The following is a 121896-nucleotide window of genomic DNA, read 5'->3' on the forward strand; positions in this document are numbered from 1 at the left end:
TATTTCGATGAGACACTCTTACGCCCTTTACCTGTTAACGCGTAACAAAACGTTTTGCGCTCGCTAAAATTTCGCACGCGAGACAATAAAAAGACAGGGAAAAAAGGAAAAGTAGTTAGAAACGCAAAAAGCTGAGCAAAAAGAAAAAGCAGAAAAAGGCAACAACATCCGTTGAAACGCACATCCAGAGTAACAAGAATCGCTAAAAGTGCCGCACCACCTCGCAGCAACCCCTTCCTGCCCCCCCTCCCAAAGCAGAGCAAAAAGAAGGCGAGAAGAAAGAAAAACACGTGAGACCATATATTATTTTCTCGCGGCGTATTCAATCTGCAAAAAGCCTCTCTCCACCGAGCTGGCTTATTGTTCGTAAGTCGCGTGCACTCAGGGCGGAGCTTGGAACGATGCGAAAAGGGTTGAGCAACGGAGGAATTAAGGGTGACACGCACGACAGATGCTCGGCGAATTCCGTCGCGAGAAGACGCGGCGAGAAATCGGTGAAAAACGTGGCGACATGGCCACCCTAAAAACCGGAGCTCGTATCGATCTTCAACGACCTTGAAAATAAGCGACGACACACTGACCCATTTTTCCGTGTTTTGTCACACCCATGGACTCTCGTTAATTTGGGAATCGCGGAAGAGTAACGCGCCGGAAGTGAATTCCGGCTGCCAACTTAAACAGCGAACCAGAAACAAACGCAACGGCTTCCACAAATCGTTAGTTCTTGTATTTCGTGTACGTGTAGATACGTTTGTGTAGGAATGGGTTAGGGGGAAGAGGGTACGTAGGAGAATTTATCGCTTGGCTCGTTACCTAGTCCATGTGCGGAAAATAGGAGAGTCGCAAGCAGTTCGATCGAAACGCGGAGAATATCTACGGTACTTGGGAACGCGATGAAGCGAACTCCTCTTTGCTATCAATTAGATGATTTGATGGTCGAGGAGGGAGCTAGCGATGAAAAATTTGTGTCATGAGTGAGTTTGAGTTAACGATGGTTTTGAAGTAGATTGGCTTGATTTAGAGATGGAATTCGAACTTAACCGTACGAATAAAATATCGAGTCGGAGATGCGGATGAAGCGAAGGCATTACAAAGGTAACTCGTTGAAAGTTTTAATGTTCCAACTAAATCTAAAACCATTGTGAAAGTTTTACGATGTTTTATTAATATGAATTCATATCGACTTAGATTCGGTGTAACTCCCCTTACTGATTTCGTTATGGGCTGTAATGGAAAGCTGAAAGAAAGTACATTATTGTTTAACGATCTCGAAGTCGATCCGTGAAACGTATCTATCGCGTATGCTTTTGAAATTCTCTAATTACGCAAACCTTTGACACGATCCTAACTAAAAGAAGAGATAAAGCAAATACAGAGACTAGCGGAAAGGCACCGTTAATTAGATTGCGGAACGCGATACCGCTCGACGCGTTCTCGAAAATATTATCCACGAGATCGTAGTTCTTCGTCTTAATAAATAGTACGTCAGTTACAAAGGAAGCAAAAAGCGTGGCTGTTCGCGGTAAACTCTTTCGCCATTCTTCTCGCGCGTCAGCCGCTGCTAAATACACTCTTGGCGAGCACTTAGAGGCAGCCATCCTCTCGGTAATCCGCAGATCCCAATAGTTAAAAACAGTTTCGCCTGTAACTCCGTGGACGGCAACGCGACAGTTTCTCGCGGTCTTTTCCTCTACAGCGGATAGAGCCCTGCGAGGCAGACTCGTCCCGCTCGGTAGCGCACACAGGAGGACATGGATTTTGGATTCGCCAGCAGGTGGAGCACCGAAGCCCGCAGCAATCGTACCGCGGAATTATTTAGAACAGTGGATACTAGCCACGTTGTAGTTAGGTGGGCTGCGGTGTCCAGGACTACCACCCCATATCCACCCTACCTTTGCCACCCCACACCACCGGCTGAGGCCGGTGTTCAACCACCCTCTCCCCTCGTAGCCGCCCTTCTGCCCCCATGCCAGCCAACCATCCAACCTCCTCTGTCCCCTTTTGCCCTTCGCCAACCACTGAGCGTACTCCACCTCTAGCCCGGCTTAGTTCAAAGCAGCCCACCACCCTGCTACTCTTCCCGCAGCCCCTCGACACCCCCAGCCTCTCTCTAACCACCCATCTACCAACCACCCCCTCGCAGTAGCTCGACGTACCCTTGCGTGCCTGCCTGCCTGGCTGCCTGGCTGCCTGCCTGCCTGCCTGCCTGCCTGCCAGCCAGCCATCCACCTAACCTAACCACCCATCCTACCCACCTACAACCCCAACTACGCTACCAACCACCTACACTCTGCTCCCTTTACGCCCCATCCCATGGCACACAGGCTTGCCCGCTACGCCGCAACCACCCCCGAACAGAAAACACAGCTGAGCCAACGTGCTCTCCGGCTGAAATGCCTTCCACCTTTCAGAGGGAAGAGTGTCTTGCTTCAGCCCTCTGCGCGCACCACCGCACCACCGCCACTGCCACCGCCGCCTCGTCCTCGTCCTCATCCTCTTTTCCTTGCCGTTTCTCTCGCAACTCTGCTCGCTCTCGCCCCCTCCAACACCCTTCTGTTCTTCCTTCTACCACTGACGTTGCCATTCCCTCCCAGCGGAACATAGTAAAACGCATAACTGATTAAATAATCGAAGGCATCTAACTTTCGACTTTGTATGCCCTTGATATCCGAGTCTCGTCTCGATTCGTTCGTTCTATCGGTCAATCGAATCGAAGTTTAGTCGCAGATCGAATATTTTATCGATCGACTTGCGTTTGGTCTTGATTTCTCCATGATCTACTTTAAGGAAGGGATCGCGGAGGATGGTTGCGGCCGATCAGAAGTTCGTCGAGTGTCATCGAGTGGTCGTTGATAACTGGCCGTCAGAAGAATGTTTATTCGATTATCGAGGCGATCGGTTTCTTAATTAGTCGAAAGGTTTGCTCGCCTACCCCGAGCGAAAGCGTTTGTCGTTAGCTGCAGTGGAAAATCCAGAGGACACTTGCATCTAGACGGTGGCCCGTATTTCTTTGTCGGCCGCGCATTTATCATTCAATGAATAATTCTCGGATTTCCCGACGAAACCGGTGCCCGCTACGACGAACAGGTATGCGGGAAACTCTAAACTTATCCACGCGGTCGATTATACTTGGTGTCCGCTTTTCCGCTAGACCGGACCTTTAAAATATAGAATATATTCCAGAAATTCTACCGCTCGAATAAAAGCAAAATACTTGGTAAAATAACTGGCAGTAAAATACTCGTTTCTTTTCTTCGAAACATCGATATATTAATATAGGTCTTTATCGTGAACGATACACAACGAAATAAACATCTTCGTAATAGGCTATAAATTAAATATTCTTTGTTTTATTTCACATTCGAACGATCAACCAGATATAGAGTCGAAACGTAGATCGAACGATACGAAACTCCACCACACTCGCCTCTATGAAAAACGAAATCGCTTACTCTCCACGATTTACCAGTTGTTCTTCGCAAAGGCATTTTTAGCAGAACATTTGTTCATTAACGTTCGTACTTTCTGTACGTTGCTCGACGCACGTTTACCTAGTTATAGTATTATTACCTACTCTTTTGAGCGCGAGCAGTGTCCGTGGCCGTAAAAGGGTAAAAGGGGTATTTCGCGGGTCGTCTCCGCAGACGGTGATTACATTCGCATTTTTTCCCACCGTGCTCTTAGCACTAGGCCGCGCATTGCGTGTCCCCCACCGACGAAGTTGCCGTGTTATCTTTATCATTACCGGCGGCGCTAGTTTCTATTTAGTGCTGTGCGGCGGCGGCGTCAGTCGTTTCACCCTATATTCCTTATTATTTTATGCAAACAAATTTTTTGCCTGTGTCTCTGTTTCACGTCGGTAGCGAACAAACAACACGTGAAGCCCTCGGGTTCCACGGCGATCTAGCCGTTGCGGTGCGGCGCGTTAATAATCGCTCATTTGCGTAATTAAGTAAAGAGCGAGCCGAGCGCGAGCTGGCGCAGCCCCCGGTGAATTCAGCATTTCCGCGTGGCACGGCGTGGCGACGCGATTCTTGCGTAATAATTTCGCAAGCTCGTTCGGCACTCGCACTACGAAGTGTCAAGCGGGGACACGCGATCGTGCAAATACGTATAGGATAGGACGACGATTCGATCGGTATCGATCAAAGCCAACCGACGACTTACGTACGCTACACGTCCTCCTGTCTATCCTTCTGTAAACCAATACACACATGGAAACCTACGTATATGTGCGTTTAGCGGTATCGTTCAAGCGCGTAGTGCAGCCCTCTCTGAGCACCCCTTCCGGTTCACCGTACTTACGCAACCGGTACCCGTTACCCGCTACCGTGTGCATGTCGCGGAGAATACCTGTCTCCGTAAACTGTATTCCCTGTGTGTACGTCGTAACCCCTAAGCCCCACCTTGCGTCGAGCCACCCCCGTGAGGGCGGCCAGAATAGGAGACGGAGCGACAACGACGGAATAGTCAGGCTACAAGGCCGAACGGGAGGGTGGGATGTGACAGTGTGTCGGAGAGATGGAGGGCGTTCTGTTCGTTCTCCGTCGCTCCGTCTTCGTCTGTTACTCGACGCAGCGTAGATTTGCAGATAGCCGAGTAATTTAGTAGTGGAAAGGGATTGCAGATAAATATCGTTAAAAAGCTGAGAAACCGCGAAGGATTTAATAAATTCGAAAGTTTTCGATGGTTATCGCGCGACCGATGGAATTTTAGATCGCTGAAATACACGATGGTTTTGGATTTAGATAATCGGATGATTAAACGTAATTGAAAATATTTAGCGACTCGCGGAGTAACCGTGGTGGTAGTTGTCGAAGTTTTTCAAAGTCTTGGAAGAATCGAGACAATGGAGTTTGTTCGAGAACTTTAACGTAGCGGAAATATGCGATAGTTCAGCGACAGCCGTTCCGTTCTACCGTCTTGAAAATTTCTCAGCAACTCGATTACTTTACGTATTATTGTAAATTAGGAGCCCTTGAAAATCTTCGGAAACTGAAGCCCCGCCTTAATAAACATAAGCACCTTGAAAACGACGAATGTTTTACGAGATGCCGATCTCGCATATCTTCGTTTATTAATCTCACCTCAAACTAAAACGAGATTACTCGAATTAATAAAACAAATTTACCACCGATTCCGTGTAGGTATCCGAGTTTCTGTTTTTTAAGGAGGTCGCTGCTCGTTAAGTAAATTTCATATAAAAGTAGCTTAAATCTTTAACGCAGGATTTTAAAGGGACGCGATCCAGCTTATTATTCAACCCAAAACATACCTGCATACATAACGTAACTTCCGTACGCATGCATGATAACAGCTTCGTTACATTTATTACTTGTTTACACGTTACGTCACATACTCGCGAGGCTCGCAAGCCAGTCTAGCGGCGATCCAATATCTTGCGCAATTTAAAAATCCTCGAGCCCTCTGCCATGCTAACGATCCCCAAGATTCTGAAGACTTCAAAGTATTTCGAATTCCGATAACACCTAATAAAAACCATTTCAGGCATCCATACTCGTGGAAGAAAAAAGCGAGAAACAAAAGACGGAGAAAATCCATGCGCGCACGAGCTCACGTACACGCACGCATACGAAATCGCGCGCCAACTCTCGCAATGCGTGCTACGAGAAGGCCGAAGACAAGGGTGAGAAAGGGCTACAATATTCTCTATGTATTAACCACGTATCCGGCACATAGCCTAGCACAGTACATGGAAGGAATGTTTGTAAGGTGTAATACATAGGCTACGACGTACATACGGTCGCACACGCTTACCTTGGCGCATATACACGCGCGCATCGATACTACACCCACGGAATACTAGCGTACAGGGGTAGTTGGGTGGGAAACGGGGCTGCGAGGGGTCGAAGCGAGGATGGGCAGAGGGTCCCAACGCGGCTGACACACAAACAACGGAACCACCTCCACCTCCTGCGATCCTCTCCACCCTTCGTCCACACTGTCCAACCACCCTCCTTCGACTCTGCCCAGCCAGGCCACCCCGTGAAACCCACCCGTCCTAGCCCGCCACCCCTAACCAGCGATAGGTACAGCTGAATTACACATCGCGAGCGAGACAGAGAATCGAGTGTAGAAAATTATGAAGAAAGCCACCGAAGCTTTCCCAGTGGTTGGTACCGGTGTTCGAGAAACGCGCGGTGGTGCTAGTTGTTTCGAAGTTGCGACTGTACATGGTGTAATCGCGAGCACGGGTCGCTGGATCTCGCGGACAACAGATGGAGAGCGAAAGTTCGCAGAGTTCGATCGGCCGCCGATCGATCTCGCGGTCGAGCAAAGGCGAGCAAACTCCCACGGAGGACGTCGTCGCGTCGAGTTTCGAGAGTCGAAGTTCGTATTTTTACAAAGAAACTCGCAAGAGGGTGAAGCAAATAGGGTTGTAAGGTAGTAAACGTATAATTTTACGGATAACAAATTTTGAATCGTTTTCAAATCGCCTAACGGTGGTACTTATGTTTGAAAAAAAAAAACGCACGTCGGTGCATCTCGGTTTTTAGCGAATATTTCGCAACGCGTTTCATCAAACGACCTATCAGCAGCCATCGTGAATTTATCCATGCGAGGCTGTCTCGAATCAACTATTAGATTCAACCTGCGGCTGAATCACACGCACTTTGAAGTGATCGCGAAACCGAGTAAATTCGGAAAACGGAAAATTATGAAGATGAAACTGCACGATTCACGGTGCTTTTTTCAAACTTCTCTATAACGAGGCAAATGCCGCATTGAAATTCATGCGACCTTTTGATGCATCAACTTCATCTCTTTTTTTTTTCCCCCCCCGTTTTTTCTACATTTCGCGAATCGGAAACGAGCGAGTCGGTGGAAAGCGAGTAATTCGTGCCGGGACGCTTAAACGAAATAAAATACAATGCACGTCAATTGGAAAAAGCACTTTGCACTTATCTCGATATCTTTGCTCGTCAATTCACCCCACATCGCTCTTCAACCCTATACACACATCCATGCAGAGGCCAACCCTTGCCAGCGGTAGGTACAGTTGAATTACGCACCCCAATGCCGGTGTGGAATTAGGGTGGCATGTGAAACGCTTGGAAAATTATAAGGAAACAGGTGAACATTTTCTCTCTGGCCTATGTAAAAAAGGAGCTTTTACCCGTGATAAGCGAAGTTAATCGATTCCCGTGAAATATTCATAAATAAAATTAAATGGTTGATTATGTGGTAAAAATATAATTGGTGTATCGTGCAAATGTATTAACGTTGATGTATTAAATCACGAGTTAAATGATAATTATGAACCGTGTGTTTTAGGCATATGTAGACAGAAAATCGATATTTCTGAAATATTGCCTGCTATACGGTTAATAGCATGCTATACGGCGAATGAAGAAAAAATTCGCAAATACATCGTACAGGAAAAGTTTATTTCTGCTATATTGGCAATAGGATTCTCTAAGATTTTTTAACATACGAAGAAGCACGTAGAGATTTTTTAGGGAAGCATAATGATAAAGAATAAATGGATTATTAAACGTGTATGTGAAAAAAATTTTTCGAAACGCGAATCTGACCGAAGTAAAATATTGAAAAAATTTCATTCGACTAGCTTAAATCACCCGACATAAAAGTCAGCATTAAAACGAGTACCAACAAATGCAAAATTATATATCATCTAAAACAAAAATCCAACTTCCATTACGTTAATACTAATATACATGCATTTAATCCTCGAGATGAACGGAGACTTCGAATCGAATAATATCAATAATAAAAGGCGGAGGTAATTCGAATATCTCGGTAACACGGATAAATCGTCGAATCATCGTGGAAACTGTAGACCGGGGTATAAATAACATATTCAGCAGAGGTATAAAAAGACCGACGACACCTGGGTACGGAAACGAGTGTGAACGACGGAAAAGCCAGTAATACCATAGCCGCTGCACGCTATACGTCATTCCGTAAAGGTCAGTCGGCGTTTCCTCGCGTAGAAATTCAGCGGCGTATCGTTCGTTTCACGTTTAGCGGACGAGAGCCGGCTTTTCCATCAAGATCAAGCTTTTCTTTTTCCTGGTAGACCTTTCCGTGGAAGCGATACGCATCGTTACTCTTCTTGTCAGCTGGCAGAGCGGAGCCACGCCGAGGCAAACCTCTTCTCTTCTCTTCTCTTCTCTTCTCTTCTCTTCTCTTCTCTTCTCTTCTCTTCTCTTCTCTTCTCCCTCTTCTCTTCTCTTCTCTTCTCTTCTCTTCTCTTCTCTTCACTACTCTTCACTACTCTACTCTACTCTACTCTACTCTACTCTACTCTTCTCTACTCTTCTCTTCTCCTCTCTTCTATTCTGTTTTCTTCTTTTCTCTTCTCTTCTCTTCTCTTCTCTTCTGTTCGTGGTTGACGAAGGGAACAGGAAGGGAAAGCAGGAACGCAGGGGGTGAATTTCGCATGGATTTCGCACGTTTCAATGGAACAAGGCACGCTGATGTCAACCTACCTGCGTTGGTTGGGTTCAACGCACCTCTAAAGCAACCACACCTCTACCCACCCTCGTGGAACGTTCACCACCTTCCCCTCTATTTCACCCTCGTCGACCGACCTCGCCACCTACCTACACCGCCTACCCTACCTACACCACCCTCGAGCGACCTCCATCCCTCTGAACCCTCTAACCACTCTACAGCCGACCCTATCTACCGACGTACCCGCGCACGGTTCTACATACGTGCATGTAGTCCCATGTACCTCGGTTACATACGCGTCTGGTATATAGGCGAGTATGGTATCAAAATGGACGCGCGGAGCTACAGTGGTAGATATAGTGGTAGATACAGCGGTAGATATAGATACGCGTACGCGGCGACGGAATACACCCACACGCTCGACCTCGTGTCCAGCCGAGGTAGAATGGCCGTGTGTGCGTGATAGCACGCCTCCCCGGTATCTGTTATAACGCGTGGACGCATATGTGCGGCGCGCGGCACTCGGCGTCGGTGAATGCACACGCGGCTCACCTACGTAGAACACGTAACGCCGTGGTGTGTGCGCGGCCACAGATACCGAGCAAGGGAGAGGCCGGCTGGTATCGTCGACTGGGCTGATTGTAAACGCAGAATTGGGCTCCGGTCTACAACCACGGGGGAACACGGGTACGCGCTGATAATCATAGGTAGCGATGCATCGCCATGAAATTGGGCCCCTGTCCAGGACTCTGGCAACCCTAAAGGGACTTTGAAATATGGTCACGGTTCGCCGGACACACGACACAGCTTCACCGAGTTCTCCTGATGTTGCTTCGCCGCGTCGCACTACGCCGCTCTATTCCGCGCCGCGTCGACCCGTGTACGCGCCAACCTCTACTCCACGTCGTTCTCGATAATCCACCGCCTACGAATATAGGTCGAAACCGTAAGCGCGGGATCGCAGGCGCGCGTGCTCGCGCCGACCCTCTATTCTCTGCTGCTTGTGTGTGTGTGTGTGTGTGTGTGTCACGCGTGTGTCGTTGGAATTTTAATGGGCCGTGAGGCGAGCTTAGGGCGGGTCGCGGTCGTGACGAGACGCTCGTGGCAACGGTTGCTCGCCAGGATGAGAGCTGCCCGTTTTTGTCGCTCTCTGCCCTCTCGCTGATTGACGTCCACGTGATTGGCGGATCGTGAAAATGTCGCAACTACTCGTTCTTATTAGCACCGACGAAGGATACAGGTGGAAGAAATGTGGACGCTGTTGCTCGTCGACCGGTGTCTACTTGCTCGCGCGTTTACTATTTAGGAATCGAACTGGATGCTTTGCGTTTCAAAGCGGAATAACAAGCGGTTATTTGCGAATAAACCGTAGGGTTTGTCGCCCTTGAAAAAGGTACACGCTTCTCGGTATCTCTTTGTTAAGGACTGAATGATGTTCGTATTTTGTATCGATAAAGTCTGATGAAGTGCGATCAAGTGCGATGGAATTCGAATCTTCGAGTGGACGTAACTGACTTTCTACGAACTCCGTGATCGTCTGTCGAACGTGATAAACGTTAATCGGTACTTTGATACATTGGCTCGAAGATAATTTTCAATCTGTATGAAATATTACTTTAATTCTTCTGAAAATCGACTCGCGCGCTGTGCTCCGTAATGGCTTTCGTAAAAAATATTTCCATCGTATTTCTATATTTCATCAAAAAGATATTAAAGGTTCTTAAGAGTACATAACAAGCGCTTCTGGGAATTTCAAGAATTTGATATCGTCTTCCTCGACCCGATGACTATAATCAGCCCTTAGGGGTGCAATTTCCAGCGTGTTAATCGAGCCAGGTGTAATTTAAGGCTTGGTTTTTGTCGGTTTCGCGAATAAAACACCCTAGGTTGCCGCGTGGTCAGTTGAGCAAATTTATTTCCGAGTATCTGTTAAACCAGGCTGAGCCTCTTTTTGCGCGCGTTACGCGCGCATAACTGCACGCGTGCTTGCAAACACCGTGCGACGATATTTAAAATTTCACTATTCGTATTTTAAGTATACAGCCGAGCGGGAACAGATCGCGCAAACATTGGTGATCATTGGTGGTACTGGCCGAGCAGAGAGCCGGATACTTTCGTAAATATTTGAAGACTCGCTGAAATTAATTACCCCTCGAATGCCACGTTAAAACAATCCCTCCAAACCTATGCTACGGAATGAACCTGAGATCAAATAACGATAATGATGTTCACAGGGTGTCGAAAACTAGGTCGTAGACTTTGCGAGTTTATAGCATTCGCCGATAGGATACGATATGATATACAAATACCTAACATATGTTTCGTGCTACAACGAATTAACCGCTGCTTCGATAGAAATACATAGAAATACTATTTCGTGATTCAGCAATCTCAAACCAAGACGCTAGACAAAACAGTTTAACTACTCTGATATCAAAAAATTGCATCAAACGGTAAGGCAACTCCACCGAATGCGTTCTTCCCTCGTTGAACAAAGTCGAACGAACGAAACTCGATCATTTGTCGTGCACGCAATACTTTTTCTCGTTGCGTATCGTAACTCGGCTGACTAAAAAAGACATCGGCGAGCAATGAGAAACCACCAGCATTACAATAAGACGGCTGGAGGATCGGATAACAGAGACGGGAAGAGATTCGCGAACGCTTTTAACGCCATTTACAGGCAAAAGTGCAACGACGTGCCGACACATTTTCGGAAGGGTCGTTTCAATCAGAAACCTAATATTCTTTTCCAATTTCGAGGCAATCGATCCGGCGGTCTGGTTGAAATTCCCTTTGCACTCGCTGCCGATCTGGCGCACACACGGGTGTATCATGCGCACGATAAACCGATACCACCCCCGCATACGTGCGGTCGCGCGCATTCCACGTGAAACGTAACTAATTACCGATGCCGTTATTGTAAAAGTAACCGTTCGTTACTATGCGAGCGGGTGCTCTTTTAAATTCCAGATAAATGTACGAAACATCGGCTGAATGCAGCAGCGCGCATGGATCTGCGAGCTTCCGGGATTCATGAGCCCGGATATCTGTGTTTCGTTCCTTCCGTTAAATCGTTGTTATTCACTTCGGTTATCGATTACGTTCGCTGTCCTGTATTTTTATGACATCTTGGAATATTGCCTCTTGCAAATATATTTCCCTTTTGCTTTCGTTTTACGCGGATAACGAATAACACTTGCTAATGAGTCGATGAATCGATCCTCGTAAAGGAATTTGTTTAACAGACAACGTTATACTCGGTGTTAACGTTACTCCTTCAGCAAATTTCAACTCACCATAAGTGGATAAGTCCGTTCGTTCGGTGAAACTGAAGCAGGAGCAGTACCGAGCAAAGGACAGAAAGAAAAAAGAAAGATAGGGGAGGACGTACTATTTCTAACATCGTACCGGATGTACGGTGGAGAACCAGGCCGGGGCGCGCCTCGAACTTTACCAACTTCGTTAGCCGAGATTACACCGACGACGCTCGTCCCCTAAAGGGGATTAAAAAATTAACAGGTGTACGCGATGTATCTATATTCAGCTGTTCCTCTACCTTGTACTTTATCTTGCCATCCGTGTGACGACACCTTCGTGCTAGGTGTGTCGAGGTAACTCCCTTTTCCCGGTAGAGCAAGGGTTCCGTTAATCTAGGGTCCGTGGGATGGAACACGGCAGAGGGGTTTGATGGAGAAGCAAAAGCGAGCACGATGCGAGTTGAAACGGCGAGTCGAGCGGAGAAAGATATATATATAGAGAGAGAGAAAGAGTAAGAGAGAGAGAGAGAGAGAGAGAGAGAAGGCGCAAAGCGGAGGATCTGACAGCGAAAGAGGAACCAAGGGAAACGGGAAGTTGTCAGAGAGAGAAAGAGTGCGGGTAAAGGGCCGTGAGAGCGACAAAGACGACGGAAAGTGATAGTAGGGAGAAGCAGTGGGTGTTGGGAGGGAGGGAAGGAGGGGAGAACGAAAAGGGTTCTAGAACTGGGGGTTCTTGATAAAGGTGGGGTCGGTAGATCCGTTGATGAAGGTTCAGGCCAGAGGGTTGCTCCGCTCTTCTACTCTGATGGCTCGAGGGGGTGGTGGGTGAGAAGAGGGCGGCAAAGTCGGTGGCAGGGTCGAGCATAGAGGTGGAAGAAGACCGAGGGTGGGTCCAGTGCGGTCCAAGAAGCACTGATTCATCCTGGAGTTATGCCCCTGACGGTCAAGGAAGATATACAACGACGATGTATTTTCGCCGAGAGACTCTTTCTCTCTTTCGCTCCACGGCTTTGCATCGGGTCGTCGCGATCTTCTTTGCTGTCCGACCGCTCAAAGGTACCGGGGATGAAGAAGAAAAAGGAACAGGGTCGATGCAGCAGCCACTGTCGATAACAAGGACGACTGTGGTTTGTACGCGAACGTGCACAGGGGGAAGAGATCGAAAGTGTCAAAATTAATAAGGACCGTGCGTTGCCCCATTAGCGGTCACAATGCGGTGTTCTTCTTCGATTGCTTACTTATCCGCGCAATCCGACCAAGCAATTGGAGGGAACTTTTTTTTACGGCAGTTCCCGTTCTAGTCAATCGATCTCTGGATCGATTGCAGGAAATTTTACGTAACTAAAAATTTCCGCGTAAAATATTTAAACGATTCGCCGTATGCATCACCGTTAAAGACCCAACGTTCTTGGCGCTTTGAAGTAATTTCACCAATTTTATGTTTATAAAGAAAATTGAATCTGAATAAAATACGCGATAATAGATTGAATTGTACAGAACGAATCTCAAAGGAAACGATCTACGATAAAGAGATTGCAAATCAATTTTCGATCAGCCTATGTTTTCGACTGTCTTACTTAGGTGATGACAATATGGATAAATGATACAGACTGTACAAGGATTGTCAGGTAAACTTCCCCCGGGGATTTTTTAATCTTCTTAGTTTCTTACTTCGGCTCTTCAGGTAATTAGCGTCAGAGTGAAACTTTAAAGAATGATTAGGCACACCAAGGCACCATTGGGGATTTCAACGAAGCGAAGGGTTGAAGTGGTAAGAGAGGACTTTAGTTGCCGCGAAAACTTCGTCGCTACTCTGCTTAATTTAAGGGACATTAAGTTCATGGCAAATAAACGCGTGCTTTCTTTCAAATGAAAAGTGCAACACAATGTGACGCACAATGGTACAATAATTACTTTGATACCCATAGGAATTCTCGATAATCGTAAAAAAAATTCCCGAAATAAAATTCAACGTGCAATTAACACTGAAATTATAGCCTTGAAAGTACAAAGAAACAGCACAAAATATATCGTTCGATAAGCGGAGAATAAGATTAGGTCAAAGCAATAACTCGAATAATATGGAAATAAAATACCTCTAAATTAGAAATATCATTAAACGCTACGAAATTTATGTTATATAATAGTATATTATATACAACTCTCCGTGTATGTACATTCCCCTTAGTAGTCAAATAATTTATAGAAAAATTTCACTTTCTGATAGTGTAAACTTTATTTAAAACTTCCAGTGTATTTCGTCCTCTGACTTTTTATTAACACAAAAAATATATTACATACTCGGTTTTACCGTACTTTCTCCTATTTTAATTGCGCAAATTGTATTTCTATCTTCGATCAGCTAAGTTATCGAAATAATCCATTTTTAATTTTCCTTGCTAGGAAATGCACATAATTCATAAGACTCTATTTCACGGAATTTTCGAAACATTCTAACTGCATTGTAGTAACCGACCAGGTACTATACATACGAAGGATCACGTCGAAGGTATCATTTACCAATGAAGGAAAAAAATCCATATTTGTACAATGACGAAGACATCACTCGACCAGAAGGAAGGACAGAAAACATTTTCACCCTCCCTGAGTGTGCTCACGGAGAAATGGTACGAGCATTCCATCTTGAGCTAAAACCGAGCTGCACGTCAGAGCGATGCGCGTTTGTGTGCGTTCGTGTGGATGCGAACTATAGGGTGGCAGGGTGTTTGGAAGACGAAGAGGACCACGGAATTTCGGAACACCGCATCACTCTACTCTGTTGCCAACCCAGGAAAGGGTATGAACCTGCGATTCTGCTGCAAAGTCTCCCTATACCTCCGAACGTTAGTTAAAAATAATTTAGAAACCACGTAAAATATAACTAAAATATCAAATTCATACTATATACTTGATAGAGACATTTGTCGATTTCTAACAAACCTTTTAACTAGGAGTTAACCAAAATTTTACTAGCAGAAGTCATATTCTATTTGTGAGTTTCATCGATCCGACGATACTAATTAGGACTTTCTCGTCTAATAAATGATCGTAAAAAAATTGCAAATTGTAGGTTACAAAATTCGGCTAGCCAAATAATTTTGTCAATCTTCGTATTTTATATGAAATAAGACAATCGGCGGACTTGTTATTCGTACATGTAGACCTTCGCTTATTTTTTTTCGCCACAGTTGTTACAATCATAGAACGAAATTACGTTTGATTCCGATAACGTAGAACTCGTGACTCGAAAAATTCTACTAGTAATATTAATTCAATTACACGAGAGGCCCGAGAAAACATGTTTCGTTAGCACGTGCACTAGTGGTTTCGTACGGTGAACGAAACGCGATCAGAAACAGGCCATCGCGCTGTGTTACTCAAAGGGCCACGGGGGGTGGTAATAAGGGCAACCCACCCTCGTTCCATTACACTCGTTATCAAGGCTCGCGTGAACCGTTTATTAATAACGAGAAGGAAAGCTAATACCCTTCCATGAAGCCCCACCCTCTGCACTCGGCGCCGTACAACTCGGAATTCGAGCCGCAACTTCGTTTCTTGAACACGTGTGTGCGTCACGGTTATATCTGTCGCTACCCTCAGCCGTCTCTCGGGCGCCTTTCCACCCCCGAACACTCGCCCCTCGAGAAGGTCGGACGAGGGGGTGGATATCTCGGCGTCCTGTCCGTAATATCCCTAGCCCTCCTGCTTCCAACTCGCTCTCTCTCTCTCCCTTTCTCTCTCTCCCCACCTCACCTCCCCTTCTTCATCCAGCCGTCCTAGAGCCATGAGCCAGCCCACGTTCACCCCCGAGGCCAGAGAGTTAGGAGGGTTGCCTGGCGCCCTTCTACCGCCCCTCCGCCAACCCCTCGCCCACTTCTCACCCCCTTGACGGCACATAAAGTGCGGACTGTTAGGGGCTGATGGTTTCAGGGGGTGGTTGGGTTAGAATGGAAACGGACCACAAGTGTACGAATATCTACACGCGTAGGTACGTTAAGGAAACGCGGGGCCATGGTCTGATTTCGCTAAGTATTTATTTATTGGGAACGCACGTTACTTTCTCGAAACGTTCTTACCGCAGAATGATCGATGCTTTTTTTTTTTAACTATGTACTCTGTAACTAGAATGTTACTAGCTTATGGAAGAAAAGAATCGTAATAGATCGTCGTTTGATTTAACCTACGGTCGATGCAGTAATAGTAACATCGCATTTAGCGTAAATAATTTTTGCTAAATTTAATTTACGTTTTAGCGATATTTACTGCGATATACCTTATGTTTATGTTTCAACGGTATCTTATATAATCAAATGCAGAATTATTGATTATCTTAATTATTACCCGAAATCACAGATGCCCATGTTACCTGGAAATTTGACATAATTACGTTCGAGCTATCTCGGTCGTCCTACGGTCCACCAAGAGAGCCACAGATGACACACTAACGCCCGTATGTGTGAATTCGCTCGTGTCGAGTAATGATACATATACAGGTCTAAACTAGTTAACCGCATTAACAGACACGGATTTCGGTATGGAAATACCTATTTTAAGAAGCTATGCACGATCAAAACGGGATCTGACACAGCATCAAGCAAAGTAACATTTTAATGCAAATCAATAACGAGCTGCAAATCGATTTTCTCATATGGATTCTATAAATAAGAATTGTCCGCACGAAGTGGACCATCGGTCTGCTCTTGCCGAGTGTTGAAAACTTCGTTAAATATTTTTAAAATACGAACACGCGTTTTCGCGATTACACGTTTCTATTAATATTTCATTATTTACGTTTCGTTGTTTAATAAAATTAAAAAAAGAGACATTAATATTTCATATCGATGTTTCATAATTTAGGACACTATCGATATCGATACGATACCGTTATCGATGACACCGTGAATATCGTCGATTGAAAAATATTTTATTATATTAACCTCTAGCTGCTTGTATATCATATGACGACACTGTGTGAGTAATTACGATCCTGCGTTGACAATAAATCGCGTAATACGTGCTATGATCATAACCATGAATGATATTCCTATTTAAATATCAAATGATATATGCTACAAAAGCAGTCGAATAACGGAATACGCAATTTGAATACTCCGTTGTATAACGCAAGATACTAATAAAAGATCATCACGAAATTATATAAATTACAAGACTCAATACCTAAATATGTTCTACGTATTTCTAGGCATGTTCATCTGGTTTCTTCAGTCACGCCTCTTCCTTCATAAAGTGCAGATAGTTAGAGGCCGATGGTTTCAAGGTTCAGTTAGGTCAAAATGAAACCGGACCGCAAGTGTACAGATCTGTACGCTTGTATCCATGCCTGTGTCTCGTGTCTGGCAAATGATTTCGTAGTCGTCGCCGTAAACGTAACCAGGAATGCGTCCTGAGGCGGCTGCGAGTGCCCTTTGTCACCGAGTAAACGATTAAATTGCACGTCCAGCGGGAACTGCTGATGTACAATATCACTGATGTCCGGTCCAGGTTGCGGCCTTCGTCTGGATAATGGGAAAAGGATTTGGGATCCCCCTTTCTTCTTTATTTCCAAGGATCACGTGACGTATTCATTGCGTCTGCCACATAGTTTTTATGCTTTATGACGCCGTATTGTCCCGTGAAATTTCATCCTTTGGGATTTGAATTTTTATTTAAAATTCAATTAGTAATTTTCAGTAGAAATTCGAGCCAAAAATGTGCTAATTCCCTACATGTTATCCATGGTAATTCGCTACAGGTAATTTTCAATAGAGGAAGGCAATAAAAAGGAAATAATAATCGCAGCAAAATTTGATTTGGCTGCATAACTGGCGTGTCCATCCGCAAATATCCAATACCAGTAATTACTGAGATATGTTTATCGTCCAGCAGGAAGGGAAAATCTAATCGCTCGCGCTGACTCCCTTTCATTTTCCATCTTCGTAGTTGGGTTTGCGTGTAAGGGGATTATGAGTACAAGTCGAAAAGGGGCTTCTGGATAATGTATTGTCCCCGCTGTGCATGTCGGCTGGAAAGAACGATTGAGGCCCATTGCACGTACTGCCGCCTTAGAGAGCAACTAGTCATTCGAAGGAAGTATCGAATCATTATACGTTTGAACCGTGAGTGCAACCCTTTGAGAAAGAAACTACACTGTTGTAAAATAATTGGCGACCGACGCGATCCCATTTTCCCGTAGTAAATTTCCTGAAATCTTTGCAGTTCACGCACGAAATGTCGATTATCTCTCTCTTTTTCTCGCCAACCGCGAAATATTCCCGAAAATAGAGTTCAGAGTCATAAACATCCGAATATAGATCCGAATCTTTCACGGAAACGGATTTCCTAGATACTTTAACAGTTGGCCAGAACGATATTTGAGAATTATTAACGCGATTAAATTCGTATTCTGTGAAAAAGATTTCGCTCGTAGAGAAAAGGTTCATAGAATTTATCTAAAAAAATAAATTGCGAAATGATCTCGAAACTTGATTCAATTACGCGAAGTGTCCTTTAGCTTCGTTAAAAGAACGTACAAATGGAGTAGAAAGCAAGAAAGACGGGCAAGTTTTATTAAAAAAAAATAGAGGACACACAGACGGCGATGACAAAAAGTGAAGTCTTTTTTTGTTTCCTACACTAGGTTCTGTTTCTCTCAAAAACAAGTTAAATGGAAAGAAGGGGATCGTTGTCTTGAAGGGATTAAAGTTCTCCTTAACGAGCCTTCTTGCTAGCAAAAATTTTCGAAGTAATGGTACAGTATCTTGCTAATCCTTTGAGGAAGATTCTATCATCTCCAAGTTTTATTTTTATAAAAAAGAACACGTAAATTACAAAAATTATGGCTACAATTCTACTACGCGTAAAATCCAAACACGTACACGTATATTCGATATCTCAAATAAAAATGTCTAGATTATCGTACTGCTTCGCCGTTATTAATACTTCGTGTACCAAAAATATTTTTACATTCGATCAACGATTCTACTTCCGAAACGAATTCATCGGTCCCATGGATCGGAAAACGAACGCTTCATCGATGCAAGTGTCTTTTAATCATCCCCGAAACCAGGTGATCTCAGTGACTCGGAGCGAGGTAAGATCCGGAGGAGCAAGATATCCGTGGCGATACGCTGTTGCCCAATATCAGTAATTTCTCCGTGGCAGTTTCACGAAGTTTCTCGGGTCACCCTCGTCCATAAAGCGTTTCTCTCGTCTCCATCGTGCGGAAGGAACGAGCGGACCGAATAGTACACGGGGAGAGAGGACGCGAGAACGGTATGGGGCCAGTAGAAAGGTTCAACTAGGAGGAGGACAGAAGCATAGACGCACCGGATGTGGCTGTGTGGGAGAGACAGAGAGAGAGAGAGCGAGAGCGAGAGAGAGAAAGGGAGGAAGGGAGAGAGAAAGAGAGAGTGAGAGAGAGAGAGAGAGAGAGAGTGACGGCGAGAGCGGGTGGTGGATAGCAAGAGCGCACAGGCGACTGAATTGCGAGAGAGGGAGACGCAGGGTGAACAGGCGCATCCCCTTGTGCCGATCCATACGCACCCCAATATCGCCCCCGGGCCGTGCAATCACGGCATACAGAGAATGGGATGAGATCGAGCCGTAGAGAGGAGGAACAGGGGTGGTCGAACGGTGACGGTACAGGGGAACGGAGGCCAGAGGCGGGGGCAGAGGATGACGAGGCTCACCCGACCACCACCAACCACGGTGCCGCCAATTGTGCGTCGTTGACAGGCCTGCATCGGGGGAAAACTTATTGTTGCGCGCGGAAAACCAAAGAGAACGCTTTCCCCGAGGGAACACCGAGCGCCAAAGTTACGGATTAAATGCTTCGTGATAGGGGTTGAAAACGACTCCCTGACTTCCTTCCTCGTTCCTTTGGAATCGCGTGATTCTTTGCCCGCTACTTGACGCGCTATTTATGTTCGAATTATCCGAACGAAATCAGCGCTCGTGTTTAACGGAACGCGATAGATCGGGGATCGAGATCGAACAAGTGCTGGGATGAACGATGGAGACGGCGAAGATTCGTATATTTTCCCAACCGATGGTATCTGGCGTATCGAGAGTCTGTATTTAACGCGTTAACCACCGGCTTGACATATCGATGTTCCTCGATCGAAAACGGGTCTTGAATGAACGTTATTAATTCTTTCGGCCGTGGATCACTCTTTTACGCCACGCATCGACATTAATCAAGCGTTTAAAATTCCTTCGATTTTTACGCGATCTTGCTCATCGTAAATTTTCCATCTCCCAGTGGATGAACGAGTCCGGTAGGCGAAATCAAGAATGGTTCTTGCCGGTTCAATCGCACTGCTGGCTAGATACCGTTATTAAAATCCAGAAAGGCCAGTGAGCGAAACTGGAAACCAAACCATGTACTCGCTCAAATTGCCTCGAAATATAAGTGCAATAATCTTCCCTTTGCCTTGTCCTGGCGGATCAAAGGACCGGATTGTATGAAACATTATTGAACGTCAAATTTCAGCATTGAAATTATTCAAATATACGAAAGTCGAAATATCAGAGACCGACTGGACGTATCGTAGATTATCGCTCGGATTATCATTGTAAAATTAAATTCTCCGTCTGACGAAAAATTTGTCGTTGTGCGTTCACAAAGCATAGCGTTCTCTGTCTGATTTTCTCCCTCTCTCTCTCTCTCTCTCTCTCTCTCTTTTTCTGTCCCGCTCTCGTCTCTGCTTCACGCTTCCGTTTCTGCGCGGCGCATCGGCACAAAAGCAGATGTCAAACTTGGTAAATTGAATGAAACTCTCGCGGAGCGACGTTAGGAGGCGGTGTTTCAAGGAAATTTAGTACTTATCTTTTACACGAGCCGTACGCCCTTCGCCAAACGTATCTGCCGCGGACGGTGAACGGCGCGGGCGGAATGAAATTGAGTACGCCGACATCGGTGCTGGAAGCTCCTTCTTGCGGATTTATAGCGGATGATCCCGTCGAGTTTTACGAGAACACCGAACAAGAACAGGTGTACGCGAATGGCGCGATGCATTTTTGAGCATTTCATTTATCTCTTGCTGCTTCCCAGTTTGACCTGGTTCGAGTTGCGTTTGAGGTTAAGTTCGGTCGCCTCGTTCCCGCTGATCTTTCCCCATCAAAACTACATTTTCATCGATTCCTTTCGAAAGCAATTTGTACCCTCCTCTTTTTCTCGTTAAGAACAATTAATCCTTCGTTTTATGAAATCGAATTACGCTCGGTAGATCGTACTTCTACGAAAATTCAGTCTCGACTCTAACTTCGGCTTCGATTTTTTCAACCACGAATACATAATTACGTTCTGGTATTTTATATTTGACACGTATTTGACAAGGTATTATAGCAATGAATGGCTAACGCTAGCTTCGATATTAAGGCGAGGAGGTTAAAATAAAAAGAACGGGGAAGGAAGGCGCGCGCGGCCGCGTGTTGTTTCGCAAAGAATGGTTCGAGTTTCATTCTTGGAAAGAGGAAGAAAGGTAAAAAGGAAGGAGAATAATAAGGATTTAGGTCTTTAAGATGTACCATTGTAGACGTCATATATTGTGGAAATATTATGTGGAGAATATTGTTACAGAACAGCGCGATAAAAGATATTAACCAGGGAAAATCAATACGGGTATGGGCGCGGACAAAGGGGGAATTCAAATTGAAACTATAAATTAAAAACAAAACTTCCAATCGCCTAAAAATGGCCGTTCGTGATAGAAGCATTTCCAAGCTTGTATTTGGGCGTGTTAAATTTATTTATAATTCACTCGCGAAGCAACGAAATCGTTGAAAATGCGGTTCGAAAAGTAGGTAGGCACTTGGTAACTACAGTACAATCAGGGAACAAAAAAGCGAGGGGAGAGGAAGCACAACAATCCAAAATAAAACCATCCGCAAAGATCAAAAGAAATATCGAGAGTATAAAATATCAGCACGACGCAAGAAAATTATCAACGATAATTCTATTTTCTTTCGGTATTTTCGCATACGGAATATTTATATCGCAAATGAAATATTTAGTTTATCCAACAAAAACGTACGTTTCGTTTTCAACGTAAAATTTTGCCTCAGCTAGCAGCGCTGCACCTCCGCGTGCACGTACCGCATATCGACCTGCTCGAGCCAAGGGGTTTGTCATTGCGGAGGGTGCATTCGACCCCCGGCTGTTCCTTCGGGGGGTTGCAATGACCAGGGACGATCCTAGAAGCTGCATACCGTCCAACTGTAGCCGTGTTAGCGATAACGGCAGTTGCGAGCCAGCTTAACGTCGGAAGACGGTCAGAGAAGCGTCGCCCGGCTTTGAAATTAGAAAATTCACCGATTTGTACTCTGACTGCGGAATTCGTCGCCATTACCTTCTTGCGTAACAATTTACTAACTAATGGAATGAATACATTGACAACTTACAGGTTACACACGTCTGTTGCGCGGACAGTTTTCGTAAAGTTTCAGGTTACGGTTAGAAATCCATAGAAAACTGCTTCTTGCGATTTTATTCCACCGTTATGTGAGTTAAATATTTGGAATCCATGTATTTATTAAAGAGTAGCAGTTCAATTAAGAAATTTATCAACTTCCGCTATCGTTAAAGTCAAATACATTTTCGATGTAACAGGAAAACCACGCTTTGCTGCAGTTTGTCTACGAAAAACGCGAACGCGACTACAAACAGTAATTGCTTAACATACGCCGTACAGGAGCAGAAGTCGCTTAAATGAATCGTAAAGCTGTTGCAATTATTTCCATCGCGGAGAACGCTGGCCCGACAGGAAATCGAAGAAAAAGGAGAAGCGCAGCCGTTCAACCCTTGCACGTAATGCCACGCAACTGTTTTTTCATGAACGAAACCCCTCGTCGTATCGTGCGGGAATGAGGGCGGAGGCGTGGGCGAGGGCCCGGACCTCCCCTTAATTAAAATTAAAAGACGGCAAACGTCGGATTCACCGCGTCATTTTCATCCCCTGCCGCGCCACCCTGGGCCTCACAGTTTCCATCCACGCCCTTCGTCCTGCCCGCCAACCCTCGTCACCAACCTCGCTAGCCCCTCTCGCTGTTACCAGCGTTGCCCGCCGATTTATATTCATAATTACAGCGCCCTCACACCAGCTGGTTTCACCTGGCTTCGCAGGGGTGGATCTCTGAAGAGATTATTAGCTGACGATGGAATCAAAATGGTAGGGAAACTTCAGCAATGTATTGCGTCCATCGTTAGGGGTACTTTTAACCCTAACTAGATTTTTCCATTTGGCATTGTTCAAAGCCGGTATAGAAAATACTGTTCTCTAGTCCTTTTCCAGGTACAGATCTGTCTACGAGGCGACAGATGTTGGATTATGCCACGGGACACAATGCCGTCGTAAACGGTACGGGACTGTTATTTTTCAATAGAAAAGTAGACGATCCCATGACTATGATGTCGGAAAATTTGATCCCTGCGTTAAATGTTTAAATTTGACAATTTTCGAACTATATTTTATAGCGTCTGTTGTACAAGTTATTAGAAGTTTTGCACAGGGAACTGAAATTCTTTCACTTCCAGAAGAATGAAAGAAACACAGCAATGAAGTTTATATCGGTGAAAATTAATTAACAACGGTAAATTATGACGACATGCTGGTAAAGAAAGAATTCTATCAAAGAACGCACCGTACAACTTATGAAAAATTATTTGATGAAGGAAACGAAAGCAAAAGAACAATTCGAAATAAGAAGCCAGCGAGCAAAGATTGATTTGTACAATTTACTGATATTGATTTGATGAAGACGACACACAAAAGCCGCAAGAACGGATGGCTTGTTCGTACATCGCAGTTGCAATATTGCTGAAAAATTGAATCAATTTAAATACGAATACACGCTAGAGTGGACGCTGTATCTACGAGTGTGTAACAAAGTTCGACTGGTTATTTTATTAATTTTCACTCAACGTTTAACATTGGAATCATTCTGATCCTGTCACGTTTGGCTCAATCAATCTGTCGAGATTTTCCGTCCACTTCGAGCTTTAACACTTCGGTATCGTTATTAAGTATCTTCATGCAATTATTTCGAAACACGGTGAGTCGACACGTCGCCGCTTTAAATTCGAATAAAATACATCGAAATCTGATTTTGAGCAAGTCTCTGTATAAGAGAATCAATATTTCATATTACAGATGCTCAATGCCGCGCTGAAATTTGTGAAATCTTTAATTTCACTTGCCGAAATCTTGAATCATTTAAAAAAATACAGCTTTTCCTAGTTGTATAAACCTGAAAGTAGTATAAGCTAGTAATTCATGGAATAATCGCTAACGCAATTTTCTAAAAAAATACTATGTATAAATTCTTTCTCGTACAAGCGTGTCCTAATTTCTAACTTATTTGGCGCATTGGATCTATTATCCTCAACGTTAGAATTCGGATTACTATCGTATAACTAGGTTACGTCAATTATCCCCTTTAATCAGAAAAATCTCATATTCTTCCAAACTTCGCGCTCTAACGATTTCTGTTTTAAACGTTTCATTAAAAATTCAGCAACTTGGCGCGACTCATTGACCTGAATAAATAACTAACAAACCAAGGAAAAATATTCAATTCGAGAAAATTCACTCGTCGCACGAAAGTACAATCGCGTTACCATGTACGCAATGTAAGGTAACAGAATATAGCAGTTGACCGAATAAATTACAGAAATGGGCTAAAAGTAGAAAAATCTTCGAATAATGATATCGGATGACTATTCGCGCGCGAATAGGAATGCCACCGATGATTATCGATAAATTATCGATAACTCATCGTTGCCTACGTATCGACATACTTATTGACATTAATACGTTAACGATGTTATCGATACATTGAACGATCAATAATATTGTGGTATTATCGGTATTTACCGGTAACGTTATTAACTTAGCGGAACCTTTACACTGGAGAAACACTGGCTCGACATCTTCAAGAACCGCGGCCACTTTATCCGATCCCGTCGTATTTCAAGTTCAATATTACACACCAACAAAACGGTGTAAAGTACAGAAATAACAGCTTCCGGAAAACGCGAGGGGATATTTACCTGACGTATGATACCGCGGCGGGCGTAACATTTGCCCAATAAAGCTATTGACGCGACAAACAAATCTTCAGCGAACGGACAGAGGGAAGCTAGGCAACATTTTACAGTTGCCCTTATGGCAACAGACAGGCGATTCCAAAGCGCCACGTTACGGCTATTAGATTATTATAACGGCGTATATGAGAGGCAAATACGGGCACGCAACACTTTCCGGGTTACAATTTCCTTTAATTATTAAAGGCCCGTAAATCTCATCCTCGACGGTTTCGTTCTCGCGACTACGACTCAAAGTCGAGATCTGTGCCAAACATAAAGTATCACTTACCGAACCTGCCGCACGATCGGGACGCCCAACGTCGTGGAATAATTATTCCAACCATCCCTCTCTTGGGGAGCGTCGATTGTAGCCGTTATTTTGGATTGATTCGTAGACGGATGGATGTATCCGATTTGGTCCTAAAGGGATAAATTGTCTGATAAAATGTTAAACGAATTTGAAAAGAAGTGTAGTTAGTGTCTTAATACAGGCGAATGTGTGTATTTCGATATATGTAAATACAGATACTGCAAGTACAAATATTTACACGCGATTTTCCCTCGGAACATTAAACGATATATTCTACGCATCCGGTGTATTACTATACGCAATGTATAACTAATCACTTGCAAAATTTGGACTAGATCAGTATCGAACATCACATATTCCCCAATGAGGCCGTCACATGATATTGGATAATACATTTTCCTATAAAAGTGCCAATAGCCGTAGCAAATTCCACGTACGAAAATTCAAATATCAATTACATTTAACTTTAAATAACGATTTATCTTCCTATCTCCGCTGTCTTAAACGTCGAAACCAAATTGTACATTCTTACGGAACTAAGCATCCAGGCCACGAACATCGAAGCGAACAAAGAACCTCGGAACGCCACTGTCACCGACAAGAATCACAGTCGTGTACTTACCATGCGTAGACAGATTTCTCACACTTGACTGAAGAACGTAATCGTAACTACCTCTTTAATGGAATCAAATCGGCCAGAATCGAATTCCTTACGATCATCCAGCAGAAAAGGATTGAGAACCCCTTTAGACAGTAGAGCCATCCCTATCCTCCCGTTCCAGTCGACGTCCATCCGTTCACGCAGTGGCAAACACACCCACGCACGTATACACGTCGACGGACGAACACGCACACGTGTGCCACAAGCCCACAAAAGATGATCTGAATTACGCCCGACCGCTGACTGCCGCACGTGTGAATTCACCTATGTGCGTCACGCATGTACCGGGTGGGCCAGGCACACCAACGGATCGGAAGGGCGAATAACGTTCGTTGCAAAAAGCCTGGCGAACATTTTGCGTTGTTTGACGTCATTCGTGCCGGCGGGATCGATATCGTCCTGTCAAGTGACGTTTTCGAAACGATCAACAAATTTTTCGACAGCTGAAACTCGAATTCGCCACTCGGTTCCTGTGACGCGGAACCTCGCAATTCGGCAGCTCTGAACTTTGCAATTTGAATTCGGTACAACGAGCAAAAGAGGATAAATGCGGAGGATTATAAAGTACATTTCTGGATATTGATTTTCAGGACTTAAATTCAAACGAAATAGATATGTGCGATACATAGGGTGATTCGTAACTGCGGATAGAACGAATAGAAGAAAATCGGATCGAGCGAAAGAAGTGTTTCGTATCCGACAAGTAGCATTCTATTTTAATAACGAAAATTCCTTAAAAATGCAGCTTTTTGGCGCCTGTGAACGAGCACCAGCCGTATTACGGCCGTTCCCTGGTGGTTTCAGTACAGTTTTGAATAATAAATTGCACAGTACGCAGATTACACTACTTCGCTTTAACATTTAAATTTTACCAGTACTTAATAATATAATTACTACACTCTTGCAGATACGATACCAAATACGGAACGAAACTAACTCAAAACAGTTTGAAAATAATTAATCGAAAGAAAGCATTTTCATTTTGTGGCAAAGCGTTAATTGTTAAACTCTATTACAATCGCACACTGTGATGCGCTTTAATTTGTGTCTTTTAATAAAAACGTCCTTTTATCTTACGCTAGAAAATTACTAAAAACGTGTTAGATAGTCTACTGCTCTCTGTTAGATCGACCTGCACTTGTGAAAATGTTTGACACTATACTTGAGGAAGAGTTGTGTTGGATTTCCTACGATTGATTAGAAGCAACAAGTTTTTAATGCGCGAGTATTGTCTGGCATTCTGCGAAGCTAAAAATCGTAACGAACGATCAATATTAATTATAAATAATTACGATATTAAAAATAACAACAAGCTTTCTAACCATTCGTTATAATAGAAAGAACATTAGCTTGCAATGGGGAAAGTTCGAAGCTCGAGAGTTTCACCTTTAATTTTCCCAGACTTGAGTGCTTATGGCTGATCGATTTTTGTATTCCCAGTTACCTATTTTATCTTACAGCAACAACGTGAAATGCAGTGGTACTGCATCAGCTATAGAATTATGAATTCCATTCGTTGCATAGCTCTTGGACGTTCAAAGCCGCGTTAATAGCTGTATTCGATGAATAAGAAGTACGCTGAATATTTAGTGATTACGGAGTAGAAAAAAGAAAAGCATTTTTTTCTTTTTTCTTTTTTTTTTTTTTTGAACGATGTTTTTTCATAAATCTCCTATACCTTCCAAGTGGATTTCATATTTAACAAGTACTTTGATATTAATTAAAGATAATACAACTTTTAACCACGTGTATTTTTGTTCCTTTTAAAGAACAAAATTATAACCGATCGTAGAGAAGCCAACACATTGTCGTTGAATCGTAATTTTGTTGCGACTCTTGGAAATAATTTTTAGAAATTTCTACGCTTTTGAAAAGCCTCACGAACGGGACGTATCTAAAAAATTCCTAAAATTATCCGAAACCTGTTTGAACACCGCACCGATCAGCGAACATACAAGTCGAGAAACAGAGAGCCTCGGAAAACAAAGTTTCTGAAGTTCACCTAAATCCCAAGGCGACCAAAAAATAAGCGTTTACCCTCGTCGAAATAAGCACGTGCGCCAACTGCTGTGTTTTCGTGGCGCTTGCGAGAAACTGGGTCAAAAAGTGTGTTTATTTATTCAAAGTATGCGACATGGAGTGTGCGAAACATTCGAAGGGAAACGTTCCGTGCACGTGCACGTAATGGGACAGCTCGCAATCAAGATTCATAATCGGCACATGTATCGTTGCGCAGTTTCGATCGGTCATCAGTCAGGCTGACAGTCAACGAGAGGTCGATGCGGTTCTCCGCGTAATAAAACACACGAGATTCCCGTGCATTTCGCAGTTTAGTCGCTGTAACGTTTTTCAGGTTGATTTTCTGCGTGGCCCCGGCTCTCGAGCGTGCGTGTACAGGTGGCCGCGCGAGCACTTGATAACACATTGCAGGCCGAGGTATTACAAATAATAACGATCCGCACGCGGACGCGCATACAGTGTGTACGCGAACCCACAGCGAAATAATAAATCTGAAACGTCAAACGGCCGCTATCGTCGCCATTATAAATATTTGTCTCTGGCACGCGATTATTTACGACGGTAATAATAGTCCGATGTTCGTTCGAAGATTCGAAAAAGTTTCGTTCAACTTCTTCAAGTGCTTCTGCGTGTTATTCGAGTAGGGTGAGGAATTGTATAAGAATTTTATAGAAATCCTTTTTCCTTTAATCGTCTCGTCCCCTGCAAATGCCTGTTCATAGCATAAGACGCGTGATAATGGAAAGGACATTCGTACGCCTGGCATCGATCTCTTCGATCGCGGTGTTTGGACAGTGACATCTTCCAGACTGGTCGTTGGAAGAGCCGCGAAATACCGAACGATCAGAGGTCGAGGAACGATCGAAAGCTATCGCGGGTAATTTCAGCGAGGAGTTCGTCGAGAAGGTATATAATCTTGGGGCGTGTTCTCGCGTGCATGGAGAAAAAAAGAGGAAAGATAGAGGGGGGAGGGAGAGGAGGCAACAGGGGTGGCGCGCTTTTTCTCGACCAGTCCCGGCGTTGACCGCAATCAACGGTTCTCGCGGCGAAGTAGGATGCGTGCACGCACGTATGCACGGCCGTGGGGGGCCGGGTTCGGTCAAGTGTGACGACGACGCAGGCCGCCGCACTCACGGTGCTTCTGACCGCAGCCCCAGCAGCTCGGCTGTGCCCACCTAGACACGTGTGTCGACGCGCACGCACACGCACAGGTGCGTGGACAGTCCTCATTATAGAGCGGCCCCGGCCGCAAACACGAGCACGTCGGTGTCCGCACACACGTAAAGCATGCGGCAATATCTGTGCTCCGGCTCTGGTACAGGCCGGTATTCATGAACACTACTACACATCTACGCTATAAATACTTATAATCGAGCACGCACACAGCACGGCGTGCACGGTGACACACTCAGGGGCCCTCCAGCAGCGCCGGTTTCCCCATTATCCACTCGCCCACTCGCCCGCCAACAGGCAGAATACTCGCATGATGACTATTCAGGGAAACTAGCAGGGGAGTGGGGCGTACAGGCATGGGTACATCGGAGTGAGAGAAAGGTGGGAGACGAGGGGGTTGATGGTGGCAGCAGAGGCAGCGGCGGCGGCGGCGGCGGCGGCAGCAGGGGTGTATATGCCAGCGTAGGTGGGCAACCGAGGGGTGAGATGAGTAGGGGGTGGTATAAATTATACCGTTCAATCGATTTGCTGTCAGAAGACCCTCCACTGGCAGCGAGGAAGCTCATGCTGCTGTTGCTGTTACCGCTACCGCGTTGCGCTGCTACTGTCGCTGTTGCTATCACCGACAGCGTCGCTGATGTTGCTGCGAGGGTGCGTTTAAGCGAACATATAGACACGAAGGGGCGCACGTGCGTGCACCAAGGGAGATGATGTGCATCGACGGTTGCAGGGGCACCGCGAGAAAGGGGTTGCTACGGAGTACGGATATGGAGCTGATTCCGAAGGGTTAAGGCTCTCGTGAAAGGGTTCATCTCTTGCTAGGTGGATAGGGTTGATGGGCAAAAGAGAGAGAAACAGAGAGGGATAACGAGAGAGAATGGGAGGGAGTCTAGCGGCGATGTCGATGCGATGCGTTGATGCTCGAGGAGTCGCCAGTTTGCTTTAGGGCCACAATTAACCTTTCGATGCATCCGTATCCCGTTGACCGATATATCGCTGCCTGTTGGCGCGTTTATTTACGCGACACGGAAACCCCGATGAAGAAATAGCGGATTCTCTAACCATCCGTATATATGTCCTTCACGCTCCGGTTTGAAAGAATTTTTAGATCAGAAATCGTAGAATTCCGCGTTTCCATCTTATCAGTCTGTTCGGCGAAAATTTATAAACAAAGTATCGATTGAATTACCTTAAATGTATCGTTCTATCCTTCTAAATTGTCCGATTAAACTACGAAAATGTTCCTCCATGCACCTCCAACTAAGATATTAATTCTTGTCTACAAGATCAATGATCAGAGCCAGCTGCGGAATTCCAATACCCAGAGTGCAGTCTCAAACAACTACATTCGAAACTGCTAAGCGGTCGAAAAAGAAACGAATAACTTCGGAGAACTTGTACGATAACCCGTTGATCGACGTTCCCGGTATTAACTGGGTCAACGTGACGCGATCATTCGACGTACCTGGCAAGCGCCGAAATAACAGTCAAAAAAGAATACGTAACGTCGAAAATAAACTTGACTTGGTCGGAAATTCGCCAGCGGAATGAACAACGAGCAACTAACTTCGCGAAACCTCATATTCGTAGCGGCGAAAGTGGCGCCAAACGGATTCAAATCAAAACGCAAACAGGCAATACAAGGACGAGCGGCGGAAGGGAAGCGGCGCAGGAGTGAAAAACAATTTCAATGAATCGCGGGAAGCGCGGGAGAGTTAATCGAACGGTCTCGACCGTTCGCGTACGGGGTGAAGGGGTGGAGTTTGGAGGAGGAAGAGCTAGAGGATCGTAAAGGGGAGGGGGTGGCATTGCAGGCTAGCGCGAAGGGAAGGAAAAGTTTCGCGGCAACTTTCGTAATGCACGCCGGATAGTTATACAAAATTGAACGTCGGGGTGCCTCGGAAGGCAACAACGCAACACTCCGGGCAATGTGCCGTGTCTGGCGTTCGGGGTGGAAAGGGGTTGAAGTGGCAGCAGAGGCAGGAAAGGCAGTAGTAGGTAGAACGCGGTGGAGCGAGGAGATGTTGCAGGTGGTTGGGGCAGAGAGTCGAGATGCGGGAGTGTGAGTCCAGAAAAGAGGGTTAGGTCCCCGAGTCCTCGGTAACTCACCCTCCACCGCCGTAGAGCATCGCCAGAACTCCAGTTGTCTCCCTCTGTCTCGTTTCCTCTCACGTACCTCTTGCCATCTGCCTGTACGACTCTCTATCTCCGTCTTCCTCTCTCTTCCTTGCTCTCTCCCCCAATCCACACCCTTACGAGCATCACCCCCTACTCCGTCCACCACCCTCGTCCAACACCGTACGTTCCTATGCCTTCTCCTTGCTTCAGGGACGCACGATGTGGTTGTAAAATTCCAAAATCCAGAGAAGCTCGCCTAGTTGCTCTTCTTTCCGCGCGTTTCTTCATCCGTTTCCCCGGTATACTTCTCCGTCTCCTCTCTGTTAGCTCCGTCTCCGTCCATCCTGCCTGTTCCACTTCTCTTTCCCCTTCTTTCCGCGAAACCGAGGAAAGGACCGAAGCGGAACTTTTGCACTGAACTTCCTAGGGTTAAGCGTCCCCTCTTGGAAATTCCGGGCATTTTTTAGAGTCTCGAGTAACGATGGCAGCGACGACAAAGTAGTACAGTCACGTCGATGAAAGTACCGACGTAATTACGCGGAAGATTAATAATTTCAATAGAGCAGCGAACTCGTCGAGCGGAACGCTCGAAGAAAAGAATTTCTTGTGTCTTCATTCCATCTTTTACTCTATTAATCTAACAAGTTTCGACAATCGATTAGCGAATGGAATTAGTCATTCGATATGGGGACTCTTTTCAGCGCCGATCGCAAAATAGTTCTAGCAATAAGTACGCGAACAGGTAGAGAAGAAAGGGGGATGGTTGCGTGGAAAGAGGAGAAAGAAAGACAGGATAAGGTGTTCGTTCTATATGAATTTCAATGGGACGATGGACCTAACGCAATCAACAACACCGAACCAAACATCCCTTTGCATTCATTTTTGACGTTTCGCTTATCCGTATAATTGGCGTCCATTACGAAACGAAATAACGGTTGATAAACATCGTGATAACATCCGTTACGATCATAAAGAATATCTTACTGATAATTATACTCTAAAAATTATACTAAATCGTAGCAAAATGCGCTGGTATAGCGAGGGGAAAAACTCAAACGTTGCTCGTGCAAAAATAACGGGTTCCAAGAGGTCGTACGGCATACGATCAGAAGAAGAACGACGAAATAAAGTGGAAGCTTTCACGAAACGCGACGATAATTAAGGCGGCCCTGCCGACCTCGAAAGTACTTCTCGGCCCCTGGCTACTACGCCATACAGGCGAGTCTGTTATTCTCTTTCTCCCTCGTTCTCTTCGTTACCCTCCTCCACCCCTGTGGACTGAAACTCTCCTGCTTGCCGCCTTTCCTCCTTCCACGTCGTGTACCATCGTTTCTCCTCGCCTTCACCACCTCCCACATTCACCCACCCCAGCGCTACGCCCGACCTAAGGGTTGAAACCACCCTCCATTTCCAGTGGCAGCCAAGGCAGAGGCAAGCAGACTCTGCCTGGCAGACTGGCAGGCTGGCAGGGGATGTGCACGTCACCGTCTTACACTATCGTCCCGAACAAACACCACGTTTCCAACCCCGCGCCTGCCAACCACCCTCCTGGCTCAACTCCGTACCGTCATCTCCAACCTCCTTTCCGCCAACCCCATCCCTCGTCCTCCATCTGCGCTCCACGGTGGCCCAACCTTCGAGCATCCTTGCAAGCTCGAGGTTCTACGTACGCGTCACGGGACGCGTAGGTCGTCTCTGGGACGATCTACCGACTCTTCCGGGGTGGGCGGACCGGGAAGAGAAAATAAGGAAGAAGAGGAAGAAGCACCGACACCGACAACGCCACCGGCGGCCGAAAGAAAAGAGGAGGAGGTCGAGAGAGAGGAGAACGGTACGCGCCAGTGGTAGGAGGTACGTTTCACGTGGCAGAGTTCAAACGCGAAGAAGAATCTCGAGGTACCTCGAGGATAAGGGATGTTTCCGGCGCTCGAGTAAGATCGCTAAGGGAACTCTGAAACGGTGCTACTTCCCGCCCTCTCTCTTTCCTTTTCCCTTTCCATTCCTCCTTCTCTCTTTCTCTCTGTCTTTCACCCTCGCCATCTCTGCAGCCACCTCGTTTGCCCTCTGCACATCCTCCTCTCCTACGCGTATCGATTCTTACATAAGGGATGTTTTCTCGGAGGTGGATCGTCGTTCCGCGTAGGATCGGAGGGACAGGATCCCTGAGACGAGGGCAGAGGGAAAGAGAGAAGATCCGGCTGACCTAGGCAGAATGTGATTCGGGAAAAAACCGGTGCCTTGTTCCACCTTGAAGAAATGTCCGCTGAATGGCCACAGAAGAGAGAATCGCTGTTTTTCGGCGAGCTCGACGAACCTGGCGATTTCCGGGGATTTAAGGAGATCGAACGTACCCGTAGAAAAGACTCGTTTATAAAAGAAATGGAAATGTCAGCTGATAGGACATGGCATTCAATTGGTCTTCTAAGCAACGTCCGATTCCTTTCGAAATAAAAGTACTGATATGCTTTTTAACTTTTCTACGCGTTATCTGGATCGGATAACACGGATCTTGACATTATAGTACAACATTTACTAATAACTTGTTTACTCGCTTGTTCCTGTAAAACGGTTCTTTTTAGAAAGAAGTAAAAATTTAACGAAAAGATAAGATAGCAAGCTACAAACACGGAGCTATCGATTGAAAGTATTTACGATCGGAACCTACGGTATAACCCATTACCTAAATCGTTCTATCGGTAGTTACTGGAAATTATTACGATTCATTAAGTGAAACAAGAAATAATTAAGCTTAAGATACCAGGAAACTCAAACGTAACGTAAAATTCGATTTCACACCCGATAAGTGTAGTACCGCATTAGCAGTATATAACGAATTTAAAACGAGAGATCATCGCGATTCCCGTTATTCCCTGTACGGAATATTTTCTGTAGGAATGTGGCAAACACAAGACCAACGGTATTCGTGCGGTATAATTAAATTAACCAGCGATCGGTCGACGCCCCACTAAAATCCAAGTCAAACGGGTTCACCTAATTTGCGTCACCCATCGCGGCGTACCGACCCTCTCAGAAATATTAGGTCCACGTATGACAAAGCACGACCCCTCATGTACGATCAAATCAGTTGATCTTCCAGCAACGTGCGTCACCGAATGGTCGAAAAGCCGCATGCCGACAATAAGTAGGGTGATTTTAATTCCCTTCCATCAGCCATCCCGTCCCAAGTTCATGAATACGCTTAACGATGTACGGGGTGAGCCTCCTAACGTTCTCGGTCTAAAATGTTTCTCCTCGTCATAACGATAAAATGAAGTTATTCCAAGGAATATAGTATGATTCTCGGACAGTTAAGTAAAATGAGTATGGCTTCAAACTGTAGATAGACATTTTTCCCGCTTTGAAATATTCTTAAATCATGTATTTTCGAGATTTTCGAAATTCTAGTATGATTTATAGCGCTAAAGGAAATCTTATTGCGAAAATGTTGAAATGCGGTACGCAAAAGTTGTTAAACTCCTAACGTTAATATTAAACCCAAAACACATTGCTTCGTCTAATAATTATTAACCTATTAACAAGATACCAAGAAGGTTTGCCGGTTTAATTAAATGCCCCATCAACACATTCACGCTCGAAATTTCCAACAAAACAACGGCCAGAATAAACCTCTCGACATTTACTTTTCCGAACAGACTAAAGTTGTCCGCGCCTCGTACACGGAAACAAGAGAAGATCCGGGGGTTGGTATGGGACACGGGAGAAAGGAACGAGCTACCCTCGTGCCATTTGCCACCTTGTTCCTCGTATTTATGCTAGCACAGAGATCCGGCGTGTTTGCACGAGCTTTAAATCCTCTCTCACCCCCGTGTATCCGCATCCTCGCGGAACACTTACACCTTCGACCTACGGCTTTTCACCTACGGAGCCACGGGGATAACGCATACACGCACTGCATGATCGCTGTGATTTACCGACGAGAAGTTCACGCGTAGAGACTCGCTCCAGGCATTGGAAGTTAATTGCGTGGAAATTAATTGAGATCGTCGCGGAAACCGCTAGTCACTAAATTTTGTAGGAGCACGTACTTGCGAGCGATCGAGCCGTGTGATCGGAGCATATGCAGCTACGTCGATAGCAATTACGAGGACATTCGCTTCTTTCTTTTTATCCTTCTTACAGGCTTGTAAACTAGCCGTAATTTACGTAGCGGTACGTGTCTTACAAGACGGGAAGAATTATGACTTTGAACGATCCGTTTCTGATTTCTACGTAGTACCAGGCAACATAAATTGGTAAGTCAACTGACATTATGAAATATGTAATAAGAACATAAAATTGATTTAATAAGGACAAAATATTTTGTAGTTTAACATGAAAAGGAAGTTATTTGAAGTATCGAAAGACGTCACTAGGTAATTAATTGGATGATTTATCGTTTAACCTTTTATAAAATTAAAATACGTAGATGCAACTTATTTTTATATTACGTTCTAATTTTAACATTATAATAACGTAGGAAACTTTTTGGTTAGGTTTACCCAACCAAAAGAAAAATGTTATATGATACTTGTTAATAAGCATTGTATCATTGCTATATACACATATAAAATTATCAGGTATAAAAGTTATTGTGTATGTGTGTAAAATTAATACGAAGATATATTCCAATCATTTTCTCCCTTACCTTTTTACACGTTGAATTTTTCCCAAAAATCCATAAAAGAGGGTTATCAGGCGTCGGATATAAATGGTGGTTATAGATTTTGAAGTGTCAGTTTTACATTGTACACCACACACTGCTACTACACTACTGCGATAAATTTATGAAATCCGTTATAAAATTCCAACTAATCAAAAATTAATTTATACACAAATAATGAGAGTACTATCTCCAAAAACTCGTGAACGTACGGATTCAAATATCGATTCTCTGCGCGATGTATCACTCATCGATACGATCACAGCGCCACAAGTGTCAAAATGCAGTATCGTCTTTTATTCTGCGACAGGTGCATCGTGTATGTGATTAGTCGTTATATTTTTTGTGAAACAATTAATAGTATAAGAGTAAAATTGGAGAATTCAATAACGTAATAATGCAGTGCGTAAGTGTAAATAGTGCAGAGCAATTAACAATGAAATTATGGGACGGGATCTTAAATATAACAAATTTTTTCAAAAAACTCAACGACGAGACTATTGCATTGTTCTTTGTAGTGATGCAATCATATTAAATAATGCTATACTAACGTACATTTGAGTGGCTGCATCTGTTAATTCAAATATTTAAAGCCACTTCATTAAGAAAACCATATACATTATTCTGTACTTATTAGTGTTAAAGTAACTGAGATGTTTGCACAAAATTATTCTATTAGTGACATAAATTACGAAATCGTGTGACAAGAAAAGGAATTACATGTCACAGCTACCCTTCGTTTCATGTGTTCTACAATACGTACATATATTCATCTATTATACATATACCTATATGTTTAATTCGTGCGTTTTGACATTTATGGTATAATTATTATTTTCTCTAGAACATTCTTTACGTTATTCAATATTTTTGTTGGTTGAAATTATTAAAAGCAGTATGAATAATAAATTAATACACCATAGGTCAAGTAAAATATATATCAAAAATATACCTTCATTTCATTCTCTATATTCCTCGTTGAATTTTATTTGGCCAATTTCTCTTCTAATATGCCTCTTAATTTCGAACTCACTCATTTATTTTTATCTTTCGTACTGTTCACTGTTTGAAAACATTTCTCTTAAAGCGTTTTAAAGAATTTACCGATTCGTATTCGGATACGCTTGACTTAACGCCGAGCAAAACATTCCCACCACTGTTTCGCATGACGAAACGTAATATGTAGAACTATTCAGTTGTCGAAAGTCGTAGCGGTGAGATGTATCAATTCGCGTCGCGAAACCTATTAACTGCGTAATAATTTGTTCCATCACTAGTTTGCTGCCTTTATACACTACTATTAGGTTTGTTTAATTATCACACATTCACTTACTCGTTTATTAAACACTATTATAATAAAATTAAATAACTTTTTCCATTTTTGTTTGTTCTTTCTTTTTTGGCGTATATTTGACTGTTAATCTCACCGATAGCTTGTATTATTTGCTTTTGAAATAGGTTTTGAGTTTGTTTATCGTTTTGTTTTAATTCATAAATGATTAAGAATGTTTCATTTATTATAACGAAAGTACTCTTATATATATATATATATGATTCTACTACCTTTTCTTAGACTATTTGTTGCAATTAAAAAAGATTTTAATATATTAACTTTAATAAATTAGAATATATCGAATTACTTTTTTATCCCAAATAAACTAAACGAATTATTTTATTGTTTCAATTCATTATTCTGAAATAGATCTCTGAATAGTCATAGTAGGTTATGAATAATATCTTGCTGTACTTCCCGCGCGAATTCTCTATAGTAGCGTCATCTCCTGACTTTTTTCAATAACTTTTATTATTTCTATAATGCGACGCCATTACAAACATGTTTAACTTTTGACGCGTTATATTATCGTGCTCTTCAAGTAAGTTTAACCGAGCAACTTTTATTTGTTACAAAAATTTTGTTAAAAAATTAGTTACATCGTATTTACAGTATTTTGAAATATTTGAGATATTTTCTAATATTCATATCTATCTTAAGGACATATCCCATTTGTCCCAGACGTATTCCATTTTCGTAATATTGGTTATGATACTTTGAAATAATATATGTAAATAACAATCATTTCTCTTTACAAAAGCTAATATGAATACAGTAAAATATGAAAATAAAATATAGTATTCTTTTTTCTACTAATACAGCTTTTTTTTAGTAAATGTTTGTGATCGTGACCGCGCGCAATGCGGTCTGTATAATCTAATTATAATAATCATACGCGAAATTAGAGTCAGTGTTTGTTCGCCGATTATTACATAAACGAGCATGTAGTCTTTTATTTTTCGTTTTTTGTATATACATTTTTTAAATTCACATTTTCGGCATTAGAGTCAGTGCTCAACAGGATACAGCCTCTCCACAACCTTAACAATGTAAGTACTTTTTATATTGTAGCCCAATTTACTTTATTATTATTATTAAAGTTTCTATTGAACTAAAATCTCAAAGATTAATATTAAATTATGAGACGAATGCAAACGTGTTCCATGGAATCATTAGTTCCATTTTTCATTGTCTTAAACTTTTCAAATAAACAACACTGTATGTTTTTGAGAATAAATTGTAATATTTTATAATTTGTTAAAGGTTTTCCACCACCTCGGCTCCTCGCTGTTCTCTGAATCTGATGGTGCTTTAAAAACAAATAATGTAAGTATCTTTGCATATTGTATTTCAATTAATTCTATTCCTTGTATTTCTTTTTATTTCAAGTAACTAACTTAAAGTCTCAATATTGGATTATGAAACGAAGATACATAACTATGCTTCAGAAGTTATTAGTTTTAACTGTTAGATTTCAAACTATTATATTAGAGATTATTATTGGAATTTCAATCCTTATTTTCATTATCAAAGTTTTATGTTTAATAAAGATCATTCTTTCAGTTTTTTTTAATTTCTAAATGCTAAACTCTATCTTTATGAACAAATTATAATATCATACGTTCTGTTAAAGGTTTTTTACGGTCTTCATTTCCACCATGAAGTCCGATAATTCTTCCTCGATGACCTCTGTTACGACCGCTTCTGGGCTATTGCAGCATCGATGACGATGACGAATTTCTCCGCATTGTGAGTCGCATATTTTTTTATCCCTTCATTCACTCAATCATGTCATAGGACGAAAGGTCCGAATCAACATGGATAACTGATTGTGTTACGTAGAACTTTCTGCAAGCATAATGATCTTTTATATCTATGAATAGTAATATTTCCTTACTCTGTGTTTTATTTATTAGCTCAAGTAGGTTTTTTGCGCAACGGGTTTTTTTTTTATATTCGTAACACAACATTGATAATTAACATTTTATATCGGTAATGTTAATGCAATGTTGAATTAGCGTGAATGATATACGCATCAAAATACAATGCTGCTAAAGTTCATGCTGCTACCAATTCTTTTTGTACAAGAGATATTAAAGTTTGGATAATATTAAGTTTTATATGCAAGAAGAAATTTCGCGACAGATATCAACAAATTTTGAACACTGCTTTCATATTTTCGAAAATTTGCTTTGATAACACATTCAGCTGAGATAATTTGCGGTACACACATTTCATGTATACCGCGTCTGTAATATAAATATAACTAAAGCATGGTTAAAAACAATCGATCGTACAGTTATGTAAATGTCAATAGAAAAATTTATCGATATCTGCAAATAGTATTTTAACAGTGATCAATGGCAGCTTTCGAGCTAACACTTAACATAGATTGATAGGTCTGAAAAGCAGCAAAACATCTAATAGTGTGTACATATGAAAATAAAAACGCACGAAATTTCGGTAAATAAAAAATATATTCGTTGTTTTTAGGAATAGTTACAAATTAAAATCTATTAAAATCTTAGCCCCTATCGCAGGAACGAAGTAAAAACTACAAAGATATAAGATTATGCATTCGATCGAATTTTATCTTCGTTTCAGGTAAAACATGCCTAAGACATTCTAAAAGCTTTTATTTTTATTTTAATTATCTAATTTATTGGAAACAGCGCTAATCTTCCACTACTGATACATTTATCGAATTACTTCTACTAAATTAGTACTAATAATATAACTAATATAATAATAATAAATAATACTAAACATACAGACAAAATATTAATCGCCGAAATGATAGTACGTAGTCTTTTATCGCATCAAGGGTAGGAAAGATAATTCGAATCCTCTCTCTGATTGTAGCACTCGTTGAAACGAATTGCGACTACCACCCCCTTCACTTGCAACCACTTTAAACCTCGTTCTGCGATCGCTTGTTCTATGGAAAAGGGAAAGAAATTTCTTTCACGAAACTCTCGTTAGTTCGTGACAAGCACCGAGTAGGCGATGCGATATACTCTTAGTATTTGACTCAGCTTTTCCCTATATCCAAGTCATCCTACATATTCGGCTTTTCCACGAAATATCGAGACACGATCGCTGTCACATACAGAAATACCCTCTTCTGGATATTTCCTTGATAAAGTTGACAAATTTACGATTTTTCTTTCATTCCGAAAAAAATAGCAGCTCTACTTCTACTTCTGTAGAGCACAAAATTCTAGTTGGGTTCGTGTATTACGAATAGATCAAAAAGTATGGCATGAGACTAATCTTATTCGTATCGAAAGCTCATGCTTTCGTCGACATTTTTTATTTTAGTTTAGTTAGTTTAGACAAGTTTTTATTTTAGGGAACATTGATGGTATTTTTCTGCCGTTAAATTTTAAAATAACCAAAGTTTTTGCATCGACACTAATAATAATAGAAACGGACGCGATAATAGTAATAGTAGTAGCAATAGGACTCGACACGTTTTCGATCGTAAGAAACGACCGAAACTAGGATCGGAAGGCAACCGAGAAACAGGTAGACAAACAAAGAGGTCGTTTGCTTGAAACTGGACAAAAGTTGGCGCGGCACCTGTAAAAGCGCACACTGGGGACAGTCAGTAAAAAGGAGATCGAAGTTCTTCTTCAACGAACCGCCATCTTTAATAATTTCACACTTGAGAAAAATGAACAGTCTATTCATAATCCTTTCCCTTGACGGGGTTCCGTCCTCCCACCGAAAACCCGCCAAAAGCGATCTACAGATCTCCCACCCTCTCTGGATTCTCTCTTTCTGCGTCTCTCTCCGTCGGCCTCGTTTCTTCGTACACCCGTGAAACGCTGCCGGGTGCTCATTCATTTAATTTCAGTCATTGCTGGCAGTCGCACCCCTGTCGTGCGACCGACAAAAAATAATTAGTGAAGCCTTACACCCCTCTGCCAGCCACCCTGACGGCCTCCTCTAGTTCCCACCTCCGTCGCACTCCCCTTGCCGACTATATTCTCCCTCCTACGGTTACGACGACTACGACGTCGACTACGACGACGACGGCGACGACGACGACGGCGACTCGACGCCCCCTTTCAACCCCACGGGTACGTACCTTGCGCTCGAATTCTCTCTCTCTTCGCTCGTTCCCTTTCCCCCCGTTTCCCTGCCAACCCAACCAACCAACGAATCACCCTCCTCACCCCCCACGGACTCTAACTCCGCTACCCTCCTTTCCTACTTCCTCCTGTACCACCCCCGGCCTCCATCTACTCCTCCACACCGCCTCCTCTCTTGAGCCACCCTCCTGAGCAGCAGCAGCAGCCGCCACCACCACCGTTCTACCGCCAAAACCCTAGCTCAGTCAGCCACCCCCCGGTACACTCTATCTCTGTCTCTCTCTCTCTTTCTCCTTTACGTTCCCTTCCCCCGTCCTCCGCAGTCCGCTCACCCTGGTCGTGGCCTCGGGCGGGATGATTCAGGCGCCAGTAGGGCGCACCCACCTTCAGCAGGGGGTGTGTTGGGGTGAGTTGGAACGACGGATGAAGGCAGAGGTGAGGAGGGTGGGTGGATGTGGGTAGAGAGAGAGTGCAAGGCGAAGAGGAGGAGGAGAGGAAGGAAAACGGGTGGATGGTAGTGGGTGTTGGTGGGTGGAATCGGGGGAGAACAGAGGAGAACATAGAGTGTGTCGGGGACTAGGAGGGTGGATAGCTGACGGGGGCGAGGGGACGTGCAGCTCAGAGGGAGAACGGGCTGCCAGAAGGTGGATGGAGAGAGAGTGTGGCAGAGAGAAGGTGGAATGGGGTGGGAAGGCAGGGGAGAGAGATACGCGCACGGAGGGTGGTTTTCCTCGGCTGAGATATAGGCACCACCGACGCCGCGGTGGGTTATATCCTGGGCTAAGTAATACAAGGAAAAGTGCTACGTGAAGCCTTCCTATCCTCTCTACCCTTCGCACGTCCTCTTTCACTCCATTTCTCTCTCTTTCTCTCTCTCTCTTTCTCTTTCTCCTTCTCTTTCTCTCTCACCTTCTCTATTTTTCCCTTTTCCCGTGCTACTCCGCATGGGATCGTCCGTTCTCTTCCTCTTTTTCCTCCTCCTCCACCGGTACTACCGCTGCTCCGGCTCCTCCGCCTCTTTCTCTCCCCCATTCGTTTGCCCACCGTCTTTTCTCTCTCGTTCTCTGTTTCCACGCTTTACGGTGCCGCAGTCTCAGCAGTAGTAGTAGCAGCAGCAGCAGCAGCAGCAGCAGCACAGGTGCACGACGCGATGCATTCTCGAGGGGAATGCATTGCGTGGATAGGGGGCCAGCTTTGTTGCTCTGACGAACAAGGCTGCCAGCCATCGCGAGAATAACTATGTAATGAATTACCGTTGGATGCTCATTAACGGATACTTTGGCGAATTATGTTGCGCACGGATGGCATGTGCTCGGAGAAAGATACCTTCCTGCACCCCCTGCCCCTCCGCCTCATCCACCGTCTCGCGCCACGCAAAAACTGTCGGAGATAATTGTTTCGATCCTTTCGTGTCTCCGCGCGTTGTTCTTGCATTTCCGCCCAGTTTTCTCCTCTTCAATGCTTGCAAATTGAATCGCGAGGTGCCTCAAAATTACTAATAGAGCAAAACTTTGCTTGGGCATCAACGAGGATGAACTCGCGTGGCAAACAGCACTCGTAAGGAGAAATGAAAACGTCTAACGAGTGACAGTCTTTTTCTTTTCCTTTTCTCGTGCAAAGGCGAAGCGAGTAAAAGGCAAAGGCTGCATATACGAGGCGTATTTCAGAAATAAACGCCCGAGAGTTAGTTATAGTCGATAGAACTTATGAAAAGATTTTAATAAGGCTACGTAGATACGCGGTCTAGTCAAGGTTAGTATGTAAACGGTTCTCTTCGTTTTTTAAGGGAGCTTTTGGTAATGAGACGCAGATATTTTTAACTCCTTACTGGTATCGTTCAGTTCTAGTGGGATTAGTATGAATTATAAATGAGTTCGACTATTCAGCATTGGAGTAATATTAATTTAACGTTATATTAATTTGTACCCTGTACTTTACACGATAGGTGAAACAGAAAGAACAGGTGAAACGAGATACTCTAAAATTAAATAACATTTTTTGTGTTTCTTGCAATGCATAACTCTATTAATGAATTAAATTTGTAATTCTGGAACATTACGCATATATGGAGTGTATTACGTTAAATTCATTCATTAAACGCAAGTAGAATGCGACACGGAAGTTGAACACATACGTACAATAATAAATGTAATCTTATGGTTGTTATAATTTATGCGGGTATACTATCTGACGGACAAATGAGATTCGTTCTGATTTACCTATATGACTTATAGATTTATGAAACTGGAGATCTCACTAATTGACGATGCTATCTTTTAATTAAGAACGAGTATAGATAGGAAAAAATATGAAGTTGATCAGAAAATTTAGAAACTTTTAAACAGCTGATAAGATTCTTATTTCGTATCACTTTTATCAGAGTATGTACTTTAATCCGCAGTGCGTAATGTATATTACAAAATTGTTAAGCATAATAACATAAGTCCGCTTCGTCACATTAAATACAAAATCATAACAAGCACCACTAACCCACGCTTTTTCGAAAAGTTGAGGATAAAAGAGGAAAAAAAGTAATAAGTTAAAAAATATTACTAAACCCCTGTGCAGTGGTGTAGTTTGCACGTCAGCTCGAATCCCCATACGCATTATCACCGAAGACGGGGTTATTCCATGGCAAGCAAAATCCAGGGGAAAAATGCGAAGGAACCAGCTGAGGTAGTGGAAAGTCGAGATGGTAACTTGAGAGTGGATGACGCATAGATATAGGTTTCCCTGCCCGCGGCGAGAAAAATGTGAGTAAGAGAGGTTTGCGTAGTGGAGCCGCGTTCTTACGCGAACCTACCACCACGATAAACCGTATGAACGTAATGTTAAGTTGGCACCGAGCTCTTTGATAACTTCTAAATGATGCGAGGATGTCACCGTGGCCTCGTGTGTACACGTAACGCGTGTAAAAACGAAGTTTCCGTCGCCATTCCAAAGGCCCTACGAATGCTACAAGGAAAAAGAAAAGCAAGAGACGATAGAAAAAACCTTGCACGATGATATTTTATTTTAAATTTTTGGCTTACGATCTTGTCAAGTAGAATCTCCTGCTACTCGGTTAGCACTTTCGGGTACAGTCTGTATAACGATAGAAGCTTGAAAACCGTAACCCATTTCTTCGGTCAGGGATCCTACTTTATAGTAAACATTGCCTTCTTTGTTATGATAAGAAAAGAAATTTAATATTACCTTTTGTTATCGGCATGCAATCTTTAAAATATTGGGTTTCCCTGGTTGTACTTCTCTTTCTCATACCAAGTACTCGCGAACCGTTCCGTTGTTACAACGAAAGGTGTAACGAATATTTTTTAGGACACCGTGCAGCTGGAAGTCTATTAAATATTAATAACAGCGTTGCACGCTAGCGTTCTCTTGGCTGTTAGGGCAAACAAGAAAATTGAAGTAGAATTTTGAATCTCAAGATACTTACGTGACGAGGAACCGGTAATTATAGTACCTACAAAAGCTTGCCTTATGCTTGTTAAACAATTCAACAGCGGGAAATTTTAATTATCGTGATATAATGGAATATAGGTTTTATTATTATTTTGGGCTAGGAAAAAAGCCACTATCTTTTTTACTATTTTTCGTGTCTTGTATATATTTCTGTCGTATTTTGTACAAAGCTGAACTTAATTCCGTTTTTAAAAACGGATGTAAAAAGATCTTATAAAGACGAAACAGTATAGCTTCGTCTCTTAAATAAGTATGACTTCCTCCGGAGAACCATACTAGAAATTGACAACTATATATGTATGCACACTGTACACGTACTTTAAAAGCTTCAATGTACATAAGACAAAAATAACAATAGCTTGAGGTATAATAGGTTCGCGTAATAGGTCGAACAACTTTCTTGTAAAGATATGACATTCAAAACGTGACGAACACATTTGGATCTTCGAATTGCGACATCGCCTAACATCTTCCATGGTTTAGAATAAATCGTCACGTTTGGCAAGATGTATAACGATATAGGCCGCCCCTTCTCCCCCAGCGCCGATGACTAAAGTGAAATTAGCAAAAGTGAAAAGTAAAGACACCCTTTGGTGTCGCTAATGCCGCGGTCCAAGGGTGAGCATTCCTTCGCACAAGGGGTAGTCAAGATAAATTACATAACAATATAAGTAGGCGTCGAGAGTATGAGCCTGGAGGGGCGAAAACCCCTGGAGGAAGAAGAATAAAGAGCCATGCAAACAGTCCTCACGGAATTCACTCACCCCGACGAAAGTTGCTTCGAAAAAAGGTCGCGTTTGTTTAAAACGTATTTTAGCCCTTACCGCTTGAAAAAACCTCTCGCTATTTCCCCATCGATATTTTCAATGATATATATACATATGTATAACCATATTATAGTATAATTTTTCTATTTTTAATTTGATAATAATAATATTAGAATATTAGAAATTTGAAGATGATTTCTCCCGACAAATATTTCTTTTCTTGTGGGTAATCAGACCCTCGAAGATATCAACTAAATTTAATTTTTATTCCGCGAATATCGTATTTTGTATATTTCAACGTATGCAAATCGACGCGAATTCGTTACTTGCTTATTCGTTCTTTCGTTATTCAGTCAATATAACTCAAGTAAGCTTATGCATTCTTGTTATGCATCGAGAATAAAAGGGAATGCATTCAAGAAATTTAAATGTGCATCTAAAAATGTAGCTATTCAATTGTTTCGAAGAATTCGTCTGATTATCTAAACTAACGAATCGTTTAGCACAAAACATTGCCTGTTTCTAAGGAAAGTAATCGAAAACGTCCGTTTACGAGATAATCGTTCCTTTTGTCGGAATACCAAGAATTGAAATATCATTGGCTATTTAATATTACTGTTTAACTCTAACTATTTAAACAGAATAAATTACGTACTTCCATGTGCAAATATAATTTACTCTGGCGATTCCATCATCGACAGTTCTTCTTAATTTAGAAAAACAGAGGTGGGAGGGAGAAGAAGAGAAAAAATCACGACGCGCGCGATGCAAATAGGGGCTTAGTTACCCGGCGCCGGAAAAACTGAAAATCTCGTCGCAAATTTTCATCCGCGGCTGCATCAAGAATTCCCTGCCTCGCGAACACGTGAATTTAAAGTGGCGAGCAATGGCAGGGGTGGCGAGCAGTAAGAAAAGCAAGGATCCTTGGGAAATAAATGCGTGACAAATACCAGGGACGTTTTAACAACGAGAACGTGGCCGTGGGAGCAAAGGACCATTCATTTAAGCCACATTGTTTCGGTTAATGCGTGACATGTGGTTGAAAAAACACGGTAAAACTCCAACAATGCACCAAGTGCCGACCCCTTTATCGTCCGGAGAGGGGTTAGCGATTCATCCCTTCATTATTCGGGAATTAGTAACCCCATTTCGTTTCCCCTCTCCGTTTCCTCGTCCACCCTCTTCGTCTTCGCTGCTCCCTGACCCTGTTATCTCGCTGGTCGCGTCTGCCTTTTCTATCGTTGCATCACACCAACTAACGCCAGACGAACTTTAAGTCGACTTTTAAACCCGATGAAATTTACTTCGAGCCGGAAATCATTTATAATTGAAACGTACCGCTGCTTCCTATTTTCCAAGGATATCGCGTGTAAAAAGGAAAACGTATTTCCGCAATCCGCCGTTTTACGTCCGAAATTTGAACTGTGAAATTCAATTTCAAAAATTTCATGAATTTACAAAGAAGAATTATTCGAAACTGTTTTCTTAAATTGACCCTCTTGTAAATTATCTTCCGGTTTCTCAGCCCTTTCTCTCTGAATATTCATACGATTAAACACCCACGTCTTGTCATTTCATATAGATCACGCGTTTTAACCGATAACACGACCAAGCCGGCGGTTCTCACGATGCAAAAGTCAAATAAAGCGATCGACGTGGAGCGTTCGATCGGCGGAGAAATCACGCGTGATTAAAATTTCACGAGTTGCACGAGCTGTCCTCCGAGCGAAAACGCGTCGATCCGGTCGTTGGCGTACGGGAGGCTGGTGTCGAAGACGCGCATTACCTAAACCATGAAACATCACACCGATCGGCGAGATCAACGTCACGCCGTGGCACCGGCGAAATTATTTATTTAGATTTAAACAAGCCAGCCACGGAGCTAGGCGCACATAGCGTACATACGTAGCGTACATACAGGCAGAGAGAAAGGCCGACACCTCGGCGCCGAACTCACCCTCCTGAGACTCTGCAGACTCACCTCCATCCCCCTTCCATACACCCTTTCAACCACCCCGCGGGCGAAGCATCCCAATGGCAGCCCCCGTTTCGCAAACCTACACCACCCTCCTCCACATCCTCCAACCTCCTTTCTGTATTCTCTCTCTCTCTCTCACCTACCGGCTCTACCATTCATCCTCTCGCTCGTGCTGCCTCTCTGATCTAGCTCCACTCTCTGCGTCTCTCTTTCCGTTCCTCGCGTTCTATCTCTCTCCTTCTCTCACCCTCTCTCGTTCACCCTCGCAGCCGTACTCTCTCGCTACGCTACTCGTCTCGACCCGACCATCCGCCCCCGTCCAACCACCCACCCACCAACCTACAACTCCTACGTACCGAGCGACCCTCGAGCTATCTCCAAAATCATCCCTTACATTCTAGAGCTCGGCGCGCTATCCTCCATAGAGGATAGAAGCGAGCGGAGTCGGACGTCGTCGACGAGGCTGAAAGGGGAACGAGGGACCGACGGTAAAAGGAGGGATAGGAAGGTTGAAACGAGGGTAGACACTAGCCGGGATATAGGTAGGTATACTGGATACTACGGGAAAATAAGAGATCTTCCCGCACGACTCGCGATACGAATTACAATGGCCGGCGGGGATGGCGGCGACCTACGTTCACCCTCGTCCCCCCTGCCCTCTGCTTCTCTGTGCGACCTGCTCTTCGCCACCAGTTCTCTTGGTTTCTTACACAATTTGAGCCGTGTCGCGGTAGTCGGAATTTTAAAACGACCAGCCGTTGCTTGATCGTGATCAGCCTGGTGCTCGCTACGATCACTGGTAATGGAGTTGCGCGATATGCAGCCCGGTCTGGGTATTTGTTAATAACTAGGTTTGCACCCGGCGAGAGTGCGTCGGCTTTGAGCTGTCCAAGTTTGCGCACGGGAACTTGGGTCGGATTCTCCGTTGTGAATCTACAGGGTGTACGAATATTTTACTGCTTGACATAGAAAAAAAGAAAAATGCTTTTCACCATGAAACTTTATCTCGATGTTATTTTTATGATTTTAGAAAAAAAAGAAACGAAGCATTCGCGAAAGAATTCTCGGCAATTTGATTTTTAGAGCCGCTCGAAATCGCTGATTGAGAGGTCGCGCTCCCGAAAATTGTATCTTCGTAAAGAGCTATTTATCCTTTTTCAACCTCAAACAACTGCCAACCTTTAATATCGGTTACAATTGTTTCTTACCTCTGCTTATCGTAAATTTTTGTAAATTTGTTGTATATCGATCAATCACGCGATATGTAGATTAATTCCTACAAGCACTGTTAGCAGCAACGAAACTTTTAACAATTTATTTTCATCTGTCGCACTACATGCTACTCGCAGATGACACTTGCACACGCGAAACGAAGAAAAACTCCGATGAAATTTATTCGAGATAATATCACACGGCGCTGATCAAACCTCGTCACAGGTAAACCTAAAAAGAAATGGGCAGAACTGTCCCGTTACACCCGCAATACCGTGGGTGAAGAATAGCTTCAAACCCTACGATTTGTCATGGGTCGATCGTCGGTGGCGCCGACTCGATATCGATATTTAATACCCCCGAAGCCTAATGGACATCCGCGGTGACGAACGAATCGAAGCAGGCATTGTCGAGCGATGGCGCAATTTACATTTTTCCCCCGCCGGAGGAAGCCCGTGACACGAGGAGATCACGAGGAGCTCGACGAAGAACAATGGACGTCACGCACGAGTCGTGGCATGCTCGTGAGAGAGAGAGAGAGAGAGAGAGAGAGAGAAAGAGAGTGAGAGAGGGTGGAGAGGAGAATGTTAAATCACTGGCCGATCGAGTTACGCCACTTAAGCTCCGATAATATAGTCACCGTGTTAGGGACGCCTTAATCGGTCTACCGAACCATTGAAAACGAAAGTCGGGTACTGCGGGTGAACGTATAGAAACGTGTAGAACGGGTGGGAGGCGAGCTGATAGGCTTCGATCACGAGTTCGCAACGGATTCCGCGCAATGCCGCGGGAAAACGTACGACGACCGCGTACTACCCGCGGGGAAAGTGTAACCGTTCGTTGAAATCTCCGGCGGAGTTTCGGCGCTTCTTAAATTTCTGCCGCAGAATACGACGCTCGTCGAGCTTATTGCGCCAAGCAAAGATCGCGGAAGTTGTTCGCGATAACGAATATTTTGAAAAGGGTCGTAGAGATGGTGAATAAAACAGTCTGAAAGATTTGCGATAGGAATCTTTTTCTACCAAAGATTATATTTTAAGTGGAAATGCTTAGAGAAAAGACGCGATAAATCAGATCTAATTTGATATCTTAAGAAGATTCCTTCTTTATATTTGTTGAAAGATTTTTATTCGTTAATCCGAGATTATTTGACACGTTCATACAGTTAAGGTCGATGTTAGTACTGAACATTCGATTTTAATCGATTATCTCGTTAATGCAGAAAGTTGCTGTTGCTTTTAGCTCAGCGCATCCGTCTGTCATTTCTTAACGCTTCAGTTCTATATTCTTAAAGGATCGTTCAATGAAAAAGTCAAATTCCTACCTGCAACGTAAAAGTAGTAATAATAGTTGTTGATTTAATAGCGTTAGATGGCGAATGGAGAGACGTCCGTTCGTTGAAATCACCTTCAATTTCGATACTTATCCTCTATCGATCGCTTTGCCAGCGGCGAACGAAGTTGCACCCGCAAACTTGCCGCGTTTCATAATGACTTTTACGGTATATGGTTGAAGACAAATCAGTAGGGATCTCGTTCGAACAAGCAGCGCAATGGCTTGAATCTACTTTTGAAGAAACTCCTCTCGTAATCGTCGAATATAATGGCGACTTCTCACTCACGCAACCGTGCAAAATTAGTCAGATTATAGAGCTTCGTCAGCCGTTTACCGAAAATCATCGAATAAGACGATCGTATTTTATGATAACGCGTGAATGGAAATCGCGTGGAAGGAGGGCAATAAACCGAATAGAAAATTTTGTATTTTCGTGAAGGACAACCGTGAATATTAGCTCCTTGATTGGTCATCAAGAATTTGTGATAGATTTTTCATGAAAGCGTTTATGGTTTGACAGAAACACATAAGTATTATCAACGCGTTGTCATAAATGAAAAATATTTTTCCAGCGACGTAGAAAATGAAAAGTGCAAACGAGAAATTAATTTCTAAAACTAATCTCAAATTTTGTCGAATGTATATTTTCGGATCGCATTCTATCCGCCCTAACGAACTCTTATAGGATCGAGTTTCGTACGAACGAAACTATACGGAAAAAGGAAAAGAAATTGAAATAAGAAAGACTCGTTGCTTGAACCGGAGTTTACCTTCCTCGGCAATCGAGCAGGCGTCAACATTCGGAAGGAAGGATCGCGACAAACGGGATCGCCGTTGCCCTCGGGCAGCGGATAAGACCTCGCGGGATGATAAGAGAAAGAAAGAAAGTAACATGGAAGAAGACGAATCGGGAAAAGGAGGGACAGTCGGGTTTCTTAGAATTCTCGTTATTCCAGACGAGCAGAGCCGACCGTGGCCGGGGAAAGCCACGAAATATCCGAAGAAAAACACGTTTCCAGAGCCGAATCGATAGCAACAATGCTGTGGCAAAAGCACGAGGCCTCGGCTCGCGTGAGGACGAAGGGGCACCGAGGAAAGGGGAACTCTCTCTCTCTCTGAGCCGTGCGCTAGAGGGTAGGTAGAGGGAGCCAACGAACGAGGGTGAGACAACGAGCGGAATACGGCAGAGAGACAGAGAGAGTTAGGAGAGGACAGAAAGGGGAAGAGAAAGAGGGAACCAGAAGAGCAGTAACAGGCAGAAAGAGAGAGGGTGGAAAGCGTGGTGCGAGGCAGCCTTATTGGAATCGTGGAGAGGGAGGTGAGTTTTCCTAAGGGCAGAGGGATAGGAACGGAAGAGACAGGTGGCGAGGAGCGAAGAAGGAGGGGTAGAGAGAAAAGGGGGACTTAGAGAGAGAGACAGGACCGGTTGATGGAACGAGGCCGCTACAACGTTGGCAACAGCCAGATGGGAAAAGGCTGCATTACCTGTGGTGCCTCGAAGAAACGATCCTTACCTAGAGCGATAGAGGAAGAAAAGGAGAGAGAGCAAGTAACTTGCCCCTCTGCCCTTTCCTTCTTTGTTAAAGGGGACTCTCGATCATTCTATCCTCTTTGTTCGTGATATTAAAGTACGTCAAGGCGCCGTCGATTCGACTGTACTCGGTTCCACAGCCAGAAGTGTCAATTGCGTTCATTGTTCGTTCGTAGAGCGTAAGATCGACGGATCTTTCCACGGGCTTTCCACAGTTTGTCTCGTGAAAAGATTATATTGACGGATGAAAGGTTGCGCGTATCTTCGTATGGATCGCGTCACGCATATCCAAGGCGACGATCATCCGTGGGATCTTTAATTTTCGAGCGCAGACTCGACACGGCACCAACGAGATAGTAAACTTTATATTAGTTTTGGAAATATCTGGATAAGGTTCGCCTCTCGGCGAAACTAATGAAACGTGAATGCGAAGAAGGAAAAATGAAAACGCTGTTCGTTCGGATTTTGCGATTTTATATATTTTCCCATCTTGTTCGTGTGCAATTTAAATATAATAAAATAATAATAATTAATTATTAATTATAATGATTATAACTGTCGCAGTAATAATAATAATAATAATAATAATAATAATATTAATAATAATAATAATATTAATAATAATAATAATAATAATAATAATAATAGGAATAATATTCATAATAATAGAGCCGCGCGCTCTTTTCTTTACCCCTTAACGACTAACTGCGCTATGTTACAACGATTATATACAAAATAATAGATTCGGTATTATTCAACACTTTCGAAGGTTCCTTCTCTTAAGTTACATTATTTTCTTCAAACGTCTGTCTCTACTTTCACAACGATTATCAAACTCCTAATACGAACACGTTCGCGCGTGATCACACGTTCACGCCTGCGCGGCGTCTTTAACGACAAGATAATATAATACACGAAGAAACTACCTTCTATACTTTTTTTTTTAATATCATACACAAGGCTAGTCTACACGGTCAAATACGAAAATGTTTAGCGTCGTACGAGTCACACCCGTGGAACCTGTCTCGTTCTCGACGATAGCTCAAACATCGATCAACGATTCGATGGAATTCCCTAAAAAGAGGAGATCCTCGTCGTGGCCTCTTACGATGCCTTTGGTATAATATTCGTTCGCGCTAGGTGAGGTCCCGATTACACGAAGATTATATTTGTTCGTCCTTTAATATTAATCTACTCTTCTGAATATAATCACCATTTCGTCGTAATCATCATCACGAGAAATCGGATGCTGCGAATTGAACGTAATTGTGCGTCTCACGTATCCAAAGAATCGATGACGAGTCTCGCGTTCGAAAACTGAAAATGTCAACGAACGATTAAAACGAACAACGTGAAATCGAAATGAACATACTCGTATATCGCAAATATAGATGGTGAATATTTGTTATCAGATATCTAAACTCGGAGTTCGACGAGATAGTTTTTGTTCCCGTGCCAAATTATCGCATATTCGTCGAACTTCGTCGACGATAAAACGAAAGGCCGAAAAGTGTCGCGGGTCAACGAGTCAGAGGTCATCATCGATCTTGTTCGACGGTTAAATATTCAGAAGCTGTCCTTCTAGCTCCTGTCGAAACCGCCGTCCATTTCGGGGACCTCTGTCTAACGAGCGGATCGCGTTCCACTCGGATCTCAAAATATCGAACTGGATCGCGCGATAGAAGGGCCTGCGGTGCTCGGCTTGCGGTCGTTCCCTCCATAAATCGACAACGTGCGACAGAGTCGACCCATATTTTGACAGACTCACGAATAATTCGTCTCGTTTCGCCGTCTATATCGAGCGCACGAAACGAGATCCGATCCAGCCCCGGTCCCGACTTTAACTGACGTTGACGCCACGACGCCGACCAAGTAATTGATCTTATCCGGTTTAATAGATGATCGCGTTAGCCGATAGTTTGAATGGCAGCTAGGATCGGATATTGGCCGCGTTAACGTTCTCTCGTAGAAGAACGTGAACGCTGGATCGGTGGATGTTAGGTCTGATTATCTCTCGATCCGGTATACCGAATACGTTGGAAATTTATTCCGTAAAGTTTTGAAGAATCGTTTCTATCAAATATATTCGAAGCAAAATAAAGCCACCATATCTCAAGGATTTACAAAGCTGAGATCGTTCAAGAGTCTCTTAAGAGATCGTGAAATCTGAAACTTGAACGTAAAGCTGTACCTTCGTTAATGGAATTCGGTGTACGGTAGTGACGAGATTAAGATTAGTATCGATCGAGTCTGTTTATGACTGCTTCCCCTGTCGCGTTTCCATTCTTAAACCACCTAACGGAATATAATAGAAAACTATACTTTTTTATACTCAACGTCCGATTAGAACAATATATCCATCGTATCGTCTCCCCGGCTGCGACGGCTGTAACAAAAACTCGTTCGCAACAGAAGTTTCCAACGAGGGGAAGAGTCAATAGAACGCTCCAGGATTCTTTCATATCTTTCGCGAATAGCGTCCTTTCTTTCACGTACGATTCTCGCCGGTTTGTACCGACACCTCGGGGCCTATCATCATTCCATTGGTCAGCACGTTGGCCGCCGTGGGCAAAACGAGCGGGCTTGGCATGGTTATCGACGGTCTGAGTCTTTCCGTGAGGGCCAGCATCACTTGGCAATGCAGGTGCTGAATAGTGGCCAATAGATTGAGATTGGTGTCGATTAATCCGGTAGCAGGGGAGTATCTGTCCCTCTCGACGGTATCGACGATCTCGTCCGCCGGCAGAACGGTCACTTTCTGCTCGAGCTCGGTCTCCTTGATCGCTGCAGCCTTGTTCTTCTCCGCCTGCTGCAGTAGCCTCTGCTGATGCTTCAGGTACGAGGTAGTGATGGGAAGACTGTAGTCGATGGGCGTGTTCTTAGGATCGAGTCCAGGGCTCCACGGCCTTGGCAACGGTTGGCTGGGCTGAGGGGACGGCGTTCGACCCTCTGGCAGCATCCTTTTCCTCTTCGACGAGGCCGAACTTCTCGAGCTCGCCCGGTCCGATTCCGGGGTTCTTCTCGAGTCCGGTAGGCTGTCCGCGCTCGGCAAAAAGCTACCGGTTACTGGCTCCTTCTTCAGCAAATTCGTGATACTCAAGGGATTGTACTTCTCCTCTTTCTCCTTTTCGGTTTTCTCCGTTGTCGATGGTACGGCGCTGCCCTTCTGATGCCTTTGGTGCCTATAACTGTACAGGGGCTTGCCCTCGCCGCCGTGATTTCCCTCGCGCAGCTTGGGACTGCTTTGCACCGTCGTCGACGTGGTCGAGAGGGCATTCGGGCTTAATGGCGTCGTCGTAGACGTTAGCGTGGTCGTCGCCAACGGTGTCGCCGACGTGGGCTGCGGTTGATTGGATAAATTCGTCGGGCTCGGTGTCCGCGGGCGTCGTTGGCATTCCGTACATCCCAAAAGAAATCGCGTTACAGCCTCTCGGGGAAGAAACGCGTACGTTTCGGTGATCTGAAACGAAATAGAAAGTTTTGCGTTAGAGAGAAGAAGATCCGTTCGAACGAAGGAAAGGAATTCTATTAAACTTAAATAACTCTGGAAATCTGCTGGCGTTGCAATCTCGCCGTTCGTGGCGTTCCTCGTGCCGAAATTCGGCGTCCTAGTTTCGTCGAAATCGGCACGAGAAACGTTACGTGTCGTTCCCTGCCGCGATACAGGCAGGATTAGAAAGCACGGGCCTGCACTCTCGTCGTGAACAACGTGAGTGACCCCTTTCGTTCCGCTGTCAAACGTCAGCGTCACGTGGAGCCGTTTCACGCGGAACGCCCACTAGGGAAAATTCATGAGCAGTAACGGAACTTTGATGTCTTTGCGAGAAGGTATTTAGCCGGAGGGATGTTCTCTGCCTCTTAATAGGAAACGTTTCTCTCTAAGGAGGTGGAGGAGCGGCATAACTTAATCAAGGATGGGAGACTGCGAGCCGAGAAAGGCAATGGTCGACCCGCATACACGTGTGCAAACTAGACGTATATGTGTCTGTACGTACGTGTGGCTGGGTGAAGGTGCACGACACGCTGAGGTAATTCGATAAGATTTACTCGAGGCTCGTCTAAAAGGCGAAGAAAAGAGCCGTAAGTAAGAAACAGGGATAATGGCTTCTGGATCGACGTGACATACCCACGAAAGATCACGAGACCAGTAGACAGCGATCGCAATTCGTACTCCTCTCGAACATCGACAGAAGTAAAACGGTTTGGAAAAACAGAAACGTGCGGAGAAATAACGTTTCACCTGTTTCTTACGTACGTAGTTTTTCGTATGTGCCTGAAGCTATTGTTACTGTTAATTGAAAATTACACGTTAGGTTGTGAATTAAGCTTTAATAGCGTGCAAGAACTTTTGCGTGAGTCGATTAGATCTTTCGCCGCGAGGAAAACGAACAGAGATTAATAAACGTCGCTGGTGGAACGTGATTTTTATTACTTGTTAGCGCACATACGTTACGTGGAAGAAAAAGCTCTTGTAACGTTAATTTCAACGTCAAATTTTCCTATTAGACGAGCATAATTCGGTAGTATGGTCATCGAGCGCGTGTCTAGTCGATGTCTCGATCAGTTAACGTGCTTGTAATTCTTCTCATTTTTCGAACCTCGTTTCCCGCCGAAAGAATAAAAAAGATATGCACGATAGAGGAGCATTGAAATTAAAATGAGCAACGAGTTCGGAAAGACCGCCACCTGGTTAGCTTGATAAACGGGTATCGACTGAGCGAATATTTCGACGTTGAAACAGCATCGTTGCGGGAAGGGTGAATCGCGAGACGAGACGAGGCGAAGCGTGGCGGCGCGCGATACCGCGGAGGGTGAGTTGCCGCGAGCCGATGAATCGCGCCTTGTAACAGCGACTTAAACGTTAAAACGGTTGCAGGGTCGCGGTTCTAGGCTGGCCGGCGGTGCACGCGTGCGTGCGTGTGCGCGCGGCCGCGTGTGGGTGCACCAGTAAGCAGGCAATGCAACAAGTGTCCTGAGGTTTTGAATCACAAGCAGATCGCGGTGGTCGAGAGAGAGAAAGAGGACAGCGACGCGACTCGAATGGGATAGGGTGGCGGTTGAGGGTGGGTGGCGAGGGCGGGAAGGTCGGAGGGGTTGCGAACGAGAGAAAGAGGAACGGACAAGCGGAGAAAGAGGACGAACCGATCGGGTCGCGGGCGGAGGACGGTGTCACGGAACAGATATGATACCCCGGAGAGAGGTTTACGCAAACGCGCGCCGGAACACGTGAGATGACGTGTGGTATCGAGTGTTCGACGCTTGAATGCCTCGATACCTTCTCCCCCGGGAACGGTAAATATCGCGTGTCGCGGTCGGCCATGCAAGAATTCGGCTCGTACGATCCCGAACGGATTCGGGGTCATCGCCGCCCGTACCGATATATCTTTTCTCTAGGGAGATCTGCTCGCCGATTGAATTTAAATCGCATCGGACATCGCAGGGAAAATGTTGCTTCTTCCAAGGGTTACGATGCTTTCTTTTTTCCTTTCGCGAGGTTAACCAGGAACGCGATTAGCCAGAGACTTTGAGATTTTTTGATCGTTTGGTTTTCTTTTTCGGTACGTCCCATGCGATAGAATCGTAGGATTTTGTTCCTTCGTGGACTCGATTAATCCTCCTAAGGATATATCTTTTTCACCGCGCTGCACGGAAAGTCCGCGAACTCTTCGAACGTAGATGTACCGCTTAATATCCAAGCGCATCAACATCTACGGGAAAGTAACGAGTAGTAGATATTCCTGTTTGAAACTTACCGTCCTGTACGTTCTCTTTTGACCGGCATGCTTCCCCGGACGACCCTCAAGGTCAACATGGACAGCATGAATAATGTCGAAGAAGTTTTCAACGATCGCGACTTTCTTGTACACTCTTCCGGGTGGAACGGTACCCTCGGCGCCGTTTAACGTCTGAAACCAACGTATGACATAGTTAAAAATTCAATCTAACTTTTAAATAGTCGAGTAGATAGAAAAAAGACGATCAGTTCCGGGGATTTATTAGAATACGTCGCATTAATGCTTGTTGTTGCCAACTTATTAAACTTGGCGACACCTGCCAATTAAAGTAGAATTACACTTTCCATTTGATCGATTAGTTTCTGTAATAAACTTGGACAAATAACAAACGCATTCTGGATCAAATTTCATCGCGCAGGATGTGTCTCCCTTTGTAATTTCGAAATATCTATTTAATTCGACGATCGTCTTCTAAGTTTGCGAGCATCGATGCCATCTAAGTAAACGGCTGTAACTGCGCAGCAAATACGAAGAAGGTCTCTACCTTCGTGTCTGATGCACGCCAGATATCTACGGTTCCTTTACCGACGGATGTTCACGCTTTGCTATGGTCGGTAAAAGTTTGGCAACGTCGCGTTCGCCAACTCTGTCGTCGGTAATACAGATTCCTATAGGGTCCAATCTCCTGACTCGAGATCGTTGTAACACCTCTTTGCAAATACCTAATTTCGTTAAAAGACATTAAGTAACTTTGGGAAATCGTCGTACAGACATTTCTCCGTGCTCTCCGAGCTTTCGCGTTGTCTAATATCTAGAAGCTGAAACTCGTCAACCCATGTCGAAAAAACAGATAAACAGCGGTGATCGATTTTTGCAAACTTTAAAATTGCCTGAAAAATCCTAACAGTCAGCTTCTCGATCTGACTGACGACAAACGACATCGAGATACCCAGCATTCTACGAATACGTTCTGCGTTTCCGTATCGAAACACTGGGAATCGAGGGTCGAGAGAAAAAATTCCAACTACCTCGGAAACTCGATTAACTGCGGGACGCGGGTGGCGTGACGGTCCGCGGGCATGGCCGCGGTCAGATTGTTCGGACGAACTTTCCGACCTTAAGAAGTTACGGGCGCATGCGCGACATTATTGTATTTCCCTAAACACCTGTTGAAGGGTAAAGTTGAACTCGTGGGGGGTTTACGACTCGGTTAAGTGGCTGCGGTCAGGCGGGATAACAATGCCGATATCTAGGTGACCGCCGCCTTAAGATAACACGCGGTGCGCCCGATCGAACGACCACGGACCGCCCCCGTCTCTCCCTCCGTTTTCCTCCGCCTCCGCTGTAATTGGACGTAATCGTGGCGACGATCCCGCGCGTCTCTTCTTCGTCGGGCTGCCAACGGAAATCGATGCTTTCGCAAATATCAGGGCGACGCGATCATTCAATTTTAAGCGGCCAACCGAACGGAGGTGGATTAAAACGGAGCAGACCGCGTTCGATCCGACGACCGATTTCATCGGGATATTATAATACTGAAATATTTCGCGCTATCGCCAGTGGGTTACTCTGAAAATAAACGCGTGTCTGGTGTGCAGACGCGACGCGGGCTCTGATATCAAATCGTGAAAAAATATTTTTCGACGAATCGGTTGAATTCGAGTACGGAATTCTTTAGCGAAAGTATAACTACGTGGTAATCGTGCTAGATGTTTTACGATCGTTTGAATTCGCAGCGCAGATAGCTCGCTACGACGAACAAACGTAGCGATAGAGGTAAATTTAGGATAACGAAAGGAATTTCGGACGAGAGCTTTTGGATATCGGATCGTTTGCGTAGGCGGATAAAATCTCCGATAATGTTGCGCGATACGCAAATATTTGTACGATGACCAGAGATCCTCCTTACAGCTATTCGCTTATTTTCTCCCGCTCTATTTTCTAATCTAACGAAACTTTTCAAAATTGTGAGTTTCGAAGGTGCGCGACTTAATGTCAAAATTAGTTGACCGTCTATCGTCGTTCTTGCCACTCCATAAACCAAGCAGAACCGCGTCCCTAAATTTCTCGACAACGAGAAATTTCATGCAGTAAGCGTCAAGAGACCGCGATCCCGATCCCTCGAAACCCCAATATAATCGTCGATGATCCAGCAGAGTACCGGGGTCAGACAACGTCCGGAGTCCACCCCCGTCGAGATAGCCTGTGTTCGATCGAAACGGGCGGAGATTAACCTACTTGAGGGAGTGTATGTGTCTTGCGTCCGCTTATGTAAACGCACACGGGGGTGAGTTTCATGGCTGAATACGGCCGAGCAACGGACAAGGAGAAATAGAGGGCGAGAGAGAGGAAGAGAGAGAGAGCTCGGCATTCTGTCGCCTGTGGATGGCCGTCGTGTCACGCAGTGCGTATTGGCATATAACGAGAGTCCACGGTCTGCCGCATGCCTCCACGGGCAGAGATGTGTCTGGAAACGCGTCGACGTTGAATATGTATGCCACTTTGAGCCAGTCGTTCTAAGAGCTGTTTTAATGTTTAATACAAAGCGGAACGCGAATGTTCGTGCTTTGTTTTCCGTTAGAGCGCCGACGTCGGACCTTCGAGCGTCTTCTTGGCGCGGTTGCATTCCAGCTTGCAGGAATTTTCATCGAACGGAGAAGTTTCAGCTCGAGATAAATCGATAATAGTTTGGATCGAACTCGATCGAGCGGCGCGAGTGACGATTCCAAGTATCTGGAAATCTGCGAATCGACGCTATTCCGTTTATCGACACGGATAGGCTATCGAGTTTTAGCTTCTCCAAAGAAACCAAACGTTGGTTTTCTCTAATTTTCGTAATTTTCGAAAAATCTCTCTCTCTCTCTCTCTCTCTCTCTCTACAGGTCGAAGATATTAAAATCTCCTTAACCGCGAAACTGCGTGCTAAATTGCGTTTTTGTTTTCATCTATCGTATCGCGTAGCGATAGGCATGGCGCGTGCAGAAGGAAAATGGAATGCCAATAGCAACGAAAGTGTTAAATCACGGCTGAATAATTGAAAGTAAACGACCGACTACATATCGCTAGCGATATGGACCGGATTCTAATCGAAGCATCGATCCGCATTCCATCTCTATTATCGTCGACTACCTCTTCAACCCCTTCCACGTGATTTGATGTTCGCAGAACGCGTTGAACGAGCACGTCGTTATGCGTAGGTATGCGCGTGAAAAAGGTATGGGGAAGCAGGCCGGAAAATGTCTGGCGACGGAGCTCGAGAATAGAAGCGAGTCGGTGACGGCATAAATCCGTAGGAGGCGCGGCACGGGCCAAGTTTGCGGCTCAACGAAATCCGGGTATAGCGGGTGTTTTAAAACCCCACGGACCGCGAGTTTGCATTTTAAACGAACGACCGGTCGTCCGGTTTGGGGAGGAACGGGGAGGGGCACGGGGGCAGAAAACAACGCGCGGCCGCCACGCAAACGCGCGGCGACGAGAATCGGATTAAAAAAAATTCACGGGGGACTCGCGGGCATCGAGACGCGCGTGAAACGTGCGTGGATGGGCGCCCGAGGAATCGGCTAACGGGTGGCCCGTTTCGAACGAGTTTCAAATTCGCCCGAAATCGAATTACAGCCGTTCCCCTTCGGTATAACACGGGGCTTGAATCGCATCGAACTTTGAACGAATCGGCCGCGCTGGAAAACCGAGACAATCCGTGAATAGCGCTCCACGCCTCGGTCGCACGGACAATCGAATAAACAGGATATTCGTTTTTATCGTCTATTAACCGTTCGGCATTTTCCGGCCAGATATTCCGCGTTGCGGTTGTCCCTTTACGACGATGCTTAGCATTGGCTATCACGCGTACAACTATGCGCCGCCGTTAGAACGTGTGATATTTCTTGCAAAAAAGTAAAAAAGAACAGAAAAAAGAAAGGAATTAAAAATTGGAAAAGTCGCTCTGTTCGAATATAGTTGGAGAAATTGGCAGCAGCCAAACGGAAAGATCGAAAAGAAACTGCGTAAGTCGTTAAAGAAGAGTGTGGTCGATGGAACGCGCGGTTCTACCGCATCCAGAGTTGAACAACGAAAAGTCGGTCAGCCAGGGAGTGATCGCGTCGGCTAACGATTCGCAAGTTGCCGGAACAATTAATAGTTGAACGAAGCGAAGTAAGTCGTAAGTAAGCCAGAAATGCGTGGGGATCGGTCGAGATCCCCGAAGAACCGAGTAGGGTTAACGAAGCGCCGGCAAGAAAGTTACCACGGAGTATCGTTACCGTGGCGTCGTTTCGGTAACTTTGGATTACGTAACTCGCGCTGCACCGGCGTCAAGTGCTTTCGCAATTCGCGTATGCGCGTGTAACGACGACCGTGACGCCGATGAACGTTCTGCGCGTCGATTGCAATTCCTATTTCGACGTCGTACCACTCCGACCAACGAAACCACGCCACTTTCCATGCTGCTGCTGTGTTTCGTTACGGCTCTCGATTAAATTCTTAAGTAGTCGACCAATGTGTATCTATATTCGGAGGAAGACGATACGCGGGCGTGGAAGGAAATCCGTTGCTTCCATTCGCGAGTCACGAGCCCGAGACGTTGCCCGAAAGCATCTCCGACGCTTCGCTCCAAACCCAAAAATCTCGGTCTGGCAACACGACCATCCGGCAGACTCGCCTACTGACTCGATGACGCAAGCGAGCGGCCGCCGGCTGACGTCAAGAAGTTCGGGAAACGTTCTGAAAATAGTATACGCGCGTAACGCGCTGTCCTGGCACGCATCGCGCTGGACGAGCGGATCTAGGCGAGGCAGCGCGGCGGCTTCTCTAACGGGCAACCGTAGCCATTGAAACGGTCCTGAGGTGGCGGCGTGTCCGTTGCATAACAACGATACTAGGAAGCGGCGCGAAAGTGGCACGGTATCATTGCGGCCGGCCGTTAAATATTCTCAACGAGGTCGGATTACCTCCATTACGTGAAGGAACGACACGGCTGGGCCGTTCAGGAAAGAGCCCGCGAGGAGTATACTCGGAACTGCCTCTTTCTCTCTCTTCGCCTCTTCTACCCTGCTCGTTTCTTCGTGCTGCTTAACGGGTTCCGTGCCAATGCGAACCATCGGTGGCCAGTAATAGCGGACAGCGGATGGCTAGGGCGCAAAGTTCGTCAGGCGAATGAAAACGTTACATATTTCGTAGCGTTGTTGTCGTGGGAGGCAGACGTAAGAGAAGACGAAAGGTTAGGAATCGATACCGGAATTTCGTTTGCGAATTACTTTTTTCCTAATCAAGCTAGCCAGCAAGTTCCACGTGGAAAATGAAATGAAACGAAAATGAAACGAAAGGAGAGCGTCGAGGGTCGATTCAAAAGCCACGATATGTCCAGGTTCGCTGAATCAGCGTATAACCGCCGCAACCAACACTCTCTCCTTTCCGAATAAGTTCTGCATTGTTCCTTCCTGTTGCATCTCTGTGTACGCGTGTTACGTCTAAGTACTCGTTTCCCACGTAGTATCGCGGTTCTACCACGTCGTGCGCTATAATCGAAGCTCGTTACCGCGGCGAAGAGTTTCGAGCGACGCTGGAACGCTTGCTTTTCCCTCGGAGAACGTTTCTCGAAAAAAAAAATAAAAAAAAGGAAAAAGAAGGAAAAAAGAAGAGGAAGTAAGGTGGAACAGGCCCGAAAGGAGCGGACCCACGTCGGAACGTAGAGAGCGCATGTATATACACCTGGATCTATCGGAGCCCCAACTATATCGACGTTTGTTTTTCGGATCCCGGCTCCTTTCTTCTGACCGACTCGGGTTAGTTTTCGTCCGACGGGACAGGGCGCTGGGAGCCAGGCCACCCAGTAGCCATTTAGATAAACGACCCGGCCCCCGTTGAGTGCCGCGGGACGCCGCCACGGAAACAAGTATACCCGTGCGACGAAAAACGAGCAACGAAGACGGACGTATGCACGCGTGGTGGAAAAGGAGAGAGGAGAAAAGGACTGACACGCTTCCAGACGGTCACAGGCTGCTGCCTAGAAGTCGGCGGAGAACTCGAAGGCGCACCATACGAGATCATACCACGAGACTCGTAGCGGTCGTAGCCTGAAAAAGTGTTTGGGTTTCGGTGACGGAACAAAGAGTCTCTCAGTTGCGGATCCTACTTTCGCGTTCTCGTTTATTTGACCAAACCCTCCGTGCTCCGCCCTGCGTCTCGCGTTCCAAGTCGATATTTGTTGATCTTGCCTCGGAGCCCACCGACGCGACGTCTGCCGTCGCCGATCGCCTCTGTGATTCTTCTCGGCGAATTCGCGGAGACGGCGTTTAGTCTGTCTTACGTTTGCCTGGCTTTCAATGGCAAGCGCGAGAACGGGTAACGATGGGGTGCGAACTCCGATAGGGCAGATTGGTAATGCGATTTGTTCGGTGTACAACGATTTATTTTTCCTGGCCTCGTTCAACCGAGCAACGTTTAATCTCTTTCGATTCGTTTAATCTCCTTCGATTTTCAATTTACTTTCGTAACCGAAATCCTGCGGCGTTGCAAAGACACCGTTCGATCTCGCAGAATTCACGCGATTGTCACGGTTTCGAAATATCTTGTCAGCGCTGGATTTACGACCGTTCGCTTGTTGGGACGCGACAAAGAGACGGACAACACTGGAGATCAAGATCCATGCTCGGTAATATTCAAATGCAAATGCCGATTATATAACGTTGTTCTCGCAGAAAAATAGAATAGCGCGCCTGTTGAGAATTTTTAACAAATCGACTCTCGCACTCTAGCTTCGGCTTCTCCCGCGCAGAGAAATTTCACGGTTAGATCGGCCTGCGATTTCTGCCAAGCTACGAAAGACCGACCGAAGGGGAGCATCGCCTGAGAAAGCTCTCGGAACGGGCTCCGTTTTTCAAGCGGCTCGTAGCAGTCGGTGATCTTGTTTCTCGTGGCGGTGTTTCTTTTACGAGCTGACCGGCGGAAGTCCGAGGTGGTGGTATCGACTTTCCTGCGGGCTCGTGGCATTTACAGACCCTCGGACGCGAGAGTATTCAGTTGTTCACGAACCGCTGGAATTTCGAAGAATGTTCTCGTAAAGCGGCCTCGCTACGAGAGAACGCTCTCTGCGTTATTCGCGAAATTGCTCCTCCCGCTAATCAGAACGCTTTTTAACCGAACACCGTATCTTCGGAATTCTTTGCCGGAAACCTGCCTTTTCTCGACGCTTATATCCATTCCTCTCGAGAGATACGAAACTTTCGTCGAGGCTGATTTAACTACGCGAGAATTTATAGAATACCACGATTGCTCGAGACGAAACAAAGATGAGACGGCAAAATTCCTCGTTCGAGCAGGGTGCCACCGTATGAAAATACCAAGCAACTCTCCACTCGTACAACGTATCGAAAGTGGAGCAACGATTAAACCAGATATTAATTTTCACGGTCCGATACCGCCAACAAAATTTCAGCTTATGCGACTGAAACGACTCCTGCAACCAAGTAGAGACCGATAACGAAGACATTTTATCGTACGCAGTCAAAATAAGGCGTGGATTCGTTAAACGTGGGAGGTTTGCAAAGGAGTATGGCGATAAGATACGATGGAGATCGATTGCGAATTGAAGCGAGCCGAGTGTCGTAGCTGATGGAGATCGACAGCCACGATGTGCGAAAAAGGAGCAAAAATAGGAGCAAAAAAAAAAGGAGCAAATTCGTTTCTTGCAGTCCGTTCGTTTTGCACGTAACAAAAGTTAAAGAACGTTGAGAAACGTCGGAAGAAGGGTAACTCGTATACGCGAAAATTACCGGTGAGATCGATCTAATTAAAAAACAAGAGGGGTCTCGTGGACTTTTGCCGTGAGCGCTGATCTTATTCATCCAGGACGAACCGCATCGCGGTGGCTCGCTTAAAAATCCCCAGGCGACCCGGAACTTTTCCAGGAAGTCGTTATAGCTTGGCACGGTGGTTCGCTAATTCGGCGCAACTTTCCAGCATTTTTCGCAGGCGATCTCACGGAGGAACTGCTGTTTTATTTATAGCGGAACGCGCTTCGTTACCTTTCCGCCCGATTATCGATCCTCGAGACGCTTTAGATACTCAACATACTACGTCTCACTCTCTCCTCCCTCTGCCCCTCTCTCTCTCTCTCTCTCTCTCTCTCCCTCCCTCTCTCTCTCCTTTGAGGCCCCGTTACTTACGGTATTACTTAAAATTTTATCTTCTGGTTGGAAACGAAACGAAAAACAGGAAAAGAGGAAAAAGGAGAGAAAAAGGCGGAATTCCTTTCGCGAGTCGTTTCATCGCGGACCAAGCGACAGCGTGGACCGAGGGGCGGCAAAGAGACAGACGAAAAAGAGAGATGCTCGCACTACGGTCGGATTCACCGTCAGTTCCCAAGGGTTTTTTGCTCGTCGCCTCCGCCTGAGTCGCAAATCGCGCGGTTTTATCGGCAGCAAGGCCATCCTGCTCGACACCTCCTCCTTCGCGTTAGATACTTAGGAAGCCCCGAACGACATAGACGCCCCCTCCTTTCCGGGCTGTTACGAAGCGCGGCCGAAAACCCTCAGGTTCGTTCATTTTAACGATTTACTCCGCGCCTACGGTAACAATGAAGCGCTACGAATTGCAGTCGAGTGCCTATCCGTGAGATGGCAAGGTTCGTCGAAAGTTCGACCGAGTGACGAACGTATTATCTTCGGATAAAGAAAACTGGTCTGCGTGGGCACTCAGATACGGCGCAATGCGATTAGAGCGGAGGTTGAAAGACAGACGATAAAGAGGTATCGGATTGTTCAGACCGTTCTTTGCACCACAGAGATCGTCGTGATTCGTAATGATCGATGCTATCCAGTATTTATACGATAACGACCGAATAAAAAATGGAATAAAACGAACAAGCCTTGCGTGAATTTCTGCGTCAAATGTGTCGTATTGTAAACATCACGTTCCAGTGCGAATCTGCAAAACCAACTATCCATTGAAAAAAAAAGAGCTGACCCGGGGAATAGCTGTCGGTGACCTTGACCAATCCAGCGATTCCAAATTACGCTGCAATCACCGATCAAATTCTAGCCGAATCGATAGCCCCGATGCATTCCCGCGATTCCATGCCAAACCCACGAGGTTCACCGCCGAAGCCCATCGACTCTCGGTGTCGCTTTCGCGTAAACCCAAGCCATTCTCCGCTGCAGTTACAATCGCGCTAAGGCCTTTCCCATCCTCCAAGCGGCGTCGATTCGCTCGTAAAAAGTCACGGATCTCGGATCTCTCCCTTCCTTCGGCTGTTCCTCTTGGTGCCGGTTGTTCGTGGTCGTTGGAGTCGTCGACTCTCTCTCTCTCTCTCTCTCTCTCTCTGTCCCTCTCTCTTTCTGTTTCCCTCTCATGGATCGCTAACGACGAGGCGCGAATCGATAAGGGACCGGCGGCGCTCGGTCGACTCACAGCGAGCGAGGCGGCGACCTGGAATCCGACGGCCCGTGACCGGAAACCGATCGTGTCGGCCGCACTGGCCGGCCAATCATCCGAAAAGCCGCGTCCGGCATGTCTGCAACGCCGATCCCGGAAAACCGGAACCTCCGGCTGCTCCCACTACGCTTGCCTGCCCCGCCCTGCACGTCCGTGCCGTTATCAAGATACCGCGGAAACGTATTCCGGCCTGTCCGCGTTCATTATCGACACGCCGGACGTTTTACGGCACTTCTACCGTCGCGCGGCTAGGATTGATTTCCAGATTTATGGCCGTCGAGCTCGCCTCGCTCGAGACGAGTGTCCTGTTGCTCTACCGAGGATACCTCGCCGCAATTTAAAGGGCTACCAGGTTTTTCACGATCGAGCAACGAGGAAGATTTCTTTCGTTGAGTTTTTACGACGATACTCGCACGTATCGATAGATCTTCAAAGTTTCGAGAAAATCGGAGGCTCCTTTGACTCGACTCAGACGCCAGTCGCAAGGCGAAAGGAAAAAGGAGGAATAAATTTGTAATTTACGTAAAGCATTGGCTATAAGAAGAGATACGTCTCTATAAAATTGCGCGAGAAAAATTCTTCGTTCATGAATATTTGATTTTGCCATATTTATAGATCTAAACGTTGATTTTAAACGCAAATCAGACCTCCTAACTTGAACTATTTAGCCCAAGGCAACTTTTTCATTAAAAAGTCATACAAGATCACACGACAAGTAAACTTTTTATACTTGGTGTAAATCGTATAAATAGACGAAGCCGATTGTAAATAAATCGTTCAAGGATATTATCCAAATAATGAATTATTAAAATCGGTTTTTCCGCGAAGACTGCTTCGAGGAACTGAGAGATCGTAAGGACTCGCGTATTCCGAGTATACACGATGCGTGCTTCTATCAAGAGTTTACGAAAAATTGCACCAAACAAACTAAAATACGTCATTCGCGGGACGATGAACAACGACCACTTAAAATTCGACGTAAGAAAAAGTCTAATCTTATTTCTAGCCTGCGAACGTTTACGCAAATTCGTACTTTTACGAATATAAAGAAGTGGAAACCTTCCCGACAGAGGCTTTGTTTTCACGTCGATGTCGAAAGTCCATAGTCACTGGAAGTAATTGCGGACCTAGTTAGAAGGCGCTTCCGTCTTTGGTTATACAAAATTTCCAATCTCTGATTCTTACATTTACGTGTTCCATCTCGATCGCGTGATCAATTACTTTTCCACATAGTTTCATTACCGGCGCATTTTTATCCTCGGCGCAAGTACGACGTTACAGCGTAAGAACGTCGGTGACCCGAGATCAAAGAGAAATCTGTGTGTGACGTCCATGACGATAAAAAGGAAAAACGAATCATAAATGGCGGAAAAAGTAAAAAAAAGTCGATCCACGTGCGTGCGATCGAGCAATGTAACGGAGCAGCCGGTACGTCGTACATCGTGTACGTCCTTGACGAACCACGACACGACGCTGTACGTCACAAGGGGAGAGAGTTCCGGTGATCCGCCGTCGAAGAGACCCGACAGCGAGGCTAAACCGAATAAATTATTACGCAGGCTCCTTGGTCGTCGTCGTCGTCGTCGTCGTCGTCGTCACCGCCGTCGCTGGCGTCCTCGCCCCTCGTCCCGTCCCATCCCATCGGCCTCCTGGATGCCCTCCTGGATGCCCCCCTGCCGTTAAGCGTGGAGCGCGGGCCGCCCTCCAGGCACGAAGATTCATATCTGACTGGAAGGCCTGGTTCGTCGTCGTTCCCTCGGCCGTCGCTGCCGCCGCGGCTTCGAACGGGACCCCTGAGCCCGGAGCGGGACGGGATTCGGACAATACTTGGCCTGTCCGCGAAGGACAAAACTTCGGCATCCTCTGACTCTCCGAGCCGTTCGTTTGTTCTCCGTCCTCGTCGGTCGCGCACAAGCACCGCCGCGCGCGTCCCGTTCCATCGTGCGCGACGGCTCGAAGCCGCTTGCCGCGCGCGCGGTTGCCTGACAAAGAGAAGTCGAGCCGACGCGGATCGGACGAGGACAGAGCGAGAACGCGAACAGCGAACGGGGCCGACAGAGAGACGGTGTCTGCGTCAGACTGGAAGCCAGCGGCAAGCGAGACGAATAGGCGGACGAAAGAGAAAGACGAAGAACGAAATACGGTGAGACTTGCCGAGCGAACGAGCCAACCGAACGGCCGACGAAGAGGGAAGACACGCGTGGGACGAGGAGCAACCTACTAGAGGCGATCGCTCGGTGTTGGAGTCAACGACGACGGTGGGAAGAGAGTAAGGGTGAGATTGAGGAGCGGCAGCAGAGCACAGGGGCAAGAGGAATCTCCGGAGATTCCACGCATGGAGAGTCGTGGAACGGGGCAGACCGGGCTTGTTGGTTGCACGGAAGGCAGCTGCCAGCCGGCTTACCGCCGCCGCGCATTATACCGGACATGGGAGAGACGGAGACGGACGGACAGGGGACCGATGGCTGGAAGGAGATGGAGATAACGAGACGAGAGGCAACAGTAGGATAGAGCGACCGAACCAGGACGAAGAAAGAGGTAGCGCGTGCAGAGAGCCGCAAACGTGAAGGGAAGAGAGCAGGGGGAGGGCACGGCTGTCCCGTAAAGATCAACGCTAAAAAGTATACACGCTAGAGCCGCGCGCGGCCGAGTCGAACGGAACGGCTCCGTGGCCGAAGAAAAAAATGTGGAATCGCTGACGGGGCACGGGGCACGGGGAAAGGCGTACGTCGTGCTTGAGAGCTACCGAATCCGGACCGGAGAGGAACCCGGTAGCATTTTCGTGCCGTGCCGTGCCGTGCCGACTCTGCACGGGACCGGTAGAGAGACCCGTCTCGCCGGCTCTTGCCTTTCTCTCTTTCTCTCTCTCTCTCTCTCTCTCTCTCTCTCTCTCCGTTTGTCGGTTCTTTACTTTTTCTTCCTTTCCTTTCCTTTCTTCTTTTTTTCCTTTATGTTTTATACTCGAACGCCGGGAATTCGTGGCACGGAGTTCCTCGAACGCGAAGAAAGGCGTGCCGGGAACTCACGGCGCGGAGAAAATGTTCCGTGAAAATAGGTGGCGCGGTTGCAATCGTGCCGCGGTTGAAAGGGGCGATTAAGGGAGACGGTTGAATTTCTAGGATGCAATTCTTTTCAGTGTAAGATCCTTTTGAGAATGTTCGTTGAGATTTTTGTATCGATTGGACGATATAATGGTGTCATTATGAATATCGCGAAATAAATGATACCGGCACGTTGAGAATGTTCTTTTTTGCCATCGATGGAGTTAAAGATGCTCGAAAATGAAACTAATCGCCGCGAAATAGTACCATCGACGAATTTTCCTTCCATTTCGTCGGAAAGCTTTCGTTTTCTTCGCGCGTCGACACCTTCGAACATTTACGAACGCTTCTAACCCTTTCCTTTTTCACGACAAATAGTTGAAATTTCGTGATAAAGAATCGGGGATGGAGTATGTATTACTGCATTTAAAAACCTGTTGGGATGAAACGAAAATTGTTTACGATACGTTCATGGATCTGCTAAAACCATTTTACAAAATCCATAATTCAACAGGCTTCATCCAACTGCCAACAGTTCATTTACAATCGAACGTATACAGGTTGTTCCACATACCTGTCGTCGCAAAAGTTCCCAACTTACGAAGATTCCGAACGCTTTGCCTCTTTCTTTTCTTTTTTTTGTTAATATGGAGTTTATCAACTATGGCGTAAACTCGGCTTTTTCTCGCTTAAAATTTAATCATACCTCGTAGTTGAAAGCTTCCAAAAATCTGCCAAGGGTCCGAGAAAGTATGCCTACCGGTATTTCGGAAAGTTGGGGCAAGCGCGGAAAGGGCGAAATTAATCCCAAGGATTTAATTCTCTATCGACGCGACGGTAAACGCAATTTTGTTGCTCGAGGCGGCTAAACGGCACTGGGAAAGGGGCCGGGGATGTTTCAATCTTGCCAAAGAAGAAAGGCAAGATTGCTCAAACGAACGATTCGCGGTAGGGTCATCTCGTGGCGGAAAAGGTCGCGAACTCTTAAACCAATTCTGGCAAGAAACGATTCGCGATGTTGGACGAGCACCAAGGAACGCTCGAGAAAAGAGAAACCGCGGCGAGTCGTGCAATTCCTGCCTTTTCTACCGCCGCGTCGTTGCTTCTGGGTCTGCGATCCAACGCCGAACGCTGAAACCTGTCAAAGGAGGAAACTTTTGGATTTCTAATCCTTCGTTTACTTAATTGCTAGTAGTACAGCGTCGACGTCTACAACCGTCGGTGTTACGATGCCATTTTTGGTACTCGGGAATCTGTCAGACTTGGTGAACAGATTCGAGTAAACGAGCTCGTTCGTTTGTTCATTTCTTTATAGCAACGTTGCAAACTTGTACCAGTGAAATATGAAAGTGCGTACATTCGCGTTGCATTGCGATATCGTTCCATATTTTTATTCCAACCCTTTGACAAAGGTCTTTATTTTATCGATAGCCATAGAAGAATTGCGAGTTGGTTAATCGTTAATTGTCAGGCAAATTATAAAAAAATGAGCGCACATTTTATGCACCTTATAAGTCTTTTCAACTTCCACTCCTTTACTCATAGACACAGGCAAAACTATTTCGTCAAACGTCAATTTCAATGTTTGCAAGTGTAAATGGAAATGTACAGATGCATTGAAAACCAGAATATCTCCAGTTAAATAAATTACCACGTTCAAGATATTGGCCATCGAGGTGACGAGTTAACTCGTCTTTCTTAGTTGACCAGTTTTCTAGACCTGTTTTTATGGTTATGAGTACGAGGATTGTGCAATGGTATTTCGAAATCTGTCCTTCTCCTTTTCAAGAGAGTAAACGTAGAATGATTTTGAAACGTAGTCCTGCCTGATGATTGCAGGTGGAATTAAGGCGACTCGTGGCGTGCAAGTGTTTCCTTCGATTCCATTCGCGTTTTACCAACGTAATTCTAATGTCTGTCAAGCTATTGCTGCTACTCTCCCAGCTATTGTCGCTTGTTCCGTACACGCGTCGCTGTTACTCCCTTCCCCTGAAAAACTCTCGAAAAACGGTGCGTAAGTCCATGTAGCTAAGGCGGTTCCTCGGAAAGGATCCGCAAATTTTTATCTGATTACCATTGTGGTGATCGATGTTGTCGGATTTCCTACTTAAAGTTCAATTAACTCGTTAATATAAATCGATCGTTCATGACGCGAGATCGTGTTAGTTAAGAAGATAGGAAATTTCACAAATAATTCCCTCTTTGAACAAATTCAAAGCTCGATTAAGTACGTTCGATACTTGCAACAACGAGTGCAAAATTAGTCATAATTATATTCATATATACGTATCCTCGGCAAAAAATTCACCATTAAATTCCAATTTTTCGTATTGGTCAACAAAGAGGCAGGCAGAGAGAGAGAGAGAGAGGGAGAGAGAGAGGGCGACCACGAAAGCGTTCGTGCCTCTGTCTTTCGTAAATTCTTGCTGGCGCGTGCACGGCTGCCGTACGGTGAAAAAAAAGACTTCCATTGTGGGACGAATTCGCGTTTCCACCCTCGTACGGTGACACGGGAAGTCAGGGGCCACGGGGGTAGAGAGCACGATCCACAGTCGAGTCAACACGAACGGCATAAGCCCACCCCTGTTCCGGCCCGGTCTGTCCCGTCCAACCCTCTACCTGTCTTTCTCTCGCTCCATTCCTCGCCCTTTTTACCTCCCTCTCGCTCTTCGTCTGGCTGGCGTGTCGGATTTCTGTTTGCGTTACCGTGTCACGCATCGAACCCCGTCGCTTCGAATTCGCCGCTACCACCATTCCACCCTTCCTATCCACCCCTGGACGCCTCCGTGCTCTTCCATTTCGATCGCGCGCCGCTCGTGTAATCTGGACCCTCTCAAGTGTGATTCCGGCTGATCCCGCCTTCGACTACGTGAATTATTAGACGGGCATTTAGGATCGGCGCGAGGGATCGATCGAACCCTCTTTTTCGCCTGGATACGGGCCCGCGGCCGAATGACGAACGACCAGCCGGCCGCCCTGACGATAAAACCGACTGGATCTCCGCCTAGCCCGACCTGCAGCAATTTCGAGAAATGCAGCCGGGAAGCAGATGCGACTCGAGGCTCGAAGCCGGCCGTACATCGGCAAGAGGAAGAAAAAGGGTTGCGCGGCGTGTTGAGTAGGCGGAGAGGTTGACGGAACGTGTGGGAGTTTTGTGGAAAGAGCGAAGGAAAGTTGACCTTTTTAATCGATCGGGATGTCTAGGATGGTGGAAGAAGTTCTTCTTCTTTTTGCGTCTAAACGGATATCGTTTTGCATCGAAGTGACGCGACGCAACGGTTGGCTGAATCGAAAGTGTTTAGTCAGCGTAGCGCGAAGGTGGATACCTTCTTTGTTTCCAAAGGCGAGATGACTTGCTCTATGCGATAATGAAACGAACCGGTACGATCGATGGTGTTTTCACGTTCGGCAACTGCTTCTCACGAGTCAGGTACAGATCGTTTCTTGCTCTCGCGAATTTCATCTCCGAACTCGCAAATTAATTCGACGACGGACCCTTCTACGGTTACGCGGGCTGTTGCGCGCTTCAACGATACCTCGTCGGATATGACAAACGATAATTCCAACGGAAATTATCGCAGAAACGCTATATCGAAATGTTTGAAAGCCAAAATAGCAATTGGCAACCTCGTTTTAACAGCGAATCCCAAATGTGCACGCATAAAACGCGAAAATGAAAATGAAAATTGAATTTCGATAGAATTTCAAAACAATGAATCGCAAACGCGAACGCACGAAATGCGAAAATGAAAATGAAAATGAAATTTCGACCGAATTTCCTAACTAAACCGGATCGAGCTCGGTAAAACCGAAAATGCCACGATGAATTGATAATTATGCGAGAAATAAGGCCGAAGTTTTTCCCATAGATCACGTCGCGAGTTGTGCGTATCTTGTCGGATGTCGCTTTCTCGCTTTCTCCCTTTTTCCCGAGTTCAAATCTAATGGTTCGCTTGTGTCGCTTTCTGAAATTAATAAAAATGCTCCGTTATTAGATCGCGCCGAGGAAAAAAAAAAAGAGCAAACTGTAACCCGATTTTTGCGACGCGAACCGTTTCTAAATTCTATAGAAACGGTCGAAGGAAATCGTCAAAGTATACGATTACGTTTGAATCGTAAGTATCGAAGCGGGTTTTGCGCGTGACTCGAAAAAGCTACGAGGCTCCGCGTGGAAAACGTAAAAGGCGCGGCAACGACCGCCACTGCACGGCGCGGTGCGGCAGTACGCATGCTTCCTCTTGAAAGGTTTCATCGCGCTATCCATCCAGCCGTTCATCCGTTCCACTCCAGCCCATCCCACTTCAGGATCCATCGCGTCTATCTTCTCGCGTTCCTCACGCGCTGCTCCTTCCGCCGCTCTTGTCCCGACGCTTCTTTTTTCTCACTTCCCGTCGTCAACCCGTTGCGAACGGCTCCGCTTCGACAACTTTTCGCCGTGCCACGTACCGATTTCCGTTAACTCTTTTCCAGTGAAAGCTTTTCGCAGCAATTTCTTGACGATTTTGGAATCTCGCGATCTTCCTAAACCGATCTTTAAGTCTATTTTAGATACGTACGCGATCTCTTTAACCGTAATCGCTTTCTCGTCAATGGTCAGCTGATTATCGTCGACTTTCGTTTTTCATTGATTTTCCAACAACAAGGAACCAACGAACGACGTTGATCGTCAAAAAGGTTCTCGAGGAGACTCTATCTATCGTTTCTTAGATTTTTAAGCAAATGCAGAGTCCGCGGTCGAAATTGCTTTCGGAGGAAACGTTCTGTAACTTTCGAAGTAAAAGTTATCATACTTGAAACTCGATTTTTGATCGTTTTCCGCGAACTACGGCGGAAGGAAACGATTCCTGGGAGAAAAGATACATCTGCGAGACCTGATTCGCGTATGTTGTCCGGTGAAATTGACTTACTCCGTAAGGAAAACTACTCCATTTCACAGATGGTTATTGCAAAGAGAAGGCGTACCAAGGTTTCTTAAAATTGTAACGAAACTTAATATCTTTTTCCGACTGCACGTATCAAGCACGTAGATTTTATTTGCAGGGAGACAAGTAGAGCGAGTGAAAACGAGAATTCTAGTCCGATGACTTTATTCGCATAGTCTTGTTAACTTTTACGCACACCTCCTCCTTGTTATTCTCATTTCGTACGTAAGGACGAGATTTACCTGGCTCTAGATATTTATTCACAGAACTACAAAATATAGCGCGAATGTCGTACCTGCAACTTTGTCGCGCACAAAGCACGCTAAATAAGCATTCAATTAGGCGTCTTGTAAGGAACAGAAATGTCTTGATATTACGTGTATCGACGCAAAATGTTTGACCAATGCATCCTTGCGAACTTGGTTCCAGTCCTTTCCGTTGCACAGATCCTGGCCGTATTCTCTTAAACGTAGTCGAAGAAGCCGCGATTTTTCACGCGCGCAATACGTACTTTCGCGTAATCTTGGACGAGCAGCGGAACGCGCGTACCTGGAACGATAACCTAGAAACGGGGCGACGGCGGTGAATAGCGAGAGATCGTGGCTCTCGGCTGCTCGTTGGAACGTGCAGGTTCAGGCGGGGATCAACGCGACGTAATGAACGGGGGATTCCTCCGGTCGGATCTCTTTCTTTTTTCCTCGGGGAAAATGCCTGGCCGCGAGACGCGTAGGAAGAGAGAAGCAGGAAGAAACGGTGGCGGCGGGAAGCTGGGGGGCAGAGAGGCGGAAGAGGTAGATACGGGAAAAAGGAGGAAGACGAGTGGAGCGCCGCGCCATGCCGCGCCGGCAGAATTAATCTCTTACCGCGAAGCTCGAGGAAGCGGCGAGCCGCGCGCGGTCTCTCAGAAAAAGGAACGCGTTAAAACACTTTCCGGGAGCGCGCGCGATTTTCAGCCCGGCAAGAGGAGAAGAGGAACGAGCGAGCGAACGAACAAACGACACTCCACTGCCGCGTTTGAATGAAATTGTTCCGATGGAGACGTGGAATAAGCGGGCGACGAAGAAAATTGATACGCCGGAAAGCCGTCCCAGGAGGAATTTCCGGCGCATTTTCTGAACATCGTGGAAATAGCGTTTCCTCTTTTCTATGTATTCTTTTTTCGCCTCTCTCCTCTTTCGTGCCGTGTATCTTCGTCTCTTCCTGCCTCTTTTTCCCCCCGACTTTTTTGTTTTTCCTTTGAGATAGATCGGGCGGAGCTCGCGCGCGGAAGGCTTCGAACGATTTCCGTGAATTACAGTCTGCTGAATATGACGATCAAGAGGTTGCGAGATTTTCGAAAAACTGAGAAATACGCAAGGGGTTCAGAATTTTCTCACGATATTCTTTGTCCATGCAATACGTAATGATTTTTGGTAGATAAAATTCTACATATGTTATACCTTCGTTGCAGTAAAGAAACTATGATTCTCGAAAATCATTAATAATAATTCACTATATAACTATATAACGCGGAACTCGTATCTTCGGTGCAACCAGAATATTTATTTGAACGTCTCAGCTACATGGAAACGATTCCATTAATGTCACCTATTCGCACAGATATAAAGACAAAATCTATTTCTATGCCACTTCTTTCCTACGTTATTAAATATAACGAGTCAGCGGTTTGATTCGTTTAACGATCGTACAAAATGATGCGAAATTCTAATAAAAAAAGTAGGAACACTGTAGGAATACGTACAAATTAATCCACGTATTAAAGTCTGCATAAATTTAATCCACCGTGGATTATACAGATTTATAATAAATAATTAACTCGATTACAAATTACATCGACGTCTGAATACGACGTCGAGAGATTTGCGAAAGTTTCGCGAGCAAATCAGAATCTTAGTTCAACGAACGTTGCAAGTTCTTCAAATCTGCCTACTCTTTCTTTCACACCTTGTATATTCTACAATTTCGTGAAAAGTTTCCATGACGTAAATCATAAACCTCCGCCTCCGAAACCGCGACAGAAAAAACGAAGAAGGAAAAGGCGAAAAAGCTAGGAGCGTAACATCTCAAAAATTCACGAAGCCGCATCCGTCATGAATCTCGGCGCGTCACGACGCGGCGCTGTCGAAATTACGAAGCTATCGGGATATGGCAGATCGCGAGCATGCAACGTGCATCGAAAAGAGACGAAACAACGGTGCTTTTCCACTCGCGTTACGCTCGCGTTTCTACGGATTTCCGTGGTTCCGTCGGTGGCGGTAAGATTCGACGACGTCGGTTTTCCCCTCCCTCGCCGAGCAATCAGCCGCATCGATACGGTAATCACCGGCTCTGTAGTTGTTGCCGGGTACCACGTTCTCTGATTGCATGTGGGAATATTAATCTCCATGGACCGTGGGCCGGCTTTACATCGGTGCGTGCCGGTAACGACGCGCTGCCGGATGGATTTTAAATGCTTCCCGCTCTGCCCCCTCGTGTACCAGCGTTAACATTATCTGGCTCGCAATTTAGAATATGCGCTTCGTTGGCTTCCCGGTAAGAAAGAGAAAAAGTGAACGACGAGGAGAGGTTGTATCGGTGATTCGCGTTCCGGTGATTCGACTGTGCGTCTACCGACGATTCGCGAGATGGGACACATTTTATTTAGAGTTTTATACGCAGCTTTGCGAACGCACAGTGGTGGCTGTGATTCGCACGCCGAGATGGTAGTAAAGCATTAGTTAACCGGGTAGATAACTATTTCTAAATCATTCTATCGCGATCACAGCTGTCACACAGGATAGAGTCGTCAATGTCGTTTCGAATCATGTGATCTCTCCACGCCCATGACTCCGCACGTTCTATTCTCGCTTCTTTGGGTGCGACGCAGTCTTTTACCTGCGTTCTTCGAAAATGGAGAAAAATGTTAGAACTAACCGCGAGCCGCTACCTCGTACGATCAGACAAATGCCAAAATAACGCGACCCTCTTTAAAATTAATAATAAAAAGATTCCCCTCGTCTTTCCACCTCGTTTCGGCCAGACTTCGACGAGGTCTAACGTAAGAACATCTTCTCTCCACGAATCCAACGGATTGTTCGAACGAGAATCGAAGCAATAGAACCGTCGTATTCAACGATCGGACCGATATACCGTCGGAGAGCATCGGATTCGTTGTCGATATCGATCGCGCGGCGCAAGGCCGTGCGGAAAGCAGCAACGAGAGAGCCGAAGATTCGCTCATGCAAAAATAATTCTTGACAATTTCGCGGCCTGTTCAATTACGGTCGCGCATATCGGATAGTTTGTACGGGGTGGCTTCCTGACCGGACAGCCGCTACGTCCCAGCTGCTGCCATCGCATCGCGTCGTTGACGTCGACGACGACGTTGTCGCCGACGGTGTTGCTGTTACTGGTGCTACCGGTCGGTCGCGTCGAGAGAGGAGGACGTCGCGCGCTTCGGTATTGGTATTGGTATTGGTGTCGGTGTCGGAGTCGGTGTCACTGTAAGCGGCGATGGTGGGTGGTAGTGGTAGTGCGGTGAGACTGGTGGCAGCATAGCTGCTACTGCTAGGCGGCACGATATCGGACATAACGTGCATGTGGGAGTATGTCATTACCGTGACGCCTAGGCAGCGCGACGTGGCGCATTGTGTTGGAGGCCGGCGGAGAGGAAAGAAAGGAGGATGAGGAGGACTGTACGCGGCGTGGTGGTGCAAGAGGAGGGCGTCGCCGTTGAGGGGACACGTACGTTGCGCGTGCGCGCGAGCGTGTGTGCGTGCGCCTCATTAACCAGACGTTTGCGTTCGGCTGCCAAGGGTGGAGGAGGTGGAGGAAGAGGAGTCGGCGGAGAAACAGGCGGCAACGGAGGCCAGGCAGGGTCGAGCACAGCACGAGTCCGAGTCGGGCCAAGCAAAGCCAAGCTGCGCCACGCCGGGCCAAGCTCCAACCTCTGTTTCTCCCACTCTGCCTCACCCTCGTTGTTATCTCTCTTGCGCACTATTTCTGTGTCGCTCTTACGCGCACGCTCTCCATCTCTCTCTCTCTCTCTCTCTTTCACACACACACACACCAACTCTGGCTGACTATGTCTCTTGCGCGGTGTTCTTTCTCCGTCTGTCTGTCTGCCTGCCTGCCTGCCTGCTTCTGCCTGTCGGTCGGTCGGATCCCGCTTTCCCCCCGTGTTCCCCAGCTCTGACTCTCGTGCGCTGTCTCCCTGCCTCTCACCCGGCTTGGCAATGTATCGCTGGCACGGGGAATCAACACACCAGTCGGCCGATTGCGGGCTGCTAAACGCCCGAAGCCACGATCCCGCAAGCGGCGACGTTTATACCGGGTGACCCCGAGGGCCGCGTTCGTTGCACTATGTGCAGCCTCCGAATCGATCGTTCGGAAACTGTTCCAACCGATCGGCCCACCCCGACTTTCGAGACCACGGCGTCATCATCCGACGCTTACTTTCACTCGTTCTATCTATCTTTTTGTCCTTTCTTCTCTCTCTCTCTCTCTCTCTCTCGCTCGCTCGCTCTCGCTCTCTCCCGTCCCTTTTGTTCGTTTATTCTTTCTTCGCAGCTGTCCGTTTCGCCGCCGCAGAGAGAATCGAACGATGACGGCCGAGTTGAAAGGCCGACGTCGAGGTTTCGGAACGGTAACTCGGTCCATCTGGTAACGGGAAGCGTGAGATTCGCGAACGTCTTGGTAATCGGTACATATCGCCTCTTGGCACGCTTTACACCTTCACCAGTCTGCCAGTTGGGATTTTCCCGGACGCGCGGCTTATTGGCGGCGACGGATCTCCGAGCCGGACGTTTACGAGCGTGCTGCTTTATTGCGAACGATCTTAATTGACCGTGCCGGCAAAAAACTCGTCACTTCATCACGCCGCCTATCGATGCCTCCCTTCTCCGTCCCATTCGAGCCACCTATACGTGCACGCCACGAAGAAACCGCTGGAACGAACCTCGCGCCGCCTTTCCCCGCCGCTCTCACGGCCGCGCAATAAAAGTCAGGCAACAAAAAAGGAAACGCTAACAAGAGAAGAAACGAGAGCAAGAAGGAAGACGGGCTGTAAAAAAGGTGGTGAACGGTGAAAAAACTGCGGGGAAAGGAGGTAAAAGGAAAAAAAATTCAGCAGTCCATTCCACGGTGGCCGCGCAATGGATTCACGGATCGCTGCATTACGCGCCCACGTTAAAAGAGCGCAGTACGAGCAATTCCAAGGCGGGCCCCACTCTAACCTTTTACATCCGCTCCGGTCCGGTGCGCGCGGTCTCCGTCGTCGTCGTCGTTGTCGTCGCCGTCGTCGTCGCCGTTACACACACAACGAGCCGGCGCCACGACGCCTACACACGCACACACACACACACACACACACACACACACACACACACACACACACACACACACACACACACACACGAACGAACGATCCCACCGCGGCGCGCTACATGTTACGAGAGTGCCTCCGCCCCTCGACCCCGGTCTCGTTCGGTGATCGTTGTCGCGCTCGTCGTCGGGCTCCCACAGCCACCTCAAGTTTTACGATCCGCCGCTGCCGCACGCTGGAAGTTTGAAATTTCGCACGTAGGGTGGCCCGAAGCCACGGGACGTGGGACGTGGGACGGGGTTGGCGGTGCCGGTAGTAGCTACCGTCGCGTCGTCGAGAGAAGCCGTCGAGCAGAGTCTTTATGTCGGTGTGTGCGGCGCTATACACGGAGTTGGCCAGAGTAGGAGGAGGAGATCCGACTACGACCGCCGGCGGATCGCGTGGAAGGGGTTAGGCAAGGGGAGGGAACTGACGTCAGCGAGTACGGAAAAGTTAGGAAGATAAGAGAGCGGAGGCGCGAAGCGGGCACCGTCGAGCGACCGCGTCTCCTCTTCTCGACCGATGCACACCATTTCACGATACACATCGTCGACACCGTACCGCGTTACAGTCACAGTCACAGTCACAACGGCGCGCACACTGTCGACTCCGGTTTCGTCTGCCTCGTGATTGTGCGCGGGTTAATTCGGTTGAGAGGGACACACGTTGGCTTAGGGGCGGGTGAGAACGCGTTGTCTGTAAAGAAAGAGGTAAAACGTGTAGCGAGGGGATGAATCCAATTACACGCAAACCTCGCACCTACGACCCATTACCTCGCGCCGTCTTTTTCTCTTTGTTCAGCCGTCTCTGTCTCACGCTCCGGCTGTTGCCTGCCTGACACCGCAGCGTTTTTATCCGTGACTTTTTTGCCTCGTTCCGCGAGCAGGCCAACGGCGGCGCACAGGGTCGGTGGTCTCGAGTCCATACGGCTTCTTTCTCCGGCTTTCTCGTCTTTTTTTTTCCTCTCCTCTATTTCTCTTCCTCTTTCTGTTTTCTCCTCTCTCCCCTTCCCTTACCCTTCGTCTCTTCTTTCCTCCATCACTTCCGGCCGTCTTGGTTTACTTGTATTCTAACTCGCTTACACGCACGCGGATTTGCGGTACGCCCCGATTATCCGACCGCCCCCCTCCCTTCTTTTCCGAGTTCCTCTCCGGCAACCATGGTGCTAGCCAGGCTCGCTCCCTCTTTCCTACACGACCCGGCACAATTCCTCTCGTACACTCGTCCCTTTTTCTCCTTCGTCCGTAGCCGCGCGCGGTCACTCTCTCTCTTTCTCGCACCCACCAGTATCACGCTTCTTCTCTTTCTAACCGACTACTCTCGTCTCCGTCTCCTCGATGTGGTTTCGCCGTATCGGCCTCTCTCTCCCACGACACGGTCAGCCGAGAGCCGCGCGCTTAACCGTCGCTCGTATTTCGTCGGCCGTCTCTTGGTCGGCCTCACACCACGTCGGCGGGGCAACAAATTCCGCGACCCTCCAATTACCCCAGGGCCGAGTTTCGTCCGCTCGTTTTTAGATTTAAATGTCCGTGCGCCGGCTTCTTTCGCGGCGCCACCGCGCGCGCTACCGCTCTCTCTCTCTCTCTCTCTCTTTCTCTCGCTCGCTCTTTCTCTCTCTTTGTTCTCCTTTTTCTGCCTTCCTCTGCCTCCCTCTCTCTCTCCCGCCCTTTCTGGCGTCGAACGCCTGTTGAAAATCGATGATCCCCCCGCGCTATCCCCCCGTCGCCGCCCAACGCTCGCTTTTTCGCCCGTCCCGATCAGCGAGAAACGAAACGGCCGCGAGAGTGGCTTCGATTACCCGAAGCTGGGTTTTACGCGGTTCGCGAGCCATGTTCCATCTCTTTTCACCTCCTACTTTCCGTCCCTTTCTTTCGCTCCGCTCCCAATTCCTTCTCTCTGCTCTGTTGATTTTCTTTTTTCTTCCCTTTCCCTTCCGGACACGAAAAACGTTCCTTTTTCGTATGCGCGCGCGCGCGTGTATATGTGCGTTAGAGGGTGAGCGTAAAAACGTAGTTTCCTCGAAGTTAGCGGCGGAAAGTTTTACGGAGCTTTCCGAATTTTCCGCCGCGATTTTTTGCCGGTCCCGCTGGTACGTCCGAGACGGCCACGTTTAACGTTCCGTCGGTGGCGTGTTTTTCCACGAGTACTTGTTTCCCGATGATGCTTTTTCTTTATTTTTTTGTTCCTTCTTCTTGTTTACGATGCGCGGCCGAAACGCGTTCCACGTTGCCGTTCGTTAACGCAGTTTTTGGCTAGTTTAACGATCGTTGCGTGATGATTTGATTTTTCGTACTTTCTGCTTAAAATGTGTACCTCTAAAACAATATAGAGTACATAAGGTACATAAGGTACGAGACTTGTAAGAAAAATGATGTCGGAAGAACGAGGGACAAATGCGAGTTAATTCGAAACACGATCAGCTCCAATCGAAATAAATCGATGCTCCATTCGTTCAATCGTAAATCGTAAGGAAGAATCGCGGCGATAAATAAATAGCGAAATAAAAGGTGGAAAGCCGTATTTCCCGGACGTCCAAGGACGTCGATAGGGTACGTAATTTTTCCAAAGCCGCGATTCCTAATGGATTCGCGACGGGCTTATCCTGTGGTCGATCGGAATGAAAAGGAGCGAAACCGAGAATGAAGTGCCGACTCACGCCACGCTATCTGCCAGGACAATCGATATCGTTGTCGAGGGAGATAATTCCAGGCAGAAGGTAGCCGCGCATAGTGGCGATAACTATCCCCGCTGTCATTCATATTGCCGACGATATTATCGGCTATACCTCAGATCTTTGCAGCACGACGTCCGATAACGCCTGCCCGTTAACCAGTGACTAGGAACATACATATCTGTGTATACACCATCGCACAGAGGCATCCGGCCACTTGCTTATTTTTCACGCGATATACGTAACTTCGTTTCTAGTTCTTCGTTATCCCCGTCTATCTCGTTGTTTCTTATTATTTTATCGTTCTTCGTTGTATCTTAAATCGTAGAGAATATTCACTTCAGTCATTTAAAATACATTTAATCGCCTATTAACAGTAAGCGGGACGTATATGAAATTCACAATTCATAGAAGAGTGACAGCGTCTAGACTACAGCCAGACTTAATTTTATGCAGCGCAAAAATCAATTATATTTTATTATTCGTAAAATTATTCGTAAATCGATTATAAGCCACGTTTATTTAGACAAAATTGTACGTTTCTCGCTTAACTTTTATACTAAAATTATCATCGCAGCGCGGTCTTAAAGTCGATAAAGTCTTTGAAATACTCGGTGCGACCCACCCATTTAACGCGTCATGGAATTTTTAGTATCTCGATCTTCGCAGGATCATGAAGCGTCTAGAGCAAGTATTCGATCTCCATTCAATCTGTATCTCCGCCATCGTTCTCCGTATACCCGATTTTCCGATCTATCCGGCCAAGTAACAAGCAACAAAGGGCAAAAACAGGAAGGGCGGAAGGGATGAAAAAGAGGATGGCGCGCGGGAATTCGTCGCACGTAGCCGATCCTTAATGAAGAACAACGCGCTGATCGATACGCGCGGTTAAATCCTAATTTGCAACAGTCACGTGAACGCTGGCAAACATACTGCGGACGTTACGTCGTTGATCTGCGCGACCTGTGTAACGACACGGTGCTCCGGTTCGCCACAATTAATGGAAATTCTTCCACGACACAACCCTTCCGTCCCCTTTTCGACGCCGATAATGGATTTCTGTAGCAGACGGTTTGACGCAGTCACACTTGGCCTTTCCACTCTCGTGACCGACTCCAACAACTACCTAGCTCGTCGTCGGGTCAGATAAGCTAAGAATAGAGAAAAAAACTTGGAAGCTCCATGCATCGAGAAGGTTATTCGATGACGACTTTTCGAATGACTCAGAGTTCTGAAATGTGCGATCGTGTGGCGAGTGACAATTCGTAGTTGATCGGAAACGATTATTCCGAATAAGATAGTTGAACCAGTTGGATGTAATTTGGTGTAAAAGTTACGGCATTGGATATTGCGATTTACGATATTCCAATTTATTTTACAATATTCGATTAAACGTAATTAAAAAGTCATTGTCAGACTGATGTTCGTTTTGAAATCGAAAATTCGTTTCTTCCCATTTTCGAAAATTTCTTCTTCGAGTTATTTTTCGCAAGAGGAAAGTATAGCGATTTTACCTCGGCTCAATTAGAACTGAAATAATGGAGATTGTATAGAAATCGCCTGCTCCTGACAGTCTACTCTAGCCGGAACAATTTACAGTTCCGAGACCTGACATTATTCCTCCGCTGATATAATGTTGCAAAACCATTGAACGTATAAATTTGTCGGAAAACGAATTGCCGACGCGATAATTCCCATAGGCCGGCAATATTTATCATCTCAAGTTCAGAACTTTGATAACACACCAAAGAAATATGGAGAATTAATTTTATATTCCTTGGCTAATATATAACGCTCGAAATACGCACCGAATAGGAGCGTCATACGCTCAAACTGGAAGAAGCGGCTTTAGGCGACCATTAGCTTTTGAATATAGAATAATAGAATAACAGAGGAAAGTCATATTAACTTTATAAAATAAGCGTTCGGTGTAAATTCAATCAACGGAACTCTGGCGAGATTTCTCATTCCATCAAGCAGTCCAGCTTAAACCACCGTTATAAATATCCTGCTAACGAAAGACAGAAAGAAGTAATCGAAGAAGCTTACGAAATTTATCTATCGCATATTCCACAAACTTATATACTCAAATTGTAAAATGAATTGATCGTGCGATTAACGCGTCATCCGCCGTCAACGAACGTACCAGAGATGACGTTAAAAAACAGCAGCAACCGACGGGAGAAAAGGATGCCACGGACTCTCGATCTGGCGAAACCCGTTTAAACCGTCAGAATTCTGTCCCTGGGATGTCCTCGAGGCGCGAACGAGTAAATCGAGTTAGAACAATAAAACGCGAGCTCGCAACGGTGTCCTGCGAATTCACGAGATCTTTCGCGACCAGCTGTCATCCTATCTGGGTCGCTTCGGCGACGGAACAAGGGCGCCATTTTCCGGACTTGATTTTGATTTCCGCTCGTAAACACGCCGCAGTTTCAGGGAATTAGAGTGACTCGTCGACTCGGTCCAAGGGCCACAAAATCCCGACGTCGTGGCTCCCATCTACTTTTCCCTGTTCATGGTTTCGGAAATGAAGAGTGGCGCTTCAGGAGATGCGATATCCGAGCCTCGAGGAAACCGTCCACCGAACGTCTTACACGGAAATTCCATCGTTCCATGGATGCAAGGGAAATTAATACGATAGAAAAGTCATCCTCGCCCGTGTCTTACGCGAACCGATCGCTTTCGCGACCCATGTCGCATGGTCCAAATTGTACTTCGATACTTTGGTGCATATTCGATCGATGATACACGCCACGAATATAACTCGATATTCGAGGAAAAAAGATAAAGGAGAGAGAATTGCGAGAACAACTTAGAAGAGAAAGATTAATCCGTTCTGGAGGCACGAGCACGACAAGCGCGTTCCGCAAGATTCGCCGCACGAACCGCAAATTTCTCGCTATGACCGCGAAAACAGTTTGACCGTTCCGTGAAATAAACAACTCGTCGTGGCACAGAGGGCCGATTCGTGGACGGTTCGCCGAACAACAAAAGAAGAAAGCTATGGAAATGCTGGAATGATAAAAGAGCGCAGGCGAGGTGCGGCTAATTAGCCGTGGATACCGGATACCAGCCGGGCCGCGAGAAGTTTCACTCGACCCTCTCTCTCTCCCCTTCGCCCCCTTGCCGTTCTTAGCTCCGCTGTCTAACTCTGTCTCCGTCTTTCCCTCCCCTCAGCGTTTTCCTCAGCGTTCACTCGGCCGCGTTACGTCGTGGCGATCGTCGTCTCCGGGGAACGAGGGAAACGTGTTCCGGATACTCGACCGTACTTCTGCATCGATTGTCGACAGGGGTCCCCTCTCGGACAAATCGGAAGGCCTACGGACGCGGAATTACGAATCGATCCGTGGAAAGTGTTCCGATCGGTAATCTCTCGGACGAGATCTTTCAGAAATTCCGATGACGTTAGCAGTTTTTTGGTAACTTTGACGCAACTCATTGGGAATAAAGCAGAGCGCAGCGGAGTCTACGGCACGCTACTGTTTTCCAAGTTACGCGTTACATCGATAGATTTAATAGCTTCGGCGTGAAGTAGGTGCTGAAAGGTATTGGAAAATTATACTAAAATAAAGGATTATGTTCGAAGCTTACGACATCTCGGAACATCTGCTATCCTGGCCGATCGTTACATTGCCATATCGAAATATCCGCGTATCCGCGGAAAGAAAATTTGAAAAGAAAAAGCGTAAGTAAACGTAGATACGAATCGCTTGAAAAATGTCACGCGGTATGGCACTTAGTGGTAGATAGGTAGAAAGATAGAAACGGATAAAAAACGAACTAATTTCTTGGTTCGAAAGCAGCCAGTAATACAGTTGCGCAGGTGTTGAGTACATACGTGGCATTTGGGATCGTGGAAACTTGTTTCGTGGGTAGTCGAAATAGGTAGAACTCCGTTTTCACACGGACGGAACTCGCGATACTCGGTTTCCTAGCATTTGGGGCGCGCGTACCGCTCGAGTATGCGGACTTCCATGTACGCGTAGCTGGAATACGCGCGGTGCTTCCTTTCTACGTAAGTAGTTAGAGGCACATGCCGCTCCGTTTTCAAACCTTTGGGACATCCAGCGCTCCGTTTCAACGTAGAACGCACGGTATAATACTTCCTTTCCAGTCGGATCACATACGGCTCTAGTTTCAGGGATTTCTGATACCCTCTGCTCTGCTCCGTTCCTACCTACGCGTATATACGTATATACGTAAACGGAGCTCGAGTTCCATTCAGCTTTTGTTTCGTTTTTTAACGTTTTCGATGATTGCACGAAAATAGAATTCCTTTTCTGAAGTTAAATCGCGCTAGTCGAACTTTCACATTTTTCTTTAATCAGCTCCTTGTGACAGTTGCAAGTTACACGCGAGTGTGTGTTACAATCGCGAAATCGGAAGTACAAAATGACACGCGATCAAAATTTGCTATATGTATCTTTCGTGAAAGAGCTAAAATCGTTCGAACGAAATTGAAGCTTGAAACAAAATTCGTGTTTTATCCGAAGGCAAATTATTTTTTAACGTTAATTTTCCCTATCTATTTCTAACATGTTCCTCGATGTCTTAATTGTATTAAAATTACATTAAACGATTGAAAAAATTTAGCTTTCGCGTCGATGAATGAATGAGAACACTATTAAATATCGAATGAGTGAAACCCGCAGAGTTTACAGTTTATGCAGAATGTCGCCTGCTGAAATAGCAAAGGAAACGGAGAAGAACTTCTGATTATTAGTTTCTGCTACGATACTACAACTCGAGTTCTCAAAATTTCACGTAAAAAGATTCGCCTTCCGATCTTCCACTACGTTCGATCGCTTGAAAAATTTAAAAAGCCAAGAATTTCGTCGATAAATATTAAAACCGAGTAAGAAACTCCGTGCTCGAGCATCTGCATCGTACACGATCGCGGTCCACCGTGCACACCGAATCGATTTGTCGAATCCCACGAAGACCTGTGACGCACAAAGGGTTTTCGAAGGAAAAGAAGCCGTAGAAAGAGAGATCTTGATTACTGGCCAGAGACAGGAAACATTGCGAACGCTGGAAGATCTTGTCGCTGACGGGAACATCCTTGTATCATATAAAAATGTATGACAGCGAGGAAATGCTATTTTCCAGCCAGGAGAATTCCATGCACGAAGAGAACGAATTCCTGATGCTCGACGGAGTTCTGCTATCGATTACCAGCCACAAGGAGAAAGAGAGAGAGAGAGAGAGAGAGAGAGAGAAATGCATATCAGCGTAGAATCGAAAAATTCGCGTATGCAGGGTCGGTGTTAAAAAGTCTCGCAGGATTGGAAATGTGTAAGAAATTTTGAGCCGAACGAACCGACAGCCCGCTGTGCTACTTATTTCGTATTTATAGAACCGCCGACAAAATTGCATCGAAATCTCTAGTTTCTACTCGCGAGAATCCGATTCCGGTGCTTCGCGGTAATTTGGAATTTTAAGCGGTATTTCGAGAATCGTAGTAAATTCTACGTTACGTTTTAATTTGCTAGACATTGGATAAACGGTAGGTTAGAATAACGTTGTATCATAGTCGCGCGTGACGTTTCGCCCTAAATACCAATTTCCCTTAGCACCAAGCTCGATGACCAGGTTGACTTCCATCCTTTCCTATCTCCATTTACGCGTAGCCCAACTATCGAATTCATCGAACGACACGCCAAAACATCGCATGAAAAAAACGGTCGCCCGAATCGAAGCAATTCAAGTTCATCGCTTCCGTTTCGCCAAACCACGGTGCACGACCAAGCGCGCGCGCGGGGGTGCGCTTTATCCGCTGGAGCATTCGAACCGTGCTCGAATTACTCGAACGCGTCGAATTTTTCCAATAATTTCTCATGTTCCAGCGTCCAGTCTCGCTTTTCCCCTGCCATCGGTCGCCACCCTAACCCCGGGCAATGCTTGACTCGGTTTCACCGCGCGCGCGACGTGCGATCTAAACGCGTCGCTTTAAATCGTGCCGCGGCGTCAGCCGCGGCGAACAAGTGTCAACCGCACCCAGGAACGTAATCCAACCCCACCTATCCCGCGCTCCAAGCCGCTCACCATTCGTTCTCGCTCTCTCTCTCTCTCTCTCTCTTTCTCTGTCCGACTCGCTTCGGGATAGCCATCAGCGCGACGGGACGCGAATCGGGAGCGACGAAGGGAGACGGCGACCGTACGCTCTGGGATCCCGTCCGTGGAAGGAGTTTGGCAAGTTATTTGTAGGGAAGGGGGTCGTAGAAAGGGGTCGATACGTATCGCGATTTGCCGGGCGGCCGGGTTATCGGGCAGAAACGAGGGCTGTGAACGAAGGGGAAAAGCGGTCTCTCTCCGGCCTGTCGCGGCTTGCGTGTAGGCAGCTCGCCGCCTACGCCCACGTTACCGGACGCCTGGCAGATAGGGATCATCGAGGCGTGTTCTATCGGCCTCATCTCGGGCACCCTCTAACAACCTCGCGATCCGTTCTCTCTCGCTCCGTCGCTCGCTCTCTCCGTTACCGCTCCGATCTCCGTGTTCGGCCCGTGAAGAAGCAGCAGCGTGAAGCGATGAACGCGGGGCAAGGAGAACGTGCACGACGACGAAGAGGAGGAAGAAGAAGAAGAAGAAGAAGAAGCAGAAGAGGAAAAAGAGGGAAGAAAGAGGTGGAAGGGGGAGGAGAACGAGGACGGAAGACCCGTTGGCGCCATTGAAGCCCGAGATACGAGCCGAGGAGAACGCTTCTATGGCACGCCGGGTACCCCGTGCGCACACAGACGCGCCCGTTCTGGGAGGACGGGGAACACGAACGGGGTCTATTTTTGTCGGGTGGCGGCGGCGGTGGCGGGACAAAAAGCCTGCGGCTTCTACCCTGCTCCTCGCTGTCTTTCTTCCTCCATCGTCGATTCCACGTTTTTTCCCCTTCGTCCTCACTTCCCTTCCTCGTCCCCCAACCGCCGCTCTTTTCACTCCGTGCGCCTCTTTTTTTGCTGCCACGTCGCTTCTACCGCACTCCGTTCTCGTCGTTCTCGTCCGTCCCTCTCGCTCCACCGTAACAACTGTTCCGTCGGGTTTGCTCTCGCTCCATCCTCGTCGCACCCTGCTAAACTAGCTACTGCCCTCCTTGTCGCGCGCGCTTCTCTCTGTCGCGTCCCGTTCCGACGACGGCCAAAGCAATCGAGTGTACGAGCGACCGAGACACGCGATACCACCGTGCGCGTTCGACGAAGACGACGAGAAAGAAAGAGGAGAAAGGAGGAAGCCACGGCGGCGGAACGGAGACGGAGGGCAGTCAAGCCGTGGAAGAGAAGAGAAGCTCTGGCCAAGCACGACCGAATCGAGTCGAGTCGAGCCGGGTCGCGTTGCTTCGAGCCGAGTCGAGTCGAGTCGAGTCAAGTCGAGCCGAGTCGAGTAGAGAGTCGAGCACCGTGCTCGGCTAAAGAAGGATGGAGAAGCAACCAGCGCGGCGATGACTACGCCAAGGGCAAAGAGGCGGAAAGAGGAAGAGGAAAGGGAAGCCGCGCGCGTGAAAGACAGAGGGAGAGTGAGATCAACGCGGGAGATGGAGCACGAGGGAGACGAACAGAGAGCCGGCAGAGTGAGGACGGTATGGGCGCAGCGGGTTGGGGAAAAAGGCTGAGGCCGTGGCTCCCTTGGCGGCCCGCTACTAATTGCCGCCGGCCGCTCCTGGCTACGGGCCGCTGAGCATCGTGCCACGCACAACAGCCAGCACGGTTATGTTATGTTCCGTGGGTTATAGGCGTGACTGTATGGTCGAGGCCCGAGCTCGGACGCTCGAATTATATACCGCGCCATGCGCTTTCGGCGCTCGAGCTCGACTGTCGCGCGTCCCGCTTTTCGAATGCAGACGACTTTTCCGGGACGTGGTCTTGATCGCGCCGCGAGACCTCGACCGAGTATATTTCGAGGACGTCCGTTTGAAAAGTTCGATGACGAGGCACGGAATACGAATATGCGAGTGTGTTTTGTCATGGAACGAAGAACATTTATAATCTGTAGTCTATAGGATCGACGGAAGTTTTCAAAGACGGATAGTTGGACGCGTAAAATGGTTTCGACAGGAAAACGAATAAAGTTGCGCCTTTCGTAGAATTTACGCTTTTGCTAACCGAGCGATACTCGGTATTTTGGTCTAATTGGTCAAGCTGTTTGTAATTTGGCGATACTTTCATATTGCCGTAGCTCGTCTGTATCCGCCGATATGCGTATTTCTACTAAGCTAACTTTTAGTATCCCCCAACCGAACGAAAGAACGAAACAGAGCGTCCAAGGAGAAGTTTGTTCGTTCTGGGCTTCGTCACCTCTCGATCTCGGCGAATTTTTCATTCTCAGTTATATTCTCCGCGATTGCCGCGTTATATTCTAAGATGAAATTTTCACCGAGCGCAAGAATTTGGTACGAGGCGTTCGTACAAGAATCGTCGAGAATTCACCGATTCTTCACCAAGCACAATCGCTGTTCTCCATAATTAAACGCTCTTATGCAAATCTTCGACTTTTGATACGCTTTGTTTTTTATTCCACGTATCAGCATCGACGGAGTGTTTAAAGCGGCCAGACATGTTCGCTGCCTGCATACATCGTTGGTTTCTTTATAAAGCTTGCGAACAAACGCGGCAAGAATAACCTTCGAAAGCGGAATTCTTTGTTCTCAGAAGGCAGCTGTAAATTAAGTTCTCGCCAAAAATTAAATATTCAAGATACGTCGCCGTCATCCGTCGATTTATCTTCTCAAGGATTACTTCAAATTCATCGATATACCAAATTCCCGAGAACTGAGAACATAGCAAATAGCTACCAAAAAATAGGAAGAACGGAGCGCGCAAAGATACATTAAGTGCGTATATACGTGCAAAGAGATCCCCTTGAGTGGAGGCGGCGCGGATAAGCGTCAGCGGGTGAAATAACGTTCATTGAGGCGGCGAAAGCCAACGGAGAGCGACGTCGAGGCGGCGGCGTCGACGGGTTGCGCAAATAAATAAGAGATATGTATAGGTGGCCGGTGGGATATATAAATCGATCGTTACGCCGGTTAAATTCAAAACAGCCGTCGGCTACGTAAATAGGAGGGCGAAGTAGCATGATGCGCGCGATGCTTTTCTAAATGGCTCGTCGTAGAATCGTAGAGAATTCTGTGAATCGAAGGGGGCTGGCGGCCCGGGGGGTAAAAGGAGGATCGATCACGCACCGGGATTGCGTCGAAAGAGGAGGCGAAATCTCAACTTTCCGACCCGATGATCGGGAAAGATGGCTCGCTAATTAGCCGAACCGATGACGACCACGAGTTATCGGCACGCAGAGTGAGAGAGAGAGAGAGAGAACGATGGAGATAAGCGGCGCGTCTACTCGCACGATCCTCGCGCTAATTTGCGGCGTGAGGCATATCGGGTTTAAGGCCAAGCTGTCTGTTCCGTTTTGCGTGATAACATCTCGGGATTGGCTCTGTGTCGTTTGCTTGGTTACGTCGCCTCCGTTTTTGGAGAGCATAACGAATTCGAGATGTTTCTTGGAATATCTTGAACGAGCCTTCTTTCCTTGTTCGAAATCAAACGTTTAATGTTTCGAGTAAAGTTACGGCATAAACTAAACGCATTACACCAGAAGCGTTTAATCGTACGAATACGATAATTATTTTGTTCTCGCGTGGAACACATTTTGTAGCTGAATTTCAATATCGTTTCTTTGTCGATATCAGGATCGATGCGTCACGACGGCTCTGGATGTTCGCGATTCTCGGATCTCGAAAGAGCCAACGCGTGACTAAACGCGAAACCACCCTCTGGCTAACCTCTTTTCCTGGGGACACGGTTGAATCGCGAAGATAGCGCTTCGAAACGGGAAAACTAACGGTAACGATAACGAGCCCTATTCAACCGCGGAACAGATATCAGCTCATAAACCACCGACGGCGTGTTTCTCTTCGCGGGCGGAATTTCTCGCGCAGAAAAGTGTGGCGTGGTTGCGCCTTGGCGCGCAACGACGATCTCACGGAAACGCGAAGCGTTCTGCATGTATGCTCACCGATTTCGATCGTTCGCGTTGTTGAGTGCGCTCGTTCGACCCTGGACACCGCAATAAACTTGCTCTTCCCGGGGAAACCGAGCGGTCTGACGATTTCTTAGCTTTTCTCTTTACGGCGGATAGGAGAAAAGCCTGTTTCGTTTTCAATGAAACGTAATCTCGAAAGTTGATAGTTCGATCGTCAAGATTCCTACGATTTCGATACAAATTTCCCAGTTCTGTGTACTTTACAGCTCGCTCCTCAATGTCAAGCGTGAACATTTTAAAAATATTCTAAATTATAGGTTTTTGATAATAAATTATATCGAAGACGTTCCGTATATTAGGAGAAAAGGATCTATTATCGTGTATTGCCTTCGCATAGTAATTTTTAACGTTTAAAACACCAAATATTGGTTTTCATTAATGTATCAAGTATTGAAACGCATTTTATTAGAACTGGTTTCGTTCGTAACGGTCTACGAATAGTTGTTTGACGATTAAATATCATAATAGTTAAATATCGCGAATGATCAAATACTGTCGTTAAAAATCTTCGCGCTATTTCTCTCGTCGTTCGATTAAATTCGGTAATACACGAGGCATTCGAGGAATTCAAATTGCGCCAACTTCTACCGCACGCTCAACGTCAAGCAAAAATTCACGATCGTCTATATCGCACGCTAACCCCGACCCAAGCCTAACCCTTCAAAATATACCCACCTTCTTCGACATCGTCGAGCCCCTGCACGCACCCTGCATAAAGAAACGGAGAAAAAAAATTCGAACGACCGGTGGGTCTGGGACGAGAAATCGAAAGGACGACACCGGAACGAGCGGGATGGAAAAAATATCGGCGCTCCCCCGCCGGCCCTAATGGTTTCCAACCCCTTGCCCTAATATATCCCGTATTCCGGATCTGGCGTAGCGCGCGCACCCCTTTCGGCCTCTCCTTTTCTATTCTTCTCTGTCTGCGTCCCTCTCACCGCGGGCCAACGGCGCACGATTATTATCACCGACCCTGCCCCGATAATGAAAGTACACGCACGTGCTGGTATTAGTGTCGAGAGAGCAGCAGGGTTCGCCGCCTGGTTGCATTCAGGCCCCGGACAGCCACTGCACATACGAGTGGGGGACACAATGAGGGTGGCTCCGGTGTTTCGGCTCCGCTGAGTCACGCACTAAAGAGAAACGCGTGAGGTCTCTCCGCGTGGCCTGTGGCCCGGACAAGCCCCGTGGATCCGTCTGTTTTTTCCTCGTGGAATTTTTGTTTTTTACCTTGGCTAAAGTATAGGGAACCAACGGAGCCTTTCTCATTGCTTCTTTTCGTATCTCGATCGATGGGGAATTAATCTATCGCGCGGTACTCTTCGGCTTACGTCGAATCCAAGAGCGATCGATGCTCCTTGCGGAAAGAGGTTTCCGGAATTTTTGATTCTCCTGTAAATTTACATCCTAAATAGGTGTTTGTTACGCTTTCGTTGGCGATTTTCAATCCCACTCCCAATCATTCCCACTTCTAGACAGTTTTCTAGAAAAGAGAACATTTTTACAAAGTGTACGCTCCTCTGAATCAAACGAACATCGCATCTCTCCCTTTCTGTTTGCTGGTACCAGTTTGGATATCATTTTTTAAACAAAATCCACCGTTCAACCCTGTCGGCTATCCATACGCACGGGGCAAAGAATAAAAGGGCTGAATCGAACGAACGATTTTCGCAGTGACCAGAAAGCTATTAGAGGAGGAGGAGAAAGAGAAGCAGAGTCCAGGTTGCTTGCCAAAAAATCCAAGTGCACCAGTCAACCGACGGCGGCGGTTTCTAGCCGCGGCGCATTATTTTCTGCTCTCCTCGAGGAGGTCAACTGTTTTATTGACTGAGGGTCGAGGTGCGCGGCCTCGGAGAACCACGGTTACGGTTAACCGAGCCAAACCTCTGAAATCGTAGCGGGGAATTATCGGTTCAGTTAGCCGCTCTGCTCCGTTTCCCCTTTTTCTCTACGCGAAGCAAGGACGTTGGTTCTCTCCTTGCGTCGATGGAACATGCTGCGGAAACCCTTTGAAAACGTTCTAAAAATATCTGGGATATTGGAACTGCGCGTTTCTACCCTCAAAATCGCAATAAGTTCCTACGATTATTTCCTTTTTCCAGGTTTTAGTTGCTTTGTACTTGACTTTAGCTACGAGCAGAGCGCACGTACGGGAGAACGGCAATTTAAAAATGTATTTTTAAGGAATTTTGGTCATTCCGAATCGTAAATCGGTAGGTCGTGGATTTTTGAATCGTCGAGAAAAGTTACGCCGAATGTTTCGTCGTTCCATCGGTCGATATAAACCAATGGGCTCTACGTTCAATTTTTTGAATTATCGAGAATATTTCCTACCCCACCCCCCTCCCCCTCCCCTCCCAAACTTTACACGGCATAAGCTTCATATTCAAACGAAAATTTGGACAAATATAAGGTAAATAATTGAACGCGCTACAGATTTTCGGAACATTACGAAAGGAGCAATAAAATACTTACGATTGTTTCACAAATATTTTTCAAGAATTTCAACGTGAAAAACGTATATCGAATTTCTAGTTATTTTTACATTCTATACCTTCTAGGTGTAAAAACAGAACTTTTTCTTTCGCAACGCTTCGGAGATATCGGAGAAATGAAAATAAAATACGTGAAATTAATCGTTGGACTTCGATAGATTAAAAATTGAGATCAATACTTTCCGATATATGTATATCTTGCGCAAGTTGGAAGTTATGGTACTGATAAAACCGAAGAATATTAAAGGAAACTATCTATTTCTCTTTCTCCTAAATAACGTAAAGCCTACGATTTTTCTACTAAAAACGTACGACCGTAAAAAGATTCAAATTCGAAAACCGCTGATAACGGCGTTGCAGTATATTTCTTTGCGACATCGCTTTAAAATTGCGTACAGGTTCGTTTCCGACGTATAAGAATGCGCCAGATAAATCATTCATAGATAGAAACTAAAAATCCAATTAGAAGCAAAAGAATATTCGCAAGGATGACCAAAGCTTTCGCTGGAACGAGAATCATTAAGTCATTTTTCCCCTGTTGGTCTGGACAAAGAGCTTCGGAGAAAAAAAAAACGAGGCGCACAAGTTTTCCACTGTGCAAACAGCGTACCGTTCCATCGGGAAAGCAAACGACGTCCCGACGATTAGCTAGCTCGCCGGATAAAAAAGGAGAAGCGAAAATCGTCGGTCGATCGTCACGGTAACAGATGCCGCGATTGCGGTGTCGGATCGACCGCTTTCTATTGAAGCACCAGCCAGCCGGCCGCAATCTTTTCCGAGCGACATACACACTCGCGCACACACGTGCACGTACATACAATGAGAGAAGGCCGCGGCGACGAAAAGCGTGCAAGCCCAGCACACGCGAGAGTAATCGCTTTCCAACGCCGCCCTTTCGACCAAATTAACCCCGTTAAACGTCACCCTTCGATTCAAGTTTCCAGCTTCGAATATTTCCAACGTCGATAACTCTCGATTCCTAGAAAGTATTAATTTCTCATTGGAACTATTTAAACATCGTAGGGATATCGGACGCTAAATAAAACGTTTCTCATCGAGGGAGAGAATATTCTTCGAAAGTATCGTCTTACGCGCTGAAACTTGCTCGCTAGAACTCTTCTAAATTTAAATTTCAATTTTTTTTTCAGCTTTCATATCTGTCCGTTCTAGCTGAACTTTTGGGAAACACGATTCCCCGAGGCCTTGTGCCGATCGAATCCACCCCAATAGTTCTAAACCCACATCCCTCAACCCTTTTATCTATCGCTCTCTCAAAACCTACATTCCTGTTTGTACTTTCAAAAGCAATAGAAAAAAGGACGATTCGAAAAAAAACAAGGCAAAAAAAAAGCGGTCGTGAAAAAAGCCCACATCGTCTCTTTCGCAACGATCCTGGCCGTTTCACCCCGCGCGGTAACCATTCCGGCAATTTCCAGGGAAAAAACGGACACGAAGAGGCAAGCAGGGGAACGCGCGTCCTTCTCCGTAGCTCGGGGCCAGTCGTCGCGTTTTTTCGGCCGCGATCGTTCCGGCGCGCAACCGAGCGTGCCTTTTCGACGGCGCGCCGCTCCGTGTAGTCGGTGAAACGCATGCGTGCGTGCGTGCGTGCTCACCAGAACGGCGGCGGACAGAGAGAGCCGGTCGTCGTTGGCACACGTGTGTAACGTGCACCGTGTGTAGTATGTGTATACACGCGGCAGCAGGCTACGCAGAACCGCGTCGAGCGCGATCGTCACGTACACGCACGCCCACACGCGGACGAGAGAGACGGCCGCTGCCGCCGCACGCTCACGGGCCCGTACTTGTACGGGACCTTTAGCGGCTCGTGAGCCACAGTCGGGACGATCAATGACAACCCGCCCCTCCCGCCACGTCCCTCGGTGTCGGTCGTGTTCACGGAAGGCACGATAAACGCTCTCTCGCTCCGGATCACGGGTCTCGGAGAGAACGTTCTCCGACCGCTCGCCCCGCGCTCCTCCTCTCCATCGCGTCTGCCACCTTTCCCCTCCTGCCGTGCGCTTCCACTCACCCTACTCTCGCAGCTTCCCTTTCCCCGTACTTCGCTTCTCCGCGGCTCTCCACAGCCGCCGCTTCATCGTCGTTCTCTGGCACAGGGCACAGGCTGTGCCGCCGCCGCGCGCTCCGCCAGCGTCGTTCCTCGCTCTCAATCAAGATAGACGCGCGCGAGAGGCTTAGCACCGGCAGAGGAGGCAAGAGAGCGTCGGCAGAATTTCTCCGTGACTCGAGGGAGCGACCGATATAGGGGCGGCGAGGGTGACGCGGGGACCGGAGAACGGACCGAAGCCACAGGCGGCGGAACCGAGAAGGGAGACTTACTGCTTCGAGTCGCAGCCGACGCCGCCGCCGCCGCCGCCGCCGCCGCCGCCGCCGCCGCCGCCGCCGCCGCCGGCTCGAGGGGACGACGAACGGACGAACGAACGAACGAACGAACGAACCAACGAACGAACGAACGAACGAACGAGGCGGGCAGGGTGGATGGCTTGGATGGGTGGGTGGCTGGGTGGTTAGCGATGGGCGCTCGAGACACGAGCTCTCGAACAATTTCCAGCGCGAATACGCCACGATGATATCTCCGCGGGGAAATTGCCGCGACGCTGCTGCAGCAGTTGGGGTGGAAAGGATTAATTGGTGATCCGGGTTTGTTGATAGCGCTGCTGGGTGAAATGTTGGCTTTTTCTTGTTTTCCCTTTTTTCGCTCAGCAACTTTTTGCAGCGAGGTTGGTGTTACCGTTGGTTTCAGGGATTTTTGGCGGTGGGATCTAGCGTCTGTCGGGTTAGGAAAATTGCGATAATCGAACGAATAGCGTTCTTCCTGCTTCACTTTATTCTTCTTTTTTGTATTTTAAATACTTTTGTCGTAAGCGTTCTAAAACGCTATTTCATCGACTTGCTGACTATCGCTCGAGATGTACGAGTATCACGGATTTTTATTTTCTCTCTCTTTACGTCAACGTTATACAAATTTTACTGTTTCGTTCGCCTGTAATTCGATATTTGTACTTGTGTTTATGGACCATTGCTATCCGAATTGCTACATTTGAAATTTCATACGTAAGTTGCGTTCTTTTGGAACATCGTCAGGACTTTTCTCCAATATGACGGTAGCCAACTACGATAAAAACTTGAATATATCGCACGCTGGCATCAGCAAATGCGAAATAAGCAAACGTACCTCGACTTAATTGTCCTATCGAAAATTTCAGCCATGATATGAAAGTACAATAACCAGTCTCTTTACATACAGTCGAGAATACATACGTCGAGACGTGGGTGGCTGCTATTTGCGAAATTATCATCCAAAAGATCATCGCTAAAATCATAGAATCATTGGATCGCATAGGATCACACGGGATCGCTAAAATCCAGTGACGTCTGAGAAGTTGCTCGAATTCGACTGGTTGCCGTCGATCCTGGTGCGTCTCGAAACCATCGCTGAGGGTGGCCGGTATAGAGACGCGGCAAAGCGCGCGACTGAGAGAAGGAACGGCACGGCACGGCGTCGCTGAGAGAAAGAGAAACGCAGAAGAGAGCTCGCCGTCGTGCGAAGGCAGCGGTGCGGACAGAGAAACGAAGAGAGGCGACAGAGGCGAGGCGCGAGCGAGCGAAAGAGAAAGAAAGGCGGCGAACGGATACCGGCGCAGCCTGTCTGTGCCTCTGCTTCGGAAAGTGACTAATGACTAGCCGGCCAGACCTACTCTTCTGCCACCCAACGAGAGAGAGAACGAGGAGCGCGCGCCGTAGCCGGGAGAGAACAGATACCGGAGAGGTGAGCCGCTGTTATCTCGCGGCCCTCGACGACGGTCAACCGTGAAAAATGACTATCGCGACGAAGAAATATTTTACGGGTGGCGCGTTCGAACGGCGTCGTTACGCGCCGTGAGCACACATCGTGCGCAACTAGAGGAGAAATAAAGGAAAACGAGACGAAAATAAGAGAGAAGGATAGAAAAGGAGGGAATCGAAATATAGAAAACGAACAAGGGGAAAATGTAAAAAGATCGGCGACTAGAAATCGTGTAGAAAAAGGAACGAGAAGGAGAGGTGTGCGCCGTCCGAGAGGAGATCGTTAGGACGACTCTATCGACTGTCAATTTTCTTTCGTTTTTCGAAAAACGCGTATCTTATCGAGTTTCTTCGCGATTACGAATATACGTATCTTGAAAATATTCGTAACGATCTAAGGACAGTAGAAATTCGATTCGTAACGAACTTGTTAATTACGAAAGAAATATCCGAGCATTTATTCTACATGGATGATAATTTTGCCAAACGAAACGGAAAAATTAAAAAGAAGAAATAATAAACCGGGCAGTGTTTCCGTAGATTGGGAAATTTCCCGTTTATCTCTGACATTTCATATTTCTAGCGTAAAAAGTGCTTCGAATGCCGACTGATATCAATTTCAGATTCGCACGTGGCGTTTGTTTGGCCAGACAGAACGCATATACATACGTGTCACGATCGTCGGCCTCGAGCGTACTAAGATCTTGGTCGTTGGGGAAGATTCGAAGAGCTAGAGCATCGTGAATCGAATGGAAGAGAGACGCCTCTCCACTGATCGATCTCCGACGCGACTAGCACGCGGAACTGAATCCGGATCGGATGAACGAGAGAACCGGGCAACTTTATGCGCCTGCTCTGCTTCTCTTCCTTCCGTGGGAAGCGGGGCCAATCTCTCTCTCTCTCTCTCTCTCTCTCTCTCCTTCTCTCTGCCACCGTCGCTACCGCCTCCGTTGCCTCGCTCTTCTTCTCGCTCCTCCCTCTCTTTCTCTCTCCCTCTCGTTACTTCCGCGCCTGGAATCCCACGCTTACGCCGCCACGAACGTCAGAGGCGTAAATCCGAGAGAGCTTCCTGGGCTGCGAAGCGTCGCGGCGTCGTTAATGATAGCTCCGAGCCGCGCTCTGCCTTTCTGCCGTCGTGTTCTCGCTCTCTCCCTACCTCTCTCTCTCTCTCTCTCTCTCTCTCTTTTGCTCGCTCGTTCTTGCTCCGTCGTCGCCTGAAAACGCGCCCGCGCGCGCCTCGAGACCCAAAGCCTCGGGAAAACGCGCGTTCGTTCGCTCGTTTGCCTCTCGCCGCTCGCGGCGACCATGAGTCGATGTCGTATGGCGGGTGAAACTTTTGGGTTCCGAGATATACTACATCCTTTTAACCGGTTCATCGAGTTCATTTCGCGTTGGATAACGCTTCTAGCGGGTAAGACGAGTTCATTCGAACTAGTTAATTGGTTCGATGACTGCGTTTGATAACGCTGTTGGATAGTGTTTCGCTTTTGTTCTTTTTTTTTTCAGTTCCATCGAGTCTCGCGCTAGTCAAATTACCTCGATTCGAGCGATTTAAGGTCCGCTTTAACGGCGCGAACCTGTTACTTTATTTTACTTTAAATACCTCCCCGCAAATTTTTCCGCACGTTCTCAACAGTCGAGTTATGTACTTCGACTAAATTTTTCTAACTCCGATCGGTTGCGTCTGTCGATGTCTATGCGCTTTCTTTTGTTAGATAATGCTAGCCGAACGGTATAAAATGCCGGATGTTCGCGACGATGCCCGTCGTTCGCTGCTTCGTAATCGGATGGCGTGGAAACTCGAACTCGAGCGTTTCTTTTTTCACGTCATAGGGACTGCGTCTTCGAGATTGGAAAACATCGCTCATGGATATCGAGCAAATACCGTTCTCCGTAACTTTAAAAAATATCTCGAACTTTTACGCTAACAAACGCGAAACACCATTTTACGAGAAACAGCGTACGACGCTAATACGTAACGTTACGCGTCACCGCGATTCTCGCCCACGTGTGGCGCCAAGAATCTTGGAAAAGAAACTCACGCCCGAAAAAACCGGAGAACCAAAGTCTCCGGAGAAAATGTACACGTACATACATGGACGAAAGACGACACGGAACTATTCGCAAGAGAACGATCGAGACGAGTCTCGATAACAAGAAACGGTCTCGGTGAGTGGAAGAAAGCCTGAGGAATCGATTGCAATCGTGGTGGGATGATAACGACGGCGCGGCGGTCGTTGGGCCGCGCGCGCGATCATCTTGCCGGAAGATCGATCCGTTCCGCGGACCTGGGATTACCATACGCGTTCCCCTCGCCGTTCCGCCAGACAACTTATTATCGGTTATTTATCACGGCAGCCCGTGACTGAAATTTTTTGCGGCGAACGCGTATCAAGAGTTGGAGATGCACCGTGGCGCGCGTTCCACTTGCGAGACGGCAGCCGGCGAAGAAGAGAACCGCCGCGCCAGATCCCGCCGTGAGAAATGGACAGGCCATTACGCGGCCGAGATCGAAGGCCGTGGCGCGCGTTACGTTGGGAACTGCCGCGAGCTGGATCGAGCCGCAAAAGAGAGATCTGGGCCACCGGCCAGTCGACAAAAATGCGACAAAAACCGAAGGAAAATGGAACTCGCGGAATTTTTGATCTTCGAAGAATGCACACGACCAGCGCTGGGAAAATATCGGTTGTGCGCTTCTCCTAGTAACTCGGAATATTTCTTTTTTCAAGAGCACAAAAGCTGTTGCGGCTACAAAATGTATCGCCACATTCCTTTGTTTTCCAATGAAGCGTTTTTTTTTTATCAAAGTATGCCAATATTTTTTGCAGACGCTCTATATATTTTTAGCCATGCGACAGTTCCAGTGTTAAAAACTACGTGCATTTTTGCCAAGACGCTTCTATAAATAGGAAAACACGATCCTACCGTTTGATATTTCTCGATCAGATCTCTCTGACGAGCCGTGTGCACTCGAACGGTTAAAAATCGATCGGGCATCGGAGGAACCACATAGATCGAGAACCGCATAGTTGTTCGAGATTTCTTTGGCCGGTCGAACGGCGAATACGCCGCGCCGGCAGCCACCGCGGCTGCCTATGCACGTCCGTGTAATTAGACGTAATTAGGCAGCCACCTTATCCGACCACCTCCTCTCCCCTTTCTCCCTCGCCGCTCTGTTCTTTCTTTCGCTCACCCTTGCCCCGTTCGCGTTGTATAAGAGCGTGCTCGCGATCCATTTTCCTGGCAACCGTGCCCGAGATTTCTCGCGGTTTTTCCACTTGCCCGCTAGATAAATTCTCTCGACCCGTAACCTCGCTGGACCGCCGCGCGAATCCACCGAGAAATCGTCTGCGGTCTACGCTCGCGCGCGCACTCACTCGGAGGCGTTTAAGCGCGACAGCTTCCGGGGATGCTGGTTTTATGGCGAGTTTTCGTGCATGATGATACGTATTATCTGCCTGGTTAGAAACGCGCTCCAGCTTTTTGTCGTTGATTTTCTACCAGCGTCTATTTCTCGTTGATTACATTTTTAATGCGACTGGTACGCACGAGTTTCGTCTTACGCGTTTCTTCTTAGCGAATTCGAACGCAGCGACGAGAAACGTAACGACGAATGATCTAAGCGACAACGAATCGGAGAAAACGTGACGCAACGCGATGCGTTGAGTTTAGTCGCGCGAAATGTCCGCAACTATAGTTTTAGAAATCGATCGAAGTTCACAGACGGCGAGGAAAGGAGCGACGCGTGATCGTAACGCGTTTGCCTAAGGTTCTCACGAAGCGAAGTTTAAAAACGATGACTATAAGCGAAACCGAACCGAAGCAGACTGAAGTGTGTTTATACGTGGTCAGAGTATATTCAGTCCGGCGTCGGACAAATGTGCGAACTCAATACGAAGTATTTTTAGCGTGGCTCGCTTCGAAAACCCTTGGGTACCGACCATACGACTTGTGATTTTGGAGTAACTCGTTTCGCTTCGTTTTCCAGGTGTTTTCTTTCTTTCGGATCGATCCCTTCCAGTTTTATCTGATTTCGGAAAAATTTAACGTCTCGACGTCTACGAACGAACAAATATGCTTTCTCTACGTTATCGAAGCATCCTACGGAACCGCTGAAACCGAGGTAGACCGTTATCTTCGCGTCCTGTTACATCTATCCGTTAGAACAAATAAACGATTATCCTGAAACGTCGAAACTTCGTTGAGTGCACGCGATTCCCCGGAACGATTCGTACAGCTGGCCACAGAGCTGCAGCCTATAGCCGGAAGCACGGCGAGATCCACGAGGAACACGATAATCCATAGAAGAGACGGACTGACTCACCTTGTTGTGCGGCAGCTGTGTGGGCACGTACAGCGGAGGATCCAATCCGGGACTCGTCACCGCGTGACGGCCGATAATCCTGTCCGCCGGTTTCGCGTCGTATCCTTCCGGCTGGCCGATGTGGAAGCCCTTGCTCTTCACCCAGAACCGGAACTTACTGTTCTCCGCACTGTTCACTTCCTCACCTCTCAGCGTTCGCAATATACGAGCGTACTTTTTGATCGTGATAGTCTTAGTTTTCGCCAAATCTCCGTACGTTTTGATCACCCACGGTTGATACGCGTTGAACATTCCGTCGTTTTGGAATTTCTTGGGTAGACCGGCGTTCTCTGGTTGACCCTTTTGCATCCCGTAACCAGCGCCGTTCACGCCAGCCGACATTCCAGGGAACGGCATGGGTACGCCGTTCTTCGAGTCCATCGCGTTGCCAGCGTTCCCGTTGCCGACGTAGCCGCTGTTCAAGCCAGCGGACGTGCTCAAAGAGCCACCGGTCATGTTGGAAATGTCCAGGTACGACACGGACGAGCTCTTGCCTAGGTTGGTGGCATTTCCGACGAACGTCGCCATCGACGACGACATGTACGGGATCGGAGTGGGCATGCTGAGACCACCGGCGCACAGGCCAGCGGTTGGACTCGCGGCCATACTCAATCCGGCTACCGATGCGTACGTCGACACATCGGACATGTTCGACGAGGTCTGCCAGCTATTGGACAACACGCTGTTGTTGGACACCGCGTCTGACGTGGACACGGATGCCGAGGATGTCTTGGTTTGGGCGTTGGACCTCGACACGGAACCACCTCGACTCTTGGACGAGGGACTGGTTTCCGGCGACGAGGACGACGAGCCCTTGGTCGCGTTGGTCGACGTGCCACGTGACTTCTTGGTCGGTGGCTCGTCCCGTGGCATAGAGTTGAGATTACCATGGGACGGGCTGTTGTTGTTCTCGGATCTAGAACGCTTGCTGGACGAGCCGGTGGACGAGGATTGGCCCGACGGGGTCGGCGAATTGTTCACCGGCACTCTGCGACGGAGTCCCATTGTCGCGCTGGCCATTATTCCCGGGTATATTTAGTGCGACCGCTAGCCGGTTTCCCTGCTCACGATCGATTTCACACTGTCACTAGTTCACCGGCCGCGTCGTCGTCGATCACCGAAACCGTCAGCCGCCAGCATTATCGTTCGTACGCGGGTACACGCGCCGACAGACGGACGGAGACACAGACAGCAGCCACGTACACAGAGAGACGATACACGAGGCCGAGCGAGCGACAGGGGGTGGTCGTGTGCTGGCTGTTGTATATCGACGTCCACGATGTCCACTGGCGACGGTCCAGTCGTTGTCGTCGCTTCCGGGATGTTGCCCGCGGGAAAATCGACCCGGTTGTCCTCGTCTAGGAATCTTGCCTGCAAAAGAAAAAGAATACCGGCACGTGTGACAAGTGGAATTAGCTATGCACGATTAAGCGGCGGAAACGTTTTAACGAGGCCGGCCCGCTAATGGACTGCCGACCAAGTAGGTGGAAACCTAGCGGCGTAGCGGCCACGGTAATACGCGCTACTGAAATTCACCTACAGAAATTGGTTTCGCCTGTTCACGTTGCCGCAATGCCTTTCTCTTTCTCTCGAGAGAAAAACTTTTTTCGCCTAAAATTAGCTTTTCGACCACAGGCTTACACGACCGCCGATTGGAAAGATCGGTATCGGCGTAGATTTCACCAACCACGTGGATCATTACGAGATTCCAGCTCCAGCTTTTTCGAACCGGCTGTAACTTTGCAAAACAAAATCGTATCGATCCGCTTATTCGTCCACTAAGCTCGACTACAGTCTACATTTTCCGTTATTAGTTGACAATTTTCGTTCAAGTCGACTGACATTTTTTCGTCCAATTATTTTCTTCCATTCGCTCCTGCTACCCTTTACGGCAAAGCGTAGACTCGCGACACCATGTGTTTCGTACAACGGGCAACAAACGGGTGAACGTGGCAAAAAGATTAATATTAAAACAGAGTTGCATTAATACTAACAAATTATATTAATATTAAATCGACCTTGCAGCCTTTTTTTAGACTAAAAATTAAAAGAATATCTGCCGTCTGCTGATTGTATCAAAATAATTCAAGATTATCGCATAAAGTGCGGTGTGATTTGCGAATTAATATTCTATTCAAAATATGCGCATTGCGCGAAGAATAACAACTCACGTATTTTCAGAAACAGCTTTCAAAATTGTAGAATGTATGGTTCCGATACATGAAATGTATTTAGATATCTCGGAAAGGACAGAGCAGTTAAGTTAACATCGCACGGCCCTGAATTAGGCCGAAGCTTCTTATCTTTTTTCGTGTTTCTAAATTGTCGCCTCGACGCATATACTTTAGCGTCTAATCGATTTCACCTCACTATTTCGGCCTCGCGGACTCGAAATTCTTAATTAACAAACGTGGTATTCATTTTTCAAGGAAAAATGTCATTTTAATGAACTTAGGCTGCTTCGAGAGCTTGTCACCACGTCAGAATCCTTAGCTCGTTCGAGAAGACTGTCAAAGGACTGGTGTCTCTTAGGATTAGCCTCGATGATGTGCGAAGAAAAGCTTTGTGAACGCGGGCTACGTTTCCGTCTATCGTCGTAGCGAGTACCGCGGCCGTTAACGGTGTTTCCTAGCAACAGTAAAAGTTTCTTTCGCTATTATATCGTTCCTTCTTCTCGCGACTTTTTGGAAAGCACCGTAGGCTAACAAACGTACACGGAAAGAAATATCGAAAATTTCGAATCACTAATCCTTTGGCTGTTTGCTGAAATAAAGACGGCGTGGTTAAAACGTTGTATTCGTGATAAAAGGACAAGGAAAATATGTTTCGCACGTATGCAAATATTGCTTCAATAATTAGTCCCCACGCGATAGGTATCGAAACACGCCGGTTTTTAAATATTCAGTTTCCCTGAACGATGGTTTTTACATGAAATTCTGATCCGTTCTACCGATACTTTCGCCAAACGATAAAATACCTTGAGATAATTGAAAAACTGTGTCTTTGCCGAGCACATATCACGCACTGGTCGCAAAACCAAAGAAACGAATGCACGATCGCGATTCACACATGCGTTGCAAGGTATCCAACCAAAACTGAAATAAAAGGAAACGCTCGAAAAAACAAAACAGGAACGCGTCGACGTTTTTTAAACGACTCTCGACGAAATCGATATAGAAACCAACGCTTCATCGTGGCGGTGTAACGAGCCGCGACGTTTCCGACACGCGAAAAACGACGTTCGTCCTCGAGAGGATCCCAAGACGCGAAAATGGTGATGGAAGCGCAAGAAGGGGGCAGGGATTGTATGGTAAGCCGGCGGCGGCGGCTGTCATTCGGCTACGACCACGAAGCTACGAATTCGCACGTCAGCCGACTATTCGGACTCGTGCATGCGCGCCACTAATGGATTTTCGTAAGACAGGTGTTAGAACGGCGGCGCGACATAAATGGTATGCAATTAGACACGAGCGCGACTCGGACGGCGGCGCAGCGAATTAGGAAACCGGTTATTTAACCAGCCACCGATTTCCTTTGCGTATCGCGATCGTCTCGCCACGCTAACGTCTCGTCATTGACGATACTAGCGATATACGCGCCGAATTTTTTGAAAATCTTCGCCGACGATTTTTTAGCTTGCCTGCATATTGAGAAAATCTAGTCGACTGATTTAAGAAGTCGAAATATCGTACATATTGAAACGCGCATCGATTCGAAAGCGCGCAACGCGTCCGTTAATTATCGACTACCACGAAATCGAACGAGCAGAAGGAAGGAAGCCGACGGAAAAGCGTTCACGAAAATGGAGAAGCGAACTTTCAACATCCCCTCGTCGCGCTCACCCTTCGCCGTTACGCCCCATGATTCCAGCCCTATCTCAGATCAAACTAACCCCTGCGTCAGCCTGTTATGATCGAGACGAGACCCTCTTCGATCGGCCAATGGAATCATCGAACACGTTTCGAGTTAAATATTCTACCCTGCATGTAGCAATAGCCTTCTTAATGGCGTTTCTAAGAGACAGAGCAAGGTTTTGTAATGTTTAATTAAACTTTGAATATTCTCAGTTTCGCAACGTACGACATACGAAACATCCGCTAATTCGTAAGCGATACCGATATCATTCTCAATGCAAGTTTTTCGTGTCATTTAAATCGAATTTTTACGTCACAAAAGCGACGAACAAGCGAAAGTTAGTCTCAGCTTCCTAGTAATTGCGAAGAAGAATTAATCTCTAGATTAGGGTTAAAGATTAGGGAAAGGAAAGAAGTTATTGGTGCGGACTGCTCGTATAATTGAGTCAGATTTTGTTTTCGTAATTATCGCAAAGCGGCGCGACAACCGTAACGAACGACAGGTATATAGAGATAGGCCCCGTCAGATAATCGCCAAGCAAACCCATCGGCGAACGCTAATTCAATAAGGTCGATCGGCAGACCATACGCCGCGATAGCCTGAATCGTGTAATGAACTCGCCGCGATGTATCCACGCTCCTTTAGATAACAGAATTCAACAGAAATGAAGGAAGAGAGGGGAGAGAAAGAGAGAGAGAGAGAGAGAGAGAGAGTGCAAATCGGTTATCATAGGAGTTGGTGGAATTTATAGAAAAGTTCCGACAAAACCTATCTTTTTTTTTCTTTTTTATAGATCGTCTAATTTAAGGATTTACGTAAACCCTTTTTCAAATCTGTTAATCGAAGACCAAATGACATAGGCGAAGTATATCGCACGTTAGTATGCGTTAGCACACTTAGGTCATACGCTATTTATGCGTTGGATATCAAAGTCTACTTTTTATCAATTTGTCCTTGATAAGTTATGAGAAAGTAATCATCGGTCAGCGGTAAACTATCGAAAGTCGAGCTTCTAATAATTTCGGTAGCTGTTTTGGAATACGGATTACGCGAACCGTTGTCTATTTTTCAATCTTTTACGCGATATTACGCAAGCCAATTTTAATTTCTAACAAATCCAAAACCATTTACCGTCGATCTATCCGAATCGACGAAGACGTAGCCGAAGCAACGTTAAACCGAAAAATCGGGTCGAAAAATCGATTTCCAAGATCTCGACTGGGAATTACTATCCACGGGGAGCGATAACGAAGCTAGAGTCCAAGAAGGGAACCGATGGAACGAGGCCGATAGCCTCGTCGCGATATAACCGCGCTCCTTTAGGTGGCAGAAACGAGGTCTTTAGCGCGGCGCGGCGCGGCTGCTTAAGGCGGCGCACGGCTTACTGTAAATTATCTCCGGCGTCATTATCAAAGATTGCGCGCGCGACCAAGAATGAAAATCGAGGGAAAACCGCCGCCGGATGACGACGAGGCCTATTCTCCATGGCGACTCGTCGAAAAATTTCTTGCGTATTCTCTTTTTCGCAAGGACGCGTTTCTTTTTTCCTTCTACCGTTATCGCCGATCCAAGTTTTTGCTATTACCATGATTATTATCATCGTTGTTGTTGTAAAACCGCAAGGCTGTGTTACTTGGTGCAACTAGACGGGCCTAGAAAACCCAGGAACGCTAGCTGCGCACAACCAAAAAGCTCTAAGCCCATGCTGTTCGTTGGCCGTTCGGGAATTGGTGCACTATTCTTGCACTATTTTTGTTTTTCTAGTTATTTATTTATCTGTAACTGAAACGAGAGATGAAACGGAAGACGATAAGATTTATTTTTACCTACGATACATTGCCACCTTGACGATAATTATTAGCCGCCTATTGATGTCACGTAGCTTACGATGCAAGTGCATTCTGATTTACATTTTTAAGCACTACATATTTTACATATTAACTGCTGTATCGTTTTACCTTATCACTGTGGCATTACACTGTGCTATTGGCTATAAAGTAATTCCTTTAGTTATAACGGATATTACTTCGCATTTCTCTAATCTTTAGATTTAGTCGACCATAATCAACCGTAATCTTTTTTCTTACGATGGGCAAAAATTCCGATTGTAGTGGGGGCGAATTCCATTAATTCGTAAAATAATTTTTATAGATTACGCGTTGTCGTCGCAACAGACCCGCCAAAATTCTCACTAACTTGCGAACCGATCCGATAATTTCTAATTCTTGGTATTTTACTCGTTGTTACTGTCGAATCGAAGGGAAAGATAGCAACGGCGAAGGAATCTAGAAAATTGTTTTACACGACGTACGAAACGGCTCTTGGCCGATGAAACGTATTCGGAAGAGCTGAATTAATTAAACGAGGATCTAATTAATCATCGCGAGAGGTCAATAGCCGCGTAAGCGAGAGAAATGGCTCGCGGTGAGTGGGATTAGAAGATTCTTTTGTTTTGGAAAGTAAATGCTTCGCTCTCGTTGGAAAGCATTTTCGTTATTTTACGTTCGAATTAAATGACTCGCGTTCGAAGAATAATATGCTACCGCCGTGCCGTGACTTTGCGGTTTGCGAATTTTGTTATTCGCGAATTTCCTTTAACGATGACATTTCATTAAACGAAGAGCGTGCCAAACTTTTGTATCGAACAGGGTGTCTATTTGCGAACGATAGATCGTACTGTATTATCTTTTCGCGATCGATGCTAATATCACATCGCTGTTTCTTCCGTCTTAATTGCAAGGTTTTTTATTCGTTCGAATAAAAAAAGCGAATAAACATGCTTTCCCGATCCGAAGTTGATCTTTAAAGATGAGAAACGCAAGCGTTTCCGTTTTCTGTGTTTCACGAATATTTTCGTAATCTGTCTTTTCTTTTCTTCGAGTATAAAACGCGAATCGAAGAGACCGGAACAATTCGGAGAGAAAACGGATTCTTGATCGTATAGAATATATTTTCCCACGCGTCAAAAATTTCACGTTCGATACGTTCGGTGATTTTGCGCAAAAACTACATTAGTTCCTCGATTTCCAGTTGTTTGCCATCGTATACGATCGAGTTTGTTGACGAAGATTAAGTACTCTATAAAAAGTGACGCGTCACAAAAAAGGCATTTAACTCCTTAAAGAAAGATCGACGTCACTTGGAATTGCAAATATATACGACCTTTGTTGGCAGTCCTGTCGAGGAATGATTATCGTGGTTATTGTCGGCTGGGGTATCAATGAATCGAAATTAAGGAGAACAATGGCGGAGCGAAGCGAGGATAGAGCAACCTTGACACGGGGCTCTTCTTCGCGATAATCAGATACTTCTAATCAGCGTGGCGGTTCGTCTTGCAGAGAACAGATCCTTGAAATTATCCGACGTGCCGCGGAATTCAACCGGAAACCGCGTACGAGATCGATCGGAGGAATGCGACGCGCACACTGCGAAAAATTGGAGCGGCCGAGAACGAACCGATACGCCGACACGCCGAGGACGTTAATCGCGCGACGGAATCGAGAAAATTGAAGGCGACACGTCACCTTTCACGCGAACGGGACTCGCGCGTATCGCGGCTCGCGCTGCGCCGCGCCGTTCTACCGCGATTTTCCCGATCGCCAAGCACGCAACGCCGAACCAACGATTTTTCTTATCGTTAGAATGCAACAAGTCTTTGGCAGGTAACGACTCTTTTTTCAGCTTGCAGTTTATTCCCTGCCTCGAGATTTATCTTTACCGGAGCTATTAGACGTCGCAACTAGTATTCTAAAATTATATTTGTAAAAAAAAAGTCACTTTGATTCTCAGTGTGCTATCCACTTAAGAAAATCATCGTTCGCCTTGCTTCGAGTTTGATTAAAAATATCATCGATTTCTACCGGGACAAAGGCTCGGCTACAGTTGCCTACTTATACCGATGGCCTTGGCGAGTTTTGCGAATTTTCCAAGAATAAGATACGTTCCGGTTTTCCGACTCGCCCTACTTCCGTCTGAACGCGTCTTCTCGTCGATTCACCTCGTCGTTGCAGCTGCAACTCAACAATCCCAAAGGCGTATTCGATTTTTCTACGAACCGCTACGTTCCCTATTCACTTTCTCGAAACCCTTAGATCTTTCATGACGATTTCAATTTTCTGCGAAAGCATCGCTAACACGACAATTTGTCACGACATGTTCGTTTTTAGTTTCCCTTTGCGGTAGGATTTCCAGTCTTAATACACATAAACCCTTCTCTCTCTCTCTCTCTCTCTCACACACACACACACACACACACACACATACACACAATACACGTATTCTCTTTCTAAATATTCCAATTCTAGCGCGATAAATAAATTTTGTTCCCATTCGTAGCTAGTAAGAAAGCGCAAGTGGCAACGAGGTTTCAGAGCTAAATCGAATTCTCCTTCGAATTGTTGGGCAATTCCAACGAACAAGTTCAAAACGCAAGATTCCCGTTTCTGCGAAACTACTCGCCCTAATCCATCTCCCTTATCAGGATCAGCCTGCCTTCGTCTCGGTTACGGAGCGAGGTAACGCTGCCGATTTTCCGCGAGACGGCTCGCTAAACGGAGCCTCTCGGCAATTTGCCGGCATGCCGCACAACTCGCCGGCCCCGAGAGCGCAATCGATTACCGTGGTCGAAACTCGCGGCCACCCGATACCGGATACAATAACCCGGGCGCAATAGGAGCCGTGCGCGCTCCTTTAGGTGGCAGAAACCGGGTTGGTGTTCTCGGGAAGGCCACGACTCGGGCGTCCCGGCGACTTAAAGCGGCACACAAGTCACGTACCGGCATGGGACCACCGGTATTATGGCGCGTCCTCTACCCTCGGTCCACCTCCCAACACACTCTCTTACTCCCTCTCCCTCTCCCTCTTTCTGCTGTACCCTCTGCCTTGGCTGGTTGCCTCTACGTCGACCTTCTCCCTCTGTCTTCGTCGCACCGGCGTATCCCGTCATATACATATTACGCGCGGCGTATAATGTGGGTGCCGCTTGCACAGCGAGGCGGCCCGGTGTCACGCTACGTGCTTCCTGCCCGCAGGCCATGGTGTGACAAAAGGCCTTATGTCCGCCCGCTCGTGGAACACTCGTGATCGCAATGTGTAATCAAGCTCGCATGGCCACTGTATTACCACGTACACCTCTACCGTGGCCCGCGGCCATCCGACCGTCTCTATATACAGGCGCGCGCACACGAGCCACACGCATCCAACAGAGCCACGCAAGCATGTACGCACGCACGCACGTACGCGAGTAACGCGCCGCTTTTGGCCGGCCGTTTCCCGCGCACCACGCAACCCGACTCTCCTCTCTCCTTTCCACGATCGGTTTCGCAAGCCAGACCAACGCAGAGAGAGAGAGAGAGAGAGAGAGAGAGCCCAGCGGCGCCCACTTTTCTGCTCGATTCGTCGTGCCATCGTGCACCGCTTGCAACCACCGGCCCTGTGCGCTCTTTCGGAAACCACCCCCTCTCTCTCTACCTCTCCGAGGGATTTTTTTCTTTTACCACGTCTTCTTGCTTTTCGCTTTTCTCTCTCTCTCTCTCTCTCTCTTGTTTTCCTCTCGCTCTTTTTTCCTTCTGCTATCGGTGGGTAGTTTGGAATTCTAGACGGTAGACCGTGATTTAAGTTGGAACGTGGCTTGGAAGGAGGATTGCATCGAAGGTGAATCGAAGATGCCACAGGATGTTACGTTTTGACTCGTCTCGGGGATGAAATTTGCCAAGATCGCGAACTAGGTGCGAGCGAAGCTCGAAAATTTTTCCCCCAAAACGCATGCAACTGAAATATTTCTACGATTATGCCAGGATTCCTAGTGACACGTGTAAAATGTAAAAATAGTTCGCGAACGTGTCTCTATTATACGCGAAATACGCCAATTGTCGAAGATAACTGGCAAATCTCAGATGATATAAACGACATTCTGATTATAGAAAGTGCATTAACCCGTTCATCGAACCATATCGAACGATGGTTCCCGTGTCTACCCGTGGAAAATCGAAAGAGGCAATTTCTGTGTGTTTTAACGCGAATTGGGAGAGTGCAAAACGGATCGGGACGGAAAGTTAAGAGCGGAAAAGGGCAATCCTGGCGGTCGAGCCCAGGTCCCCCGGTATACGTTGCACTTTTGGCAGTTTCCGACCGGTGTCGGGATGCAGTCTGCCGCGAGTAACGTGTTTACCTAGACTATTGATCGAAGGGGGCGAGAGATCCGTGTTCAGGCAGGGGTGTGCGGCTTCTGGAAAACTAGGACCACGGGAATAGAAGATGGGGAATTTTTGCCGAGTTTCCACCTTGTCGAGGATAGGTGGAGAAACAGAGAGATAGGTTACGGATATTCAAGAGCCAACGGGATAGCTGAGCGTATCCATGCGTCAGGAAACTTTCCAGACCTCGACTCGACAACTCGACGAGGACGCTCTTTGCGTCGCGCTTTGATACTTTTCCTGGCCCGATTGGAATTTTTTCGCCACTCGATTCCATGTTTCTCTTCTTTTCCTCGGTTTTATTTCCCACGTGATTCCGCGAGTATAAACTGCACGCCATTCGATATTTCTTCGAAGATAATTACACGACTTTGATAGTCGAAGCGTTCGAAGCATCGAAACTCACCAACCTTCCCATGCGACGATCGAATCGGATTTTTGATAATTTCCAGTCGACTAAATCTTTCTATCGCAGTACGTATCGGCGCTATCTTTTCGAATAAATGGAATGGGCTGTAACTGATTTTTTGTAGAATCTACGTGGCTATTTCGGTATGTATTTTACGTTATACGAAGTTTACAGTAGGTTTGATCCCAAAGCGTTTCCTAACAATTTCGATGTCTCCTTTTCGCGACGCAATTTGTCTCGGTACAACACTTTCTAACTTAGAACATGGTCCCGATTTAGATCGAACCAAATGATACTGCACTTACATTTTGACGGAATTGCAAAGGAAAATAAAGGAACCACGAAAATCGCGAAAAATATAAAACACGAGTTAATTACCACGATAGACCACCTTAAACACATTCGTGGCAACAACGTAAAACGAAGACAAAGACGTCTCGACGAATCTTGGATCGATCGCAAATTCGATAAAGAAAGAATCGTAACACCTTACCGAAAAACAAGGGATAAAACACCTGCTCTACAGCGCTCCATGTAATTTCCACACGATGTAACTTTCCGAACTTTGTCAATTTAAAAAAAAAAAAAAGAAAAAAGGAAGATAGAAACAAATCCAATATCACCACTGAAATATTCACCTATTCGATCCTCGGTTCATCGCAAATGATGCCGCGCCGATTTTGGACGATTCGTGTACACTTTCGTTCGAATCACACTTTTTTGTTTATCAATTGCACAGTGGTCGACGTTTAAAATCAAATTAAAAATCGCTCGATCCGCGAAACACCATTCGAATCGATCTCTTTTTTCTCAATCACGATTTCTGATCGCTTCCGTTCGATGTTCCATCGTTACGTATCACCGGGCACGGCGGTTCAAATGTCTGTAACGGCACGGAGCGCGGCGCAGAAAAGCGAAAGACCGTGGGGCAGCAATTTCTGCGCCGGTCGGAATCTAATCCGCCGCGAACAGCCGCCTTTCGTGATACCCGTTACACACACCGTGGAGAAAACGTCGAACGCTTCGGTGTCCCGAGCGGCAGTAAGTTGAATTCCCAAACGGGCGGGTGTGGCGACCGTCCCGCAACGGGCACCGAAACGGATGCCGCTATCTCTTCCGACACACCGACGCGACTCCCGGCGTTTCTCTCTCCCTCCCTCTTTCCACCACCGATTCCCAACTTCTCTTCAACTTTTCTCCGTCGACAAGCCTTTCGCGATTTTTCTACCTTCCACCGTTACTTCTTTTTTTCTTCCACCTTTCTCGTCTTTCTTTTTATACCATGGGACGAGAAATCGTTAGGAAGGCGACCTTTTTCACCAGAGACTGTCCGATTCCACGTACGAAAACGCGTGGCATTTCAAAAGAGACGCGTTTTCTTTCGATCGATCGACGTAACTAAAAACATTTTACGAGATAATTCGCACAAAATTCTTTTACACCGAAACAATCGTAATACGGATGGCTCGTTCGATCGATTTCGACGGATGGATCGCGAAAGATCGGCACGCGAAACACGTCGAAACACTGCTGTCACAGGATTTCACGAACGTGACGGACGATTTTCAGAGAAAAGGAAAAATAATTTCGTCGAATCGGCATTCCGGTAAAATTCCTGGCGAAACGCGGCTCGTCCAAAATCGACTGACGGATCTGCTCGTGGTTCGACACGGCGCGGCGATTCGACTCGTGAAAGCGTGACACACGCGCGACAGCGTGCCATCGGTGGCCGATCGAACGACACTTTCCTCGTGACACTTTTTTTTTCCAGCACGGGAAACACGACGGTGGCCAAATATCGGGTCGTGAACGGAACGGCGCGACGGGACGCGTTCGCGTGGCGTGTTGTCACGCGCGACGGGTGAAGCACGGCGATCGCGTGCGAACGCTCGAAGGAAACTCGAGCACGTCGCCGTTCGGCGACGATGACGGGGCGACGGATGAAAGAAAGGCGACGCGGAGCAAGGGAAGGATCGACGGGCGACCGTTCATCTCCATATTCATGGGGGACGACGTCGAAGCGCGACGATTCCGTGAGCTTTAACGAGCCGTAAAACGTAACGAAAAGAAAAAAAAGAAAAAAAGCGCAGGCGTGCCGCGACCAACACACTTACGAATTATCGCCGCCTTTTCGAATTGCGAAGTTATCGGCGGCACCGGTCGTCACGCAGCTCCGACACGGTGAAGAGAAAAAAAAAAAAAGGAAAGAGGCAGACGGCTCACAGACACATCAGGGACACTCACGCGCTCACTGTTTGCATTGGTTGTCGTCGTCGTCGTTATCGTGGACGGTGTCGTTGCGGCTGTCGTGGTCGCGACGATCTCGAGACTGGCCGATATATACTCGCGAGACTGGCGGTATGCTCGTGAAAAGGAAGAGAAAGAAAGAGAAGAGAAGAAAAAAAGCAAAGAGAAAAAGAACGTTGCTCGAGCGCGCGGAAGTAAAAAAAAAAAAGAGCACGGCACGGATCGGAGAGTCGAAGACGAGGAGCAAAAAAAAGAAGCGGGACTCGCAGAACACTTGACTGGCCGCGCGGTTACGAACACACAACACACTATATCACCGACCTGCACGAGAGCACGGTAGCCAGCGGAGTTCTCCTGGATCCTCACGTATCCAGCGTGACGATCCGTGCGTGCCGCGTGTCCACGTTCCGAAAGTGTCACCTCCCTCTCCAGTCGGTCGGCTTCAGACGTGTGCACCGGCGAAGATCCGTGAAAGGAGGAAGAAGAGGCGAGAGATCGGCCAAGCCAGTCGTGGTTGGACGATGTCGGTGGCGCGCACTTCTCTTTCTCTCTCTCGTACCCTCGCACTCTCGATCCTCCGTCTTTCTTTCCTCTTGCGATTCTCTCTTTCTCCCTTTTACCGTCTTTTTCCCGTTTCTTTTTTTACCGTGTGCCTATAGCTCCGCCTCGGTTCATCGGTTGTTTTCCACGTCTTTGACGTTTTCCCTTCTTCCTGTCTCGCCGCTACTTTCGAGGGTTCTCTTCGTTTTCTTTTTTCCCTTCGTGTCGTTCCCTCTCGAAAACCACCAGCTAGCCGCGTGCACGTTCGACGTAGCGCGGCGGCAAAGAGCCGAGTATAGGAAGAGACCAGCACGACGTGTCCGCGCGAGACGGAAAGGAAAAGGAAAGCGCGCGCGCGTCCCGTGAAAGAAAGAGGAAGAAGGAGGAGAGTAGGAGCAGATGCCGAAGGAAGAGGCGGCTCGGGGTGCGGAGGAGGAAAACCGAGCGACGGTGGCGGCGGCGGCAGACTCGGTTGACTCGGTGGCCGAGCGGTATCTCACCCGCGAAAAGCGTCCCGCGATCAGGTGACAGCGGGAGTACACACCGGCGCTACTCAGGAGCGAGAAAGAGGGACGGAGCAGCCGTGTGGTGCGCGCGGAACACGAGAGGAGTCGAGCGAACGAGACGGAACGAATGGCCCGCTCGCGCTGCCAACGGAGACAGAAGCCTGGTGTCGGCGGTGGAGGGGCTGCTTGTGGGACGGCGGGAGGTTAAACACGCCGAACGCCAGCCAACCGACAGAGAGGAAAGTGGGAGCGAGCAGGAGGGAGAGAACGATAGTCGGCGCTCGTGCGTTTCGAGTGTGACTGACAGCGAAAAAAGAAAGAAGAGCGTCGGGAGACTGGCGGCGAAGGAGGAAAAACAGAGGCAGAGAGGAAGAAGAGAAGAAGAAAGAGAGGAAAAAGGAAACCGGGGAGGAAACCGATGGAGAAAAAGAAGAAGACGACCGGTAGACGGAACCCGGGGAGAAGTTGGAAAAGGGGGACGAAGATGCTATCGTCCCGCCGGGAAGAACAAAGAGAAATAACGCGCGTGTAACGAAGACGAGGGCGTAAAGGAGCGAGGGTGAGACGAGAGGAGACGAGAAACGGATATAGAGGCGGCGTATAGCGGCGGGGTACGCGATGCGCGACTCGCCGGGGTGGAAGAGCGTGCGCGCGCGCGCGCGCACGTTTCTCTCGAAGGGGGAAGTCGAGGGAGAGAAGGGCTCCCTGATCGCTTCTGAGTGCAAACGGTTCGGCGTGCGGTGGGACACTGGCAGGCGGGCGGCTGGCTGAAACTGCTGTGGATAGCGGGTGGCGAGCGGTGCGATACTCTACCTACGGGACGGGACGGGCCGAAAGCCGGGCCGGGACCCCCATCCACCTATACGAAACGCACACAACCGTTCGTTCGTCGGTCGGGTCTCCCCTCGCACACACAAAGAGAGCGAGAGACCCGACGGACGCGCCACGCAGAGAGCGCGCCGGCACACAGCCGCGTTCTCACACTAACGGTGAGTCAGGCAGGCGAGCACAGGCGGCTGCCAGGCAGACAGGCAGGCAGGCAGGCAGGCAGAGGCAGGCAGGCAGGCAGGCAGAGGCAGGCAGGCAGGCAGGCAGGCAGAGGCAGGCAGGCAGGCGGGCAAGCAAAGCAGCCACGGCACGTTACTACGCCAACGGCACTGCCTTCCCTCGGCTCGATTCGGTCTCGCTCGGGCGGCCGCGTTAGTCCGACTTTCCCGTCTTCGTCGACCGCCACGCTCTGTCCTCGTTGTCCTCCACTAACTCGTTCTTCGTTGCTCGTTCGTTCCCTCGTTCTCTCTGGCGCTCCGTTCCGTGCCGCTACTCTCCCTCTGCCTCTCCGCCGCCACCTCATCCCCGATCTCCTCGTCGTCGTTCTCCTCCCCCTTCCTCACGCTTCAGCCGATGCTCTCTTCCGCAAGCGCGCACGATCCTGCCTCTCTTTTTCTCCACGTTTCTTCTCCTTCTCTCGGATTCTCGCCCTCCGTCCTTGTCTATTAAACGATCCCTCGGTCTGATCGTTCCTCTCGGATCGTGTGCACCGCTCCCTCGTTCTCTTTCTCCAAGCGTCGGCTTCTCTTTGTCGTTTCGTCCTCGTCTCTCCTCCGCTTCTCTCCCTCTCTCTCGCTCTTCCTCCGTCTGTCGCGTTCTCTTTCCGACCCCGCGATCGTTCCTCGTCACGCCGTTCTCGCGCCGTCCTCTTCGTTTTCCCGCTGTCCTCCTCCGACCTAGTCGGCGTTCTCTGTTCTCTCTTTTGGAGAGCGTGTGCGCGCGCGCGCGCGCCCACACTCGAGCGGTAGCATATCGTAGGTCCGCCTGCCTACCGGAGCTTTTCAGACACCGATGAACGTGCTGGAGGCCCGAAAGCACGCGAGAGAAAGAGAGAGGAAACGAGGGAGAGAAAAAAAGAGCGAAAAAAAAGAGGCTGCGAACGAGAAGAGGCGAGCCGAGTGGAGAAAGAGAGGGACGAAGAGAGATAAAGAGAGACGTGACCGCGGGGATGTAACGGGTGTGTATGGAACGGCGGCACGACGACGACGACGACGACGACGACGACGACGACAACGACGACGACGACGACGACGACGACAACGTCGACGACAACGTCGACGACAACGTCGACCGACCGCCCGACCGACCGACCTCCTTGTTCACGAATTTTTCGTCGCTCAGCCGGCTGGGATGAGTTTCGGGAAGCCGGCAGCCGAGGTGGAAATTGCTTCCAGAGAAATTGGATTTCACGATAATGGCGCGAATCGGTTCCAGAGATTTCCAGGAAACCAAAACGCCGGGAAAGGAGCGGGAAGCGGTGGTCCCGCTTCGATTCGTCCCGTATTGCCGGGCGACTGTAAATTTCTCGATACACGCGACAGAACCCGTACTACGTGAACTTCGCTGTTCCCGTTTCGGCTTTCTGGGGATCTCCGACAACTGTCGCGACTGCCGCCACAGGAATTGCGTTCCACTTCGAATTTTTCGTCGCTTTTTTAACTCCACGGAGGCGGAATTCCACGAAAGATATTGTAATTTATTACTATAATCTGAAATCTAGGGACAAGCAATTGTAGGATAACGTTTTTCGTAATATCGGTGTCACTTAACGTTTTAATTTCTGGGAATATCAAGTTGAAAATCTCGTCACATGTACTAAAATTCATTTGCGAATTGCAATTTCAACGATTTCTTCCTTTCGAGCTTAAAAATGGATCGTTTAGCGAGGATTGACATGGATTTTTAAGACTGTACGTGGCTGTGTATTTCACGGTAAATACAAGACCCTTGTACGGTTCGACGTTCGCTCGTTTAAGTAGATTTACGTAATATCTTCGTCACTACTAATTGGCTGGCCCTTCAAAGCGCAGCCAGTCACTGCGCTAGTTACTATCGCAAACAGAATTAGTGTGATTTGCGTTTGCGGATCTTTCCCTGAAACCTTGGTCCGAGTACAAAACTAACGGAGCTCGCGGTTGAGTTCCAACTGCTACCATTCTTGCTTCGTGTGCGACTATCCTTTCGGCGTCAATGGTCAAGCCTGGATATCTACTTAATTACATTGCCACTTTCGAAAAGACTAGGAAATTGAAAATACATTTCGACGTGAAACCAAAACGCCCGGCGATATTTCGAAGATCGAACTCGTATCTAGCGACGAAACTTAGCGAAGGATCGAGCACGAGTAGAGACATGCTCGCAATCAAATATGATCAGGAAAGAGACTCAAGCATTAATAAAATTCAAACCAGTTTAGCACGGTGTATTTAACAGCAACTTACGCAGCTGTCATTTAAAAAACATCTACCCACCGTGCAAAACGAACCAACCAAGAATCTCATTTCGAAAGGTTTCGTCGTCTCGAGGAATCTACAAAAAGAAATCAGGCTGGGTTCGCTCGAGAAACTTTCTTTCGCGTTTGAAAGTGAGCTGCCGGGATCCAAGGAGCCGACTCGTCATCATCGCTATTTACCATACCGGTGTAATTCGCTGGAATCAGAGGAATAGTCAATGGTCTTCAGGAGGAAAAATCGTCCGTGGAGATACGAGGAACAAGCCGAGGCTATTGGCCGTTCGAGGGGTTAGCCGTCGGCGTCGGTGACAGGAAACGGAGGAGATCGGCCGGCGCGAGACGCGCGCGGGTGCCTGTCCGCTTTCGTCGTCGCGGCGCTTCCGATCGGGGGCAAGGCGGTCTCAGCTATTCCAACAAAGTATTCCGCACACAGAGAGCCGCGGGCGCAGTCGCCGAGTCTGCGAAGTTGCCTTAATCTCGATCCGCCTGTCTTCCCTTTCTCTGTCCTTCTCGCTCCCCGTCTCGCCACCCGTTCCCGTCGTCACTGTGAACGACAGACTTTGAGGGTGACTTTGAACGAGATAGAGAGTTCGAGAAACGAGAAAACGAACCGTGGAACGGAGAAGGACCGGCCGTAATCCGGGTAAAGAAAGAACCGCTACCGAGAGAGGTAGAAAGGAAGGGAAACGAAAGGCGACATCGCGCGGATGGTAGAAGCTAGGATGAAAGAGGAAAGACAGACGGGCAGAGGGAAACGACAGAATACCTGAGCACAAAGGCGTGCTCGACATGGCGAAATACAGGCGATCCACGGTCCACGGATGGCCGCGTACAGCATAGAGAAACTATGGACCCGCATGGCGCCGACAACCGCCGCGCTATGCCACCACCGTCCCCGTTCGTTTCACGCTCGACGCATCGCTTCGCAACTCGGAGCACACGGCACTCTGGGCCGGCGAACGTTCGAGCGGCATTCGTTTCGGGTTACGCTGTGATTGTCGCCTGTGAAAGAGGCCCGATCTTCGTCCGCGAGAACGAGGGTTGCGTGCGGGGGACGAAAGAGAAGTCGAGCCGGGAGATGGAACGCAGTGGGAGGGCGGTACCCCCTTAACACCGGGCACGAGGCAAAAAGGGGTCCAGCTGCGCTGCATCCTTGTTCGGGCTGCTCCGAAGGGAGTTCGGGGATTATTAAAATGCTGCAGAGGGGTGGGGAACCTCGTTCGTTCTACTGTTACCGGGGCTACGTAGCCACGAAACCGGTAAAATCTTCCTCGTCGCTCCTATGCGTTTCGTCGCTTTCCATCTTTTTTTCTCTTTATCGCGTCCCCCTGTCCCTCCGTTTGGCTTTGCTTCTCTGCCTCTCTGCTTCTCTTTCGACCGGCTGATTCGGTATTCAAGTTCGAGTCGTGGTGCACAGGCCGCTGCATAAAATGTCTCCCCTCCCTCTACAATGATACCAATCAAGCCGGCCGCCATCGAGCCTACCAATCAGGGAAGCTTTGACGCGCAGCGACAACGTTTTTTGGGGTTAATTCCAGGGAAACGGCTGGCTGACGACGCGACCCTGAGATCGATTGCCGTTCTACGAGACGATAG

General features: G+C 47.0%; 1 protein-coding gene and 1 long non-coding RNA gene across 11 annotated transcripts; one reads left to right on the plus strand and one right to left on the minus strand.

The window, feature by feature from the left end:
- Nucleotides 1–37854: 37854 nt before the first annotated feature.
- LOC143303505 (uncharacterized) lies at nt 37855–38800 on the plus strand. Its single transcript, XR_013059894.1, has 3 exons — nt 37855–38106; nt 38321–38383; nt 38691–38800. It is a non-coding gene; the product is annotated as an uncharacterized LOC143303505 (long non-coding RNA).
- A 13129-nt stretch (nt 38801–51929) lies between these two features.
- Nucleotides 51930–117875, minus strand: LOC117160714 (uncharacterized). Of its 10 annotated transcripts, XM_076623769.1 has the most exons (5): nt 109083–110272; nt 108710–108906; nt 103231–104640; nt 57193–57345; nt 51930–54899 (listed from the first exon to the last, which is right to left on the minus strand). In XM_076623769.1, the coding sequence occupies exons 3-5, from the start codon at nt 104287–104289 to the stop codon at nt 53928–53930; spliced, it is 2184 nt and encodes a 727-aa protein (XP_076479884.1). In that variant the 5' UTR covers nt 104290–104640; nt 108710–108906; nt 109083–110272; the 3' UTR covers nt 51930–53927. The 10 variants fall into 10 exon arrangements, with proteins under 10 accessions (XP_076479884.1, XP_033197543.1, XP_033197563.1 ...); XM_033341652.2 differs by lacking the exons at nt 108710–108906; nt 109083–110272 and adding an exon at nt 116296–117875; XM_033341672.2 differs by lacking the exons at nt 108710–108906; nt 109083–110272 and adding an exon at nt 115972–116277.
- Between the last annotated feature and the right edge of the window lie 4021 nt (nt 117876–121896).

This window comes from Bombus vancouverensis, chromosome 13 (genome assembly GCF_051014615.1).
Source record: "Bombus vancouverensis nearcticus chromosome 13, iyBomVanc1_principal, whole genome shotgun sequence".
Lineage (NCBI taxonomy): Eukaryota > Metazoa > Arthropoda > Insecta > Hymenoptera > Apidae > Bombus > Bombus vancouverensis.

Bases quoted from the DNA above. Each gene is read 5' to 3' on its own strand.
- LOC117160714 (XM_033341652.2), bottom strand. From the start codon at position 104,289: ATGGCCAGCGCGACAATGGGACTCCGTCGCAGAGTGCCGGTGAACAAT. The intron at 57,346-103,230 runs GTGAGTCAGTCC...CGTTGGTTTCAG, and splicing joins CACAGCTGCCGCACAACAAG to ACGTTAAACGGCGCCGAGGG. The intron at 54,900-57,192 runs GTAAGTTTCAAA...ATTTCGTTTCAG, and splicing joins AAAAGAGAACGTACAGGACG to ATCACCGAAACGTACGCGTT.